This window comes from Hypoxylon fragiforme (assembly GCF_022984875.1).
Source record: "Hypoxylon fragiforme strain CBS 206.31 chromosome Unknown GGS25scaffold_5, whole genome shotgun sequence".
NCBI lineage: Eukaryota > Fungi > Ascomycota > Sordariomycetes > Xylariales > Hypoxylaceae > Hypoxylon > Hypoxylon fragiforme.
In genome coordinates this window covers 1-130279 of record NW_026054760.1, presented here as the reverse complement: position 1 = coordinate 130279, position 130279 = coordinate 1, and the positions used below count along the sequence as shown (strand labels likewise).

At 47.1% G+C, this 130279-nt stretch overlaps 41 protein-coding genes and 2 non-coding genes across 43 annotated transcripts; 18 read left to right on the top strand and 25 right to left on the bottom strand.

Annotated features, from left to right (window-relative positions):
- Positions 1-1549: 1549 nt before the first annotated feature.
- Positions 1550-3307, bottom strand: GGS25DRAFT_488815 (uncharacterized protein). Its single transcript, XM_049260854.1, has 3 exons — positions 3077-3307; positions 2517-2954; positions 1550-2439 (listed from the first exon to the last, which is right to left on the bottom strand). The coding sequence occupies exons 1-3, from the start codon at positions 3168-3170 to the stop codon at positions 1997-1999; spliced, it is 975 nt and encodes a 324-aa protein (XP_049116227.1). The 5' UTR covers positions 3171-3307; the 3' UTR covers positions 1550-1996.
- A 244-nt stretch (positions 3308-3551) lies between these two features.
- Positions 3552-4231, top strand: GGS25DRAFT_260955 (RmlC-like cupin). The gene has a single exon (XM_049257289.1). It carries the CDS (start codon positions 3687-3689, stop codon positions 4095-4097), a length of 411 nt encoding a protein of 136 aa, XP_049116226.1. The 5' UTR covers positions 3552-3686; the 3' UTR covers positions 4098-4231.
- On the bottom strand, positions 4232-5249 carry GGS25DRAFT_260957 (actin depolymerizing protein). Its single transcript, XM_049257290.1, has 2 exons — positions 4872-5249; positions 4232-4813 (listed from the first exon to the last, which is right to left on the bottom strand). Exon 2 carries the CDS (start codon positions 4805-4807, stop codon positions 4367-4369), a length of 441 nt encoding a protein of 146 aa, XP_049116225.1. The 5' UTR covers positions 4808-4813; positions 4872-5249; the 3' UTR covers positions 4232-4366.
- Positions 5250-6264: 1015 nt separating this feature from the next.
- GGS25DRAFT_260867 (HET-domain-containing protein) lies at positions 6265-9081 on the top strand. The gene is made up of 4 exons (XM_049257288.1): positions 6265-6852; positions 6905-8052; positions 8169-8747; positions 8842-9081. Exons 1-4 carry the CDS (start codon positions 6411-6413, stop codon positions 8890-8892), a joined length of 2220 nt encoding a protein of 739 aa, XP_049116224.1. The 5' UTR covers positions 6265-6410; the 3' UTR covers positions 8893-9081.
- Positions 9082-9270: 189 nt separating this feature from the next.
- GGS25DRAFT_521243 (MFS transporter) lies at positions 9271-11042 on the bottom strand (the record flags this gene model as incomplete). Its single annotated transcript, XM_049264020.1, has 5 exons — positions 9271-9747; positions 9841-9945; positions 10009-10416; positions 10487-10909; positions 10992-11042. 5 exons carry the CDS (start codon positions 11040-11042, stop codon positions 9271-9273), a joined length of 1464 nt encoding a protein of 487 aa, XP_049116223.1.
- Positions 11043-12575: 1533 nt separating this feature from the next.
- Positions 12576-13985, top strand: GGS25DRAFT_260849 (glycosyl hydrolase family 61-domain-containing protein). Its single transcript, XM_049257287.1, has 2 exons — positions 12576-13120; positions 13193-13985. Exons 1-2 carry the CDS (start codon positions 13022-13024, stop codon positions 13901-13903), a joined length of 810 nt encoding a protein of 269 aa, XP_049116222.1. The 5' UTR covers positions 12576-13021; the 3' UTR covers positions 13904-13985.
- A 364-nt stretch (positions 13986-14349) lies between these two features.
- GGS25DRAFT_521241 (amino acid transporter) lies at positions 14350-16205 on the bottom strand (the record flags this gene model as incomplete). Its single annotated transcript, XM_049264019.1, has 5 exons — positions 14350-14519; positions 14591-15168; positions 15218-15417; positions 15497-15548; positions 15646-16205. The coding sequence occupies 5 exons, from the start codon at positions 16203-16205 to the stop codon at positions 14350-14352; spliced, it is 1560 nt and encodes a 519-aa protein (XP_049116221.1).
- Positions 16206-18251: 2046 nt separating this feature from the next.
- GGS25DRAFT_260744 (uncharacterized protein) lies at positions 18252-19980 on the bottom strand. The gene has a single exon (XM_049257286.1). The coding sequence runs from the start codon at positions 19859-19861 to the stop codon at positions 18665-18667; it is 1197 nt and encodes a 398-aa protein (XP_049116220.1). The 5' UTR covers positions 19862-19980; the 3' UTR covers positions 18252-18664.
- A 799-nt stretch (positions 19981-20779) lies between these two features.
- GGS25DRAFT_t56 lies at positions 20780-20878 on the bottom strand. The gene has a single exon. It is a non-coding gene; the product is annotated as a tRNA-Leu (tRNA).
- A 598-nt stretch (positions 20879-21476) lies between these two features.
- GGS25DRAFT_t55 lies at positions 21477-21608 on the bottom strand. Its single transcript has one exon. It is a non-coding gene; the product is annotated as a tRNA-Thr (tRNA).
- A 7911-nt stretch (positions 21609-29519) lies between these two features.
- GGS25DRAFT_514150 (putative alcohol oxidase) lies at positions 29520-32135 on the top strand (the record flags this gene model as incomplete). The annotated part of the gene is made up of 12 exons (XM_049262959.1): positions 29520-29590; positions 29649-29874; positions 29924-30042; positions 30099-30146; positions 30201-30327; positions 30383-30519; positions 30579-30697; positions 30750-30914; positions 30973-31195; positions 31245-31734; positions 31805-31941; positions 31997-32135. 12 exons carry the CDS (start codon positions 29520-29522, stop codon positions 32133-32135), a joined length of 2001 nt encoding a protein of 666 aa, XP_049116219.1.
- A 383-nt stretch (positions 32136-32518) lies between these two features.
- Positions 32519-34948, top strand: GGS25DRAFT_488792 (MFS general substrate transporter). The gene is made up of 3 exons (XM_049260853.1): positions 32519-32720; positions 32776-33403; positions 33530-34948. Exons 2-3 carry the CDS (start codon positions 33067-33069, stop codon positions 34813-34815), a joined length of 1623 nt encoding a protein of 540 aa, XP_049116218.1. The 5' UTR covers positions 32519-32720; positions 32776-33066; the 3' UTR covers positions 34816-34948.
- Positions 34949-37211, bottom strand: GGS25DRAFT_488791 (uncharacterized protein). The gene is made up of 2 exons (XM_049260852.1): positions 37019-37211; positions 34949-36765 (listed from the first exon to the last, which is right to left on the bottom strand). The coding sequence occupies exon 2, from the start codon at positions 36738-36740 to the stop codon at positions 35124-35126; it is 1617 nt and encodes a 538-aa protein (XP_049116217.1). The 5' UTR covers positions 36741-36765; positions 37019-37211; the 3' UTR covers positions 34949-35123.
- A 162-nt stretch (positions 37212-37373) lies between these two features.
- GGS25DRAFT_488786 (glycosyltransferase family 21 protein) lies at positions 37374-39785 on the top strand. Its single transcript, XM_049260851.1, has 2 exons — positions 37374-38101; positions 38195-39785. Exons 1-2 carry the CDS (start codon positions 38010-38012, stop codon positions 39729-39731), a joined length of 1629 nt encoding a protein of 542 aa, XP_049116216.1. The 5' UTR covers positions 37374-38009; the 3' UTR covers positions 39732-39785.
- A 953-nt stretch (positions 39786-40738) lies between these two features.
- On the bottom strand, positions 40739-46880 carry GGS25DRAFT_260457 (uncharacterized protein). Its single transcript, XM_049257285.1, has 2 exons — positions 46340-46880; positions 40739-46240 (listed from the first exon to the last, which is right to left on the bottom strand). The coding sequence occupies exons 1-2, from the start codon at positions 46392-46394 to the stop codon at positions 40911-40913; spliced, it is 5385 nt and encodes a 1794-aa protein (XP_049116215.1). The 5' UTR covers positions 46395-46880; the 3' UTR covers positions 40739-40910.
- A 6769-nt stretch (positions 46881-53649) lies between these two features.
- GGS25DRAFT_260400 (glutamyl-tRNA synthetase) lies at positions 53650-55998 on the bottom strand. Its single transcript, XM_049257284.1, has 2 exons — positions 55415-55998; positions 53650-55333 (listed from the first exon to the last, which is right to left on the bottom strand). Exons 1-2 carry the CDS (start codon positions 55801-55803, stop codon positions 53833-53835), a joined length of 1890 nt encoding a protein of 629 aa, XP_049116214.1. The 5' UTR covers positions 55804-55998; the 3' UTR covers positions 53650-53832.
- A 187-nt stretch (positions 55999-56185) lies between these two features.
- Positions 56186-57346, top strand: GGS25DRAFT_488774 (ribosomal protein L1). The gene is made up of 2 exons (XM_049260850.1): positions 56186-56560; positions 56643-57346. The coding sequence occupies exons 1-2, from the start codon at positions 56298-56300 to the stop codon at positions 57310-57312; spliced, it is 933 nt and encodes a 310-aa protein (XP_049116213.1). The 5' UTR covers positions 56186-56297; the 3' UTR covers positions 57313-57346.
- GGS25DRAFT_488769 (oligomeric golgi complex component, COG2-domain-containing protein) lies at positions 57347-58724 on the bottom strand. Its single transcript, XM_049260849.1, has one exon. The coding sequence runs from the start codon at positions 58333-58335 to the stop codon at positions 57454-57456; it is 882 nt and encodes a 293-aa protein (XP_049116212.1). The 5' UTR covers positions 58336-58724; the 3' UTR covers positions 57347-57453.
- Positions 58725-59843: 1119 nt separating this feature from the next.
- GGS25DRAFT_260383 (uncharacterized protein) lies at positions 59844-62447 on the top strand. The gene has a single exon (XM_049257283.1). The coding sequence runs from the start codon at positions 60302-60304 to the stop codon at positions 62090-62092; it is 1791 nt and encodes a 596-aa protein (XP_049116211.1). The 5' UTR covers positions 59844-60301; the 3' UTR covers positions 62093-62447.
- Positions 62448-62653: 206 nt separating this feature from the next.
- Positions 62654-63716, bottom strand: GGS25DRAFT_260379 (uncharacterized protein). The gene is made up of 2 exons (XM_049257282.1): positions 63328-63716; positions 62654-63244 (listed from the first exon to the last, which is right to left on the bottom strand). Exons 1-2 carry the CDS (start codon positions 63359-63361, stop codon positions 62982-62984), a joined length of 297 nt encoding a protein of 98 aa, XP_049116210.1. The 5' UTR covers positions 63362-63716; the 3' UTR covers positions 62654-62981.
- Positions 63717-65369: 1653 nt separating this feature from the next.
- GGS25DRAFT_260340 (uncharacterized protein) lies at positions 65370-66198 on the top strand. The gene has a single exon (XM_049257280.1). The coding sequence runs from the start codon at positions 65499-65501 to the stop codon at positions 65970-65972; it is 474 nt and encodes a 157-aa protein (XP_049116209.1). The 5' UTR covers positions 65370-65498; the 3' UTR covers positions 65973-66198.
- GGS25DRAFT_260354 (uncharacterized protein) lies at positions 66199-69555 on the bottom strand. The gene is made up of 3 exons (XM_049257281.1): positions 69453-69555; positions 69033-69403; positions 66199-68875 (listed from the first exon to the last, which is right to left on the bottom strand). The coding sequence occupies exons 2-3, from the start codon at positions 69214-69216 to the stop codon at positions 66426-66428; spliced, it is 2634 nt and encodes an 877-aa protein (XP_049116208.1). The 5' UTR covers positions 69217-69403; positions 69453-69555; the 3' UTR covers positions 66199-66425.
- Positions 69556-69639: 84 nt separating this feature from the next.
- On the top strand, positions 69640-70854 carry GGS25DRAFT_488757 (uncharacterized protein). The gene has a single exon (XM_049260848.1). It carries the CDS (start codon positions 69891-69893, stop codon positions 70623-70625), a length of 735 nt encoding a protein of 244 aa, XP_049116207.1. The 5' UTR covers positions 69640-69890; the 3' UTR covers positions 70626-70854.
- On the bottom strand, positions 70715-72923 carry GGS25DRAFT_260326 (HET-domain-containing protein). Its single transcript, XM_049257279.1, has one exon. It carries the CDS (start codon positions 72773-72775, stop codon positions 70805-70807), a length of 1971 nt encoding a protein of 656 aa, XP_049116206.1. The 5' UTR covers positions 72776-72923; the 3' UTR covers positions 70715-70804.
- A 1-nt stretch (position 72924) lies between these two features.
- On the bottom strand, positions 72925-74981 carry GGS25DRAFT_260325 (Mu homology domain-containing protein). Its single transcript, XM_049257278.1, has 4 exons — positions 74590-74981; positions 74399-74527; positions 73257-74351; positions 72925-73200 (listed from the first exon to the last, which is right to left on the bottom strand). Exons 1-4 carry the CDS (start codon positions 74626-74628, stop codon positions 73120-73122), a joined length of 1344 nt encoding a protein of 447 aa, XP_049116205.1. The 5' UTR covers positions 74629-74981; the 3' UTR covers positions 72925-73119.
- A 2919-nt stretch (positions 74982-77900) lies between these two features.
- GGS25DRAFT_260267 (transcription factor Opi1-domain-containing protein) lies at positions 77901-80278 on the top strand. The gene is made up of 2 exons (XM_049257277.1): positions 77901-78755; positions 78846-80278. The coding sequence occupies exons 1-2, from the start codon at positions 78128-78130 to the stop codon at positions 80078-80080; spliced, it is 1863 nt and encodes a 620-aa protein (XP_049116204.1). The 5' UTR covers positions 77901-78127; the 3' UTR covers positions 80081-80278.
- Positions 80279-82305: 2027 nt separating this feature from the next.
- Positions 82306-82620, top strand: GGS25DRAFT_521226 (uncharacterized protein; the record flags this gene model as incomplete). The annotated part of the gene is made up of 1 exon (XM_049264018.1): positions 82306-82620. One exon carries the CDS (start codon positions 82306-82308, stop codon positions 82618-82620), a length of 315 nt encoding a protein of 104 aa, XP_049116203.1.
- A 416-nt stretch (positions 82621-83036) lies between these two features.
- GGS25DRAFT_488748 (putative sterigmatocystin 8-O-methyltransferase precursor) lies at positions 83037-85017 on the bottom strand. Its single transcript, XM_049260847.1, has 5 exons — positions 84549-85017; positions 84362-84491; positions 84186-84309; positions 83673-84130; positions 83037-83612 (listed from the first exon to the last, which is right to left on the bottom strand). The coding sequence occupies exons 1-5, from the start codon at positions 84729-84731 to the stop codon at positions 83299-83301; spliced, it is 1209 nt and encodes a 402-aa protein (XP_049116202.1). The 5' UTR covers positions 84732-85017; the 3' UTR covers positions 83037-83298.
- A 551-nt stretch (positions 85018-85568) lies between these two features.
- Positions 85569-87578, bottom strand: GGS25DRAFT_488746 (salicylate hydroxylase). Its single transcript, XM_049260846.1, has one exon. The coding sequence runs from the start codon at positions 87259-87261 to the stop codon at positions 85912-85914; it is 1350 nt and encodes a 449-aa protein (XP_049116201.1). The 5' UTR covers positions 87262-87578; the 3' UTR covers positions 85569-85911.
- On the bottom strand, positions 87579-91409 carry GGS25DRAFT_488742 (fungal-specific transcription factor domain-containing protein). Its single transcript, XM_049260845.1, has 4 exons — positions 90940-91409; positions 90695-90828; positions 89371-90605; positions 87579-89230 (listed from the first exon to the last, which is right to left on the bottom strand). The coding sequence occupies exons 1-4, from the start codon at positions 91051-91053 to the stop codon at positions 88149-88151; spliced, it is 2565 nt and encodes an 854-aa protein (XP_049116200.1). The 5' UTR covers positions 91054-91409; the 3' UTR covers positions 87579-88148.
- Positions 91410-92422: 1013 nt separating this feature from the next.
- GGS25DRAFT_488739 (zearalenone lactonase) lies at positions 92423-93885 on the top strand. Its single transcript, XM_049260844.1, has one exon. It carries the CDS (start codon positions 92597-92599, stop codon positions 93674-93676), a length of 1080 nt encoding a protein of 359 aa, XP_049116199.1. The 5' UTR covers positions 92423-92596; the 3' UTR covers positions 93677-93885.
- A 123-nt stretch (positions 93886-94008) lies between these two features.
- On the bottom strand, positions 94009-97350 carry GGS25DRAFT_488738 (ankyrin). Its single transcript, XM_049260843.1, has one exon. It carries the CDS (start codon positions 97128-97130, stop codon positions 94230-94232), a length of 2901 nt encoding a protein of 966 aa, XP_049116198.1. The 5' UTR covers positions 97131-97350; the 3' UTR covers positions 94009-94229.
- Positions 97351-97757: 407 nt separating this feature from the next.
- On the top strand, positions 97758-100881 carry GGS25DRAFT_260077 (P-loop containing nucleoside triphosphate hydrolase protein). The gene is made up of 3 exons (XM_049257275.1): positions 97758-100073; positions 100153-100229; positions 100327-100881. Exons 1-3 carry the CDS (start codon positions 98160-98162, stop codon positions 100511-100513), a joined length of 2178 nt encoding a protein of 725 aa, XP_049116197.1. The 5' UTR covers positions 97758-98159; the 3' UTR covers positions 100514-100881.
- A 3794-nt stretch (positions 100882-104675) lies between these two features.
- GGS25DRAFT_259947 (DUF1688-domain-containing protein) lies at positions 104676-107336 on the top strand. The gene is made up of 6 exons (XM_049257274.1): positions 104676-104798; positions 104885-105476; positions 105591-105866; positions 105963-106176; positions 106379-107028; positions 107106-107336. The coding sequence occupies exons 2-6, from the start codon at positions 105063-105065 to the stop codon at positions 107187-107189; spliced, it is 1638 nt and encodes a 545-aa protein (XP_049116196.1). The 5' UTR covers positions 104676-104798; positions 104885-105062; the 3' UTR covers positions 107190-107336.
- Positions 107337-108020: 684 nt separating this feature from the next.
- GGS25DRAFT_521218 (60Kd inner membrane protein-domain-containing protein) lies at positions 108021-109702 on the bottom strand (the record flags this gene model as incomplete). Its single annotated transcript, XM_049264017.1, has 3 exons — positions 108021-108488; positions 108552-109538; positions 109628-109702. 3 exons carry the CDS (start codon positions 109700-109702, stop codon positions 108021-108023), a joined length of 1530 nt encoding a protein of 509 aa, XP_049116195.1.
- Positions 109703-110037: 335 nt separating this feature from the next.
- On the bottom strand, positions 110038-111322 carry GGS25DRAFT_488725 (TOM13-domain-containing protein). The gene is made up of 2 exons (XM_049260842.1): positions 110691-111322; positions 110038-110633 (listed from the first exon to the last, which is right to left on the bottom strand). Exons 1-2 carry the CDS (start codon positions 110958-110960, stop codon positions 110526-110528), a joined length of 378 nt encoding a protein of 125 aa, XP_049116194.1. The 5' UTR covers positions 110961-111322; the 3' UTR covers positions 110038-110525.
- Positions 111323-111789: 467 nt separating this feature from the next.
- Positions 111790-113389, top strand: GGS25DRAFT_531264 (SEP-domain-containing protein; the record flags this gene model as incomplete). Its single annotated transcript, XM_049265479.1, has 3 exons — positions 111790-111867; positions 111948-112348; positions 112410-113389. 3 exons carry the CDS (start codon positions 111790-111792, stop codon positions 113170-113172), a joined length of 1242 nt encoding a protein of 413 aa, XP_049116193.1. The 3' UTR covers positions 113173-113389.
- GGS25DRAFT_259815 (uncharacterized protein) lies at positions 113326-114532 on the bottom strand. The gene is made up of 3 exons (XM_049257272.1): positions 114266-114532; positions 113877-114167; positions 113326-113731 (listed from the first exon to the last, which is right to left on the bottom strand). Exons 1-3 carry the CDS (start codon positions 114332-114334, stop codon positions 113480-113482), a joined length of 612 nt encoding a protein of 203 aa, XP_049116192.1. The 5' UTR covers positions 114335-114532; the 3' UTR covers positions 113326-113479.
- A 715-nt stretch (positions 114533-115247) lies between these two features.
- On the bottom strand, positions 115248-116880 carry GGS25DRAFT_259834 (Gtr1/RagA G protein conserved region-domain-containing protein). The gene is made up of 3 exons (XM_049257273.1): positions 116591-116880; positions 115829-116525; positions 115248-115692 (listed from the first exon to the last, which is right to left on the bottom strand). Exons 1-3 carry the CDS (start codon positions 116761-116763, stop codon positions 115501-115503), a joined length of 1062 nt encoding a protein of 353 aa, XP_049116191.1. The 5' UTR covers positions 116764-116880; the 3' UTR covers positions 115248-115500.
- Positions 116881-117218: 338 nt separating this feature from the next.
- Positions 117219-120013, bottom strand: GGS25DRAFT_488711 (FAD-binding domain-containing protein). Its single transcript, XM_049260841.1, has 5 exons — positions 119244-120013; positions 119080-119168; positions 118624-119029; positions 117677-118570; positions 117219-117611 (listed from the first exon to the last, which is right to left on the bottom strand). Exons 1-5 carry the CDS (start codon positions 119562-119564, stop codon positions 117438-117440), a joined length of 1884 nt encoding a protein of 627 aa, XP_049116190.1. The 5' UTR covers positions 119565-120013; the 3' UTR covers positions 117219-117437.
- Positions 120014-120410: 397 nt separating this feature from the next.
- GGS25DRAFT_488709 (acyl-CoA N-acyltransferase) lies at positions 120411-122029 on the top strand. The gene has a single exon (XM_049260840.1). The coding sequence runs from the start codon at positions 120864-120866 to the stop codon at positions 121470-121472; it is 609 nt and encodes a 202-aa protein (XP_049116189.1). The 5' UTR covers positions 120411-120863; the 3' UTR covers positions 121473-122029.
- Positions 122030-122960: 931 nt separating this feature from the next.
- On the top strand, positions 122961-124459 carry GGS25DRAFT_259716 (NADP-dependent oxidoreductase domain-containing protein). Its single transcript, XM_049257271.1, has 4 exons — positions 122961-123165; positions 123233-123324; positions 123409-123844; positions 123920-124459. The coding sequence occupies exons 1-4, from the start codon at positions 123096-123098 to the stop codon at positions 124306-124308; spliced, it is 987 nt and encodes a 328-aa protein (XP_049116188.1). The 5' UTR covers positions 122961-123095; the 3' UTR covers positions 124309-124459.
- A 999-nt stretch (positions 124460-125458) lies between these two features.
- Positions 125459-129052, bottom strand: GGS25DRAFT_531263 (uncharacterized protein; the record flags this gene model as incomplete). The annotated part of the gene is made up of 5 exons (XM_049265478.1): positions 125459-126323; positions 126392-126943; positions 127058-127857; positions 127916-128420; positions 128505-129052. 5 exons carry the CDS (start codon positions 129050-129052, stop codon positions 125459-125461), a joined length of 3270 nt encoding a protein of 1089 aa, XP_049116187.1.
- Between the last annotated feature and the right edge of the window lie 1227 nt (positions 129053-130279).

Below are 130279 nucleotides of genomic sequence, written 5' to 3'. Positions count from 1 at the left end.
ATCTAGATACCTGTATACATACATGCATACATACATACATACATACATACATACAAGCCCTACAGCTTCAACTCGGCTCTTCCCGAGGCCGTCAAAGGTGACAAGGGTACCGAAGTATGGAAAATGTAACGAGATCAGTTCATTCTGACGAGTCCTTTAGCATACATACATACAGTGCATACATACCTTCTGCCGCGGGGCTACGTATGTCGCTTCTCTGTGTCGCGCATGCTAGATCACCATGGACATGAAACGATCAGTGGGTACGGTAAGCAACAAAAAAGAACGGACAGGGGAGGGGCACCAAATTGTGGTTGATGCGTATTCCGTCCCCTTGGCAATATGCCGTATCACCAGGTGAAGCTCTACTGCATAGTACTACTAACTACTATCATACACACTATCATACTACTATCATGCCCAGTGAAGCAAGTACGCCTGCTTTGATGGACGCGCCACACCGAGATTTGCTCTCGGGTTAAATGCCTAAGTAGTTGGCTAACCTCATGCGGTTTCTTGTTGAGTTAGCTAGTTAAAAATTAACTAAGCTCCGAGAGGCTATAAGATATAGGCCCGGCCCGCTCGGAGAGGTAAAACGGCTTTTGTTATACCTAGCTACCGGCCTATAGTTATACCTACTGGTCTATATACCTATAGCTGAACTAGAGAACTATACTACACAGTAACAGGTTCATCCCAACCCCCTTGAGCTGCTAGATCAATGCCTCAAGCGAGGTTTCTAGAAGTTTCACTTTGACAGGCAGTTAGTTATAACTACTTCCAAGAACTTGCCGCGAGGCGGAATCTAGAAGACGCAGAACATCGTCATCGCGCGGGGATCTCTAACATCTCCCCGGAGACTACCTACATACCTATGGAATCTGGTATACCTACACGTATGTAAGCTGTCTTCCAAGTTTGTTCTATCGAGTCCCCCCATGTAGACCCTTGGCAAAACTTAGCTGTACCTACAATAGTGCAATGGTATCATGGCCTCTTCGATTCCTACATACCACTCCTTTCCCACCGCATACACCCAGGTTAGTTGTACTAGTTTACGTTTTATTCAAGTCGCAAACACCTATGTAACCTAGGTATGTAGGTATATACCTACCCGATCTCTCCAACAACAGCCTCGTGAACCCTATGAACATCCTATGTCACGTCACGTCACGTCACAGCCATTATATTTATCCGAAGGATCTCCCCCATGCCATCTACAATCAGGAGGTGTAGTTCACCCCCCAACTTCCCCAATTGGCAACAACACTGAGATCCTAGTCTCTGCGGCAAAGCAAAGTTGCTTGCTTACCCCAATAACGTCGAGATTTCGGTTGCTCTCGGGCCGAAAGTTGGGAGCTGTGGTTGGTTCGGGGTTTAAGGTTGTTAGTAACTTACATAGGTAGGTAGGTAGGTAAGGAGAGGGATGAGGTAAGCTGGGTGGGAATATGGGAGGCGTTGATAGGATGTGGTACAGCTACATATATGGAATCCTGATGGAGCTATGTCCAGACGGGCTGCATTAGTGGTATCTGACGTACTTTATATGTACCCGGGTAGGCATGCCGATATATATATTTATCTCTAGATAGTTCTAAATATAAAATTTTGAGTTCTAGACACAAGTGTTTACAAGTCATAAGGATGCCACCAAGCGTGATCTTAGTCGAACCCCCCTGGCTGATAGCTGCCATAGTAGAATATAGACTGGCTTTAATGGCAAGAGGCTACCCAGCAGCAAGGTATACTCGTTTTAAGAATCCAATATCTGCAATCGGAAGTATATTGGGGCCCCTCGAGGTAATTAGGAATTTGAATCATTGCGGGACACCGGCTCCACTCCGTGATCACGGGCTGCTAACGGCCATATTCGTGCTGAGAATGGTAAGGCAAGGCGAAACGCGTAATAGCCAGATAGTTCTGCCGTTTGCTTCAACCCCTTACATCCCTAGCATAATAGCTCGTGTTTACCTAGGTTTGCCATGCGTATAGGAGGCTAATGCATGTCTTTCATTACCTCAGCTACTGCCTTTGCGGCTAGCCTCTTTCGTTGCTCTTCTGGTAGACCAGCAGCCGTTTCGCGGACTACTTGAAGCTTAGCTATCATCGTCTCTATCTGTTGAATATCTTCATCGCCAAGGTTCTCCTCATCGGCCACTTTGGTGGTGCTGGTACTCGATTCCCCGTTTGGTAACTCTTCTTCCGGTTCTTGCCCGGCCTCTAATATTGCCTGTTTCAGACCAGCGAAGTCCTCACGGTCGAAGCCGAAGCCTAAAGTTTCCGGGTCAAGATCGGGCCCCTTTTCTTCGGTGTCCTTATCTTGTCCGATACCTAGCTCGGCCTCGAAATACCCGAAGTCTGACCCGAGATCGTCAAGTGATGCTTGAGACCAATCGTTTGCCTCTAACGCCTCAAGAACGCGAGGGATGCCCATTTTTTCTGTGATTCTGATGAGCTGCCAGTCGCTTATATTCCTCCCACGGGCAAAAGGGGTAGTCGTGATATTTCAAACATACCGCCAAATTCATTCCGCCCTAGCACACTTTGACGCCTCACTTGGACGAACTCGAGAGCCGAATCGGAACAGCAATCCTCCCAGTCATCCACATCGTCGACTTCACCTACCCCCAAACATAGACATACTCCATCCCAGGACCAACCGCCCAGCCCATCCTTGATAACCTTGCCGACATGTTGGATGAGTTCACGTGCTCGGTTGCCCTCATCTGATTGAAATTCTATAGGTAGTGAAAACACTAGCACGATGCCCCCTAGCACCTCAAGGACCTCCTTGGCTTCTGAAGAAAGAAATGAGGAGGACCATTCTGAGGGTGATGAGATGAGATCTATCCATATGGGTACTTCGGCTTTGTAGTAAGTTGTCTTGATGGAGAGGTTATGTGATGAGCCAGCTAGTGACGTGGAAGCTTGTTCCGGAAGCGTGCCGGTGAGATCTTGTGGCGGATTAGCTTCTGGAATGCGCTTATGTAGGTAGACAGGTAAGTATTAAGTTAAAAGAAGATACGATGTGATGGATAAGTTATGACGTTTAGAATAATTCAATGTTATTGATTACCTTTGATCACTGTGGTTAAATGGCGTGTTGAGTCGGGATCCGCCAACGAGACGGCTAATATCCGACGTGGATTAGTTACATCTATGATATCCATGATAAGTTGTGGATGAGGGCGGAATAAAGGCGAGATGGTCTGATAAAGAGAAGCTTCTAATGAAACTTTTAATAATCTCCAGGACTTTGATGATGGATCATTGGTGGGTACTACTACGACATAGTATGATAAGTACGAGACTGACGGGGAAGAATTGGAGGGGCAATATGTAACTACATATGTATTTACTTGTATTTACCCCGCTACCACCAATAACTGCATATTGATGTGATGTTGCACTTACCCGGGCAGTTGCGGCCGTACTGCAATACCTAACCTAGTATGTACTGATAGTATGAACGAGTACATATTGGATGTAGTACAGAATACCTAGGTAGTAGCGCCCGTGGCGTTGATGCCTTAGATTAGGTAGGTAGGCACGTATGTAGTGATCATATTAATTTAATTCTAATTCATTGATTGATGCAACTGATCTTTTACCTTGCATCTTTCAAGTTGTTGCCATCTAACTACTTACAATATTGAACACCCAACATTGAATCCAACTAAGTCGCCATGTCTCACCCCGAACCATCTCAACCGGTCCATTTGACCAAGGCCTCTACTATTAAGCCATCGGGTGGACAAACAGAGGGCATGATCCGATCAAATGCCATCGTCGACAAGTGTGACGGGATCTGTGCTACCAGCATGCTTGCCAAGCCACATACCGCCTCAGCGGTCCATCATCATGGGGCTCTAGACACCATAGTCTACGCTGTCAAGGGTCGAGGTAGCGTTGTCAGCGAAGGGGGATCAAAGAGGGTCGACCTAGAACCAGGAGACTACGCATTAATTCCCGCATATATGGAACACCAAGAGATCAACGACGGCGATGAGGATGTGATATGGACTATAGTGCGGAGCGGAAGGATCCCCGAGGTCGTCAATTTGACCGGTTGGAACGGAGATCCTATCAAAGATTAGAAGCCTTTGCGTCTCCTATAGGGACGAATGGAACATGCTTCTTGCAGCTATATTCAACCAAATTTCAACGCTTCTCTATCTATCTATTGATTCTGTACGTATCTGCGATCGATCGGTATATCGTTAAAATATATCCAGGAAAATTCATGTTATCTCGCTCATGCACGCTCATCAATCAACCCCCGAAACTCTCCGCAGGTACTAGGTACTAGGTACCTAGTACCCATGCTTCACCATGTTATCACTGTGATGTTTCCTCTTCGCCTCTTTCAGCCCCGGCCACCATTGTAATCAGCACCGCCGGCCCTTCTCAGTCTAGCAACAATCTCTGCTTCGTCGAGATCGGCTTTGTCGCGGGCGTCGATCGAAATGCTGTGGTGGTTAAGGACCCTCTTAACGTTGCCGCTCTCGATGGACACGCGTGCCTTGCGCATGACCTTGGTGTTCTCTCCAATCCAGACGACGAATACGAATTTGACTCGTTTGCTCTCGGTGTCGTTTGCGTACTCTACGCGGACGTATCCGTATTGTGCTTGTGAAGCGTCCAAGTTATTTGCCAGCTCCTCCAGCCCGCCAGAGCCCGTCCCCGACAGCTTCAACTTATCGCCGACGGCCCCGGCATATGAGAGAATCAGCCAATTCATCGGGTCCTTGTCTGACCGTATTGCGTCGTACGCAGACAGGACCTCGGGGGCGTCGGCACCGGACATTTTGTGCTGGCGGGGTATTAGGTACCTTGGGTATCTAGGGGGTAATCAGGAGGTGTGTAGGTACGGGACTTAGGTATTCGAGTGGACGGGTGTACGGTTGGGGTCGTTCGTGTTTTTTCGTTACTATAACATGCGGAGATTGACTGATGATGATTGGCGAGGCCAATGGGATGGTTTTCGTTGCCCGAGTACGAGTCTCGAGTATCCTGCTCGGGAATGGTTCGGTGAGTTTGATCCAAGGAAGTTTTCTGCCTTTTTATTGCCAAGTAGCATAAAGGGTGAGGACTGGCAACGGCCCGTTGTCATTGGTGCCAACTGGCGGAATACCCCTATTTATTGCCAAGACCCATCGCTTGCATCCGAATTAGGTACTTGCCTGCCATATTAATTATAACAAAGGTATATGAGTTTCAATCCCGTGATACTTTTTAGCATACTAGAACTACTTTCATTTACTACACTTTCCGTGAAATGTTAGGAAAAAATCTTGGTCATTTCGTATTAGGATAGGTACCTGTGCAATATGTATGTAACCAGGGTAAGGTGCGCCGCCTAGGACTTCACAACTTCACAACTTTCTTTCTAGCGTAAAGCTCAAGGGTGATTGATTGCCAATGGACGTTTTCTCTTGGGAATCATCAGAAATGATAATTTTGGGGGGTTGAGAGCGTGCTAATTGGTACTAGCAATAGAGTATCTAACTAGCACTCCGGGGCTATCTTACTACTATCTTCGGAAACTAAGGATAGGATTCGTTTAACCTGTTACCCTTCCACGGCGAAAAGAAAAAGGACTGAAAATCTCCAGAGACCTCGCTCTCGACGTTGATATTCGCACAACGGGGATACACCTGTCATAAGTGGATGAAATATCATGCACATACGTATTAGCTAACAGCTAGCTAGTGGACGGCTTCTTATTGTCGAGCTTCGACTCGCATCCCCAACCTATACCGTAGTTCGCCCGCGACAGCGGCGCAATTCCTCCGGTGGGGCTGGCGCCGTTCTTAGACCTCTGAGCTCATTGCTGCTATACTAGAAAAGGGTTGTGTTTGCTTTTCTTTTGATTTTTTTTTTCATAGCTACCTATGTGCCTTAGAGGCTACGTTTAGTAATTCTTTCAATGCTCATTGATCATGGCTATTGTCTTATTAATGAGGCTCCTAGTAGTTATTGTCAACGGCGTAGATGCCAAAGTGGAGGCGGTACGGGCGGTTCCAGAAAAGGTACGGCGGCAGTGCCCGAGATTGTGGGTATTCCCCGGCTCCGTCTATTGAACTTGGGTGAGATGTCACGGGACATAGCTACCTAATGTCTACAGCAAAATCACTTGGACGAGTGGCGGGCGCTACGGCCCTACGGAGGTGGCTCCTGTAATTGAAAACGTGAAGGGGGTGGTGTTGCAAGGATCGGGTTGGAGCCCGGTTTCGAATAAGAGGCACCGCCACATCTTACGCCCTCCCTCTATGTGGGAGCCTAAGCTAGCACCTTACATACCCAGGTATCCTTCCTTCAAACCTGAAAGACAAAAGTCAGTAAATACCTATGTGCCTAGGTAGGTTACCTAATTATCAACTTGACCTTCAAATCATCAGTCTATACACATGAAAGAAATGGCGCAATGCAAAACTTGCGCTGCCTTAACGGTAGAAGATTTAAGAAGTTGTTCGATCTTTTTCCACCCTAATCTACGATCCCTCCGGGACTCTGCGGCCGCCGGCTGTGACTTATGTATGTTATGTTGGATAGCCATCCAGAAGAACAACACAGCAGATGATATCAAGGCCGTTTTGGATGGCAAATTAACGAGTATCCACGACAACGCAGGGCAACCGTTGCCCGATGAGAGGGTTTGGCTCACCGGACTGTTCACGGATGTATTTCGCAACCCGAAAGGGAAGGAAACAGCTAGCGCAGCTTATGCCGCTCGCGAGAATGAATCCAATGGTAGTGAGATTTGGGTAGACTGTGGAAGTAAAGAAGATGCGGAAAAAAGCTTCGGGAAGCATATGTTGAGCGGCACATTAAACGTATTTGCCGATCCAGGTTTATATTCCCCAGCCCTCATCTTGTATTTGATCTTCGCTAATAATCATAGGAACACCTGCCGCGTCTCGCCTTACTGAACGCCTTTTCACTGAACACAGAAATATAAACGGGGACATCAACTTTGCCCGCTCTCTCATGACTAAGTGCCAGGGAGGACATCCTGAATGCAGAGCTACAGACTCGGAAGAAGTACCTGTGATGCCTACGCGGGTTATAGACATTGGTCTCTCTCCCGGCTCTATGAAATTAGTGCAGACTTCTCAGGAGACGCTACGTGAGCCATACATAGCGCTATCCTACTGCTGGGGACAAGGGGCGAAAGATGCTACGGATTTGAACGACGATAATATCTTCTTTCTCATGGAATATATTGACGAAGATAATCTAACCCTAACGCACAAAGACTGCATCGCTATTGCCCGCCAGTTAGGCATACGCTACCTTTGGATTGACTCACTATGCATCATTCAGAGGAACCGGGCAGACTGGGAGTACGAGTCCAAAAGAATGGCAGAGGTGTACGGCAACGCAGCTCTTACTATCATCGCTGGGCGTGCGGCGGACAGCCGTAACGGTTTCATGATTAACAAAGTCGAACAAGCAATGCCACCCTGCCCGTTATCATTTGGTAAGAACATGGGTAACGTCTACCTTAGTCTGCCCCGTTCGAAAATAGAAGGCCCTGTCAGCACACGAGGGTGGTGCTTCCAAGAAAAGGTCCTTAGCAGACGGGCACTCATCTACGCGACGGAGCAAGTCTCCTTCTCCTGCCAGCGGTCCCAACTATGGGAAGATGGCAGGCTAACAATGCATGATCCATCTCATCTACGAATAGGATCATTCCCAGACGCGCCAGAACTTACTAACATGAGCTCTAATGTGAAGCAACGCGAACTAAAACAGTCACGGACCAGAATGCTCCGTTTATGGTATCAGAAGATTCTGCCGGACTACACGCTACGACAATTGACAGAGCCTTCTGACATATTCGCTGCATGCAGCAGTATCTCGCAGTTGGCACGAAAGACGATTAGATCTAGATACCTTGCCGGCATATGGGAGGCAGACATGGTACGTGGCTTATTATGGTGCACTGCTTATTCGATCAAGGGGAATCTTAAGACGATTCGCTGGCCTAAATCTACAAGGCCAGTCGACAGAGATGGAAAGAAGGTAGTTCGAGCGCCAACGTGGTCTGTAAGTTACCTTCAACTACCTACTTAGTATTTCATTATTATACCCCCTTTCATCTGGTACCTGCCTACACGTAACTATGACCCTATTTGAAACCACAGACTTACCATTATCATCAGTGGGCAGCCATCCAAGGCCAAATACACACTCGCGCAGAGTATCTGCGAAAAGACGAGTTCTTCCAAGACCTCGATAACGTCCTCATACGGCCTTTACCTACATCTACACAATCATGTCCGCCTGACGATACCCGAATGAAAAGCACAACACCGGACTATACTCCGAGATGGACCCTTCTCCCAGACCCCAAATGCGATGCCGACATCCTCCATATGAAAACTTGCGAACTGGCTTTCCTTGGCCGCCCAAAACATGTCCGCTGTAGTATTCCCTCCCAACCCGAATTGTCCTCCTTTCCGAGCCTCGGCTGGCCGCCACGTCGCCGAGCCCTCACTGAGAATGGATTCCTAGCGGTTCTCCAGCCTGCTGGTACAGAACACGCCTCGCTGAAAGAGCTTAACCTACCTTCTGCCGAAATCTTCGCTCTTGCATGCTTTGATGTAGCTGAGGATAACATAGGGGCTCAGGACTGCTGGTTCCTGCCTATCCTGAAGGATAGACGCGAAGGGCTGTTGCTAAAAAAGGACCCGTCGGGGATGTTCCGGCGCCTGGGTATTGTAACGTTGGTGAAGGAGCAGGTACGTCTTTTTCGTCTCTTTAGTTCTCCACTTCTTCTCTTAGACAAGATACCCATCTATTACAGTGGATACTAACGCATACTGTTTGTACCAGTTTCGACCATGGCTGATCTCGGGCGCCGAGGAGGAAGTACATCTAATCTGACAGGATATCACTACCGCTACCTAACTTACCCCCCAAAACGTGGCAAAGCCATAGGAAGCCCAAGAATATGAGACTTCTACACAGTTTATGCTGAGATACTCCTAGGTATGGGTGATGGCCATTTCAGGAGTTAGCATGGCAGATTGGTCAGGCGGTGATCGAGTGCTTACCTGGCTTAAGCAGGCGTTTGCTTTTAGGGGAAGGGTTGCTCTGGTCTCAATAACGATATAACACCATTCGCACTAGACGTATTGCAGAGGACTTACACCTCATTTTATTAACTACCTCCCTACGTAGGTAGATACCTATCTAAAGAACCAGGTAATACGCCTACAGCCCCTCAATTTACACCAAAATAGGGGGTGACCACATGTTGCCTCAATATGCCCAGATTCTCTTCTCTCCCCTCGCATCCTTCACCCCTTTCCTGTTCATCCTCCCGTACCACAGCCTCAAGCTAAGAATCACTATCGCAACAAAGAAGTTGCACGCCGCACACACGAAATTGCCAGTCGGGTAGCCGTCCTTCGCCTCGTCCGCCTTCCATATCCACTGCGCGATTACCTGGCCGATCCCTGCGCAAGAATTATGCAGCGCGATGACTAGCGGGATCGTTAGCATGCTAGGGGTGTTGCAGACGGTGAGGTTGGTCATCGCTGGCGCTACGGGGAAGGCGCCTACGGCGGCCATGCACAGGCATCCGTATCTTGAGGTGTATGCCGTTGGGGGTAGGAGGCCGGCGCTTAGCCAGCCGATGCCACCGATCACGGAGGATACGGTGATGTGGTAGCCTCGGGCGTTGAAATGGTCGGCGGAGTAGGAGACTAGGATGGCGACGACGAATCCGACGACCCACTGTGATGTTATGTGTTAGTGACTGGTCCACTAGCTTGCCCTAAGAGGAGGTCGCGTGTAAGTAGGTTCATTAGAGAAAATGACTTGACTTACTGGCGGAACTGTCAACAGCTGGGCTTGAATCGACGTATACCCCAAACCAGTGACGATGGTAGGAGTGAAGAACGTAAACGAGCCTTGAGTCACCACATTGGCAATCTATTCAGTAACAGTTAGTCTACCTAGGTAAACACCTGGTATTGAAATAAACGATCAACTCACATAGGCAAAGTAGTGCGCCAACATTCGAGGGCTAAAAAGCGTCTGAACAAGCTCCTTCCGAGTAGCATGCTCCCTATTATACCCCCCGCCCCTCTCCTTAAGCCGATCCTCAGCGAAACTCTTTTCCGACGGACTCAGAAACTTGGCACGAGCAGGATAATCCGGCAAGATGAGGAGGGTGGGCACTACGCTCAAGATTGTGATGGTGCCTTCGATTATGAAGAGCCAGCGGAACCCTTCGAGATTGCCGGCCCCGTTGACGGTCGCCATGCCGAATGCGATGGCGCCTCCGAATGCGCCGGCGAGGTTGCAGAAGGCGATGACGAGGGCGATGCGGACGGAGCGCTCGTTGTGCCGGTACCAGATTGTTATGAGGTAGACGATGCCTGGGAAGAAACCTGCCTCGAACTATACAATATTAGCTGTATTGTTCCCCCCCTGATAGACCTACATGTGATGATAGCATGAGGTTGCTTACCACGCCAATAAGCATGCGCAACACAATAACCGTAGGATAGTTCTTCACCCCCGCAAACCCCAACGTCAAAGCCCCCCAGCAGCCCAGCAGAACCGCCAACCAAACCGACGGACGGATGTAGTGCTTCATGATCCAATTCGACGGCACCTCGAAGAGCGCGTACGCCACCGAGAATAGCGACACCGTTAGCGCGTAGTTAGTGGGCGTCATGTTCGTCGTGTGCAGGAGATCGTTGCCAGTCTCCTGGTTCAGCACCTTCGCGTTGCCGATGTTGCCCCTGTCGAGGAAGTTCAGCAGGTAGAGCCAGCAGCATAGTGGGAGAATGCGGATGTCGAGACGGCGGTTGAGACGTTTGTTGCGTGCATAGTCGAATTCTTCAGGGTTGTTAGTAGTAGCTGCATCTAGCGAGGCGTCTTTCTTTCTCTATGGGTTGGCGTTTTATCGGTTAGTTACTATCTTCCTAGGTATTGTAGAACACGTATATAAAGGTAAACTGCGAGATTACTTCAACTTCAACGTTACCCTCGAGGTGTTCTGAGGGCTCTATTTTCTCCATTGCTTCAGACTTTTGGTTGGGACGTTATCGTACACACACAGCACCTAAACATGGACAACAACAACAAGCTCAACTGAGTACTGGGTATCAAAGAGTAAGACTCCAGTAGGTATAATAAATACTCCATAAGGCAATATACACGGCTATCAGACGTCACATCACAGACACGCTCCTCCTCCTCGGCATGGCGTTGAATGGCCGGCCACATCCCGAACCTCTTTCTCCAAGGTATCTCCCAATGCGACCCCCACAACGCGAGAATGGGGCCGCCGGCCATCTAGCTATTACGTGGTAAAGGTTGATATAATTCCCATATTGCTGAAAGATGCGGGGTAGAGCCCCAGATTCAACTCTGATCACGATTGCGTACTAGGGAGGTAGATATATACCGAGAGGACCCTCCCCACTGCCGAGCCTACCCAGATCATTCAGATCACCCACTATTATATCGTCACTTGAATATGTATAAAATAGGCACTCCTATAACTGAACACAGGCACGCCTGCTGCCTAACCTAGACATCAAAAAGAAGACGTTGGGGAATACCTAGAACACACTAGGAATCATATTTCCGTTCATTCTTACTACAAATAGACTAGATCGTGGGGAAGTCTATGGGGTAGTTGGAGGTGGTTTCGCGATTCTGCGTTATGATTAATAGCGTGCTTAACCCTGTAAACCCCTTGCGCTTCCATAGAGGAGAAGTTGGCGAGTTGAGTATGATGGTTACGATTGAACTTTCTGAAGATGATTGGCCAGCAACCTTATATACTCAGGTAGGTAATACTGTACATTCTCACTGTAAAGGTATATCTAGTAGGTTAAGCCGTTGTATTGTATGAAGGGATTAAGAGATCGCTTTTTTATTCCAAATGTATGAGGTTCTTGGGTGGAGAACAGAAACCCCCTTTCCCTAACACACGACCCAACGAGACTCACTCGCGCGGTATTCGTAGTCTTCATCGCCCAAGTAACCGTCACGAGATAAATAGAACACCAATGACATCTTAATCCACATGAAAGAGTTTGAATGCTGCGATTGAAAGTAAAGAATCCAGTAGCGACACCTTTAGATGCCCCTACCATATAAGATCTCTGCTTAGTCGCAGATACACCCGAAAATCCACTGCGCTGAGCACTTATATTATAAGGAGAGGCAAGTAAGGAGACATCCCTCTTAACGCATCAAACATACCATCACCAATACACCATGCCACCATTCCCAACTTAGATCCCAGCACCCAACTAACTCCCCATTCACAACGGAGCAACGTGTGCCAAGCCCAGACACCCCCGATCTGGAAATCTGGAGAAACATTCCGTTCCGCATTCGACACACCCGCACCTCTCTACCTTCCTAACTCAACTCGACCCACCAATCCCAACGCATGTGCCATCGAGCAAGACAAGCTTTTCCCTCGTTACTTTCGACCTTCCCCTTGGGTACGATATATCACGTTGACACTGCACAGAGCCGTGCATGTATCCACCTCCTATCACATCCTATCCTCTTGCCCTGTCCATAACCCTACCTTGTCTCAGAAACCATCCCATTCCAGTTATAAGTACGAGGTAATGGCCTCATGTCCTAGCAACTGTTCAAGCAAGCTAGGCAAGCCGGCCTCCTAACTCCGACAAGATGGATCACACGGAGGGAGAAGCAGCGGAAAGAACCGAATGTGAATCCGAAAAAGTAGAGCTTTTGCTCAATTTTTCCATGGAGCGCAACGGTGATGGGCTGGGGTGATAGACTCACATGCTCCGAATGATAGACAGCAAGGGTGTATCATGGAGTCTGCGAAATCATTTAAAATGCATGCATTTCTCCTAACCTTGACGTAAAGAAATGATCGACAAACAGGCTACATCATCTCTCAGCCTCAGATAGATTGCGTGATCGTCACGATTGATCTTCAATTCCTTTTCAGCTTCATATTCGGCTACCTAGGTACCAAGGTAGACAAAACTCCCACCTCACAATGAAGTGGACCCCCATCGCGGCCATCGTCGTCTTCGGCGCGATGAACGTGGTCGGCCACGCGACGTTCCAAGATCTTTGGGTCGATGGCGTCGATATGATAAGTACCCTACCTGCTTACCTGCTTAGGCAACTTACCTATACAAAAAGGGGGCGCTAACACCCACAGCACGGCGCCACATGCGCAAGGCTCCCGCTATCGAACTCGCCTATAACGAACGTAGCATCCAAGGATATCGCCTGTAACGCTGGGACAAGCCCCGTGTCGAAGAAGTGTAGCGTAGCGGCAGGCTCAACAGTGACGATTGAAATCCACCAGCAACCCGGTGACCGCACCTGCGCCACCGAAGCCATCGGCGGCGCCCACTACGGGCCCGTGCAAGCATACCTAAGCTCCGTCTCCGACTCCTCTGCAGCCGACGGGTCAACCGCATCCTGGTTCAAGATCTTCGCCGACACGTGGGCCGCGAACCCATCGGGTGGCTCAGGCGACGACGATCACTGGGGCACCAAGGACATCAACACGTGCTGCGGCCGCATGGACGTCAAAATCCCCGCGGATCTCGCGGCGGGGGACTATCTACTTCGGGCCGAAGCGCTGGCGCTCCACACTGCGGGGCAGAGCCAGGGCGCGCAGTTCTACGTGACGTGCTTCCAGCTGACCGTCACGGGCGGCGGCAGCGCTAAGCCTGCTGGCGTCTCGCTGCCTGGCGCGTACGAAGCTAGCGATCCAGGCATTCTTGTTAACATCCATGCCAAGTTGAACTCCTACACAGCGCCTGGTCCGGCCGTTTATGCTGGCGGTTCGACGAAGAGCGCTGGCTCACCTTGCGCTGGCTGTGAGAATACGTGCAAGGCGGCCCGAAGGCGTTTGCGTTATTGAGTATGCAAGCTTTTCCAAATTACCTACCTACTAGCTTTCTGTTTGATCGAGCAGGGGTTGCAATAAATTCAACAATTATGCTCGCTGGAGTGAAGTTAAAACTGTGAAGCGAGGTGAATTGAGTCAGGGGTGATACGATCGTTAGGCGGTTCAGAGGAGGTGCATGTTGAGTTGTAATCATAATCTTGATGCAATGTTAATTCATGTACTGTATATAGTATTTCTCGCTCCGCTAGAGCTTGTAGGGGACGGATCTGCCAATTATCGTCATCACCGCCTCTCCCAACGGTCCCTTGCCCGCGTATACCATGTACTCGTCCATATTCTTGGGTATCATAATAAGGCAATGAACAGGAGACGAAAATTCGAGGTGGACACAGACCAAACCGTAGGCGTAGCGAACATCAACGCACCTCTATACCCAAATCTTTTCTTTGTTTGGAAAATCACGCTACCGGGGGGCCAATGTAATGGATACGGCCCCATGCAACATACCATCCAATAGATATCACAGTGAAGCCTACGAAGACAACCGAGGCGTAGTTCATGAGTGCTGGGTCAACTACCGGAACGATAGTAGGCATGCAAAATAACGGGATAGCGAGTAACGACCAGCCTATATATTTGTTAGCCTGGGAGACAATGGCCAGGTTGAAGAGCCTGGCACGATAAATCAGGAGAACTTACAGGTTGCCACGATGTTACAGAACCAGCCAAGCGGTGCCCCCAAGTTGAATTTTGCAGTGCTCACCGTCTTACGGCCAGTAAGCATGCTAATCACGATCGGGGCCGCGTAGGAAGCTGTCAATGCTATGACACCAACGCCTGAAAAGGCATTGAAGGCAGCAGTTGAGCCGAAGTAGATGGCGCCGAGAACGATTTGGACCACCATGCTAAGCATCATAGCATTTAATGGCACTTCATCGAGTCTATGATCGATTTGCTTCCAAAGTCTCGAGCCTGGGATGGCACCATCGCGGGCGAAAGCATATACGCAGCGGCTTGTTGCAGTGGTGCATCCAATGCCGCAGATTAATGCCAAGACGAGAAGCGGGATAAGTAAACCGAATGCGCCACCCGAGTTACCGACGGCGGCTTTGATTATAACTGGGACCGGTTGAGCAGATAGAATGAGTTCCTGAATGTCAGGAAGAACAAAGACCAAGGGAATCATGAACATCAACCCAGCTACGGTGTTGATGCAAACAGTCAAAACCATGGCTTTGGGGACTTGTTCCGCTGGTGCTCGAACCTCTTCGCACATTCTAAGGATGTTAGCAAATTTCGGAAACATGAATCGATATGGGTACTTACGAAATAATCATTCCAGTAGAAGAAGTAGCATAGGCAGCATGTAGGAGACCAACCATGAAGGACCAACCAGGAGTCCATCCAGAGTTAACTTCAAAATGCGTGAAAACCCATTTCGCATCGTGACGGCCCTCTTTAGCCATAGCCAAAACACAGACGATGATCGCGACGACTCCAGCAAATGTCCAGAAGATTGCAAAAGTCTAGCGTTCGGTTAGGTTAGCATACTTCAGAGCCAAAAGTAGTTTGGTAGATAATTATTTAGGTTAGAATTATACGTACATCTAATATGGGTAACCACTTATTTCCAAGAGCGGAGACGGCATTACACAGACTGCGCGTTGGTTAGTACAGCAGATGCATGTGGGCGGCGAAATGCAGCCAGCATGGATATTTTCCGATACTGGAGACACAGCAGGATATAGACTTACAATGTGATCGCTAGGAAGACAAGGAAAACCTGCCAAGGGTCTCCGGCAAACACTAAGCCGCCGTCTGCAGCTTCAAAGACATTGATACATCCAACCAGAAATAAAGTCGTTCCGAAGTTAACAGCCAATGTGATAGTTACATTTCCAACCATATAGAGCCAACCACAGGTCCAGGCAGCGAGATGTCGCCATTCAGGGGGTGCTAACTGGAAAGATTGGTAGTAGACACCTCCTGCCGTGGGATAGACCGAGGTAATTTCGCCCAGGGAGGCCGCAACTGTGAGGATAATGAGCGATACAGCCAACCAACCCCAAATGATGCCAACGGGACCACTAGCAACTAATGGATAGTAGAGGGTAGTCGATAAGCCGTATGGAATACTCGCTAAAATGAAACTCATGCTGGCAACTTCGAAAGTAGAGCGATTCCGTTTCATTTCAGGAGTGTATCCCAAAGAGGTCAGCAGCTGGTCGGCCGAGTCGGAGTCGGCTCCGGCAAGCTCGGCGCGAAGAGCATCGCCGGTAGTCGTTATCGGCTTCTTCATTTGGCCGTCGTCCATTTTGAAAGAGAGTTAAGTTGACAGGTTAGATGGCTGAATATAGGCTTTCGAAGATGCTAAGGCGCAACTCGAATACGAAGCCGGAATAAACAGAATGAGATCGTATAAGAAAATATACGTTGTATGAGTCCCTTAATCCATATAGATAAGATATTTAAATGTCGTAATACTATAGGTGAATTACCGTCCAATAGAAAAACAGAATAGAGAGCGAGAATGGGCGAAAAATGGTGAAATAAGAGGATAAAACGAAGAAAGGGAAATCAGGTGGAAAATGCAGCGCGCAAAGCAATCGCGACTGCTTATAAGCCTGGGAAAGTTCAGGTGAATTGACATCACTCTTGGGAGAAGTCGCCGTCGATCTAAACTCATCCTTGCAACTTAGCTAGATAACCTGCCTCTTAGCGGTTAGTGCCCCCGCGTGGGAACCACGGTGTCTCCGTTGTACGACCTAGTTGGGTACCAGGTACATGATACACATCCCAGCTTAGCGCCATAAATACATGTACAGAAGAGATAAGAGATTGAGTTTAGACTTGAGTTACTTGGGAAAACTGTACTAAAAATATTGTACACTTAGATAAAGTCTGATAAAGTAGTACATGTACGTAGATGATCAGGAACAGTTTGGTACCTACATAATCTATCTCTATCAAGATTCAATATTGGCAATGCAGTACATCAAGTACCGAATATTAGTTCAAAGAAATAACCCTCAATTACGAATTTCGCATCCTCGGAAATTGGAAAGTTTAAATGATCGACATCAGTAGCTTGTTGGACCGCTTAACAACGGCCCTCACAGCCAATCAAAGAGCAGCTCTCGGTGCAGACTCCCGCTATCAGGGCTGACGGCGCCGGCGCAAAACCCCGGCGAGACTCGGTAACAAGAATAATACCCAGCAATGTACCGCAACTCGCACAGTCAAAAGGGTACATGATGTATATAGCTATACCTAGCTTTCGACTCAATCAAGTATGCCAACCTTTATAGAACATTCTAAAACGACATTAGTTCTAAGCTTAGAGCCTTAAGAAAGCTCTGGATTCCCAAATGACTTAGTATTCCTTACCATCTCCATCCGCTTGCTAGATTTCCCCGTGGGTTAGTCGATGCGGAAACAGATGTATGTAAGTACTAAAGCATAAGTTGCAGACCTGAGCTTCACAAGATTGTTTCTGTCATGGGGGACAAGGGTCTAACCTAAGGTCTTACGTACCTAGGTAGGCTTGGTAGGTCAAGCCGCTAAGATTCCATCTCGACGAATAAAATGTAGAATATTTCACAGAATAAGCGGTTTGTCGTTTCACAACCCAAAGCTGACCCAGTGGACTTAATGACTTAGTGCAAGGGACCGGCTTCTTAGGACAGGTATGTAGAACAGGCGTTCAACAAAAAAAAACATTGAAAATTTTCCAATTTACAGAAATTTAAAAACAGACCATTTTTCTCTCTCGCCTTTCTCTTCATGACTGGACTCAGTGGACTGGGTTCCGCTCAACCCGCTGTACTACGTCGTATAGTTGCATCGTTTGAGTTGGTTCATCTAGTGAATCAACAATCTCTTTCCATTCAATTACGAACTTGGGTCATCATCACCTGGGCATTTGGGCTGGGGGGTTTTTTCAGCTAAACCATTATCCTACTAGGTAAACAGTCAGGTATTCGTAATGCCTTATCTTCTTCCATAACCCAAGTCACATTCTAATCGGGGTTCTTTACGAATTCGGTTGCACGAAAGGGGCATAGGTAATTGATAAACACCCCCCAAGTTGTTAACACTTCAGCGCTGTTGATCTTCCAACCATTGATGACCTCACTCTTTCTCCACTGATAGCCGAGACGACTTCCGAACCTCCCTTAAAACTAATGCATAGTTTCCATTATCAAACAAATATCCTCCGCCATTCTCTCCTCTTGTCAGCGTATCGTTGGATAATAACAACAATAAGTGGGAGGGCCATTGGCATAATAGTCGGTCTATTGTCCTAATCTAAACAATCATGCTTGAAACCCAACGCTAGATAGGAATTGTCTCGGTATTCATTCACGCCTAAGATATCAACCCTTTTATAGATAGGTGCCTACATAACTAATAGTTCCCGAGCTACGCCGAGGCAACTCAAGCAACTAGGCGGTGTTATCTAAAATTATACAAGAGATAATCAACAGATAATCACAAGGGGTACGCAGCCAGAGATAGGAAAGCTCAGGCACAAGTGGCATCAAATCGTCCTAGTATATGTTTCAGCTAAAATGGCCATTTTATTCATTCATTAACCCATCTTTATCCCAATAGGAACATCAAACATCGAACTCCAAGTATCACTGTGATAATGAAAATCTCCGTCCATAGAGACGCCCGTGCTAGCAGATAACTGAATCCTAGGAAAGAGATACCGTAGACAAGATCTCGAAGTTGATAACTCCGACTACAAATTGTTTCCGGGGAACGCTTCTAGCAGTCCCCACCCCAACCTAATTGACGATTAACCTCAGTTATGGCATGTATGCCGGCTCTAAATAGTCCGAGTCCTCCGTCAACAGTCGAGTTACCGGTATCGAACGCCGGTTCGGCCTCTTGGGCCCGTCTCAAATCCGCGTGATCCAATAACCCCTGCCGCTTTCCTAGCACCGCTTTGAAAATAGTACGCCCCCACATGTTGTACCATTGGTCCTCACTGATGCTTACATACTCCTTAGGACGGCCATCGACAACCCGCGAGAACTCCCAATCGACGATAGCTACCTCCCACCTTTTCGTGCGCAGCCATAGGTACGGCCAGGTGAAGATAAATAAAAGGGTGACAGTGAACAGGACTTGTATCCACTTAGTTAGACGCCACCTGTTCGTCTTAGCCTCATTGTAGCAGTCGACGGTTGCGCCCTTCATCAAGATCTCTACATGAAGGTGCCCGCGGTAGTTCGCATCACGGACCAACTCCCGCAGTCGCTGCTTAAGGTACTCCTCATGAAGCCCAATCACTCTTTTTTGAAGGGTGAAGACCTTCAATCCCGCATGGCTCGCAGCATATCGGTGGCACCACTCCCTCAATGTTGGCTCCGTATCACCAAGCTCGATATTCTGATTTGCCGGGGCGCACTTCTTCAGAATGGTTCCCCGTTTCGCTTTTTCGAAGTTCTCCACGGTGCGCAGTTTCGACCACGACCGTCTGTACTGGGCATCGGAATACAAGTAGGGTGTTAATTCAACAGAAATGTCGAAATCGGTGATCGTATTCTTCTCTGTATTTCCTTTGCTATCTTTTCTTGTCTCGGAATGAGTTCCGACGAGCTTGACATATGGCCGCGGAGGAATTCCGGCGCATGTTCGAATATGTGCCTCTAGCTTTTCTGGATCTTCAAGACTCCGAGAGATGTACGATTCGGAACCAGTGTTTGGATCTTCGATGTAGGTACCGTCTGGAAGATGTGGTCGCGTAGTGGTGGCGGGGTTAGTCGGAAGCAAAGAAGCGGCTTCGGATGACTCGACAGCATCGCTATAATTCGGTGGCAAGTCGTCAATTGATATTTCGGGTGCATCGAAATCATCATAGTTGGGATGATCTTCTCTAGAGCTCTCGCCCGGGTTGGTATGCAGAGAGACGGCATCGGTTGCATCCTTAGGGTCCTGTTTATCTGATGGTTTCCCCATGACTCGTGAGATTTATATAAGAGCTTAGTTCGTGAGAGGTAATTGAGCAGAACGATGTAATAGCAAGCTGTCACTGGAAATATCGAGGCCTCGAAATGAATGGGTAACTGGTAATTGGTTTTAAAGAAATGGTACTATCCAGGTGTATTCAAGTTAAAGACATTGAAAAAGAATGAGAAAGACAAAGTTCGCGACTTCAGCCTCAGCTGAGTCCACCCACGGTCCATTGCAGTTGCCATCATAAAGCATTAGGTAGCATATTAGGTAGGTGCTTGCCTAGGCTGCCTAGATTTGCATCCATGGAGGTTCTAACTGGGCAGTGCATGTGTGGGGTCCCTGAGAACCCCCAGGCAGAATTAGGCTTAGTTGGAAGTGATTGGTGGGATATACGGCTACGTCAATGGTCAACCGTCAACCAACATGTCATGTACAAAGTACCTACTACCAGTGCATGTAACTCGAAGTACCCACAGCATTGCAACCTGAACATTGCAAGTAGTTATATTGAACGAAAAAACTTCACAATATTTCCACTTATCCAGCAGGCAGTATAGATCAATACTAACCTGAGTACTAATCACTGGAACAGTTATTAGGCAAGCGTTGAAAATATCCAACTCCGACACAGCGGCACACATGGTCACTACTGTAGAAGCTACAGAGACTAAAGACAAGGCCCAGACTAACCCTCTTACAGTAGATGGCTCGTAGACTTGTGCCGAGGCCCGAAAGAGAAGCGTACGTATGTAGTAATTACCTGACTTGTGACTTTGAGTTAGGGTTGTTACATAGCGCGATTAGATAAGCCATTAACTCACATGACCTTCACACAAAATAAAAATAAACCAAAAAGTAATTCCAAAACTGCAAAATCATTTCACATCTTTAACAGAAGAAAGAAAAAAAAGAAAGTTCTTTTGACAAGAGTGGGACTTGAACCCACGCGGATTGCTCCATGAGGAATTAGATGCTAAGGTGACCTTAACCTCACGCCATAACCAACTCGGCCATCTTGCCATGATTGCTGGGTGATATTCGGTTTTCTTATTGTCATTTAAGTAGATGCTAGGGAAGCCATGGACGCCATGGGCGCCTCAGAAAAGCTTCTGTTGGCCATTGCCCCTTGTACCGAAATGTCTATGGCTTGTTATCGCCCTTTTCTTCCGAGTTCTAAGTTAACTATATCGTCGTCGTCGTCTACAATTTCCCCTTTCTTTTGTCCTCTTCTATTTCTCTTGTCTCCTTAAGCACAACAGAAAGGCTTGCTATCATGATAATGTAGCAGACCCTTGACGACTTTTGACCAAGAGTTGATCCATGCCTATTTTCTTGTTTAGTATGCAATGAAACAGACACACGTCGCCAAATCATAAGATCATTCAACCATCTAGTCAATACCATCTACCTCTTTCACGTTAGATACTTGTTCCTGGCTAAAATAGCAAAAATGGATAATAAATGGCATATTTTAGTCACTTTTACCTACCAATGCCCACTCAAAATGAACCAAATATTGTTAGTAGGATCTGATGGATAGTCGGCACATCAGTCACTACGATGAAGGACTATGATGACTTGACTAAAAATTCACAGAAAAGAAAAAAGACAAAAATAATGCCCAACACAGGAGTCGAACCTGTTGCCTCCTCATTACGGGGTATGTATCGCCTTTAGGCCAGGACCTCTGAAGTTCGGACGGGACAGGAGATCATACTAGTGAGGCGCTCTACCGGTGAGCTAGTCGGGCCAGGTGTTGAAAGTTGTGCATGCTACAATAGCTTATAGACCTAGCTATTACCAATCCTTTTCCTCGAGCACAATATTTTTTTTCCTCTAACGATGGAGCCCTCCTAAGATTGCTACCCCCGAAGTCCTGCCTACCAATAGCCGCTTGCTTCGGAGATCCGCCGGGCCCGCTTAGGTCGTCTCGCAATAGCCTTTTAAGCCTCATGGCTCCCGGGATATACTATGTAGGGCTAAGCAGGGGATATACCTACTAGCAAACATTCACAGGAAGTAGATGGCCATATCCACACTCTAATACTTCTTCGGTTAAGACAAACTGTCTCAGAATGTCATCAAACTTTTCTTATAACCTACATATAGGTATCTTTGAGCCAAGGCCCTATAATGGACATATAAGTGCAATACAATAATGCATAGATCACGATCATGTCACAAATATTTACCTTTTTTTTTTTCTAGTGTAACTTTACCCGACTACGTGCTATACGTGTTCATCGAGTTCGAGAAAAATAGCACTCGATACTCGTTCTGACAGAGCTAGACGCCCGATACTGTCTGCTGCTGCCTAGGACAAAGGCAGCAGCACCGCTGGCCTCAGCGGCCCAACAAATTAGCAGTTATGTGCCAAATTGAATGTATCAGCAAGAGAGCCTCTCAAAGTACAACCTTGAGTGTACAATGTGATAGATATAGTCCATCTCATGCTCACGAGCTTTGAGCCCATCTTTGGTAGCAAAAGGGAATAGTTTAATCCTTCGGGCTGTTCAATACGGAAATTCTGCCCTCCTGGTGACATCACGTTCCTATGCCTGCCGTGAATTCTTGATCGCCGGTAGTCTCGACCGACTCCTATATCAACCCGCCAGTAATTGTTTTCATTCCCAGCGATGCGTAAAGGCGACCGATCGGAGAGTGGGGTTTCAGGGAGGCCCTCGTCAGAGTTATAGCAACCAGAAATGGGATATTGTCCTTGAGTTGCTTCTAGCTAACAATACCGTCGTCTTGATGCAAACTAATACCCAACTCATAGCGTTGAACCACCATCTGGTAGCGAAATCAGTCGACAGCTAGTTATATTGGCCTCATCTAACTAGAACATCCTCGAACCTGGAACAAAGACTCTATATTCTTGAAGAAGGGTAAAATCGATAGACATGAGTGGCTTCGGAGACAAGGACGAAGGGAATCAACATCAAAGCCAGGATAGAGCTGACGCGTCTTTTCCAGGACACGAGGGCAAAGCTGCTTCTACTTCTAGTTTAAAGACTGATCCTTAAGAGAGGTGCCCGTGGCTAGTGTAGGTACACATTTTTCTCTACTTCGGATAGGTAGGAGTAGCTCGTCAACAATATACCTACGCCAAGTGATCTCGCTGATCTCGGTTTATACAACGTTTCCGAGGGCCCGGTTCAAGATATCGTGATGCCGGCCCTCCCGCAAGACTGGAGCCGCGAGCTTGGAATTCGCTGGAGAGCTTCGCGCCGAGTGCGTGTAGGTATTTCTTGTGTGTTTTGAGGTGCTTTTTGTGCTGATAGTACTCTATACATACGGAATATGAGAGTACATAGTTCAGAATTCATGACAGTTCATGTCAAAGTCGGTGCAATCTGTCACTAGCCGCCACCTGTAACACCAGCTGCATGTGCTAGACCAAGTCCTAGATCACGTGAGTTTACTATATCGCTAGATGTGGCCCCAACTCATTAAGCTCATCCCAGTCCCACATAACTAGCAAGAGAACCGCCGCTTTTCATTGGCCCACTACCACATTAAGGTTTCAATTGCCTTGTTTCCAAACTAGCCCTGCTGATTAAGCGCCTTCCCATTGGCCCAGTCCTCCTTTTAGGCTAAATGCCCGAGTTTTCGAGGGTTACTGTACGGTTTTTTTCCCAAGGGGATTTGGATTACTAAGCAAACGCGCTAGGCTCAAATAGGAAACCTTTTCCACTTTAGGAAGGTGGGGATGTTGTTCACGTAAGCTTGTGGGTCTCTAGGGGAGGAATTTTGGGCTTTGCAAAAGAGGAAGGTTTGCCAAGACTTCAAATGGTTGCTCACGTAAGCTTGTGGGTCTCTAGGGGAGGAATTTTGGGCTTTGCAAAAGAGGAAGGTTTGCCAAGATCCTCAAGCCACATATGGAGCCACACATACAGCCACACCTCAAGACTTAGAGGAATTTTGGGCTTTGCAAAAGAGGAAGGTTTGCCAAGACTATCAAGCCACGTGGGGAGCCACAAATGCAGCCACACGTATGGAAAAGTGCTTAAGCTTCAAGTCTCATTAAGTGCTTAAGCTTTCAAATAAGGAATATTGAAGGTTTAATATTATTATAAGCCCTGAAGACATTCAGATCCGTCAGCGGCCATTAAGATCTGATTAACCTATTACAGCTGTTATAAGAATGGAAAATATATGTATTCAATTACCTCAATAGCCCGTGCAAGAAAGTCGAGATTGGCTGGAATCACTGGAATTGTGGGTCCCAGAGGCTACTCTCAGGCTAGTGCCACGCAAAAGATTTTCAAGGTTTTGACACGATGATTTGATTGGGTGCAGTATCCATTGGATCACATGACCTGCTTTTTCAAGCTGCAACTCTTTTTTTTGGACTGTAGGAGCCATCAACCCTTCTGATGCAACCTTTCCAATTGAACCCTTCTTATTCAATTCAACTGATTGAATTGATCGGATTGATTGAATTGATCAGATTGAGTGAATAGCTGATCTGCATATCCTGTTGCAAGCTGGCTGGCTGGCTGGATAGCTGGTTGAATAGCCCGGGCCAGCTCATCCAACGTTGGATCCAAAGCTGGATCTAATAGCTGCTTGAATAGCTGATCAAATACCTGATTAACGATCTGATTTGTTGAGTGATTAAAGACCTAATTGAATAATGAATCAAAGAGACCAAGGGATTAATGCAATCAAGGGGATCTAAGAGCTGATCGAGAAGCTGAGCAAAGATGTTCCGGTCATGTGACTTTAATCAGGTCCTTAATCAGTTCTTAAATCCCTTGATCCCCTTAATCCCCTTGATTCCTTTAATCTAGTATTCAATCAGGTCTTTAATCAATCAATAAATCAAGTTGTTGAGCAGCTATTTGATCAGCTATTCAAACAGCTATTAGATCCAGCTTTGGAACCAGTGTTGGATAAGCTGGCCCGGGCTATTCAGCCAGCTATCCAGCCAGCTTACAATAGGATATGTAAATCAGCTATTCAATTAATCAATCCATTAATCCATTAATTCAATCAATCCAATCAGTCCAATCCGATTAATTCAATCTAAATCGATCAATTCAATCAGTTGAATTGAGTTCAGTTGGAAGGGTTGATGGCCCCTACTATACCAAAAAAGTGTTGCAGGCAGTCGCGTGATCCGAAAGGTGTTGCATTTAATCAGTCAGTCCATCAATCAATCCAATCAGTTCAATCCGATCAGTTCAATCCGATTAATTCAATCAGTTGAATTGAATTGGAAGGGTTAAATCAGAAGGGTTGATGGTTTGTATATTCCATACCATCAAAAAAAAAAGAGTTGCAGCTTGAAAAAGCAGGTCATGTGATCCAGTGAGTGCCACAGCTGCCCACATCAATCCAATCACATAACTTTTCAACAACATGTGGCACCACGATGCATCCGGATTCAATTGAAAGAGCATTCAATTGCCAATTGATTGATCTGGGCCCCAAACTGAGGCGATACATGGTTGCAAAGTTATTCAGGTAAATAGGCTGGCAAGATGGGGGCACGTGATTAGCGTTGGGGACACATTAAGGGCCTTTAGAGCCGCCTAAGAGCCCTAAAGCCGCCTGGGGTCACCCCAAGCAGTGTCACGTGACCCCTCTCAATAGTTACATATACAAAAATAACTTTTCAACTACGTATTGCCTCAATCCAAGAGCGGTATCAATGGATTCGTAATTGAATGCGCTTTCAATTGGATGCGGTTGCACCCTTGCAGCTATATGTTTCAGAAACGTATTCAAGGTTGAAAGGGTTGAATAAGGTTTAGCTCTAAGGGCTCCAAGGGCCCTTTAGAGTGGCTTCAAGGGTGATCACGTGCCTCCCATTCTGCCACCTATTTACTTGAATAACTTCATGACCAGATATCGCATCAATTCGAGACCGGTATCAATCAATCAGCAATTAGAGGCGCTTTCAATTGGGCCCGGGTTCACTATGGTGCAATATCTGATTCAAAAGTTATTTAAAGTAGAAAAAGGGTTGAATGTGGTTTGGGCTGGGGGCGCTCTAAAAGTGCACCTAAGGGCCCCAGCTTATCCAACGCTGGATCCAAAGCTGGAGCTGTTTGAATAGCTGATCAAATACCTGATCAAATACCTGATCAAATACCTGATCAAATACCTGATCAAATACCTGATCAAATACCTGATCAAATACCTGATCTGTTGATTGATTAAAGACCTGATTGAATACTAGATTAAAGGGATCAAAGGGATTAAGGGGATCAAGGGATCTAAGAACTGATCAAGGACCTGATTAAAGATGTTCCGAGACTTTGATCACATGATGTGATTGAAGTCACATGATCGGAACACCTTTGATCAACTCTTAGATCCCTTTGATCCCCTTGATTGCGTTGATCCCTTGATCCCATTGATTCAATATTCAATCAGGTCTTTAATTAATCAACAGATCAGGTATTTGATCAGGTATTTGATCAGGTCGTTAATCAGGCATTTAATCAGCTATTCAAGCAGCTATTAGATCCGGCTTTGGATCCAGCGTTGGATGAGCTGGCCCGGGCTATTCAGCCAGCTATTCAGCCAGCCAGCCAGCCAGCCAGCCAGCCAGCTTGCAACAGGATATGTATGTAGATCAGCCATTTAATCAATCAATCCATCCATAAATTCAATCAATTTAATCAATTCAATAACTTCAATCAATCCGATCAATTCAATCACTTGAATTGAATAGGAAGGGTTGAATTGGAAGGGTTGAATAAGAAGTGTTGATGGCCCGTGTGCTCCCTACCATCTAAAAAAAAAGAGTTACAACTTGAAAAAGCAGGTCATGTGATCTAAAGGGTGCTGCACCCAATCAAATCGTCTTATCAAAACCTTAAATACTTAGCGCTGCGCTAGCCCGAAAGCAGCCTTTAGTAACATTAAAATTGAGTCCGAGAAAACTCGGGCATTTGTGGCGCGCGCGAGCGTGTGCCCTCTAGTTAACCCATTATAGGGCTTAGCGATCCTTCCTGATCGGGTAATACCAGTATTAGGTATGATGCAGCGATTTGCTGTTCGCGTGAAATGGATGACGCCAGACGAGATGGTAACCCTCCTAAACTCGAGTATATTGCACTTTTGTAAATTTGGGCGTAGAGTTGTAATGGATACATGTAACTATAGAGAAATGATATATACGAACCGTGCATCTTTGCAAACGCAAATCAAGTCAATATCTCCAAAGTTATAACAGCGATGATATAGCCTTTACGATGCTAGGTATATTGCCGCGCATTATACCTACATCACGACAAGCATATAACCAATGTCTCAGATTCTTGTGATCCCAACGAGATTCGAACGGAAGATTGACATATCAAAATCAACTGAACGGTATATGAAAAGCAAAAGCACCAACACTTCAAATACCTATCTTCCTACCTACCTACCTATTCGAGAACGTTGCCTACCTAGTACTCTGTGGTGCTACCATGCGCGAACAGCTATACCTACCTACATATAAAGATAGATGTCTTACAGGAAGTCCAGAAGCCGAGATATAGATAGATCTACCACGGCAAATACCCATAGGTCCTTTTCTCGAACAAGCAATCAGCTCTGCGTGGGGGCACTGCTCATAGTTATACTCCCATTGGCCAAACATAGATAGGCATGCAAGTCGCGCGTCCTGTAGACATCTCGCAGACTATGTAGGTAACTACTGCGCCCCAGGTTCCTTCTCTCATAGCTTCGCCCCCTCTGTTCGAGAATAGGTATCTATAACACAATAGCATCTCGTTATGCGAACGCAAGAAGATCCCATGGAAGTAAGCTGACTTGGAGAAACTTCCACGAAAACCGAGATATCAGCGCGTTCTCAGAAGTACAGTTCCTTGAACCATATTACCTCTAGCTCCTTCAAGACCGGATTAAGGGGTTTGCGCTTGTTGGAATGTGGAGAAAAGGTCACGACACCACGAAGGCAAGTAATCTAGCGTGTCCATCCCGACGACGATCTGTGGTATAGATACCTAGATAGAGTGACGGGAAAGATGGGAACTCCATCCGAAACGCCCAGCCCTCCCATAGGCTCGCTCCCCAAGCAACGGCCCCCCCCTTCCCTTCCAAGCGACCGGCCAAAAGTGTAGGGTCCAAGCATACCTATTGAACAATCGAGTCCGAGGGAGGTGGAGGAGGGCCTGTGGTTTGAATTGGTCGGAAGACATAATCACGGGTTGTCTGTTGCAGCGCGAGGATGTCAGCTACTCCAATTTTCCCCTCGTCGAGGTGCAGTGGTCGAATGCAACGGGAATTTTTGGAATACTTACGCAGCTCGAAATAGTGCAGGCAGGATCGCCCAGTAGCAGTTTCATCGGCAGTTCGCCGTATACGTACTTACCATAGTAGTAGTAGTAGGCAGACAGGTATGAATCTCAGCTTGGAGTTGCCATCGACCACATACCTACGTATGCTACTATAGTAGCATACGCGGAGAACGTCTGGTTTTCATCACGGCCCAAGCGGCTAGTAAGTACTAAAGCTGTAAAAGTAAGGCCTGGGCTAACAGATCTTGATTCTTTTACCCCTTAGTATTACTTAATAGGTCCCCTAGACCTTGTATGTGATTGGTATATTCCTATGAGCTAGACATACAGGATTGTCCTCGTCGAGTCGAAAGGGGAACAGCTGCCAATCCTGATCATTACGAGGCCTTTTGGTCAAGTGAAGGATTGACGCTTGGGTGCTGAGGTACGGCAAGATGGCTATTGGTTCAAGCTGAGCTACCTATGGGTATGCATAGTGCTGCCTTTGGATAGTTTGGATAGACCCAGAGAATTAAACGAACTATACTATGCAGTAATATCCACCTGGAGAACTTGGAACTGCGGGGAAGTATACCCTGAGGAGGCCGCATCTAGCTTCTACGGGTATTTGACTTGACGTTGCTTCCACCCCGCATTCCAACTCCCATCGTGCATATGAGCTGCATATGCTAATGGTCAATAGACGTTGTAGGTCTGTTGAAAGTTGCCTAATATAGCAAGGGAACAAGGGGGAGTATGGGGGAACAGGGGTAAGGGGGCCACAAGGCTGTGATGGCCAACTCTCCGAGCCTCACCGAGATGCCGCTACTGGGCGACATCACCTCCAACTCGATTAACCCATCACGTCAATCTGTTTATCCAATACTCCAAAGCCTGAACCTCCATGAGAATGCTAAGAAAGTGTGACGTGTGTCATACTTAATGTAAGGCAGTTTAATACAGACTCCAACCTGGTAATTCCCAGCTCTGGTTGGATGAGACGGTGCCGCTGGGTGAAGCCTATCCATGATTAGCTTTCCATCCATCCCGACTAGCACTTAATGAATACCGGTATCAATGCAGAATTGTTGCATTCATCGATATCATATGACCTCGCCTATGAGTTGGCAATCATGTAAAGGAGTTGCCGGGAGAGGGGATGTTGGAGGATTGCAGCTAACAATAGTGCTTGAGTGCATATCTTTACTAGCAAGAGTCCTTCATTGGCCTTTTGGGGCGAAGTACATCAATCGAGGTCGGATGGCTGCAGCTTGTCGGGTCCCCCTCTCTTTGGATATTTGTATCCCCTGACGCCGCCACCATTCGGCAAAGCATAAGTAGAAAGTCAGTGCCCCCAAAGCCGGTTTCACAACATGTTCTCTAAACTTTTCACCTGGAACACAAAACAACAAGAAGATATGTCTTTGCCAGAGGAATTCGACATCATCATCTGTGGTGGAGGTAGTTGCGGGTGTGTGGTAGCTGGCCGGTATGTGTTACATTCGTAACCCCGATAAATGGCTCTTGTGCTCATCTTAGGTACCCAGATTGGCGAATTTGGATCACAACCTGAAGATTCTGCTCATCGAGGCTGGTGAAAGCAACCTGAACAACCCATGGGTCTTCAGGCCAGGGGTTTACCCCCGTAACATGAAGCTGGACTCGAAAACGGCCTCCTTCTATGAGTCTCGTCCATCGAAATGGCTCTCGGGGAGAAAGGCGGTGGTTCCATGTGCCCATATTCTGGGAGGTGGCTCCAGCATCAACTTCTTGGTAAGTGGTCGTTCGAGATGCGAGATGCTGTGATGCTAATACACCTTAGATGTACACACGTGCTTCGGCTTCGGACTACGATGACTTCCAGGCAAAGGGATGGACGACGAAGGAGCTCCTACCGCTCATGAGGAAGCATGAAACCTATCAGCGTGCCTGCCACAACAAGTTAGTTCACCATGCGTACCTAGGGTTGCATGAGACAAAAAAGCTTACCAAGACAGGGAACTCCACGGATTTGAGGGGCCGATTAAAGTGTCCTTCGGCAACTAGTAAGTAAATATTATTCCTAACTTCAGAAAAGCATATGGCTAATTATATCCAAGCACATACCCCATCAAGGATGACTTTCTTAGGGCTGCGGAATCCCAAGACATTCCTATTGTCGATGATTTGGAAGACCTTAGCACTGCCCACGGTGCTGAACATTGGTTGAAATGGATTAACCGTGATGTATGTATACTTGCTCCTATATTGCTCGGGATCAATGACTGACACGGTGGTGTAGACTGGCAGACGTAGCGACAGTGCACACGCATACGTTCATTCGACTCGTGCTGTGCACAGCAACCTATACCTTGCTTGCAACACTAAGGTGGAGAAGGTCATCATCGAGAACGGCAGAGCGGTCGCTGTCCAGACCGTGTAGGTTTTCATGATATTTCACATAAAATCGTATGCAAGAGAGCTGATTGAGTTTCCAGACCAACGAAGCCGCTTCATCCCAACCAGCTAAAGACTCGCACCTTCAAGGCACGCAAGCAGATCATTGTGTCCGGAGGTACCATTTCTTCGCCCCTAATCCTTCAACGATCCGGAATTGGTACGTATTATAATGTCAGTAGGTTCCGATCCTAGCATTAACATCTTATTAGGTGACCCCGAGAAGCTGAAGGCAGCTGGCGTTGAACCAATCGTCGATCTCCCCGGTGTGGGACTCAACTTCCAAGACCACTACTTGACCTTCTCAGTGTTCCGTGCTAAGCCTGAGGTCGAAAGTTTCGACGACTTCGTTCGAGGTGACCCTGAAGTGCAAAAGAGTAAGTACTTCACACACTAGTACACGTACACTTTATCATGATCCTAACTCAGTTGCAGAGGTATTCGACGAATGGGCACTAAAGGGAACTGGCCCACTTTCCACCAACGGCATTGAGGCTGGTGTGAAGATTCGCCCAACGGAGGAGGAGCTCAAGGAGTTCGAATCCTGGCCAACACCACAATTTAACGAGGGTTGGAAGTCGTACTTCAAGAACAAGCCTGACAAGCCCGTCATGCACTACTCCGTTATTTCTGGCTGGTTTGGTGACCACATGCTCATGTAAGTATCGCTCTGTTAAAGACGTGATATGATTTCTCACACTTTATAGGCCCCCTGGAAAGTTCTTCACAATGTTCCACTTCTTAGAGTATCCATTTTCCCGAGGATTCGTACACATCAAGTCGAAAGACCCTTACGAGAGCCCAGACTTTGACCCAGGCTTCATGAATGACGAGCGTGACATGGCACCGATGGTGTGGGGATACATAAAATCGCGAGAGACAGCCCGACGCATGGACGCTTACGCCGGCGAAGTTCAGGCTATGCACCCGTTCTTCGACTATGACTCGCCAGCTCGTGCTAATGACATGGACCTTGAGACCACTCAGCGCTACGCCCTCCCGGGCAACCTGAGTGCTGGTCTGCAGCACGGTAGCTGGAGTTGCTTTAACCCAGCACCATCGAAGAAACCAGAGTTGAGCGTCCTCAACAGTAACAAGGCCGATATCCGAGAAGATCTCAAGTACACTAAGAAGGATATTGAAGTGGTTGAAGAATGGGTGAGGAGACACGTGGAGAGCACATGGCACTGCCTGGGTGTAAGTACTTCCCTTGTTACTTTATGATCCTTTTCGGTATGCTCGAACGGCGCTAATTTCGTGATATTAGACTTGCTCCATGGCCCCTAAGGAAGGCAATAGCATTGTGAAGCACGGTGTTCTGGACGAACGTCTAAATGTCCACGGTGTTAAGGGCCTCAAGGTTGCGGATCTCAGTATCTGCCCTGACAATGTTGGCTGCAACACGTAAGTCGAAAGTCTGATCTATGCTTGAGTCAAATAGTTGTTAACACTGATGTAGATACTCGACCGCTCTCCTCATCGGTGAGAAGTGCGCCATGTTGACGGCCGAAGATCTCGGATATTCTGGCGAAGCGCTCGACATGAAGGTCCCAACATACCACGCTCCTGGCGAGGTGAACCTGCCATTCCGCGTATGAAGAAGTCCGCGTATGAAGAAGCCATGGCTGTATTTGTTTTTATTGTTATGTGACACCATAAGTTATGCTGGCTGTGATATGATGTGTTATGAGTTTCGAAATCAGACCGACATCTACCTTGAGTAGCTGCTCATCTGTATTTTCAATCCCTCCTTTTTTTTCTGTCATTAATGTCTTCAAGTAGCAATTGCGGCTGGATGTAGTATAGGTACTGGGTAGTATATTATATTGAAGTATATTTTGATGAGTCAATTTTGAGATGTGAAATGTGACATGAAATAAAACAGGATGCAAAAGTTAAATTATTTAATATTTAACTAGAGAAAACCGTTGGATATAAAAATGATGCGAGAAGGCGTGATCGATAAAGCCACGGGTGAGGGGTTGGTTACATAGTACCTAGGTTAGGTAGCACAAGTAGAATCATAGCGATTATTATACCCTAACTTACCTAACCTTATAGGCATGTACAATACCTAATAGCGATTAGCGAACTAAAATCATATGTCACAAACGCGATAAAGAGACAAGACATCGGCGCCGCGTACAGTCTCCGTGTCTGTATTACACTATGTGCTACACACTGTATCTGATTCCCCGATAATCTTCTATGTATAGAATAGCTAATCAGCAGAATAAGCATAATCCCCTTTCAACCTTGTCTTGTTCCCAACTGTTTCTGCTCGCGTCGTAAGCACGCCAGCCTCTTCTTAAAGATCGGCAAGGAAAAGAAAACTTTTTCTTTCCTCTGATTCTTGACTGGGGAAATTCACGCAGAGGCAATTGGGACATCTGCATCCGAAGAATCTCAGGTTGCCTCGAGTTTAGCTTCAGGACGAGAGACTACAATAACTTGGCACGTTGAAACTACGACAAGGTCTCTTGGCTTGGGAATTCAATTATCAAATCGCCAAGAAATAACAACCTCACAATGCCATGCAGCAGCAGTTCATCGAGCAGCAGCTCCTCGAGCGGCTCCTCCACCAAAAGCATCCGCAAAGGGGATACCGGCGGCCCCGAAGTCACCGCAACTGAGACAACGCCGTTGCTGGCCACATCTCCGGTGACCATAACCAACGACTCGGACGTTGCCACTGCCGTCGCCGGAGACGAGGCCGGGTCTCACCATCCGCTGCTCCCGAAGCCTGAGGATAAACCGCTGCCCAAATGGCAGATTTTCTTTTTATGCTATGCGCGTCTTGTTGAGCCCATCGCCTTTTTCTCTATTTTCCCTTATATCAACCAGATGGTGCAGCGGAATGGGAACTGTAAGTTTATTATTTATTCTCTTTTTCTAGTATTGTGGGATGGCAGGCTTCTTCTGTCCCTCACATCCACATTCATCTACTACCCCTCCAAACCAAATACTAGCAAACACTGACCCAGTTGCACAGTGGACGAAGCCGACGTAGGCTTCTACGGCGGCCTAATCGAGTCTCTCTTCTCCTTAACCCAAATGCTCGTGATGCTCCCCTGGGGCCGCCTCGCCGACCGGTGGGGCCGGAAGCCCGTGCTCGTCTCCTCGCTCGTCGGCGTCGTGGTCGCCACCTCTTTGTTCGGCCTCGCGCAGACCATCTGGCAGATGATCGTGCTGCGGTGCCTCGCCGGCGTCTTCGCCGGAACCATCGTCACGATCCGCGCCATGATCGCCGAGCACAGCACCCCGCGCACGCAGGCCCGCGCCTTCAGCTGGTTCGCGTTCAGCGGGAACATTGGCTTGTTCATCGGACCCTTGATCGGGGGCGCGCTCGCGGATCCCGCGGCCCAGTATCCGGGCGCCTTCGGGGGCGTGCGGTTCTTCGAGGAGTACCCCTACGCGCTGTCGTCGCTTGTCGTGGGGTGCATCGGTTTAACCGCCGTAGTGACCAGCGCCCTCTTCGTCGAGGAAACGCTGCACAAGAAATCATCTAACAAGCCCTCATCAACCGACCCCGACTCCACCGCCGAAGCCGGCGGGCCCCCCAAACCCCTACCCTCCTACTCGGCCCTCTCCCTGCTCAAACGCCCCGACGTGCGCATCGTGCTGTACAACTACAGCCACGTGATGATCCTCGGCTTCTCCTACACCGCCATCGTGCCCGTCTTCTGGTTCACGTCCACCGCTCTCGGCGGCTTCGGGCTCACCCCCCTCCAAATCTCCCTCTTCATGGGCCTGACGGGCCTCTCCCAAGCCATCTGGCTCCTCGTCGTCTTCCCGCCCCTGCAACACCGCATCGGCACCAACGGCGTCCTGCGCGCGTGCGGCTACGCCTGGCCTTTTTTCTTCGCCGTCATGCCCGTCATGAATCTGATCATGTACCAGGGGACGCGCGAGGCCGAGCTCGCGTTCTGGATCCTGATCCCGATTTTGCTGGCCGTGGGCCCGGGGGTGAGCATGGCGTTCACGGGCGTGCAGCTCGCGCTCAACGACGTGAGTCCCGCGCCCGAGGCGCTGGGCACGCTGAATGCCCTCGCGCTGACCATCACGAGCGGGCTGCGCGCGTTTTCGCCCGCGCTGTTCACGAGCTTGTTTGCTATCGGGGTCAAGGACCAGATTGTCTGGGGATACCTGGTGTGGGTCATCTTGGTCGTGCTCGCACTTGTCTACATCGTCTCGTCGAGGTTCTTGCCGGAAGCTAGTGAAAATGATTACGAGCGTGGGACTGCTGAGCCGGAGGAGGAGCGAGAGGAAAGTTCCTAGTAAGATGAGTGGATGAGTGATGATTATAAGGGGGTAAAAAGACTGGTTTGGCTACCCTTCTACGGTATTTACGGTATTAAGAATATATGAGAGACAGATTTTCAACCTTCACTTCGTAAAAGCGCCTGTAAAAATTTAGGAAAATTAGAGTGGGATAAATTCATTGCCTGCAGCTAATACCACTCGCGATACATTTACACGTCCCAATCCTGACATGGCTCATTATTGGCCTCTAATACCATAACGCCATCATATGCAGCTGTGATTCCGGCTCATCCCACCTCATGATTATAAGTACATAAAGGGTTTCAATCCCTGTTCCTATTGCTGAGCCATCTCTTCACAATAAACTCGCGGACTTTGTACCTCTTTAAAATCTCCGTCGCGCCAAGCCCCTCGTCAAATGGAGGTGGCACGTCAACGTATGTCAGTACCAAGGTCTTCAACGCCGTAGATTGCACACGGTTAACCGTATGAAGCCAATGCCAGCTTCTACTTGGGGGCTCACGACCCTCAGCCTTCCAATATGGATGCGTATATGCAGGTAAGACGATGACTGCAAACTCTGCATGAGAGAAGACGGGTCCGCGGTTATATAACATCCAATCCACACCAAACTTTATTCCAGGCCGCGTTACCCAACCCAGGGAACGGAAATGGTGATACACAGCATAATGAAGGAGAAATGGATCATCCGGTTGGAGATTGCTCATCCTCGGGGGCATATATGATGTCTGGCGGAAGAGTGTGAATAACTCCGATGCACTGAACGGCTTACCAGTCGCTGGGTTTATGACCGTCAGCGCCCCTAGGGCAAAGACAAGATAAAAGGTTTCTTCCAGGCATAATTGCAGATGTTCCCTGTCTACGATCTGGGTCTCCAACTTAGAGCTGGTCTTGGAAACAGGGTTCTCCCCAACAAGAGGCGCTGGTAGACCCAAATCTGCCGGTTGGGATGATAAGCTTCCCTTGGGTAGACCGCTGTCTTGCACGTGCCCATTCGACGGCGCAACGTGACCGGGACTTGGCGGGTCGGACACCCGAAAAGTTGTGGACTCAACCTTTGGCGAAAACCGCACGAATTTACGTGCTCCAATATGGTCGGTTGGGGTTCGAGGGCGCACGGGTTGGTCATCTACCTCATCAGATATCAAGATTGTCTCCTTGCTGGGTGGGTCCATCTCATCAATAGTCTCCTCCATGGCGGTGTGTGTTGACAAGGAGCCATTCAGCCTTGCACCAGTGGTGGGTATGACAACGCCTGCTTGGCCATTTGCGACGGGGCTTTGACCCAATATGACGTCTGCTAAGTTTTCCGTAGGCTTCACGTCACATGCAGAATTTGGAAGAGCAAGTAATTCCTTAGGTCCTACGGGGGCGATCCAAGCCTCGAGAATTCTAGTTCGTTGTATGGCTTCCTGTTCTTTTCTTGCACGGTCCCACTTCATCATCTTACGCTCTTCCCGCCGCTGGGCAGTTAAATCTTCAGCTACATGACCGTCATGTTTGCCCCTCCGGGCATGCTCTCTTTTGAGCCAGTTTGGTTCACTTCGACTGTAGTTACCTTTGCCAAAAAATCCTTGCTCCCATAACGCCCTTATTGACTTGGGGTCCTTAATTTGGACTGAACGAGTTTCCGGGCACCAGAGACCATTGTGAATGACAGAAGGCTCAACTGGTGGCGGTGACAGAATATGACTCGCCCAAGTATAGACGAGATGGAAGAGAGACACAGGGTTATTTGGATAAAAAGTTGGCAAGGGAAAAATGCGAATCGGGGCAGGAAGAGCATAGATTTTATGAAGCGGAGGCCCGCTTGGGTGAGATTTAGTTTTCACTTTAGATGTTGAAGTTGACTTTGAAGTAGATGTATCGACCTCATGTTGGTTCGAGGTGACAGACACGGCATTGGATGTGTTTGCCATGGCTCATGCGCATCATGCCGGCCTACTTTGACAAGGTCAGCAACTTTGCTTGATGTGTAATTGTTATTGAAATCATCACATGATGAACCGCTCAGATACCGTTGTAGTCTATATTGGCGCACTCATCGAGACTGTTACATCTCTAAGCTCCGAAGTAATAAGGTGTCATCACCGCGACGGTGTACAGAGAGTATTTGGTTAATACATGCCAAAACTTCTCGGCAAGTATCCAAAATTTCTCATATAATTCACATGAAGGATATACTGGGACAACTTACATTTAAAGGAAATATCGAATCAATATTGAGCTGAGTAGATCATTCAGCACACATGATAGGGAACAATGCCCGGATTCTGTCTTGCTTGTAGAAAGTTTGTTTGTGTTTGGTGATGAGTGAATATGAGAAGATGAAAAAGAATCGTGAATCGAATTCGAGTTTTGTTAGCGGGATGAAAAAAAAAAAAAAAAAAAAGAGTGGAGTCGAATCATAGTTGAAATGGATTGTCGGGCTTACGGTATTATAGAATTATCCGAATTTCGCTTCAATGTGCACATGCACCTTTGAATCTTGAAAATGTGGGTATTGCAGCTACATAGAGTTGCAGCCAGTCAGCCAGCCAACCAACTAACAACTTCAGTTATTTTATGTACTTTGGCTGTTAGCCCTACGGCCTCATTCGCAAGGCAACAACTATCGCTCCTTGCCCTGGGGAGTTAGTGTATGCAATTTCCAATGGATCTTTTTTTTCTCAATAGCGGGACTAGCGGGACTTGCGGAACCCTCTACCACTGTTACCAACTGACCAGAGTAAGAGCAGTGCGGTGACACGGAATTTAATGAGAATTTCCTATCATTTCCTATCATTGCTGACGTTCGGATCTTCATTAATAAATTTCAATTATAATCCCCGTTCCATTTTTATATTCTCATAATCCAAACATTAAACACTATGAAGATTACTAAATCATTACATTAATTAATATTATCCTCGAGTTTGTGTTGTTGTCTCTTGTTTATTCAAGAAGATGCTGATTGTCACCTTTATATCCCACGTCACGATACTGAGTCCTTGCGTCTGTTAGCCACATATCAGCCTTCATTTCTAGCCTACCCTAGGTACCTTACCTACACAAGGTACATAACTCGAGCTGCCTAACTTCAAGTTCATTTCCGAATGATTTTGTTTGATGGCTAGTACTAAGTGGACTTGTTGTTGTATTGCACCTAACAAATTATCAACTTCTTAATTCCATTTTGACATGACCCAATGCTCTCTAATATAAGTCAAGTTTTTGGCTCTGTCGGCATTATATGGGGTTCCTTTGTCTTTCTGGTGCAGACCATAGGAAACTACCAGATGTAAGCTCAAACCTTTATACGATATACGCGATACGCGTATCTCGTATAGCATAACCCCCAACTAGAGAGGTATCCTAACCATAGCTTCAACAGCTTCCGCAACTATTCTTCCAAGCCGCCACCTCCCGTATCGCCGTTCTTACCGAAAGATGAAGTTCCACATGTAACCATTATACGTCCTGCCAAAGGCCTTGAGCCCGGCCTATACGAATGCCTAGCCTCCGTCTTCCACCAGTCATACCCCAAGGACAAGTTGACCATATACTTTTGCGTAGCGTCCAAGGAAGATGCCGCCTACCCCGTTATCCTAAAGCTCCTCGAGAACCACCCCGGCTTCGATGCCAAGGTCTTCGTCGAAACCGAAGACCCTTACCTTCACGGTGACGGGGGCCATGTTGACAACGTCGGTCCGAATCCCAAGGTTCGGAACCTGAGCAGAGCGTATCGGGAAGCCAAGGGTGATATAATGTGGCCACTCGATTGTAATGTGTGGATTGCCAGGGACGTAACGGGACGTATGGTCGACAAACTTTGCGGGTACCTACCGAATGGCCAAAGAGCGAAACCGTATAAGTTTGTGCATCAATTGCCTTTAGTTGTGGACACGGTCACCTCCATGAGTAGTTTGAACTCTAAGGGCCAGACACTACTCTCGGGCTCTTCCGTTACCGGTGGATCCGACGCTCAGTCCAACGTGAACGTCCCATCCTCCGTCTTCTCGCGGTCCTGGGCCCACGGCGGCGGACGTCTAGAGGAGATGTTCATGGCCACCACTCACGCTAAATTTTACAGTGCCATCAACACCGTCGGCATAGCCCCATGCATTGTGGGGAAGAGCAACATGTTCCGAAAGTCACATCTCGACCAGGTCACCGACCCAGCCCGAAACCCGATCCTAACCGGCAGAGCCGCTACTCTGCCCAAGGGGCTGGACCACTTCTCGCTGTTCATGTGCGAAGACCATGTCATCGGCGACCTCCTATGGCGATCCAGCCTACCCGGCTTTGCCAACCATGGCCTCGTCTGGGGCGACCTGGTCATCCAGCCCATGGCAGGCATGTCTATACGGGCCTATGCCGCACGCAGAGTTCGGTGGTTACGCGCCCGGAAGTGGACAGTGCTATCGGCAACCTTGGTCGAACACGGCGTCGAGAGCCTTGTGTGCTGCTTCTACATCTCGTTTGGTCTCACCAGTTTGCCCTGGTTTCATGAAACCTTCGGCATCCCACAGACCTGGAAGGCCATGTTGTACTGCTGGTTAACGGGCATCACGCTGTGGATGGCTATAGACCGCGTCGTCTTCAAGAGATTACACGCCGGGCGGACCATCTACGTTGACGAGAATACACCGCCATTCGCGCGAGGCACCAGTGGAGGCGGGGCAGAGAAGCGCCGGTTTGGCGAGTGGTTCTTAGCATGGCTGGGACGAGAAATCCTTGCGTTACCTATATGGACGTGGGCCGTGTTCCTCGGCACCACGGTGAACTGGAGAGGGAAGCTGTTTCGCGTTCGGTCGGACATGACCGTTGTCTCGATAGACGCTGAGGGGAGAGACGTGCAGGTAGACGCGGCGCCTCAGCAAGCATCACAGAATGGGCATAGCTTAGCATCAAGAGGGAAAAAAGACTAGATACGGGATAACTGCCGTAGTACCTATATATCTATAATACATAATATTATATTGCATTTGTTCCGCTGCCAGAGTTGTGTAGGTAGTTATGTAACTTCCACGACGTTAGGCCTCAGTATACCATCACTGTTCCCTTTGCCCCGCCGCATTTAGGTGAACGCCGTGCCCCAATACCACAATAACCCGAGCGATTAAGCCACAACCGTGGGAAACTTAGGAGCAGTATCACGACCAAACCCACTCCAATCGCCCTCCTTACATGTAAGCAAGGCCTGCTAACATTACACCACGCACGGAACGTACCTAGGTAGCGTAAGGTAGCCTGGTATCACGCCAGAGGGTCACTATTGGGCCTGCCATATTCTTCATTCACAGTTGGACGTAATGTCATATCACTAGCACATGTCCGGTTTCAAAGACGCTCTGTTGCGAGTCAAAAAAGACTAAAACAATAAAATTTCCGTGTTCGTTCGTTGGTATATCCACCTCGTAGTATCTTCATCTATATGAGTAAGGTAAGCAAAAAATGAGATAGATATACGTAAATGTAGAAACCCTATCCCGTGTCATTCCATCATGATTTGTTCTATCCTATCTAGCTTGATAGAATAAGATCCAAAAGAGTATAAAAAAAAGTATGGTTAAAATAATGCAAGCGCGGTACATGAAAAAGAATATGATGGTATTGGTACAGCCTGCCGACCTTTTCACCTTCGGGTGGTTAACGTATGATATTTTCCCAGTCAGCGAACTGCGGAAGACGGGTATTGTTGTATTTATCGTATGCCATGTATGTTCCCAGTCCCCGCGAGAATTTCATTCATACCCTTCATAAATTCTTTTACCCTGATGATGATAATGATAAATGATATATCCGTATGCCCGGTATGCTTTGATTTAAAATGACCAAACAAGTTGCGTGGGTATTGATGTTTTGAAAATCAGAACAGATACAAATGAACAGCTACACACAAACCTGTGTGTAGCAATGAAAATGAAAGTCATGAGGGGGTATCCAACAAAAAAGATGGGAAATGTGTTGAACATGTAAAACCTGTATCTTGCTCTCGGTAAGTCAGCAACTGTGCTAGACAAATAAGACTTCCGTGAGTGCAAACAGATGAAAAACGTAAGACAGGTGAGGTAGGCCGTTGTAGCAAACGTCACCGTAGCGAATCATCATAGACCCATCATCTCGTTCTGGCCAAGGAAAGTCCTGGCCAACTCGTCTCCGCCACGTTCGGCCTCCTTCATCCAATGAATAGCGACACACATCATAGTAGGGTCACGGACGTCACCATCCGTAGTCGTATCCTGCATGCCTGAAGATGCTGGTCCTGCCGCACCCAGACTGCTTCGACTTCTATCCGGATTATGGCGCGTAGTGCTTCCAGATCGAGGTCCGAACTTCTCCATAACAGCCTGTTTGAATACATCTCGTGGTTTAGAGAGAGGCAGCGTGCTTCTCTCGACAAGCTCAGGGTTGCTGAGGTTAAAGAGCCCCAGCTCTCGTTGTGCTGTAGCATGACCCTCTTTTGCCGCGATCGTCCACATTGTTGCTGCATCACGAAGAGAGTGAATCGGTGTTGGCCGTACCGGCTCAGGTGCGTCATCGTTACCACTAGGACGCTTTCTAGACGGCGTGTAGTAGTTCAAGATTTCGTCTGCCACCTCCACCATCGTCGTGATTACGTCTTGCTTCAGAGAAAACGCTACTGCTGCAATATCCCAAAAGGCCTTATTTCTATCAGCATCCAGAATCGAAGGTGAAACAAACGAATTAATAAATTGTAAATCGCGAAATAGCGTCTTCGGTCGGATACCTGCGTCTTTGAATAGCGACCGAAGTATTTGTGCAATGGCACTTGTGTTAGCGGCCTCCTTCACGGAGATGACTGAGCGTGCATCGGCATTCTTATTGCCACGAGGCTGAATGTAAAACATGTGTGATTGGAACAGCTGCGGACGCCTGTCCCGAGAATCATCACCACCGAGCTCATTCAAGTCAGTTTTACCTGAAGTATCATCGTCGACAGACATAGACTGGTGTCTTTGTGCCCACCGAGAACGACGTCCGCTAGATAAGGAAGCGGATATGAGACGCTCCAATTCAATGAGAGCGTTCAGCTTCGTGTACGGATTTGGATGAACAGCAAACATTCCCAGCAATCTTTGATATGCTTTGGCGTAAGGGAAGTCTGGCGTTCCTTTCCTCTTCGACGACTTCGCGCGGGCCGATGTTGTCTCGCTCGTGGTAGAACTGTCATTACTTGGTCCGGAGGCGCTATCAGGCCTGTCCGCATTCAGGTCCACTCTCGATGCTTCCCCTGCTTGTCGAAGGTTACCGAAACTCTTCCTTTTCTCGATCACTCTCTGCTTGGCGGAGCTCTTACTTGTACGATCCCTCTTCCCCGAAGGCCGCCGTGCCCTTCGCTCTTCGTTATCTCGGCGTTCAATACATTCTTGGCCCATACTGCCAAACCATCCGTCCGTCTCCGACCCCGATGCGAACACAAGGTTGCCCAGTTCGGAGAGTAGAAGGCTGGTGAGAGTCTGGCGAAGCTCTGCAAGGAAACGTTGTTTCCCTTCCGAAAGTCGGCGTAGATGAACAGTCTCGTTCGATGATACCGATGCGCCAGATCTTGACGCAGAATGGTGAGACGACAGGTGCTGGTGATTCGGGTGCGAGAAAGTGCTCGAGAGGTTGGTAACACTGGTCGTCGGCGATTGAGCACGTGAAGTTGCTGAGCTAACAGTCGATATTGTAGATTGGAAAGGCGACCAGAAGGTCGACGTCGAATCAAGACCATGCATGGGAGATGAGGCTCCAAAGTAATCATGCGAATCAAATGTGTCGGACATCGCAGTACTTGCTCTCGAGAAACTGTATCGGCGGTGGGAGTCAATAGAGACCTGACTCGAGTTGAATGCGGGCATGTTTCTCAGGTCACGAGCCATTGAGCCTGGACGACGCGTTGGGGATGCATATCGTCTATCGTGCTCGCTGCTTATGATGCTTGCAGTATCATCACCCCATACGCTCTCCCTATCCCGACCGATACGAGATCCCTCAAACAATCTGCGGTCTCTCGAATAGAGTTCGCTGGACCAGAGCACCGGACCATCGACGATGTTCTCACCAACCAGCTTTGCTACGCAGCTATCGACCTCGCAGCAAAAGCGATGTATTCGCTCCTCACCTTGGCACATATTCTGTATGCCGAGCTGGTCTAGCCACTTGTTAGTTATCTCAGCCTGGGCGTCACTGAGCTTATTTGGGCCTCCTTGGTCTTCGCCAGCGGCCAGCAGATCCAGCATCTGAGATTCATTTCTAAAGATATAGGCTGCAGCAGGGCCTCGAGCCAATTGGGCTCGATTCCGTTGAAAAGAGCCCCATTTTCTCGGCACGCCCATAATCTTCAAGGCGCTGCAAATATTTCGAGTTTGTTCGTAAGGAGCCGAGTTGTGAACATCCGTCACATACCACATCTTATCTCGGAGCGACTTCAGGCGTTTCATCATGGTGTCGATAAGGCCTTCGTGGCGTTCCTGGCTCTGCTTCAGCCATACTAGCCAGGCATCATACTCCTCAATTGCCGAGGCGGAGCGTCGAATTGAATCACGAGGACCGCGGGAGAATATATTCAGTAGCATTGCAAAGCCGTTCTTGCGTAATGAGGAAGAGGTTAGAGCATTCAGCTGTTGGAGGGTCTTCCAGTAGAGATGTGCTGCGACAAAGTCGGATTGTATACGTGACTGTGAAGAGGCGGCCGAAAGCATTGTGATTAAGACCGAAGACTCGGGCTCACTTGTTGGCTCTTGGTCTTCAGGAGGTTGGGAAGCCTCTTCGGCAGCCCGCTTGGACTTCTCCTCCTCCTCGCATTTGGTACGATACGGGTTGCGGCTACCCATCGATGACCCTGTAGTGATGATCTTGTTCTTGGATCGATACTTCTTCAGTCCGGAAGCTCGATTACTAAATGTAGTTTTAGCGCCGTGATCTTCCAGCCCTTGTGGAATCTCAAAGTCCTCGACGAGCTTCAGGACTGAGTCCCGCAGCTGATGATAGTCCTTATCAAGTTCGGGTTTCTCATCAGGCTCATCATCCTCAGTGTCACTAGTAGTAGATGAGTTCTCCTCTTCTGCGTCATCATCAGGATCGTAAGTCATCTGCAAAGAAAGGCCGTTGCCATCAGCGGAAATAAATACAACAGCCCAGCGTTCAGCACACGGGTGACATGATCCCGAAATAGCCTCCTGGCCCAAGTTTTGGACCATCTCGTGCATTGCTAAGCGAAGACGATATCCATCATCCTCATAATGGTTGGGGTTTTTCTGCCGGGTCCCATCGGATATGGGCGGTGAACGTCGTTGAGGCGTACCGGCTACTTGGTCTTCAAGTAAAGGCTCGCCTGAGGTGGTCCCATCACTGAAAACGGAAGACGCACTCATACTAAGAACCGAGGCAGTGTCAAAGTTACTTCTTGACGTACCGATTGATATCGGTTGTGAGATGGCAGAGAAGCCCGACACCGAGGGCGCTCCAGAGCGAATGCTGCTGGAGTGGCCGGATTGTGGCCTGCGTTCAGGATATAGGGCATTGACGAGTGTAGCAACGTCAGCTGGGCTAACCACCAAATAAGGATGGACTTCAACGGTTTCTCTCAGAGACGTGATAGACCTAGCAGGAAGCAGCCTTCCGGTTCTCTTGCCCGTTGGTTTAAAACGACCCAGGATGTTTTCAATGTGGCTCTTGATCTTGGGGGGCGTCGATACCGGCTTCTGAGGATTTCCACTCGCAAGCATTTCGATAACGTAATGCTGCGCAATTGTGGCAACCTGCTTGAGGATCTTTTGGCGACCATATTCGGTAATGTGATACTCAGTCATCATCCCATAACTCTCTGGGTGAATGACAACGGCGAGCAACCAACTGGAAAAGAGCCACTTGTATACAAACCATCTTCGAGTAGTATCAACCAGGTTGCGCGTGCTGTCCTTAGTCTCCAGCCGACGAAGAATCTCATTTCCTAATTCAATGACTCCTTCTGGGATCCCTGTTGCGTCTTCGTCATCAATGATGGCAAAAAGATTGTTAACAGCACGTTCATAGAACTCCTCAGCAGCAATGGTATCCTTGGTAGTCCAATCCGATATGTTGAACCGTGTTCCATTCTGGTCTTCTGCTCGGTCGAGCAAAAATGCGCCATCCTCAAGTATCTTCATCAGGTACCATTCCATATTGGCCCGTCCGGACCAATCACGCATAGCAGACCAGGCGTTGAGGATTGAGATCAACACTGGCTCACTCGTAGACTTCGTGGAAATCAACCGAGCGAAAGCAGTGGCCCAGATCCCGGTCCTCCGTTTGTCCTCGGCGCTGTCCGGGCCGGCCGAGTTCGCAAAGCAGGTATATATAAGAGCAGAAAGTGGATCGTGGCGCTGAAAAGAAAGAAGCCGCTCAACAGCATTGGGGGTTTGCGCCGACTGTCTACTAGGGCCGCTAGAATGCGCACGACTACTAGAACGGCCATGATATGGCAAGACCGATTCTATTGGTTCCAATCCCTGATGAAAAGTTGTGAGGGCCTGGAGCTCCGAAGTGCTCAGGGCGCATAGCCGCGTAGCTAGGTAGTCCGGGTTCGTCCGGATTTGGGTTAGAAAGTTCAGGAACGCTTCTCTGGCAGAAGCAGAGATCTCATTGAGAAAGGGGGTCACAGAACTGCTAGGACCAATACTTCCCACAGTGCTTGGGGGAGGCACGAGCGTCTCGACAGAAGCTACTCCTGACGATTGCAAAGACTCCATCTCAGGTTCCAGGAGAGCATAGCGACGGGTGGCATCGCAGCTATTCCGAACATCATGAATGGCACCAAAGAGATTAGCAAAAGCCCTCTTGTCGTCATTCCGGAAGCTATCCGCCAAATTGCGCAACGAAATTTCTCCGCAGCGGGTTAGGCGCGCCGAGAGAGCGGTGGAAATCAGGGTCCTTTGGAGGCGAATGCGGGTGTTGGCGCACTTGCGCTCCTGGTATTTAGACAACCGGACCAGATGAGCGAGCTCTTCGAGAGTGGTACCTTCTGATTCGGGTGAGAGGTGGGAGTTTGTGTATAGGGACACATCACCCAAGAGAGACCTCGGGAATGGGCCCGGGTCCTCATGATCCTTCAAAATAGGTTGTAACGGGCTGGATGGTGCGGGTGGGCTTGAAGCCGGAGAGGGAGTGGGTGGTTTCGAAGGGCTTACAGCCTGCGCTATTATTGGCTTCTTGGGCGCACTCGCGCCGGCACCCTGGGTGGCGTTCGACTGCTGCTTCGAAGTCGCATCGCGGGACGTCTCGTCGCTACCAATCTTGCGAACCGAACCAGACGACTCTCGCCGACGGTGCCCAATTCCGGGCTTGGTAGGACTTCGCGATCGGAGTCGTCGCGGGCGCGATACTTCGGGTCGCGCCTCGGGGGAAGGGGTCGGGGATCGTGAAGATTGATGTGTGGCAGTGGGAGAGACGGCTATAGTCGAGGCGACAAGGTCAGCAATTTAGATCATGGAAGTCTATCAACATCGATTCCGAAACTCCTCGGCAGACTCCTTTCCTCATCTCGACTCACGTGGAGAAGAATGTATGCAAACGGGTGAAGATAGTGATCGCTGCATGGAAATCATAATGGGCGCATGTAAATGTTTCTGAGAGCGCGCCACTTTCACCCCAGGACTAGCAGCACCCCCTTGACGAGAGAGCTGCTAGGTAGCCACGGTGGTTACTATATTATTCGATAGTCGACGTAGTCGGTAGCCTTGTACAAAATGTCATCTAGACATAAAAAGCAGAAAAAGCTCGTGACCTAGCTTAAGGGGAGGAACCAGAACGTCGTCGCTGGTCGTATGCGCGGGTAGGCTTAGATAGGTAAAGCGTAGGTATGGTATGAAGTTAGGTCCGATCGAGTAGGGATTAGGATAGGATAGGACAGGGTAGTTTATGTATGTGTGTGAGTGTGTGTGTAAGTCTAGGTAGGATAGATATCGTAGCAATGTATGTATGTAAGTAAGTCAGTATGTGAGTAAGATATGTATGTAGGTAGGTGATGTAGATTTGTGGTTGGTAAGGATAGTAGTAGGTAGGGTAGAGTTGGGCCTCAAGTAGTTAAAGAATATTATTAGATAAGGTAAGGCAAGGCAAGGCAAGGTACCAGGTAGGTAGGTAAGGATAGTTAGAGTAGTAAAGCTTTCGGAGGTGTCAAGGGTATACTAGTCCCGTCACGGCGCGGTTCGGTTGATCCCAGATCGACCGAGTACTATCGTATAAAGAGTGTGAAGTAATTATTGGGCAACGCGAGCTGGATCGTAAGCAAGTATCACTCGGTAGAAGTGTCGGGTTAGTTATTCACTGGTATGCTGATACGTGAGCTGAGCGTGAGATACGTGAGTAAATAATAACCTTCTCTTTCTTAGCTCATATACCCAGCCACGCTTCGCGTCAATCTGTTGTGACTTGGCTGATTCGTTTTTATTCGGCTCCTCCGTCCGTTTGGATCCCCAGCTATTTTGATGCCTGTTCGGCTCCGGAAACCCGGGTATATAGTATATACTATGATCAATATGGAGGGAACCTAACCTGACCTGACCTAACCTATTCCCACTAGACAGAGGGTATAGGGTATGACAGGAAATAAGGGACAGACAGATTCGCAGTATGTAGTAGTCTCTCTTTCTCTCTTTTTGTCAAAAAGAAAAAGGGAAACGGAAAAGGGGGATACAACGACAGCAGCACACAGCAGCAAAAGCAACAGCAGAAGCAGGAGCAGGAGTAGTAGCAAGCAAGCAAGCAAAACAGCGCGCAGTGCAGAAGAGACAGATGATGTGTGATGTGTCTTGCCGAAGTACCTAAAAGTCGACCTTGGTGGATATGTATGTATGCTGGATGTTGGACTGGACTGGACTGGGCTGGGCTGTGTGTGAATTGGATTGGATTGGATTGAATTTTGGGAATTGGAGATTGGAACCTTGTCCAGCTGTCGAGACATCCAGTTGCACAACAGAATTTAGTTGTCGCACTGTCGTTGGCCGACGTGGGGTAAATCATTGAGACCGCTGAGACCGCTTAGCACCGCTTTAGTACCGTTCATTGCTGTCATTTGTTTACTGTGTACTACCAAAGTACCAACCACATTGCATTTTCTACAGGTACATTTGTTCAATTTTGTTGTTGTTGGCAAGAACGTATCGCAAATGGAGGGGTATTTGGTTAGTAATTGGAGGCATTGGGAGCATCAGGAGTATCAGGAGAGCATACTAAAGTTGGGAATGTGGCAGGTTCAATGTTGTAGTTGCCACAACTCAATTCCTTAGTGTGTTCCCCTGTCCCTCTTTCAACATTAGACCATTAGGCATTGGAAGTTACAGGCCTACTAGGTACCAAGCCTAGCAGAGCTTAGCCTCAGGTAAGGTACCTCCCTGCTATCGTGGCGTTCTATAACTGAAAGTGCAAAAGTGCCGCAGTCCGCGTTAAACACTCCGTACCTGCCTAGTACAGGTAACCTACGATTTAGTACCATCTACCTTTCCCCACTCTCTCTCTCTCTCTTACCTCTCTATGTACATATACAACTCTTCTTTTTTTTTAACACTCAAATCCGACTTTTAGGTATGACTCTTTTCTTCCCCCCCCCCTCCCACCGCCTGGCCCCCAGGAGCTTTTTGCCAAACAATTGAACCAGCCAACCATCACCAACCAAATTTGGCGGGTGTGTACAACGCAGAAGGAGACCTTGATGACGATGCTACTGTTTTACAACACACCGCGTCAAGGAGGCGAAGTTAAAGCCCTGTCGATTCTTCTGTTGCTTGACAACACCGGTAAAGCCCAGCAACGTCGGAGAATACTCGTTTCTTCCTCTTCTCTTCTACAGTACCTTTCTATCAAGATGAACTACTGATTCTCCACGATCGAGTTTCCCCCCTTTTTTTCTTTTTTTTTCTAGTTTTGCTACATATGTAGTTTTGATAACTACTTCCCTACAAGGTACTGTAGCGCTGGAGGTATGTATATCTTCTTTTTTTATCTTTTGCCCCTCATCAATCCCCTATTTTCCCCTGGCCTAGTCACGTACTTCACGTATTACTAGGTTACGTACATACGTATATTCATACATAGGCACACACACGCATACATATTACAACACATAGCTCGAAGTCGAGTCCATTGCCCCGCGGCTACACACCGAAAAAGGCGAACACAGTATGACAAAGGGCAACCCATGCCATACATATCTTTGCCATCATGCGCTTCTTACCTACATAGTACTAGTGTGTGCCTACTATGTAAATACATATGTATGTATGTACTACTAGTACGTATGCATGTAGGTAAGTATGTACTAGACTTGGTTGATACATCGATATCTACTAAATATGTATGTAGGTAGGTGCTAACCTAGGTATGTATGGATGTATGGATGTATGGATGCTTCTGATGGACATTCTTTCGGCTCTTCACATCTGACAGTATTGCGCAAACAGCGCAAAAAGGGGGGTTCGAGCCAATGATTCCATAGAGATATCGTCAAGCAAGCCGATCAAGAACAATTACCGATGAGAAAGAAAGGAACGGAGGGGAAAGGAAAATCCATGAAAGTTCCCTTTCTCGTCAGGTATCATCCAGAAAAGGTACGCTTCGCATGACGGGACGGGGATGCAGGAATCCATCATCTCACTCAGCCAGCATATACAAACAATCGGCGCTGTTGCTCGTTGCTTGTTGCTCTCTTCTCTTTGCTATTGCCCAGTAGGTGGAAAGGAAAATGACTTTTTGGTCGGCTAGGCGAGACGATGAGTTGGCCCTGCATATTGCATTGCTAGGTAGATACCTAGCTAGGTAAGCTTCTTGGTCTTCCTGGCCTTCCTGGCCTTCCTGGCTTTTCTAGCCTTCCATGCTATTTCTTCTATTTTTTCCTCTTTTTTTGGTTTCCCATCTTACCCAAATGGTCAATTTGCCCTGGCAGTCCAAGGCTGCATCGCCCGAGACGGCGGTCAAGACTGCAGATCGGGACCCGGTAGCCTTTGGGAATATTTCCCGCCGGCGGCTCGCTAATAAAAATATCATCTGGATGTCAATCAAACCAAGTAAGCTAACCCCCGGCGGTCGAGAGGGAGCCCTGCGAGACCTGCAGCTCACCCAATCCCCGTCGTCCACGCGCGATGTATCCTGCCAACGCATCCAATTGCCTCCTGCAAGCCCACATATTCCATTTAATGCATCCACGACTTCTTCCCTCTTCCTTATTTTTTTTAATACTTTATTTTCTTATTTTCGGTCTTCTTTCTTCCTTCCTTTCTTTGCCCCTGAACCAATCGTGTTTGTTGTGCCATAAGGATCTCTCAATGGTGGTTGGCTGGCTAGCAATCTAGCAATGCTGATGGTCCATAATGGTCTATTCGTGCTCTCTCGATTGGAGGTTATAGACCTGCAATGCATGATGACCAGCGGCTGATTAAAAACAAGCATCGGGCAAAACTATAGACAGGGCTTCAGGTCAGGTCGTGTTCAGAGTTCCCCGATGTAGCCCAACTAAATCCCAACCACGATCCTTTCTGGCTTGGAAAACACGCGACGCCAATCCGCTCTGGTATCCGATTCCCCCTTTCAGCCTTGTACAGATCTCATTGATGCACGTCAGTTGCACCATCCTAGTGCTAGTGGAGCCTCATGGAACGCGTTCGTCTGAACTTACCCAGATCCTATTATAGCTATTTAAACAGACGTTCAAGTGGATATACCCGATATGCTCAGTGTCCAACCACTTCTTTTAGATCTTTCAGATTTTATCTATATGCCCCGAGTTGGCAATGGACCTTTTCACCCTCATCCAATTTTGTAAGTGGAGTAATATACCGACAGGTCACCTAGACTAGGTATACCGTCTTGTCCGGAGATCGAAATTTTGCTTCTTTCGACGTCAACTTAGCGCGCCCTTCACAGCTTACCGAGGCCAGTCATCGCCGTACAGCATAGCGGGCCCCTCTCATGGGCCGGGGCAAACGTGTCCGGCAGCAATGTATAGGTGTCGCTAATAGAGAAGGGTCACCCGGAAGGTCACGGAGTGGGACCATTTACCTTCCCACCTTGTAGGTAACGAGCGAGAAGCTTAACCCTCAATCTCTATATGCTATTTGGTCTAAGGATCCATGGGCTTGCACAGATGAAGGTACCTCCATATTCAGTCGACTGACATGAGAAACACGAGAATCTTCAATTCGAATCGGCTGTGTTCAATAACGACTCAACTAAGGATACAGTAATGCTTAATTGCACACCCCAAGTGGAATGCAAGATTTCCGGTCTGGGCATCTTGACGCATCGCAAAGGTGGTAAATAAACAGCCCATCGGCAACCTAGCCTTGGAACGGCACCTAATCAAGGCGTTTGCAGACGTATCAACTCTATCCATTAAGCTGTATGCCAGTAAACCCAACCCGATGAGAACTCGCCGGCATTTCAGCGTAATTATATGTATACCCCATATTGTAGTCTTGACATGAACCAGCCCAACTTACGCGGCTCCATGCTTTTCCCCTTATGGTTGCCCAATTCCAAGTTCCGCCCATCTCTACATGGACTGCGGGATCCGCTGGCCTGTACGAGTCCGTTTGTGAAACTTGGGAACTTCTTCCGTCTAGAACATGTAGGCAGCCGCTGTCAGGACGGGGCGGTGTCACGTTTAAGAATCCTCAAGCATAGTTGCGGTGTTAGAGATGGGGCCGGACCCGTTCTATTATAGTCTGCATACTTCTAATGTTAATGATACATATTTTGCTCGACTCTGGTACTATAGAACCGTCTGCTATAACACGGAGGGGAGAACGGAGATTCTCGGTTCGGTATGGATTCGATTTGTCATCAACACAGCCGGGGTGTAGTGGAGGACGGTTCAAGATATCCTGAACGTGGCTAGGAACTAATCATTGCTGAATTGATGTTGTGCTAAAAATTATTATAAAAAAATATCACCTGTGGCATGGAAGGATGTGGTTGTGAGTAACATCAAAAGGGGGCGTGTACATTGTGCCACTTACTTCATACCAAGTACGTATTAGCTATAGCCACATCCTATAAACTAAACTTACAACGCTTCTGTCTACCAACGAAGCGTAAACTTGTCATGAATCCTCAAACAACGGAGTGTCAAGCGTGAGGTATTGGCATTCTTGTATTGGTCTATAAACAGACCGGTCTCCAAGGCTTAGGGGGGAAACGCCACCATGTTATGTTGTAAGGCTGTTCGTTTTGTTCCAGCCGCTCAGCTGTGAGAGAGTTTTCTTGCGTAGCAACATTGTGATCAGGACCATCGGTATCTACTGGAGCCACATCGTGGGCTTACTAGAGTCACTACTTGGCCCATTGGCCTGTACCTACTAGTCGGCCGGAGGCCTATCACTTCGTGTTCGGTACGAACTTTTTTTTCCCCAGCCTGTGCCTACCAGTTGGGTTTGTTTACAGCACACCCTCCTCTTAGGTTAGCAGAACAGGCATTGTTGGAGGGGGGGGTCTAAGGGCAGGAAAGAGAGATAGGTATGGATGAGGCCGCCAAACATCCCCGTGTATTGGTATTTACCTACCTCACGATCTACCTAGCCACCGAAATGTCTCACTACCCAAGAGAGAAGATTATCAAGCACACGTCATCACTTGTTAGATCAGAGTTGGTGTTCTCCTATTATAAGACTTACATGGCAAACAAGTTACCTACCTGCCTGCTCAACTGCCATGTATGCCCACACACACGCCCCTGACACCGAAAGAAGGGGTGGGCATAACTAACCTACCTACCTACCTAACCTAGCCTAGGTAGGCAGTCAAAGATGAATCATACCTAGCATTCATGGTACAGCCCCCCGTGGGGGGGCCCAAATCGTCCTATACGATTGTCCCCTGAGCCGTCGATATTCTGGGGCCCTTATCGTAAAAAAACCAGAACTGCATCAGATCAGGCTCGGAATCCAAAGCGGGACGCCCCGTCGATCCTACCTCAGATATCCCCTATCCCCCATCCCTCGTGGTTTATATTATTATTATTCTGGACCTGAATATCGTTCCCCCCCAAGTCACAGGCCGTCGGTTCATTTGCACGACGGGGGCACGAGGGCATTGTACAAACGGAGTTAGTTAGGTAGCTAGCTGGTTAGCTGGTTTGTAAGCCAATGGAATAGGGGGTTTCGTGATAGGGTCTCCTATAGTCGAATCAAAGTTCTATAGTGCCATCTCTTGATTTCTTTTTGATATACATGTAATTAGCTTGTCTCCCGTTTTATACGTTCAATACCTATAGTAGGTACTATTTTGAAGGCTTAGTTCACCTATGAGTTATCTCTATTACAAAGGATTCAAGTTGATGCTAACAAAGCCATGCTATTTTGCCAAGTTACTATTTGATACTGTTGAAGACGGTTGAAGCCTGGTATTCTTATTAAAGCATCGTGTAAATCACAGACGTGGATGAGATATTTACGATTATGACTAACGCTGTTGTAAATAACGGCACACGTACTCTTCACTAAGAAGCAAGATCCTCTTTCTAGATTGTTAGTATGCTCTATTTTGTTGTAGTTGGTAGTTGTGCCCAAACCGCCTCCTGAACACCTAAGTATTCCGTCATATTCAGCTAGGTTGGATCCTGATGTGTGTCTTGAATCGGCCGATTCATGCGAGACACTTATGTTCTACTCGTCCGAAGAACAATGATATGATTAATGTTTTACCAAACCAGCCTCCTAAATTGGACATCAGCCCATGATAGGGGCTGGCATACTAGCAAGTTAGTAAAACAACAAAGAAATGTTGTGATATCAAGCCCAATTTCTCCCAATTCCATCACTATGACAATAGAATATCGTTTCCGATAGCAATATGCCAATGCTATACCTAGTACTCTGCTTGCATTGTACTTGCTTACTCTTGGTTAAAAAAACCTCGTGATCATAATTAGGCTCAAATATACCTATCAAATAACTTGATTATGTCTATTATCGACCAACTTTTGCATTCCCATCCTTCAGTCTTTCTCGAATCTTAGAATTACCAACAGTCAGACATAAACGTAGCGTCCATCTATTTGTTCTTTCCAGTTGGGATGCAGAACAGCACAACCTTCTTCTCACCACCCTCATCGTATGCCTTATCTACCCGGTAATAACCCCTGCGCTCCAACTGGATGATATCGTCCTGCTTGAGCTTGGCAACTCCTTCGTCGCAGAATGCCTCCTCCATAGTGGCTGTGGTTGGAGTGAGGAATTTCTCGAGATCGTCTTCCTCCTCTAGTTTGTCCTTCGTGATTAGATAATCGAAGTCCCATAGCTCCGCATCGATGAGCTTCTGCCCCTGTGTCGAGAGCCACGTGACCTTCTTATCTGTAGAGCGCACGTCGCCTTTGAGATTGAGCTCGCAAGTTAAGCTTGTAATTGGGTCACCGCTGGCGACGGCTCTGACGAAAGCATTACCCCATTGCATTAGAGTGATCTCTTCGTTGTCCTTGAACGACTTGGCATCGGCCTGGTCCAGAATCAATTCTTTGCTGAACGCTACCTTCTTTGTACCGACAGCAGGGTTCTTGGGGTGGAGCGGTTTGTCCTCGGTACGTGGCTCGGCAGGGGCGTCATCACCCATAATGGCTACTTTGGCATGGTCCTTCTTGAGAATGGCGGTGTGTCGTGGCGCAACAGGGTCAATTTCCTTTTTGTTCGTGGCCCAGAAGGCAGCCCAGTCCATTGAGACCACATTTCGGGACGGCCCTTGCTTGAGAATAAAATCGCGCAGCGCAGCGATTGTCATTCCTCGTCTTCGGATACCGCGAATGGTAGGCATTCGCGGGTCATCCCAACCCCATACTCGGCCGGCATCGACCAATTTCGCCAGCTTCCGCTTAGAAAGGAACGTTCGGATGAAGTTCATGCGGGCAAAGTCCCACATGTAGACTTGTCGCAGCTTGAGCGTGTCGAGGAACCATTGGAACTGGGGGTTTCGGTCCGTATACTCCGTGGACCTGAGGGCATGTGTGACTCCCTCCAAGCTGTCAACAACGGGGCACGCAAGATCATAAGTCGGGTACATTTTCCATTTGGTACCCGTTCTGTGGTGGGGGTCATTGGGGTTGCATCTGTAGATGACAGGATCGCGCATCGCCTTATTGGGGTTGTCCACGGATATTTTGGCTCGAATGCAGTTCTTTAACCCCTCCTCAGTGCCAATCTTCATGGCATCGAAAATGGCCAGGTTCTCCTCCACTGTCCGGTCCCGTCTCTTGGATGCGATACCCTTTCCTCTCTCCTCGCGCATGGTCTCAACATCCGTGTCATCAGCATAGGCGTTTCCGCTCTTGATGAGACCAAGGCACGTGTCGTAAAGATGGTCGAAGTAGTCAGAGGTATAAGTGACTACATCCGGCTTGATTCCCATAAGAGCAAGATCCTCGATGATAGCATCTTGGTACTCCTCCTTCTCTTTGCTCGGGTTTGTGTCGTCGAGCCTTAGGCGGAGCGTACCATTATAGGCTTGGTGTGCGAAGTAATCACTGAGGAGGGCAGCTTTGGCGTGTCCAATGTGAAGATATCCTCTAGGCGCTTGAGTCAGTATTCGTTCATGTATATGGGTCATGTGGATCTCATTTGATAATAAAAGGGAGAATCGGTCTTACGATGGCTCGGGCAAGAAACGAGTAACAACGCCTTTGTCTGTTTCCTGCAAAGCTAGGTTGTAGCTTGCTCCAGCTCGACTAGCTGCTTGGACCTTGGCCTTGCGCGCCGTATCAGCGGCCTTGACATCGGCTTGGATTTCTGGGTGGGTTTGTTCGATATAGATAAACCATCGGTGGAGATTAACATAGGATCCCTTGCGGACGAAAGAGATAGCGACTCGATTGTTTTTGATCGCAAGCCAGATTTTGGTGTCAAGCTCACTCAAAGTGTATCCAGCAAGGTACGTTCGTAGGGTTAGGTGCTTCTCGAGCCTGATGAGATGAGGCTCTAGAGATTTGAAATCTCCTCCTAAAGAGGTTGAAACGGCGACTAGCTCGTCTGCCTTCATTTTTCGTATATGCTCTATGTAAATTGCAGTTATGTAAAGTTGAAATTGTACCAATTACAAACTTGTAATACTAGGGTTGAATTGAGGTTAAAGCTGTTGACTCACGACTGTTTTCTGTCCGAGTGGCGGGGTCAAAAGTGATCACCCCACTGACGGCATACTATCAATTCTTTTTTTTAAAAGGAAGACATTGGCGGGGTAGGTTTTATCTTGCTGCATAACTTGCATACTTGCATGCTTCAAGTTGCTCAAGATAGGCATTGATCAACGATAAGATAACAATTTGTGGCTATCTCACTGTGGCTAATTAACTAACCCAGTGGTTAGTTATGTAAGCCGAGATTTCTAATGAGGCTGAAATCCTTGTCAATTTCAAGGCTCTAAACTGGAAGTTGATTGAATATTCTAAAATTGTTTCTTTTGAACTTAATAACCAAGTTTCACAACGAATTCCACGTCGATAACTTTGGTCCCGGCTGCTAGAGTCGGTCGCAATGGCCTCATTAAATCAATGCGTCGCCTCATTGACGAGGCTAAGCCTCACAGCGACCACAAGACCAGTGAATGCAACAATTCCGAGATTTTTAGCGCCGTCGATAGTCCAGACAAGATGCAAAAGCGCCGGTACTGTGGCCATGCGCGCACGTGAACGAGAGAAGGAGAAGCTCAAGAAGAAGAAGAAGCAACATAAATTCAAGGAGCACAAATATGCTACGCCGAGCAGGGAAGAGCAATTCTCACTATGCGATGCTATGCGGTATGTCGAAATTCTCTTGATATTCCCTCGATGCCTACCAAACTCCATATTCCCGTTACTAGTGCTAATATGGCAATAATAGATATCTGCGAGCTGCAGAAGTTGGCCGTCCTCCATCCTCTGTCACCTACGAAATCGCTTTAAAGATCAGAACCCCGAAGAACAGTCTACCCCTTCGAAACCGAATACGTCTACCTTATCCCATTAAAAACGACACTCGCATCGCCGTTATTTGCAAAGAGGGCGGCGACGCTATGCACGACGCCCGCGCCGGTGGAGCGGTGGCGTTCGGAGAGGATTCCCTTTTTGAACTTATCAGGGCGAACTCGAATAAACTGCCTTTCAACCGTTTGATCTGCCATGTAGAGTCCGAACCGGCCCTCAAGAAGGCAGGTCTTGGCCGGATATTGGGTCCTAAGAATCTAATGCCCAGTTTGAAGACCAACACCATTACCAAGAGTGTGAAGTCTTTGATGCACGAGATGGTCGGCGCCGAGGTGTACAGAGAAAAAGTTGGTGCCATCCGCATGCCTATCGGGAATATCCTATTTACCCCCAAGCAACTGTCGGAAAACGTCAAGACTCTTGTGGGGGCAGTGAAGGAGAATATCACAAATTTGGAGGATAAGGTCAAGAAGGACTTGATCGAGGTTGTGCTGACTTCTTCCAACGGGCCGGGATTCAGTTTGAACGGAAACTTTGGTCCTACTGACGAGAAGATCCAGCCATTGCATTTAAGCACAGCTATGTAAATATCCACATGAATAAATTCTGAAGAACAGGCAATGTAAAAATGTATCATATTATTTGAGCAAGCCACATATTTGGGTATCTCTCTTTACGGTCATGCTCGTAATGCTAGACAAATGTCAAACGAAGTCGTTCTTAGATCCTTATTTGCTCTTCAAGGCCTTGACTGCTTCTACTTGGGCGTCTAGCAGAGAGTAGACACTCATGAGCTTGAGTAATTTTGGTTGCCCCTTTTGGCCTACCTTCTTGGTCTCCTTCAATGCCACCCCCAAGTCTAGAAGGATGGTATTGCGACATCTCACCAGTCTTTCCTCCGCTTTCCGTACAAAAGGCGTCTCCCTTCCAATCTCGGTGGCCAGCTCATCTATTGCGACGTAGTCACTTGCTAGCCGGGCGAGCTTCGTAGAGCTGCTCCCCACTGCCCCATGTAGCTCATCTTCCTCTTCATCCTCTTCGTCCTCGTCACTGTCATCACTATCTGCCCCCGTACTTCCCACCGCCAGCCGTCCCTCGAGCGCGGATATCCTCTCATCAAGATCCAACATCTTCCTTCCCGTCTCGATGTCACTTCTCACAGTACCCAAATCTTTATTTAGCCCACCAACCTCTAACCCCCTTTCTCTAACCCGGCCCTTGATCTCCTCCACAGCTCGCCGAAACCCGAGAAGCGCTACCCGGACATCCTCGACCTTCTCTTCGCCACCTTTCAGTTCGTCCCCCAAGCTTAAAAAGCTGGTGTAGTTGGTGTTGACGAGCTCGAGCAGCTCGGTGCTGATGGCAGAACTGCGCTCGCGTAGGTCGGAGCGCAAGTCTTCGAGGGTCTGGTGGCGGTTCGCTAGGGAGGAGAGGTATTCTGCCGGGTCAAAGTCCGGGGCTAGGAAGTCGGAGCGCGGGAGCGCCATGGGGAAGGGGAGGGGGGCGTCATCATCTTCATCCTCAGAGGAGGAGGACGAAACGCCCAGGGTGAAGCCGCGAGAACTTATGGGTCTAGATGTGGTGGGCGAAAGTGCCGAGAGATGCGCCATGGTGTGTGTCGTTCCGGTGGAAGCGGGTGGAGCTGTTTCTCTCAGATGACGTTTGCCCCAGCTCAAGTTTATGTGTTAAGGCACGGGTGTAGGGCAGTGTATTAATTATTCGGTTCTTTTATTCTTTTTTCAGATCTTTCCTTTGAAACTTCCGGTTCTGTTGGCCAAACAAGCTCTTAACGACAATTGATTCCTTCTAGGGATACAAGCTTAGCCTTGAATATAATGCCTGTCTTGGGTTTTCGCGATTAGTTTAATTGACGTGAATTAGTAAAAGTGTACTTAGTATTATCAGATTTGCTTCTTAAAGTCAAAGTCAAATCGCGACTACAAAGCAGGTACATTGAATACGTAGCTGGAGCTTTAACTTTGAAGTGTGGGGTTCAATGCTCATGCACGTGGAGTATCAATACGTACACCATCGCACCATGCAAGTGCCATTCACACCGAGATTCACCTCACTGAGCTGACGTAACTTAAGATGGACCCTTTTCACCCCAACCGTTTTAGAGGTTGCAGACGATACTCCGGTACCGGGCACTAGTAGGGCTTGGTCGAGGACAAACTAGGTCCCGGAGACACCCGAGTTTATCTGTCCCTTCCATCATCGTTTCTTTGAAGTTTGAGCCACATGTGTACCATATGCAGGGCAGCTACATCCTAATAACTACTATCGATACTACATTTATGCATCCTAAGTACATACTAGTAACCTGGACACTTAAACTTCAATGTTTTGAAAACATCGTCAGAAGAGGGACTACCATAATAGCTACTAAACTAAACTAACTTGGTTACATAGAAACACTCGAACGAGATCGGAAACTGACAGGTCCGAGCATGCACAAGTGGATTCGTCGGCTTAATTTTTTTTTCCTCTTTCTGGGTTCAGCAAAGCTACTAGGTATCCTAAGCCATCCTGAGCCATGCTGAACCAACCTTGAGCTATACCACCTCATGTGACATTCATCGGATTGGCTCATTCTAGCCGAGTGGACAGTCCTTTCCAGGTTATGGGTTATGGATTGTGGGTTACAGGGCCCTGGCATAATCTTATCAATCTGATCAGTGATCTCGAACCATCACCTGTCACCCATCATCTATCGCCCATCAACATCCTCTGCCGACTTTCTATCCCTACGACCCGTTTCCGAGCATTGGTTGTTGGAAGTATCTGCACGACCCCCCCAAAACTCTTCACCTTTTCACCCCCACCACCAACTAATTACGGATAAGGAAGCTTTTAACTTGAGAGCAAAGACATCCTCCATACCACACGATACTACCTCTAAGTCTTGGATTGGCAAAAGCGTGTCGATGAATGACTGCTCAGATACCTCATTCGTTCATCCTTTAGTCACGTTTTTCGATTTGGATCAGAAATCTCATCTACGAGTTGATTTTCTCGCACTAATTGAATAACTAATACCATACACATTGTGCCAAATACCCAAGGACTCCAGGATCCCAGGACCTTTTACCTCTCAAGGAAAAGAACAAGCAAAAAGGCATTGCCCTAGTTCGGACCCTGAGAAACTATTCTCGGTCCGTTCCCACTTGATTCTCAATTTCTCTTCCTGTCGCCCGCCAAGTTTGCTTACTTAGAGGGGAATCTTCAATAATCTTCTTATTACTCTTTTTTTATCTTTTTTCTTTTCTCCTCCCTTGACCGAAGAAAACATAACTTCGACGCAGAGCAAAGAAAGAAAGAAAAAAAAAATACTCCCCACAATATAGATTGATACATCGACATCTTGATCTCATTGAATATTAACTGATTTACTTGATATACACTTCTATTTACCTACTTGGATTCTTGTCACACGCCATTTTGCGGAGCCGAACCCGCGGAAACCCAGAGTCACAGCATACGTTGATGTCCCAGGTGCATTGCACCACCAAAGTGGACAACGAATAGAATTGACCGAATGACTATTCCACCTCCTGGCTCCAGAATCGGATCATTATGGCAACCCCTACTACCGCTACTGCTACCACCACCGCCTTTACTGCTTCTACTAACTTGAACGGCAACCCTAAACCAAGACCACAGCCAACCAAACTATCTATAACCCCTATCTCAGCTGCATCTTCCCCCGCCTCGGTTGCTTCGCCCATTTCGACTGTTTCTACGCCAACATCGACGCATCAACTTACTATCAAGCCTGCTGCCACAGCACTACAGGCAACCACTAATATGGCCGCTGTCGCCCTTTCAAAGGGCTCAATTACTAGCAAGGAATGGGTGGTTCCGCCGAGGCCTAAGCCTGGTCGGAAGCCCGCCACAGACACACCGCCAACTAAGCGAAAGGCCCAAAACCGAGCAGCTCAGCGCGCATTTCGCGAGCGAAGGGCTGCACGCGTAGGAGAATTGGAGGAACAACTCGACGAACAGAAGGAAGAGTATGATCGAGTACAACAGCAATTGACGGATCATGTTCACGAATTGGAGACAGAAGTGCAAACTCTGCGGAGCAAATGTGTGTCTCTTGAAGACCTACTGGAGAAGGAACGGATCGAGCGGGCCAAAATGGCAGATGAGCTCGAGACCCTTCGAAGAAGGTGGAGAAACGAAGGCTCAAGCGTATCTTCGAGGAATGGAAGTTTCATTGCCCACCATGGCCGGTCATCCAACGCATCAGCTATGATATCTCGACATCAAACACCGCGAGGAAGCATTGCAAGTAACGCACCGGAACATCGCAATTCGACCACCGCCTTCTCGATCTCGCAAATTATCTCCCCTCCCGATTCATCCGATTCTTCTAGGGCCGCTCGAGAATCTTCAACGGATCCCACGGGTTGTGGAAACTGTAACTCTACGGGACCATGTGTGTGTGTTGATGAAGTTCTTGCCAGTGCATCTGTTGGATGCGGCAAGTGCACCATAGGTACCAAGTGCGAATGCCTAGAAGCTGTCATTAAGGGGCCCGCTCCGAGCTCGGATACTGAACTCAAGCGAAAGTCATCGTCGATACCTGCCATGGCCCCAGAAGAGAAGAGGCAGAAGGTGCCGGAGCCTTACCCTCACGAGATCGACTTCACATCTATGTTTGCCAAAAAGAAGGCCACTGTTACAGAGCCAGCCCTGTACCAACCCGTCACTCAATCTGCTGTACCGCCACGTGACTCTTGCGGGTTCTGTAAGGAGGGCACCTACTGCATGTGTGCCGAGGCCGCCGCCGCTTCACAAAACCTTGCACCAGTGTCCCAACAAGTCCAGACTCCACCCCCTTCAGAGAACGATGTCGGCCCTGCCCCTATGGAAGTCACGTCCACTGGAGCAATTAAACTACCGGGTATAAGTTCTTTGAATCGTACTCCGATCCCGGCATCGCGCCCCTCATCCGGCTGTGGTCCCAACGGTCCCGGAAGTTGTGCCCAGTGCTTGAAGGATCCCAAGTCGGGCCTCTTCTGTCGTAGTCTTGCTGCGAACTTTGCTCGTAGTGCAGGGAAGTCCAGTGGTGGTTGCTGTGGTGGCTCCGGCGGTTCCAGATGTTGCAAATCTACTGAAGGAACAGCGACGCCCACCGGATCGACGTCCAACGTCAGTCTATCTTGCGCAGATGCATACAAGACACTCTCTAGTCACCGTAACTTTGAGAAAGCAGCTGATGATATTGGTACTTGGCTACCGAGACTGAGGGCTGCTCCACCACCATCGAGCACGCCAACTAGGCTACCCATTGAGGTTGAGGCAGCTAGCATAATGGGGGTGTTGAGAGAATTTGACGTTAGATTCGGCAGAGATGGTTGAACTCTATTCATTCTACTAAGGGAACTGGGAGGTTATGAAAACCGTCTGAACAGACGATGTGACTATATGAGATACGGTGCGGAGGGATCATTAATCCTACGGCGTTTGAAAAAGGGGTGGCGGTCAATTGTTACAGGCACACATGCGTTAGAGGAAAGGTGGCCTTACCCAGTTGTTTTCTGGGCTTGCATTATCAACCACGGTAATTGTCTATATGAGGAGGTCATGAGGGTGGCTTCTTCGTGCTGATGACTAGCTGGCTACTTGAGGCCATGAAGTCATTCGCACCTATTTGTATATTCCAAAAGCGATACCATTGAACTTAAAGTGGTTCGAATACATCACTGCTTCTAATTTTCTTGTCTCTACTTTGCCAATGGGGTTTTACAAGACTTTCAGTTGATGACATGTGGTCTCCTGGTATTCCCTGAGATCTAATCGTCACGATTGCTTAACATATCAACTACATGACAGCGTTCGTCATGATCTTACTCTATCCCTTAACACAATGCTAACCTAGTAATATTCATCGAGGCCTAGAGATGTAAATTTTCTATTGATCTCATTAATACAAACAATGATAGTACAAAACAGATAGACAATCCAGTGTCCATTTCCCCATGCTCTTCTCCCCTTTTTATGCAAAATGATTAACACCCTTCTAAAAACCAGCTGGGTTCTTTATGATACCCATCGCGCCGCATTCAGTGCATCCTTAGTGTAACATGATGATCGTGGCCTACGCCCCTATGGCGTTCACATCGGAGACGTTGTAGTCGATAGCCATTAAGTCGGTGGGTAGTCGGTCGTTATGCCATGCCACGCCTAAGCCCGATAGCATCCATCATCATCATCTATGCGGCTACCCCAGCTTTCAAGGTTGGCAAGCTTAGTTCGACGACGAAGACGACGCGGTGGTGTTCGCCGCCGCGCCATCACCGAACCCGCATCCGGCCTTGCCGGCCTGGAACTGGGCGCCGAGACCCGAGCACACGCCGAAGCTCTCGCCCGTCACAACGGCGCAGCAGGTGGATGCGCAGTCCGCAGAGCTCAGGCACTGCCCGCCGATGAACTGGATGCCTTGCCCGTTTCCGACGTTCTTGTCGCCTGCTGGGTCGAGGGTTACCGGGACGGCTAGGGCGGGGAGGGCGACTTTAGGGTAAGGTTAGTATTGGGAGTACAGGGGATGAGTGAGGGAGTGGGAAAAGGGGAGGGAAAGGGGGTAGGTGACTTACTGGCCAGGGTAGCGAGGATGGTGAATCGAACCATTTTGTCTGGTATTTAGAGAGAACTAAAGTAGGTAGATAGATCGAGTGTGATAGATCAAGATTGTTCTTCGTAGAAGATGGGATGAAAGTTGTTTTAATATCGTAGAATGTTTGAGTTGTTGATAGTGAGCACGGACAGAAGATCTCCAAAGCGATCATGAAGAAGCTTAAATATATACCCGAACATCATGATCCCCATGTCCCTCCCTCCCTGCTTCTGGAGCTACATAGCCTACTGGCAGCGCTTCTCGAACGACTACAGCCAACATCAACAACCCCTTACGCCGGATTGAACTAGGGCCGCGAGGCTGAGTGTGGAGTTTTCTGCTACGCCTGCGGCCTCAGCTTCAACTCGACCCCTGGCTATTTTGATACGTCGCATGTTGGTTGACATGCCGAATGTGGCCTTGACCCCGGATCATCGGAACCTTGGAACATTGGTGCTAAATGTAGGGCTGGGCAAGCGCTGCAATAATTTGACAACTGGATGACATGATGATATTTTTGGATGAGTGTTTCTATTTGTTTAGATAGGTATCTATTTACGGGAGAGTTGGGACGTGACTCCATTCGGGAGTTGCGCGGAACCCCACACTCTATGCACTGATGCCATAACTGCAGGTGCTATAACGGGATCCACGACGTTTGTTTAACCTGCCTACATACACTTGACGCTTGAGATCTCGAAATATAGTAACACTTGATGGTTACTCTACCTTGAACTCCGCCTCGAGGATACGATTGCCAAGTCAAACCCTCTCACAAACCAACAACAAAGGAGGAATGAATGGCCTTCAGGAGGAACTCGGTCGCATTCGATTCCGAGGCCCGTCTGACAGAAAGGAATTGGGGAAAACAATCCTTTATTCGCCAAACAGTAGAACCTTCCAAAACAGTGGATGAAAAAAAAAGGCTGACTGTTGAACTTCATTCCTCCGGTTCGTTCAAAGTGGCGCGTGGCAAAACGTAAATGTTTTGTAACTGAGGTTTCGGGATGATCTGGGAATGTCAATGCAGGTGATTATAGGATCTTCGAGATCTTCGCGTGTGGCTCCATGTCACTGGGCGATCATATCGATCCTTTTTCTTAGTATACCTATGCGCTGTCTGTCTGATTACTGCGAAACAAGAAGATTCATACCAAAAAAGAGGCAAATAGGAAGGAGAGTATAGTGACCGGAAACTGATTCTGTCTGGAAAATGTGTCAATTAGGGGTACAGCTGAAACCATCTGGTCTTGGCCAATCATAGTCCTTCAAATCCCCCTTTTCCATCCTCCATTAACCACAGCTTACTAGATATCTAGTAATAGGCAGTCTATATAACTACATCAGGTCCGTAACACATACTAAATCAAATGAAAAAGAGGGTTTGACTCTGAACGATCATGAATTCTACCTACCTAACCATAATGAATTTTCACACGCCCCAAGTAACGCCACTACAACTCAATGTCGCCGACTTCTACTCTTCTCAGACGCTTAGGGTAGGATAGATAGTATCAGCATCTCCAGCCATCGAACCCGATTAACCGGTTACTTCATATCCAATGTTCTACGATCTAGGAATTATGGACGAAGAAGTGAGATCTCGTTTACGGTAACTACAACTCGACGTCGCCGACCTCTCCCACCATCAAACTTTCGACGTCAGTCTTTGGCTTTGTGCTACACCTAGTCAAGTCCCCAATAATAGTATTTTCCTCGTTCCGTGAACAATAAGAAGCATCATTCAGTCAAAGAGCCATGGGACGGAACAAGCTAACAATCGGCTATCAACCATACCTGAACAAAGAAACCCTACAATGCCCGTCTCCTTTGATCAAAATCAACCTCAAAGTAGAAACAATGAAGTCTTTACAAGATCATGATACTTGGTAGCTTGATCACAGCTCATATATACTAAGTATCATCCTCCATCCAGATCCTTCTTAACAATTTCCTTGTGTTCCACCCCCATCCTCCCCCCTAATTTCCCCCCTGGAACGAAATCGCCCACATCACTACATTCCCCAGACCTTCTTTTGACTGTTTAATGCGCTCTTACCCCTAATAAGCCTACCTACATATCATAAGTCTCTATACCATACGTCTCCCGAGCCACTACACCCCACACGTACCCACGTACCTACCACCACCATGCCCACATTCGTCACCCGCGAGTCCTACGCCTGCTCCCACAGCGTCGAGACCTCCAAAGTCGTTCTCGGCACCGACGCCGCGACCATGATCGAGACGATACCGATCCCCTCGCAATGTCTACAGTGCGTATGCCGGTCTCTCCTCGACACCGTGTTCCCCCTAGACGCAGACGACGATGACATCGGCAGTGACAGTGACAGCGATGACAACGACTCAAGCCAGTTCCTAGACCGCGTGCCCCTGCTGCACATGAGCGAGCTCGTCGAGCACCTTCAGACGCTGATACGGAAGCAGCGGCGCAGCATGGTGGTGGGAAAGAGGGGTGGCTACGCGGCGGGGGTGAAGCAGATGCGCGATCTGGAGAAGCTCAGGTCGAGCGTGCTGGCGCCGGCGGATGCAGGTGAGTTCCGGGCTACGCTGCTTGCGCTGACGGGCTTCCAGTTTGAGGTTGATCCTTGCTTTTTTATTTAATGCCTAGTTTTAGTTATACATATATGGACGAAATAGGGTGTAGTAAAACACTTGCTTCGCATAGAGCATGTCCTCTGGGGATTAGGACGAGGTAGGTTTAACTCGTTTAGTCGTAATAAATCATCTATGAAGCACTTTCAAGTCAAGTCCTCTATGTGAAATAAATTAGTTCCCATTCCAAACACATGCGCCTCGTTCGTTGCCCGATAGGCTCATATCGACCTACTAGGCCTCGTCTTCTATATAAATGGTATCATTATATTTTGATTCTCTGAAGTAAAAGAATTCTCTCATGATCGATCCAGCATCAGCGTAATCCTCGTAAGTAATAAATGACGTCCCGCTAGCTAGGTAGGTATGTATGATATAGTTCAAAGATGTATTTCTTCTACTCTCTTTATACCATGCTACTCGCTGGATAAAACAAAGTCATCACGAAAGCAGGCTTTTTATTCAAGCCTCACCATGGTAGAGCATCTGCTTGCACGTGTCGAGTCGACCACAAGCTTCTTTGAGTAATTCTGAGGGTGACTCAGATGTAAGAGCACCAACCGTGTCAAGCAGGTTGGGCAACCCGTCTAGAAGACTTGTCGGAGATCTAGTGTCGTCAAGCTCCGATAAATTTGTGACCTTGGATAAGTAATCGAAAGCGTTTGTCGTGTTATGTTGTAGCTGTTGTGGAAATGGGCGGAGCGTGTTGGACTGGCCACTCAACTGGGTGAGTGCTCGCACATAAGACCAGATGCTCAGTGTTGCATAATACATGATCCATGGTCGATGGGGATCCAGATCTCGCCGACACGAATATTGTATTCCATATGCATCAACACCATTATTGACGTATCCGTTGTTCCTCCTTTGTCGAGGATCCAAAAGAATGCGATGAAGAAGTCTGAAGGCGTGGAGAATTGCATGGCGCGTTGGAAGCTGATTTGACCATAACGACATTCTCTTCACAACGTTGCTATAATCACGGGTGGAAACCTTGCGCCCAAGCAATCGTTTTGCACCAGCATATACTTGACAATCGATAATATCGATGTACAAGCTAATATGAGCAAGATGATAGAGGACCGATGCGCTTTGAATGAGACCGTTCGAATGCGACTGGGGTCCTGGACTGTCCGATTCTGAGTCGGTGGAGCCGATGGCGCTATCAAAGCTGGTCTTCCAATGGTCAAAGGCTTTAAGCAACATGCTACACCATTTATCTCGCGTATCAGAGGCACCTGCTCCTAGCTCTAACCATTTGAGGTGCGTATCGCGATGTCTAAGATGCCAGCCAACACTTAAAAGGCCGCACATAATGATCATGCGACCAAAAGCATGTGTCTGTACCTCCTTTCCATGGATAGCCCGCTTTAGGCCATCTAAAAAGGAGACAGGCTTGACACCATATAATCTAAAGTTGGAGTCGTGGTGTCGAACCGTCTCTGGGCTCGACGCGGACCATAAAGATTCGTCGCAAGGTAAGGGTAGACGTATTTCGTGAGGAGCCATATCAGCCGCATGCCCAAACATGGCAGCGTGGATAATGTCCATCATGAACGCAGCGAATACGACCCTATGCATCGATTCTGTCCTAGCCCACTTTACCCACCACGTCCTAGCATCTGATGTTGCCGGATGTTCTGATCCGTTTTGTTCATCAGACGGCGATTCTGACCCCGCGCCTCCAATTAAGGGGCTTCCTCGTCTAAGCAAAGTTAGGGTCACGGAATGATAGACATGAGCCCTCTCATGCAAATTTCTAGACGAATACATCTTTTCGTAGAACTCTAATAAGAGCAAGGCTTGAGCGACCCAAAGTTCCACCGGAGGGGAGGCTTCATCGGCGGTCAGGACTTCGAAACGAACATTCGAGATGATTAGATCAGCGAATTCCTTGTACTCTAGTAGCTCCCGCGTAGTTTCACGACTATAGATCTGGGCAGCACCCGAGGCGATCATGACCATGAGGAGACAGATAGAACACTGAGCAGAGGAGAAAGTGGGTTGGTGAACGATAGGCAAACGCGGCGATACAAAGTCCCAATAGTGACGCATGCACTCTCGTAAAAAGTCCAAATGCAGGCCTGGGATATCATCGCCAATTTCACGCATTAAGTTAGCCAACTTGGCGTTGAATCTAGTCTGCTTTTGATGGAATAATTGCACATAACGAAGGACTTCCTGACGACGATGCTCGGAGATCAACTCTTCGGGCGAATCGGGGTGTCGTGGAGGCGTAAGATCAAGTTGGGACCGACTAGTGAGAGACTCATGATCGTAATGAATATTATTATTAAATGGTGATTCAAGGCCACCTTCGAGGAACGGGATGTTAGTAAAGCTGATGTCTCTATACGCTTGTTGGGGGTCACGGGGGTCAAAGAGCCAAACGCCAAAGTTCTCACGAACCCCCAGTTCGTTGGGATCAGTAGGCAAAGAGACGCTGTGATAAGGCACAAATGTGGAATGATCAGGCATAGGAGGCTGTTCGCGACTATAAAAGCTGGGCTTTTGGCGAATTAGGTTGATGCCATCCATCGAAGAAGTCCAAGAGACGCTATGAGGAAGCGGGCTCGGTTGGGTAGGGGCCATGGGAGGAGGCAACGGTGGAGGCTGTGGTTGGACGGGAGTGTCAGAAGCCAAGAGCACAGCAGCATTACGGGGAGCACTCGCGGGCTGCTGAGGAAATGTTGCTGGTCGCGGTGGCACAGCAGTATTCGCAGCGATATTGGGCGAGGGCATCACAGGAATGTCTTGCACCGTCTCCTTAGCAGGTATGCTAAAGCTGCTGGTACGATTCCTCGGGATATATGAGGCTGAATGACGTTTCTTGTGGCGTGCTAGTAGGTCAGGCCTCACAAAGGTTTGGGTGCAGTCAGGCACATCGCAGGTGTAGATGGTCTTGGGATCATCTTGAGGCTAGTTAGTACTGCGGGATAATCATTGGCATAGACCCACAAGAAATGATTAGGTTGAAGATCTGGGGATCTAGATAGATCTAGATCTACGTAGTTGGTCTCTTGGAATATGAGTCTCGGATTCTTTGTCCAAATTAACAAAACAGCTTACGATTCAATTGATGTCTTTGAAGATGTTCCGCCCTCGAGTACACCTTGTCGCATCCGGGCCAGTTGCACGAAAACCTCCGCGGCGCGCCCTTCCGACTCGCACGTTTGTAGGTGCCGGTCGCGTTCGCGCTCTCGCCGCCGCCACCACCAGACCCTCCTCCTGGTGATTGTTGCTGAGACGCCATTTAACCGCGACATCGCTCATCCATAGGTATAACTTGCATATGCACTGAGCCGTTACGCGGGCTGAGGAGAGAAAGACTAAAGAGAGTCCTGGCCAGGCTTTCCAACAAGAACGGGACAGGAGCGAGCCAGGATTGCGCGACATTTCTCACGAGCTCGGCATGGCTGAGATGGGGAACTCTAACGAATCTAACGCGGGGTTAGCGTGGGGGTTCTTCCTTGCCAGGTAAATACATACAATGCATTCGTATCAACGCACATTCATTCAATGCCTAGTATTCAATGTTATGCATATCAACATATGCACTTCGTGCCCTAATTACTGGATACATCATTGATAGTATGTACCTAGGTATGTACCTCCTACATAAGTACATCAATGTGTATGTAGGTATTAATTTCAATATTGGTCTCTCTATATATACATTGTACAAGCCAACCTTGAATACTATGTATTTGATTGTTGCCTCTGCAGGTGAAAGAGGCTTTGAACTAAATATACAAAGATGGCTTTCAACCTCGATCAGAAGCGACCCCCTCACTGGGACAAGGCTTTCAAACACATAGAGGGATCTCAGTACACGCCGGCCTATATATCTCGGTCCCAATACAAAGCTATAATAAGCAAACCTAGCCCAACTATGGAATATAGTCAGTTGTAAGAGAGCTTATAAGAATGATGTGGCACTATAAAGTATTTCGTTTATTATTTTGGCCGGTTGCCTATTCTTTAAATAAGGTTAGGCATCTACTTGATATTCTACATAATCCTACCGAGTTCTACAATCATTGGACATGGCCAACCTCAAGCCCATACCCGGACGATGGACAGCGACTTGCCAAGCTCTGGCAGGAACCAACAAGGCGCACTATTTATGTTATATCAATTGATGTACACGCCTGGGATTTAGATCAAAGCAAGATTACGGACATTGGACTGTCTATTTGGTACCCTAATACCCATCACGAATTCGATATACGGTGTTTTCATTGGCGAATCAAGGAAAATATGTCTCTTCTGAACCGGCATGCGCCTAATGAACCCGATACATTTACCTTCGGCGGCACTGAATTTATTAGCGAAACTGACATAGCCGCGAATTTTGAGCATCTTTTTAGTACATTTGCTGTATCTCAGAATGTAGTTATTGTTGGGCATAGAATCAACCTTACAATGAGACTACTTAAAAACCATTGGAAACCGCCAAATACAATGACACTACTTGATACGCAAAATATATGGCAACTTCAACACCAACGGTTGGACCAAGTTACGCTTGAGAAAGCACTCAAAACGACATTAGGAGTAGTATACCAAGACCACTTGCTTCATAATGCTGGAAACGATGCACAGTTTGTATTACTCCTGCTTCAAGCGCAAGGTCTTGCTTTACTTCTCTCCAAGCACTGACTTGAGGTGGAGGCTGAAGGCTTATAGTTACCTCCGTAGAAATAAGGATGCTAGCCCTGCTGGAGGTATGTATCTACTACATACTACTAGGTACTATGTATACTAGGTTAGGTACATTAGGCGTATACTACCTAGTAATACTAATTTAGGCAGTATATAGGTACGTAGGTACTACCAGTTTAAGCATTATATACAAATTTTGGAGGTTCCCGAAAGATAATTTCTATGATCAATTGTGGTTGTTCAAATGAATCCTTCAATACCTTTGAATCCACATTGACAATTGGAGTTTTTCCCTCCATTATATTTGCAACTAATGATTTCCCAAATACTTTCCGTAATCTTTCATGTATTGATCGCATCGCCACTACATTATTACAGCATCGGGTGGAGGCCGTGTGCTTGCTTTTATCAAAAAGGCAACTCCACTCTGACTGAGATGTCATACTGCTACTAGTATTTAAGCTTGGATCGAGAATAGTTGTGGATTGCCAGTCCTGCGGCAATCCATTGCTATCCCAAAATACCGAAAATATTACGGAAAGGCCACTTGATGATATGAGCTTATGTGAACTCGTACCAACTCCTCGGCACTTCATGTCAATAATGACAGTGTCACCTAGGGGGTACGCTTCCTTGAGAATGCATCTATCCGGTGCTGTATTTCCTGAAGCCACCATAACAAGTACCCCGGATGGCGAACGAGAGGAATGCTGGTGCAATATCTCGGCATTTCCTTCATTTTTGAGGGGTCGCACGGTATGAGCTTGAGAAGTGTCCAGACTTAGAAACAAATCCGTTGGAATTGGTTGCTCGAGGATAGGATATGAATTTTCAAGGAAAATCTTAGAGGATGGATGGTGTGCTCTGAGATATACATGATGATTTAGTTGACACAATGGGATCCAAACTCGAAAACGTCTGCACAACTGGACCCCAGAAGAAAATTTAGAGTGGGGAGCTTCTCGCCGTAGCTCTTCAGCACAATTTAACCCAACTAGAACTCTCCTCCCGACGTAAGTTTTGATAAGGGCAATGTTCATAGATATGCCTAAATTTGTGATGGGATAGGCACTTTGTTGGTCACGACTTGCCACTATTGAGCCACAGAACCGAAATTCAGCTGGAGAGGGTGCTAGAGCGCTTGATAAAAGGTGAGCATCGGAAGGTTGCGAATCCCATGCTAGAATACTTTGATCATTCGATATTTTGATTATTTTTCGCTGTAGCCTGTTAAACGCTTTAACTCCTTCGCCGTATAGCAAAGGCATATTTATGTCGAAAATGCCTAAAAGACAATATGCAACGTCTTCAGAGCGTGTTGTCTCACGGATGGAGGCCCATGACATACGCTGAGCGATGGAGTAGTCTCGTATTGTTTCTCGGTCCTTCAAGGCTCCAATATGAATCTTTGTAATATCGGAGAGAGGTGCTGCTAGCTTTCCCCTGTTTCCAAGCATGCTCCAGCGGTAATCAAAGAGAACAACTTCACACGGTGCCAGCAATTCTTGAAGCGTCCACCCCCTAGTGAACCATCGACTCTGGGCAAGTTTGAGTTCCCCCGACTTCACATCAGCTAGGTATGCATAGCATAAAGCGGAGTTGTAGTACCAAGCAAACATGCTATTTATAGCCTCACTCAGCTCAGCCGAACTGCGCTTATCGATACAGTTGGTATCGCACCAGAGGTACTTCAGTCCATCTGCCTGAGCACGACGACACGCCCCCGTAATCTTGACATACCCAGCCTTGCGCTTGATGGACTTGTCAACGTCAATGCGCTCCCAATCCTGGAACGTGACTTCCTCGTCCCCCCACGTATGAGAGAGGATAGCGTACGGTGGGATCGCGGAGCCGAAGAACTCCTTGAGCTTGAGGGTGTTGACATCGATGAGGCGCATCGTGGGGTCCCTGGAATTGGAGACGAATGAAGAGAAGAGAAGAGAAGAGATTGGCGATGGTGGCCATGGACTGAAGACTAGAGGCAGTCCACGAGGATGATGCTCGAACGGAAGACATGAGGATTCCTGTGAGTGCTGTGGTGGGAGAAACGAATGGGATTTATGAAGACCACTCTGCGATGCGCTATATTGATCGTCAGGGTCGTCTAGCTGTGGATTAAGTTCCTGTGAAAGAAGTGAAAACGACATGTAGGAAGTCAACTTATGATAGACGGTGGACTCTCACCTGAAAGGGGTTCAGGGGTTAGGGGGTAAAATACTTATAAATGACAATAATGGATTTTCGATGACCTAAAAGCCCGACGTTAACTAATACAAATAATAATATAAAGCAAGATACCATATAATGATGAAAGGTATTCAGGGGCATGGCTCCTAGAGGGCATATTGAGGTGGAAATGGTATATGTTCGTCTCATTCATAGTTCGCGTTGCCACTAGCTAGTTATGACATGTCAACCGTAGCTGAAACTTTTCTCTAGACCTGTCGAAAAGTAACATTATCGTCAAATATTATAAATCAACATGGGCTCTTCATACAGCATCCGGTAACCGTACAGCGATATCCCCTGATTGAGTAATGTACCTAACCCAAGGCAATGATGGATATTGCAACTAAAGACAAGGTTAACTAATACGCACGTAGCTGGGTTTGATGATTTATGACATACCTTTGGTTCAGTGATCTTCAGATATCGTACCTGGATACCACTCGTCGTAAAATAGGGGATCTCAAACTTCACCTGAATAGGTCTCTTGGCACCCTTGCCCGCGCTAACACCACCCATACTTCCACCAAAGCCACCAGTCATTCCGCCTCCATGCTCATCGTCACCTCTCACGCTAGGAAGTCCCAACTCTGCCCGCATCAAGAATTCCTTGCCACCACCAAATTGCTTAATTTTCCACACGATTGCGCTTTGCTCGGGGGCGTAATGAACGCTTCCGATATTTGTTCGGAACCGAGGCGAGTCGGCGTCATCAGGTACTGGAACAATGATCTCAACATTGTTTGCTGTACTTCGCCTTTTGAATTGCGCCTTTGCCTTAAGCATATATTCGATTCGAGACCCTGAATGACTTTCGACCACGCACTCCACCCAAATTAGGGGCTTAACTTGGGTGTTCAATCGGTAGCTCATCAATTCAAATTCACCATCCGGTGGGATAAAGGATATGGTGCGGTCATTTTCAAAGCGTGACAACCTAACACACTGATGAAACTTGACGTCTTCCATCTCGATAGCCTTGCCTCGTGTTGTTCTCCCAGTCGTTTCGAACATGACTTTGTCGTTTAGACCGAGTCGTAATTCCGGCATTCCAGATAGATAGCACTTCATCTTGATCGCACCAAGGATCTCAGATCTTAACACGTTTCCGTTCGCAGATACTAATAAGTTCAAACTTTCGACGACATCTAAAAACACCTCGTTCTTTCTGTACCTAATGCCTTCAGACCGCCAAGAGACAGCATTCGTGACAGCGATGGGTGGGCGGGCTTGTACCTCGAGCTTGTGGGATTCTTGGGTGATGTATTCTTGCAGAATTTTGGACTCGGTCGTTTGGGGATACCCGAAATCCATCATCTCGTCCAGCAATTCGTATATGATGACAAAGTTGTCGCGGATCGACTCCTCCTCCAATGCCTTGAAGTACTCTGTGAACACCTCTACCACCTTGTGTAAGAATAGCAGGATTTCGGCGGCATTTGTGTTTCGCTTTGTTAGGGCAAGAAGGTAAAGGTTGTTGTGTCGGATGTATAGGTACTGATCTTGTTAATAATGACTCGAAGACGATGGCACCTGATACGCACGTTGATTCCCTCGTGGGAGAAGCATGGTGGTACGGCGGAGGATTCTTCTTCGGCTTCACTAAGGAGGATGGGGAATTTCTCGACCGCTGACATGGGAATATCACCTCGATAGTTTCGGGCAAGAAGGGTCTATCGCGATACGTTAGTAGGTGTATTATCTCAAGTATGGGGTATAACTATAACAGGCGCACCTTTCCCTTAAGGTCTAGAAAGAAGACTGCAGATGCCATGATGATGTCGGTCTAGCACTAGATTCAGGGGAGAATAAAGGAGAAGATGTCGATTGGCACTTAGGCCACACAACACGTATTAGGACTGCTCTATCATTCAACGAATCAATCCGCAAGGTTTCGTGGTTCGCGACGTAGAAGGAAACAGGAATAGAAAGCTTGTCGTCAAATATAGATAGGTAAGTATGTAAGTATCAGGTAAGCTGTCCACACCGTAAATCGCATGCGACTTCTAAACTCGAACAGCTTTCCAAGTTCGAGAAAGCGCCCCACGTTTGATTGAGTTGCTTGGAAGGTACAGTTGACAGAAGGTTAGTTATCTATCAAGCCACATTAACAGCCTCAAACGGCTTGGATTGGACCCGTAAAATTCAAGTTGGGGCTAAGATTTCTAGAGGACCTTGGATCATGCAGTGGACTAAACTAATAAATCACATGACCATTAACTAAGTGGGGGAAGTGTAGGACCCACTAACAATTTTTTATTTTTCTTTGACTATATGAATTCTCTGCGCGCGTCTCCTCTCTACTCTTTTCCTTTCTTCCTTTTTTCTTCAACGCGCCCAATAGACAGTACAGCTCATTATTTTCCTATGCAATCGGTGCCGGCATTCTGTCGGTAATCCTACCGTGTAGTCGTTGATGAAGACTGCGATTTCGAGGCGCGGAGAAGGATTCATTTGATATGGTGCCATAAAGAGCTGCCCGAGTATTATCTGCCGTTTTGGCAACATACTGTTGCTTGGGCGGCGTCAGAGGAACCGGACATTTATTTTTCAATTGTGATTTTTGTATTGTCGATACTTGTTTTGCGATGGTTTTACTGCCACGAACTTTTCCCATGTGGAAGTGAATTTCTAATCTTCGGAATACTGCCCGACTGCCTGACCATACCTACCTACAGTACAATACACTTTGCGGCTATGTGTGAAGATTTTTACTTAATAGGAGATAGTTTCATCGGCGTCGAGCTGAAGTGGTTTATGAATAATTACCAGTTTGCCAAAAAAAAAAAAAAAAACCAACGCTCACGAGGATGGCCTTGTAGCCTCGTGAAATCTCATCTTGATTTAAACTTTGCTAAAGCCTCAGATGATTTTTTGGCATGTCAATCAGTCGATCGTACAACCTTCAATGTTGACCACGGCTGAGTCATTGCTAATGGGGGTCTTGAGCGCAACGGTCGAGCAAGGCCATTTCCGTGATGTTTTCATGGCTCGTCGGTGGAATTTCTATTCTAAGCGCGCGGAAAAGCTTGACCTGAATTCCATTTTTATCCACTTAGTCGACAACAAACAGCGTCACCTGAAGCCCGCTCACGCTATTTACAGGTCTTGCAGTGACGTTAAGATCAGATCCAAGTGGAACTTTACTAGCTACATAGTACCTAGTAGGTACAATACACTACATAGCGCCAACGCTCCCGGATGTGGTGTTCCTTCAAGGCTTCAACTACCTTGAAAGGATGGCCAGGCTTGAAGTTCATTCTCAAACGTAAACGCTTACTCTTTTCAGGGAATAAGAAACGAAGGTCGTCGAAAAAGGGGGCCATACGAAAAGAGGATTTTATTATATTACCATACATACATAGGCGAGAGCATTGCATGCTTATCACTCCTAGAATAATACCAAGAGTCTACATGTAGTAGGCAGTTGGTAGGTATGCACATACACATGTATGTATGGTAAATGCCTCTTTCGGACCCCAAGAACATTGAAGCGAGAAAATATCATATGCTTATTTTTTCGCCATCCCATCCACAGTGTTAGGAGCGACACATCAGCTTTGGCTTTAGTGGACAAGATGGATATTAGTTGCATGTGATCACCCGGACACATTCTGAGCCATACAATTTGGGGTCATTGACACGTGCTTGTACCTTTCTTGACCCCATCGGTAAACGGTTTGTGGCACGCTGATCTTGTGCTTTTCCGACTCATCTTGGCGCTTTTGAGAATAGGGTGTAATCTTAAGTAACAATTGAATCATCTATGTATGCATCTAACTACCATTATCTAGTAGTACATGACTTTCTAAACTAACATTGAACTGCCCTATTGTTAACTTTTATAATGAAATTAGATTAGCTGAGCAAGGGAAATGAATGAATAAATAGCCCATGAAAACTGCACGTGGTTGCATCCTTCAATGTCGATTCAATATGTGTGCACATGTGGCCTCGTATGGTAAAGGTAAAAAGTCGTAAGGCTTTCACAAGCCGATCCCTTTCAAGGTCTGTCGGTACCGTACGAGGGACTGTACATACTACATACAGATTGATATTCTTGGGGAAGCTCCATGTGGACCAGATCCTGAAGGTTTTGACCAATAAAAATTGAACCCGAGCTTGGGCTGACCACTCAGGATCCAAGATCCTCCCTGGTATCTTAAGACGCTGCCGGTTGCCGCATGCTTGTCTCTTACTTTCCCCTGGTAGTAACGAAAGATGGCCGCCTGACCTGTCGAATTTACCACTGAAATCGCCTCGCTTTGGCCATGATGTATTATAGCGTGGATTTCTAATAGCCTGTGATAAGCTGTGATAGGGTATTTTTCAGCACCCTAGGGCCTAACACTTACATACAGTTAGTTACAGTTACAGTACCATAGGAAGGTACAAATTACGATAACAATACAACTTGAACATTGAATGCAATACATACATGTATGTACATACAATACCTTAGACCTTGGTAGGTTATTCCTCCCCCATCATGCGCGTAAGACCCTTTTTCTACATACTATTCCCACCTTTTCTTTTCATTTTTCATTTTTTCTAGGCTCCAAGGCTGTCTAGAAAAGGCCTGTGGTCACTCCTTTCCCACCGCGGTCCACCAGAAACACCTGCATATTGGATGGCCCGGGGCCCCATAAACGGATTCCATGTCTTAACATTGCCGTTGTCTCTTGGTTCTTCCATCATCTCACACCGAAATCTGATCAGGCCTGACCTTATTACAGTACTTATCACTCACTTTATTACTACCGATACCAGCCAACCAAGATTCATACCCATATTCCGTACTCCGTATTCTATTCCATAATCCATATTGAACTCTTCCCACTTCTTTCTTCTCTGATCAATTTCACCACTTTACTTTACAATCTTACTTTATTACCTATTTCATCTTTCATTTTCATTTCCTTTCACAAACTGTGTGTATCGTATGTTTTATTATTACTTGCTATTGCGATTAATCAGGTAATCCGATTTGACGAGTCATTATTATTTATACCATTATACCATCATAATCACTGTCTACCTAAAACATTAAAAACATACACCTCCGAAAAAGGCGATCGTTTCTTCTGTATAGTACGCTACCACCTCTCGACATTTATGCGCCTCCTAGTATACATGATACTATCCATATCTTCCGAAATTAAACCTGTCGCCAATGTGCAGATGATTGCTATTCATATCTTCTGTTTGCGACATATCGCTAGCTAGAGAGACTGGGAGAAGTGCTTTCGGCCTTCCTCAAAGAGAATTCACAAATGGAGTTCACAATGGAGCAACACAATCACATGTCACTCCACCCATCCCCCATTCACGATCAGAAGCAAAGTCTGCTTCAGAAACCTGACCCTCACCATGTATCGCCGCCTCCTGATCACAGGTCTGGCATGTTAGACCGATTCGATCGATTCGACCGGACTTTTCAACTTCCATTATACCCTCCCCCATCCTATGCGCAAGCTCACGACTCGGCTAGCTTGAGGTTTCCCGACCCGCCAAAGACTGAACTGGCTCCTATCAAGTTATCGAATGCGCAGAATAATGATGAGAAGAGACCCAACGATCATCATCTCCCTTCTCTCTCTTCACTCACAGCCTCCTCCGCCCCCCTATACACACCATCCCACCCGCCAGAGCCAGCTTACTCTCCTCCCGCGCCTCCACCCATAACTCACTGGCCCAGTCTCAATCCCCTTACTGCGTATTACAATCCAAGCCATGCCCAGAACCCCGATTCGCCCATGCGGATGGATGTAGACTCGGGTAGTAATAGCGGCATAAGTGCTCCGTCACCGGATCGTTTTCAGGATGGAAGAGCCAGCAGCGTTAGTCTAGACGATCCAGATGTACGAATGGCTGCTGAGGCCCTAGGAGATTTAAGAGCAGGTCAGTTCTCCCCTGTCTAATATCATAAACGATAGCCCTTTGTCGCGCATACCTCAGCGTGAATACTGATAATTGATATCCTACCTATAGACTTTGTTTCTTCTCCACAGAACAAACACACACCATCCCCTGGGTCGCCGCATTCCCAAACGAACGGACCTTATCCCGAACCACTAATATCGCTACTGACCACATCGCACCCCTTACTAGCTACGACCATCGAGGGCGCTACTTCCGCTTACGTTCACTCTAAGAACTACTCGCCGAGATTCAAGACAAGCGCTGAATATGTAGAAGGATATGTGATTCCTCTGGCAAATACCGTGGGATCAGTAGGTCGTGTTACTGGTGTAGAAGGCGGCGTAAGATGGTTTTTAGGAGGCGGGAGGAGGCACAAGTCGCAAAGTTCTGACCTCGAAGCTGCCGAGCATGGTTCTAATAAGCGCCGAAGGGTAGACGGGTCCGGCGGTTTTAGGGAAACAACACCCGAGCCTGGATCTGGTATGCAGACACCGAGGGCCTCATTTGACCCCCCTCACGACCGTCGACTCTCGATTGCCAGTACCGTAGACACTCTACCAGCATATGATGAGCTACGATCACCTCCCTACGTAGAGCAGCTTGGCCCTTCGGAAGCGCGGCCAAATAGTGCAGCATGGCAGTCCCGGCTCATTATGTCGACATCCGGACTCAGTATCGCCATGAGCGAGGAAAGTCTAAGAAGTCTTAAGTACTGCTTGAGTTGGCTTCGGTGGGCTAATGTTCGCGTTGGAAACGTCGTCAACTCTTTAAAATCTACTATGGAGAAATACGAGAAAACGGAAGCTGAACATGCAGATGGTGATCACCCAATGAGTGGCACATTTGTGGGTGGTCCAGCAGATAGGAATCAACTCGCAGCTAAGATCGCGGAGCTGAGGATGGATTTACTCAGAACTCTTCAAGATGTCATCAACACAGTCAGCAAATATGCTGGTGGAGCTCTACCGGAGAATGCGCGAGAGCTGGTCAGACGCCATTTGACTAGCCTGCCCCAAAGGTTCAGGGTCGCAAGCATGATGGGTGATAGCCATCATGGCCAAGGTGGAGAAGAAAGCCAAGAGATACAAGAGAAGGAGACACGGGAAAGCGCTCAACGTGTATTGGTGCTTGCCAAAGAGGGTCTTGATATGATGTCTCAGGTATCGGGAGTCCTTGACGGCACTATTGTCAGTGCCGAAGAATGGTGTGATAGGTTAGGAAGGCGAAAACGGGAACAACGGGAAAGTCTGTTGGGAGCTCCACACATCCCCCAGGTGCCTTTAGATGAGGTAAAAATCGGTTGATTGTTACGAGTTATGTTGGTATGAAAATCTGGGGCGTTCCGTGGGGAAAACAGAAAAAAAAAGATGCACATAAAAATAAGAGGTTTAAAAAAAAAGGATGAGAAACATCGGGGGATACGACGAAAGAGCTAAGAACTATACTCGGCTAACTAGCAGATGAAATAGATCTTGGCGGTTGGTGGACGACAACGATATATACCATTCAGCTCATTTAAATGCTGAAGAATTCGGTATAATCTGACCTACATACGACACACTTTCTTGCTGTTTACGAATCTTGCTAGAGATACGGCTTATACCCATATAGCGGGAACTCGAAGTGCCCTTCTCCCAGGCATCGCGATTATTCTTGCCCTTGCTGTCCCTTCCGCAATATTTGGTTCTATGTCGAATTGTTAATTTGATACTTTCCAGGCAACATTTTTATTATTATTATTATTATCATCATGGATTGGGGCATTGTAGTGTCGAAGAGTTGACGGTCTATGTACTTTATCCTGACTACGAAGTAAAGGCGCACAGTTGGGAGTTTCTGTTAAAATATCCGTTTGCTCGCACATAGCATCGTTGCATTGCATTGCCGCGAAGCTTGAATAAATCACAATTCTGCTGCGGTTATCTATGAGGAATTTGCATCCGACCTTAAGTTGCGCAACGCATTTCTTGACATCTTAACTAAGATCGTTACGAGACGTCTCGTTCCCCTTTCTGCCCCACGCCGACTGTGATTGCCTACCAGGTTGTTGCATCACTAGGCATCTTACCTAGTACCAAGTAGGCGTCGTCTACTTTGAGTCGTCGTCACTAGGTAGCAGTGAACCCGCTTTTGAGTTGTTAAAAGTTGCCCCCCCTTATCTTCTTACCCCTTAAAGCGCAGGGACATGTCATACAGCGAAAATTGTGTAGGATGGTGGAGTTTTAACAGGCTTCACAGTTGCCATCTTAGAGATATCGTCGGAGCAAAACATTGCGTGATGAGGGGTGTGCGGCATTCGTACCAGTCATTGCAATTCAATTGGGGCTTCAATCATAGATGTTGTAGGATATGTTATGGCTACGAACACTTCCTTGAGATCCGAGAGTTTACCCTGATACCTAGGTACCTACTTGTCGATTGTTCGACCTTTTCGGATCCAGACAGCCGGTTGATCTCGTATCAAAGGATTCATGAACAGTCCCATTGTTAGAATAAAATACGATGACATAGGTGGGTACTAGGTCTGAAAGGGGGGGAGGCAAAATTGAGTATCAAAGCTCAACATATACTATATATATGTATTCGAATACAGCTTCCCGTTAACACCCCCTTTCAATTCCGCAAGTGGACAGATAGATATCCCAGTAAGGGCTTAGCGAAGGAGCCGACGAAAGTCGGGATAATAGTGAGGGGTGAAGATGATAGGGGTCAAAGGACTCGTATCAGGAACTTCTAAGGGATCGTTCAAATGGGGCTAATTACTTCTATGTTTTCATATATCGATGTTGTATTTCTCCATTAATAAGAAACAGTGTAGTTGTTGATGTTAAGTAGATTTCTTTGATGAAGGTATTCTCGATTATTCATTGTCTACCTATACAATCCCCCCAATGGCTACCTACCCATGTACCCAGACAATCACCATTGGATCAGCTTGCACGCAATATCATACCGAGGGGTGCTGTTGGGTACCTTTCTATACCTCAGGTAAGTAAGTAGGTATGTTGCCATACGAACACCAAGTACCTAGCCTAAGCGTGGTGTTCATGAGTAGACGAGAAGTAAAGACATTGTATGCATTGTTACAACACAACCACGTCGAGATCGTAGCATAAAGAGACCGGTATATTTTTTGTGTCACCAGATACTCAAAGAGCATATTCTACACGGTTTTCTATTATAAAACTGGAGTACGGTATCACTGTGTCTGGTCAAATTCTAAATGCAACCACAGACATAACGAATACCCGGATGTATTAGCATCAATTCGGCTTGATTTCCAGGTAGGTCCTCATTCATTCTCAACCGCGTTCCATTCCGAGTCCTCCCTTATCAGACATCCCGTTTGCTGATTCGAGCACCAATGGGGGACACAGAATTTAAGGCTAACTGCCAATGCACTGAAAAGATAACCAAAGGTGAAAAATTACGCCAATTCCTACTACGTCGTAAACCAACACGATCAGGGAGGTGTAGTCAATGTGGTATAGCACGACACCGGGAGGGTCAGGTGTTAGATACACAACTGATGAATGTAGAGCATCTCGCAGAAGCAGGTGAGCCCTTCTCACATGTCAGGGGATACCAAGATGACAACATTGCTTGTCGTCTCACGGTTATCCGGCTTGTGGCCAGGTTCTGCGAGGAATTGGATGAAGGGGAGGAGATTGAACTCGCCACTAGAGTCTATACCCAGCTTACACTGGAGGATAGCCCGCTAGTCGATCCAAGCTACGAAGCGGACGGTAGCCTCCTTTCCGATGATGTGTTCAAGCAGCTTCACAGGATCATGAAAGACCAGCTTGGGGCATCGTACAAGCTTGCGCCTCGAAAAACTATTTAGGACGTCTCAGGTAAGACGACAACCAAAAGGAAAGCAGAAGGATGGAAGAAAGCTTGCTTTATTCTAGACTACGATGGCGCTGTGCCAATATCTAGGCTGGCCTAGTGGAGCCATGGCATATAAGGCACATGGAACATAGGCACTAGGTATATAAATGTTATTTTAATGAATTCAGTCTTTTCAAGCTATGATTGATTTAATATTATGTGTGTCCCTTTCTTTGGCCGTTGTAAAGAACTTAAGTGTTGCGTGGCGTTAGCACGGAAGAACTCGTTCATAATCGTACAAGGCATTCAACGACACAGATTTCTAGTAAAGGTTCAAGAGCTTAATGCATTCAAGTTCGCTGCACATCCTAAAAGAACCTTTGGTATTTGATAGTACTTAAGAGATTCTAGTAGAAATAAGTGCGATTAGTAATACTATATGAGAAGAATTTCATAAGATCGAGGAACTATACTAAGGTTAGGTAGCTAGGTAGGATTGATAAGTTGGATAGTATACGTAGCAAGTGATCAGATTAAGGGGTCGATACTTAATATCTAAATTATCTCACTGACAGTCACAGTTTGCCCTCAACTAACTTTGTTTTTGATGATTCTCTTACTGCATATCTAGCACCTCACCATCTGGGCACCCACTGTGTGCCTAACCTTTTAAATATCCAGATATTATAATCTATTTGAGGACAGTAACCAACACAGAATATTCACAATCTTCCGCATACTTGAATATCCTCAGAACCTTGAAACCACACTCATCAAGTAAAGTTCGCCACTCCGGCTTGGTTCTCTCTGTGGCAGCTAAAAAGGCCATCATTGCCATATCCAACTGGGCCGCCCTCCATGGGGTACCACGCTCTGAGAGGACCATTTCATCGATAAGAAGCACCGATTCCTTGGTCATGCTAGCCTTAACGTTGTGAAGAATTTCATTACACTTATGGTTTGGCCAGTCATGAAGGACGTTGCGGAGATAATAGACACGAGCACCTGGAACGTACGTAGGTTAAAACTTTTACGATCAAAAGAGATAGAAACTCGGCATCATACCTTTGATGGGTTGCGGAGTGAAGAAGTCATACGGTTCCGTCTCGATGCCGTCGAAACCTGGCAACGGACTCTTCCTTACTTGCTCAATGACTGGCGCTTGATCTTGGAGAATAATGCGACCTGGGAGTTTGGGGTATTTTTTCCTTAGAGCAACACATTGATGGCCTAGTGCACCACCGATGTCCACGAAGAGAACGGTCGACTCAGTTGTGCCCTGAGCTAGCTCATTCTCGAAGTCCATCACGTCTAGGAATGATAGCTGACCAACGCGGTTAGAAGCCATCCATGGCAGAAAGTTGATCAGCTGTTCTGGATGATTCTGCAGCCAGGCAAAGGGAGACAGGAAAGTGTTATGACCGAGGTGCCAGGCGCAGTGATTGGGGTCAGTAGGATTGACATATCCGGTTTCGCGCAGGAAACGGGGAAATGCCATGAATGATGGAGATACTAGATCGAAGCTGGCAGTACTATGTCAGAACCACAGTCCGTACTAGTTATAGAGTTAATACTCACAAATATCTGATGCCATGTCGACCGGCATCAGAAGTCATACCCTCGGTGATATTATTCGAGGAGTAGCCGTCATTTTCAGGCTGTGAGATCATCCCTTCGGATTGATAATATCGCAGCAGCCTTTCTACTCCTTATTAATTCTCAGCTGGAAAGGTTGACCCTATATGCGTACATACTCATCAGAACCGGGTCAATGCTGGTCTTTTCTGCAAGCTCCCCATTCGTGACTGTTCGTCCATCGTTTTCGCAGAGTATCTCGAAGAGTCTTGTTTCGACACCGACCTGGGCAAGGGCAAGTTGCAACGGCTAGTTGCACTCTTTATTAACACATGGACTTGGGGATTCATGGCATACAGTGCTTACGGTATTGATTATTCGGTGGACTGTATCCCCTGGTACTTCCATTGTATACGATAGTTTTCGGCTCGCCTCCCGCAATCTGCAGCGGAGGGTCTCGTCTTGAAGCTCTGAGGCTATGCGAGGATTGTTCGCCAGAGCCTCGATTTTCTCCGTGAGAAGTTCTACTTCACCTACGTTCAATGCCATCTTGAAATAAGAAGCAATATTAAGGGTTTCCTGGGTAAGTGAGGAGAAGTTGACGCGAACTTGAAGACGAGTAAACCTCTTGGTGATAAGCTTTTCGGGTAATAGATCACTCTGTTGGTTTTATTAAACTGTTCCGTGATCTTGCATATCAAGTGCTTATTGACCTTGGGAACTTACACCAGTAAACGCATTGATTACCTAGGTAGTTGCCTATTGTTAACCAACAACTCGAATAGGCGATAGGAATCCCCCCCTTGCTGGAGTGACCACAACTGCATAGGTGGGGACCATGGTTGTACATACTTACCTGGGTAGGAACCGAACTGTGAGATTCCCCTGGTATACTTACGTCAGGAAAGGCAGGATGACAAATCTACAAACTTGAACATATGGTCGGATTAGAAAGTTAACGGATCTGACCGTTATTGACTTACCTGCTCACTACCTTAAGAAACGCATTCATTCCAGTTAATGAGTCAGGGGCTAGTTTATGAGAGACACCAGAGAATAATCATTCACGTCATCGAAGTAGTCTAAGAGTGAATCGTAAATACCTATTAATGGTGTTCATTTCTGTTGGATTCACCTGCGTGTAGTGGATAGGTACCTAGTAGCTTATGGAGCATGTGAGTATGTGAAGCCATCGTGGGCTGGACATATAAGTGCCCGTTCACATACTGGGGCGTATTATTAGCATTCAGATGAGTTTCTAAGCTACATGCCTACCAAGGTAGGTAGGTATCTAGGGATGTAAGTTACTATGTAGTATTTGTTTGGCTCACTGTGCCCCTTTGTTGGAGGTAAGGGGGTGGCATTGGAGATGTGGAGTCACCTAGCTTGGCGGTAAGGGAACCGATTGTCTGGTATGTACAAATTTGAGAATAAGACTAGAAGAGCTCTCATAGTTGACCTGATAAGCTGTATCGATTATATACATGAAGTGAGCTTAATTTCCTGTGTACCTAGTAGGTATTCGAACCGCCATCAGACTAAGCGAAGGATACTAGACACCTATCCCACTTCAACATATGCCTTCAGAACATACTGTTGTTCAAGTGTATTTAGTAATAGGGGCTAAAAAAGAAATGGCATGTCTTGAACATCTTCTCACAAACCCCATAGTACTACACCTTTCCTAGTACAGCTTGGAGGGACCTCGTATTGACATATTCCCTGGCATTCAAGTGACCGCATCATCAGCATCAGCTGGAAGCATACGCCAGTTACCACCACCACTCTCCAGGACCTCCGCATCATGCCCAAATAGCCATTCCCGCCGCTCCTCACAGCCCCAGAAAATTGGATTCTCATCACCGTTGATCTGAAGCCGCCTATCCCGCAGCTCCTGTTCCTCACCATCGTCTATATGCAGGATATACTGATGCTCTCTCGTCTTAGCCTGGACAAGAGTGACGCGCGGCTTGCGAACCGCTTCATAGCGTGCTAGTGCATCCTTGAGGTCTACATATGTGGTGGCCAAGCACTGCCGTAAAGCGGCAGCGTCTTCAAAAGCTTGTGCGGCGCCCTGGGCGAGATACGGGAGCATCGGGTGGCAGCTATCGCCGAGAAGCAGCACCTTGCCGGAGGGGTGTACCCAGCGCGATAGGTCGGGTAGGTCGCAGAGCCGCCATTTCATGAAATCCCCCGTAAGCGCAAAGAGCTTCCGAACGCGGGGCTCCCAGCTCGCAAAGCGCTTGCACAGTTCGCCATTGTCACCCTTGATCACCCATACCTCGTCCGTCGTCTCGTTATAGGAGGTCGCACATACGACGGCATTGTACAATTCACCGTTGCGGATAGGATAGCCGACAATATGAGCATCCGGCCCGCACCACGATGTCGTACATGGATCTGTGATCAAGCTTGCCAGTTCGGGATCCACCAGCAACTTCTCCGCCGGAAGGAGGATCCTGTAAGCTACATCTCCTGTGTCGCGAGGGACGTCAGGTTGGCCTGTGAGCAGCGGCCGTGTGATTGACTTAATACCATCGGCGGCAATCACCAAGTCCGCAGTAAACACTTCGCCGGTTTGAGTGGTGACGCTGGGTTCCTGAAAGTCGTAGGAAACGACTCGTTGTCGATTTAGCACCTCGACACCTGCTTCCCGCACTGCTGTTAAGAGTGCCTCGTGGAGATCTGCGCGGTGCACCAGATAATAAGGGGCACCATACTTTTCTTCAATGCTGTCAAATGGTATCTTTACCATCGTCGACCCATCTTGCCACCGGACGAAATGATACCTTCTTGACACGGACTTTTTCATATTTTCTAGATCGACGCCCCAGCGTCGCAGAAGTCGGGTCGAGTTTGGCGGCACCCTGATGCCCGCACCGGCCTGTTTCTGGGCGTTAATAGGTAGCTCAATGCACCCAACACCATACCACAAATAGACACTCACCTCGGCAAATTCTGAAACCGCATCAAGTATACGGACTTTGTGGCCATCGGCCTGCAGCGCTAGAGCGGCGGCAAGACCGCCAAGTCCAGCGCCGACGATGAGAATGCTCATACATATGTTGGCTGGTGGCATTGGTCAGTACCTAGTATTTATAAATCGAGCCGTCAAGACTAGGTAGGCACTTGAAATCCGAACGTGCCATGTAGCAGCAGACAGCACGTCTACTTTATACACTTAGTGGCCTGCCTGCCCAGGTAGGCATGTAATTAAGGCAAGGTAGCTGTTGAGGCCAAGTAGGTCCTCCCCGATACTCACACATGCTTGCGTCCCTTGATCAAGAAAACCCACGAACCATACAAAGAGACACACATAATAGGATGGTGCCATGTCTCTAGGCTGTACCTTGCCCAAAAATCCGATAGGCAAACAGGCGTGCCGTTCATCCCATGCCTGTGGGGGTGGAACATACGTAACTATCTCGGATGCATGACTCCCCCTTTCGATATCTCCCACAGCCCCAAAGAATAGAGTGTCTTGGCTATTGAGCTAATCTCATTGGTTTCCGCCGCTAACGACGCGAATCCGTCTACTCGGCTTCATAGTAAGCTCTTTTATTATAAGATCGACAATGTCGAATATTTTCCAACGTTATCATCATCTTGTCCGACCCTGAAGTGCTCCAAGCTCGGTCTGGTTAACCTACTAGGTAGGTTAGGTAGATAATGCTGACCAAAGAAAAGGAAACCATCGAGATACTCATAAGATCAAACTTGCACATCGAATAACCCAAAAAGACCTCTTCGTATATTATTTATACCATGCTATTTACAAGACCAAATGGTCATCCCTTTCCCCTACTAATTGCCTATCTAGAAAATCCATCCATCCCCCCCTACGCCTCGCAAATTGCAACGTACCCAAATTAAGAGCTCCAACTTAAATACACCCGTGGGTAGAAAATAAATCTCTGGATAGCACAACGTTTGTTTCTTTCTCTCAAACAAGGAATTTCACTTGAATTATGGATGTCTCATGGAAGGACCTCCATACTCCAACGGCATGTCAATGCCTGGAGTCATCAATGAGCCCATCCAATCGACGCCATTTCCAACTGCCCCAATACCGTTAGCCCAGCCTGCAAACCCGTCAAGTCCACCCCCTCCTTCGATGGTGTGTCCGAGGGGAACCATGGGGTTCGACCAATGGAAAGGGTCGAACCCGCCAGAGCCTACAAAGGTGTTTGGCACAGGCTGAGTCGCTCCAAGTGCTGCGTGGTTAGGGTCCACATGATCCTCTCGTTCAGGCACGCAGTTTCCTCGCATTTCATTCATGTTCGTGATCGCTGCCTTAGAGGGCCAGCAGCGATAATTGACATAATCAGCGAAGGCAGCGAACAGTGTGGCAAAGCGCTTCATGGTGCCACTCTTCTCAACTTTTCCCGCCGCCACCCTGAGCTGTGCAACTAGGCCACTTAAAGCTGCCAGTACTCGAGCTTCTTCGGAGGGCGGGTGACGCCGTAACATACCTAGTGACATTATCATGGCAGCCCAATAAAAGTAGAATATGTCTAAACCAGAAACGCCATTGACTAGACCAAACGAGTCCAGCAACAGACATATCATAGCCAACTGGGTGGCGTGACGTACGCACTGAACTGCAAGCGAAGTTTGCCGGTGAGTAGGACTTTCTTGTTCCCCTTGGCCGCTAGCCGCTAACTCTTGTAGAAGAAAGGGGCGGGTCGCGAATATGGCGGTATAGTGATATTGGAGCTGTAACATTAGTGCAGCCCTTAGCGACGATCGACTCTGCCAGCGCAAGGGTGACTTGATTTCATCAAGCGCAATAGCCCCCGATTCCTTGTCGTCGAAGAGACTCTCGCCTGTCTTGATGGATGGTATATTCAACCATGGATGCTTGGCTAGATCTGCTTTCCATCGTCCAAGGCTGAGCAGAGCCGCTTCAGGGGTGAGAAGTTTGGACTCGTGGATTACTTCGGCGCTAATCTTTGCATCTTGGCTTACTCTACTTCTTCCGAGTATGCGATGTAACCGTAAGGTAAATGCAGCTAGTACGGCGTCACCCCCGCCTCCGTCACCATCCACTACGATGTAATGTTAGCTTAATCTCTCAATCAGATGATTATCAGAACTGCAGAATTTGGTAAGGCTATTTGCAACAAATTTTCCTTTCCAAGTTGAGCAGAAAGAGAACAATGGCAGTAGATAAACCCTAGAAACTTACACATTCCTGGTCGAGGAGGGATAACTTCAACGTCAGAATCATTCATGCCGCTGGGCCGACCGAGACTTGTGGCTAGAAATTGTTCAAATCCGTAGAGCGTACAGAAAATCCTCTTTCTGATTTCTCTGTCGATCGGGTTGAAAGCGGACTCGGTGTCTCTCCGATGCAATCCTAAGGCAAAGCCAACTCGGGTCGCTGTTCCCACAAGGTTCCAGGTGGCATTCCTTTCATTATTGTTGTGTAGGAATAGCCCTAGGAGAAGCAAGGCTCTAAGGTTGTAGAGGGTACATTTTCCTATGAGGTGTGGTAAAAGGGACCTTGCAGAGGCTACGCATTGTCTTCGAAGCATATTATGATCAAGGCCAGTCCCGCCAATGGTAGAATCGCTCATGCTGCCAAACACGAGCATCATGTGGATACATGCGAGCAATCCTAGATCGACCTCCTTATCTTCATGTGGCTGTGTTCCGTTATGATATAACCTGCGAGCCTGAGCTTCGTAGTCACCCTCAAATGTTCCACGGTGGAAGAGGACGAAGTCATCGTGGACGTTTTGAAAGAAAGAATTCAACAACTTGTCGACTATTTCTGGTGCAGGTAGCCGTCTCCAGTGATCTTCTATGCTAATAGTTGACCTCCGCATAAAGTCACTCTCCGGGGAAGCGATACTCGTAGGCGACCGCTGGTGATGCATGGCAGCATTGGATGGATCATCAACGTTCTTGGTGTCTAGGCTATCTTCAGAGACATCTTCAGCTTCAAGCGCTTGGGCTCCATCATCCTCGGTAAACTTGGAAATAGCACTTGGGGGTGGTGGGGACCGCATTTCGGGCGTGTGCTCTTTTGATATCAAAAGCCTCCGCAGCTGACCAAGAAACTGAAGGCCACCAGACGGTCCAATGTAGTGCTCCTTGCCGGAAGTATCGGTTACAAGGGATACAGGGCCATCGTCAGACTGCAAGTTCTCCTGGTACGCAGCAGGGATGGGATTAGACTTCGCTCTCGGGCGAGCAGGATGGTTGGCAATAGGGGCATCGGGGAAGTCCTCCTCAACTGATATCTCTGGCTGATGTGGTATCCTCAAGGCGTCGTCTATCTTCACTGGCGTTTCCGAATTCTGAGATAAATCCGGCATTTGGTATCCTCGAGTTTGGCCGAGGTGTATGAGATCCGCGACTGAATCTGTAGGCTCATCCGGGAAGGCTCCCCTGACAATAGCCTCTAGACAACGAAAGCTAGGTACGTAAGGCTTAGCGTATAGTCTCGGAGTAACAAGCCCGAATTGCAAATCCTACATGGGCTATTTTTAAGAGATAAAACCTACCGATCACTGAGATCCTCAAGATTCCCGTAGAAGCGAGTCTTGCGGGGGAGAGTGAAGGTGCAAGAGCTATTCTGGGCAAGACATGTTGTGCAGCGATTGTCCTTCCCAGGGGCTGGGATGCATCTACAACGTTTCTATTCCGAGAGGTTTTAAGGTCAGCGACTCGAATGAGGAAAACGGATGATGTAGATGGTCTAGATGATGTAAAGTTAGGTGTTAGGTAGGTAGGTAGATAGGCTATTCACCTTTCGACAGAGATCACAACTCTGTATGCCACGCTTACGTTGATCCTCAGGGACTCGACGTGCCCGTCTTTTGGCCTCAGCAGCCCTAGCAGAGGTACTACCGGCGACTCTCATGGTATACGGTATAGGAGTGCTCAGTGCTCAGTGCTCAGTGCTCCAGGGCTATATAGATACTACCTATGTACTGGGTAGGTTAGTATAGTAGGTACTACTGCTAGTACCAGGTCACTGGTAGTTACCAGGTAGGTGGTATGTTATGTAAGGAAGTATGTACTATAAAGTCTACCTACTAGGTAGACACTGGCACTGGCAACTGGCACTGAGAATGTAAAGATGAACATTGAACATTGAACATTGAAAGGCCCTGGAAACATCGGATCGCTAATTCCTGGCCCGCAATACGGGACCACACAACCTTTTTATCTCTGATCCCGCAGTATCGCTAGGGTGTCAGCTATGGGGACCCATTGGGGGGGGCGCTAATGCTAATTCTCCGCACCCAATACTTATCCATATGGATGACTCCAAGTCCCTGGGACCCATACATAATACGCTATACTAAGATCGGTATCGGTTATCAGCTGTCTCCGCATAGGAATCATGATTCCGACCTGTCAGTGTCTCACCTTACCCTATGTACCTAGGTAGTCCCCATTTTGGTTCAAATATTGCGGGTTTTTAGTGCTTTCCTTGGAAGAATTGGCTGGTAACTGCCCGCTTGTACCTAACTACCCCAGTTCAGGGTCTGACCAATGATCTTGAATCTAGATATGCTGAACTTCAATGTTTATGTACCTAGTCCTGCTAAGCTTTGTATCGAGATCGGGCATCTACCTATTATGATAGTGCTACATACGAAGGTTGTGGCCAAAAGTTTAGACCAAGATATACCTCAGCCCCACAGTTCCTCCACTTTTCTACCACTGTAGGAAATATCATCGCCAACATACTTACCTACTTATAAAGCCTTATAAATTTATTTAATAAATATTAAATATGCTATTACGTTATTGAACTAGTGTATTTAATAATAGAAATTTCTGTAATTTTTTTCTTTATTAAATTAATGTAAATATTTGTATAATAATCTAAGGTTGTTTAGGACTGAAGGCTTTAAGTTTATAGCACATTATAGCGCTTAAGTGTGCTATAAGGTGCTATACTTTTAAGGGTTGTGGGGGATTTGACGTTAAATGTATACCTATTATTGGTAGAGGCCCAAAAAAGAGTAGCGCACTGTGGGGCGGAGGTATATCTTGGTCTAAACTTTTGGCCACAACCTTCGTACATACATACATACATACATACATACATACCTATGAAATAATAATACAAAAGAGTTTTCATTGGATAATACCTACTATGTACCCTAGTAAGGTAGGCACCTAGATATTGTTCTAACAGGGAACGATTGCTTTGACAAGAACAATAAATACATGTATGAAAGCATGCCTACCTCCTACACTTTGACCCTACGATGTATAAATATATATATATATATATATTTATTTCCCTAGGTGCAATGTCAATACCCCGTGTCGATACTCCCTACGTATCCAACTCAAAGACGCAAACAACATCGAAGAACATCTCCTTGAAAATTCTCTACTCACTCCTCTTTCTTTCTAAGTAAGATTGTATCTCGATATCATTGAATATGTCTATATCTAGTGCCCCTTCAGCCTTCGTCTTGCCCGATGCACGTAGTATCTCATATCAATGGACAGCATCACCATCCAAACCTAACGCACCTGTTGTACTACTCTCTAATCCTTTATGTGCACCCTTCCGTTCATGGGACCACGTAGTCCCTAGGCTTACCTCCATAGGCTTTAGTGTATTACGTTATGATCAGCCGGGTCATGGTTCATCTACTGTTCCAGCCAACCTCTCCTCCACCACCTTCGATTCCCTGGCTCGCGATGTTTTGCAGCTTCTCAACCACCTCTCCATTAGACAACTACATGCTTGGGTTGGCGTTAGCATGGGTGCCGCAACAGGCATAGTCTTTGCTGCGAAACACCCCGGAATCATCCACAAGCTTGTTGTGTGCGATACCATTTCCTGTAGTCCCGCCAACGATTTTGCCCTTGACGTATTTGCCCCGAGAGTCGCTGCGGCTCGTCGGCTGGGAGTACTGGATGCTGTCGTTGAGGACACTGCCCAACGCTGGTTCGGCCGCGAGTGGTTAGAGGCCAACCCACAAGAAGCAGAACGAATTCAGTTAGTGATGCTCGATACGACCGTTGATGGGTTTGAGACGTGTTGTGCTGCTCTCCAAAGCGAGAACTTTGAGTTACGGTCACTAGCCCAAGTAGCAGGCAGGGGGGTCGACGGCGCATTGTTCATCATAGGCGAGAAAGATGCAAACCTACATGAGAGTATGATGGATTTAAGACGCGACGTCGAGTGCGGGTTGAGGGAGAATATTGGTAGTTCCTCTGTGGCTTTCAAAGTCATCAAAAATGCCGGACATGCCTGCTATATCGATGGATTTGATGCGTTCATCGATCTTGTAACGCAGTTCCTTGGGGATAAGACTGAGGAGCCGTCTAGTGGCCAGCCATCCTCTCCAGGAATAGCCATCAATGGCAGAGAACATTCTCATTATGTTAGAATCGTGCCAGCGGTGAATCAGGAAGGGGGTTGCCAGTGCTTCGACGAGGATCTATGGCCCTGGACGTCCCAAGCCACGAATTTTTCACTCATAGAAGCTGGGTTCCACGTTCAATCATGATGCTTGCTCAACATTGTTGCTAGAGGCTGATCGAAGGTATCTATTTTGATGTAGTGGACGAGACTGTGACCATCATTTGATATTTATCAACCATATAGTTAAGATGCAAACTGACTATGCATTCCTTGGTTGGGAAGTGATCATATCAGTAACCCCACTGCACCCATATATAGAAGTAGACAGTAACTCCGAGCATTATCATTTTAGAAGAATTGTTGATTAATTGTTGATTACTTTTTTTTTTCTTTTTTGGTTTCAAGATTGGTAAAACGCAGTATAACTTGCCCAGGAAAATCACAAGCGAGAATCATCATCCGAGAGGTAGTAGACTTGTAAATATGTAGGTACCTTATATGTAGTAGGTCGTCACATGGAGGCCTACGATCTACCTTGTACTATTCAGTAGAAAAGGATGATATAATATGAATTTGGTCATAGAAATCATGAGTAGTATCTACGTAAAACTAGAACCAAAGACATTTCCCCCTTTTTTTTTTTCAAAGTCTTGTACCCAAATTCCTCTTCCTGATTAAGGCTACTGTACAGTCTGTACCTATCTCTCGCGAATTCCTACTTCATCAAGGATCAAAGCCTCATTCCATGATTTAGCAAGCACTTGATGGAATTCGGATGACCCGTCATAGGCTATTATTTGGCGCACACGGTCCAGGGCAGAAATGCCTTCGGCGTTCCTTCGATGAGGGTCGGCACCATGATCAAGTAGTGTAACAACACATTTGGCTGACATGGCGGCGATTTCAGATGCGGACCAACCCGGATCTTCACTGGACAAAATGGTGTCAATCGCTTGACAGAAAATGCTCAAAAAGGAATTGTTCGCCTCGTCGGAAGTATTAGGGTCAAGGCCAGCATCAAGTAGTAGCTTCATCATCTCGGGATTGTGTCGGCGACAGGCCGCCCGAACGTAGCTCAATAAAGGCGCTTCGGGATACCCTGCATCAATCGGATCTACTAGTAATTCTTCGATAAATGAGAAATTGGAAGCATTCTCAATGGCCCATTGCAACGGCGTTGACCCTTCAAATGGGTTTGGGGCCGTCGCGACAAGTGAAGAACTAGCTGGGGGAATATACTGATGAATGTTGGCGCCAGCACTAACCAAGCAAATAACTGCCTCCAGGTTTTCCCGTTCCAAGGAGAGATGCAACGGCGTGGCATTCACTCCTGGGAAAATCGTGTCTGGGTTTAGATTGCCTGTGGTCAGTAGAATGTCAAGTATGTTACCCTCAACAAACGCAGCCCCATCTACACAACAGGCTGTTTGGAGATGAGCGTTGCGCTCCTCTTCAGTTGAGTCGAAAAAGCTTTCGTGATTAACAAACGCTTCCACAGCCTCCTCCAGCCCGCAGAAAATTGCTAGATCAAGGGGGCCAAACACCCGTCCGTTGATTCTAGTACCGTTAGGGTGCCTATGCATGACTGCACCATATTCTAAGAGTGTCTTGATCATAGGTATGTTCTCGTTCAAGACGGGGTGTGTCAAGGGGAGGCTTCCGCCGAAACACTCGTTCGGGGAGACTCCGTTCCATTCAAGTAGGAGCTCAGCTACAGCCGTGTCCCTCAGTTTACAGGCCTCTATCAAACAACTCTCCCCGTCGTCGGTGTGGTAGTCCGTCGGTGCCCCGGCTCCAATCAAGAATATGGCGCAACTAGAGGCACCTGCCTGAATCGCGTCAAAGACTATCCGTGCGCCCTTCAAGACTTTACTCGTATCCTGGAACTTCGTGATATACTCGAGAGCACGAGCGTTATCTATTTCCATCAACCACTTGACCATGATGTCAAGTTCTAATGAATTCGGCGTTCTTAATCCGGTCTCAAACAATACATCGCAAAGGTCAAAATTAGCCGATCTCATCCCCTTCGTAAGTAGTAATTGCCCTTGCCCTCCAATAGAATCGAGACTGGGGGGACCCCCATGCCAAATGAGCCTTCGTACTACATCAACTTTGTCTTTGCTATGCCTGCGAGATTCACAGAGTGCCGCAAGGGCATCAAATGTGTCTATATTGGGTGGCATGTGAGAAAGCAGTGCCCTCACTGTGCGTAGCATCGCCCCCTTCGGACTTGTTAGCCCTATTGGTCTACAGGCTTTCAATAAGGCGTTCTTCCCCGAGTCGTCTTCCGCGTTAATATCAGCGCCCTCTGCAAGAAGAGCTTCGACGGCTTCATCATCGTTGAAAAGAGCCGCTTTCATCAGTGGAGTCATTGCATTACTGTCCCTTTCTTCCAAATTCGCACCATGTTTTACAAGAGTTCGGAAGATTTCCCCCCTGAAATGTTCTTGGTCAGATTCGCGCTTCAGGGTCCGAACTTGAGGCGTGCAACAGCAGTGTAGTATTGGGTCGGTATCATCTGAAGGCTCAAGGGACGAGGCGACGTCCGCGCCTAATTCAATAAATCGAAGAGCTTCGGCAAAACGGCCCCCGTAACAGGCATGTTTCAGGAGAGTCATATTTCCGAGACGAGCATTCAATGAAGCGCCTGACTCGACTAGGAAATCGATCGAGGCCCAGCTGCCGGTGAAGTAGGCATAACTTATAGGCGAGGCACCAGCATGGTCCTCGATGTCAACATCGGTCTGATACCCCTTGTTTATGAGAAAACTAGAAATGGAACTCATATCGGAATAGCAAGCACTATGTAGAGCAGTGACATGACGAGAATCGGATCCTAATAGTCTCGGCGAGATATTGACAGAAGCACCTCGGGAAATCAACAGGCGCACCGTCGATTCGTGGCCATGGCAAATAGCGGTGTGTAGAGGCATCCAGATAGGGTTGACTCCGGTGCTTGTGTCAGTGTTAAGAGATACGTGTGAGTCCTTTTGGGGTAGAATGCAGTCGCAAAATCCTCTGGACAGGGAATGGATGTCGGCGCCATACTTTAACAGAAGGTCGATCATTTCATTATTACCCCATCGCGCGGCAATGTGAAGAGGTGTCCAATAGTATTGACTGTCAAGATCATCTGAATAATCCAAGCCCGACATTCCAAATCCGAAAACCATACCCTCCTCCTCGTAGTCAGAGTTATCGGGTTCGAATTCACCCTCATGGTAGGGTGGGAAGTCAGGCGGCAATGCACCGAAATTAGATAGTTCGGCACCATAAAGGAAACTCGTTTCTAAGGTGGGCGTGGGAGGATTGTCACCACAAATAAATCGAAGAGTTTCTGATCTGGTACAGGGCTGGGCCCAAGCAATGTTTGGATTGGCCCCGGCTGCAAGGAGGTGTTCAAGTGTTTTCTGACGGCCTTGGTCAACAGCCCAGCACATAACCCAGGCTACATTCTTCGCAACATCATAAAGGAGGGGGGTGGTTATGTAATGGAGAGCGCGGCAGGATCTAGAGAAGGCAGATATATCATGGACATCTAGGTCGTCGATTACGTGCGAAACCAACTCGACAGGAAGGCTGAGGATCGAAGGCATCCTGTGTAAAAGTGTGACATCACACTTGGTGGCTAATTGGTTGTACTCCTCGTGGGGTATCGAGGTGCAAGGTGCGTTTGTAGCAGTTTGTTCTATGATAGTTGGTGGACTAGTTGATTGAATGATTGAATGATTACATGCTATGTAGTTGGACAGAAGTCTTGAGGGTTCAGCTCGTCGCGTTTCGAGTTCGTCGCAACGCGATCGGAGAATTAGTAACCCAGGCTTGCGACGAATAAAACGTCATCAGTCCCTAACCTAGTACCTACCTTAGGACCTTAGGTACCTACTATGCCGTAGTAGGTACCCTACGGTCCCTACCTAGTACTGGTCCCTACAGCGTGGTAGCAGTACTGCCTATGGTTTGACAACTGCCAAGCAACATTTGAACAATGAATTCAGTAGTAAATCTCAGGATCCACAAATGTGCAACCAACAGTGCCACTTTAACGTTAGATACGATAGTAACTACTATTACATAGTACAAGGATAGTACCATGCAGATATTCCCATATGAATGTACTAACGTTAAATTCAATATTCAACTTATTGACCTACATAGCTAAGGTTAGTATCTACCTACAGTACCTAGTAAGGTTACCTACTAGTACATCTTCCAAGTTCCAACATTGAAGCTCTAGATGTACATATCCATGGATGCAGCATCTACCAACATCATGATACATCTTAGGCACTCAGGCATGTGCCTGCATACAAAGTAGGCATGCACATAGTAAGCACCCTAAGGCATAATTTTTAATTTAGCCTTGCAACATTCAATGTTGAACTAGGGCGATACATACTAGATACAAACACAACCTTGGAAACATTGAACATTGAACTGCCTACCTAGTAGTGTTAGCTACCTACATATGTAGGCATTGTAGGGTATATATGAACCTACCTAAGGTACTCTACACCACATAGCAGTTCTCTCCAGACGTCCAGGTTTTCAACCAGTATCTGACCACCTTCACCACTTCTCAAAATAACTATACCCGTCAAGTGTAAAATACTTGTATCACTTCAATGACGCGAAGAAACACAAACAAATCTACCAAACTCACAATGGATCTCGCCGAGGACATTTCTCGCAAGACTGCAGGATTCATCCAGTCCGAAAATCACCGGGATCTACTTGACATCGTTGACTCACTTAGATCTCATGGTGTCAGTCACTATGTTGACCTACCACAGATCATTGTGTGCGGTAGTCAATCATCCGGGAAAAGTTCCACCCTTGAATCCCTTTCCGGCATTGCCTTTCCGACTTCTGAAGGTCTCTGCACACGCTTCGCTACCGAATTGATACTCCGACGAGGCAACAATCATGAAATCAAGGTGAATATTCAGCCTGGCAAAGACCGGACCAATGAGGAGAGAGCCCGGCTGTCAGCCTTCACCAGGACAATGTCAGAGGACCAAGATGACTTTTACACCATTGTCGAGAATGCTAAAGAGGCGATGGGTCTCACCGGCAACGCTGGTGCCAGGGTTTTCACCACCGATGTTTTGCGAGTCGAGAGCACATCACCAGACGCCCCGAACCTCACTCTCGTCGACCTGCCTGGCTTATTTGGCGCCTCCGACAAGAACCAATCTGATGATGACGCTGCCCTGGTCGAGGACCTTGTGGTATCATATATGAACCAAAGTCGCAGCATCATTCTAGCTGTCATCGCAGCCGACAATCCTTTTACCAACCAACCAGTGACCAAGTTTGCGCGACAGATCGACCAGTCCGGTATGAGGACGCTTGGTCTCATTACGAAACCAGACAAGATCGACATGGGCTCGGATAGTGAAAAGTATTACGTGGAGCTGGCACAGAACCTGAATGTGAAGCTACATCTCGGATGGCACGTCCTACGTAATAGAAGCCACGCTACAGCTGACGACACCATCGAGGAGAGGGACAATAGGGAAACCGAGTTCTTTGCTGACTCTGCCTGGAACACTATTGACTCATCGCAACTTGGAGTTGAACCACTGAGAGAGCGGCTGCGAAAGATCCTTTGGAATCAGATTCAGACTGGACTACCAGGAGTCAAGACAGAGGTGCAATCGGGAATCAAGGATTGCAAAGCCAAGCTATTGCAACTTGGCGAGGCACGTAGCACACAGAGAGAGAAGCATACTTATCTTCAGCGCATAAGCAGCCGTCTATGCAAACTAGTCCGAGCAGCTATTGATGGGGTATATGCGGATCAATTTTTTGAGTCTTTCCCAGGCCAGGGCCAGCAGGAGGCGCTTAGCAGGCGACTACGCGCCAACGTACAGAAGATTGTCAGTAACTATGCTGTAAAGATGCGTGCCGATGGCCACGCCCTAGAAATCGTGGAAGACGACCTGAAACCCACTAGGACTTCGCGGCAGCAGTATATTATGAGGGAGTCATATCTGGAAATTGTGAAGGAACTTATGATCGAATGCCGAGGGCGTGAACTCCCTGGAACGTACAATCCTTTAGTCGTTGGGGATCTATTCAGTAGACAGTGCAAACCTTGGGAACGAATCACGCATAATCTCGTTGAGCAGATACATGGGGCTGCCCTTCTCACTTTCAACAAGATTGTGTCGGAAATCTCGGATGAAAACACCAGATCTCGCCTCATGACAAGGCACATCCAGCCTCAATTGCACCGACTCCGGCAGAATCTGCAAGCAAAAGTTGACGAGTTGTTGATGCCCCATTTGTCTATCCATCCGATCACATACAACGACTACTTGACCGATACCGTGGAAAAAACCCAAAAGTCGCGTCATGACCGACATTTTAACGTATTGTCTAGCACGTTATGCAAGTACACAACAAAGGATGCACCAGTTACTGCAACGGTGAACCTAGGTCAGCTACTCAATGGCTTGATGAAAGGGACTCGACCCAATGTTAAGGATTACACTGCTTCGTTGGCGGCCGACGTTGCCGAAGCATACTATCAGGTATAGTAGCAAGCTATCAGTTGATTCTGAACTGGTGCATCTTATTCAATGCTCGAAAATGAATGCTAATGCTTTGTAGGTTGCGTTGAAGAAGTTCACTGACGATATCAGCGTAAACGCCATCGAGGTCTGCTTAATCCAATGCCTACCAGATGTGTAAGTTACACCCCCCCCCACCTCCTCCCCCGAAAACGGCGGGTGAGACTAGAAGGCAATCATTTTTTAGTCAGTTACTAATTTTCAAAAATTCAAGGTTCTCTCCGGATACCGTATGGGATCTTACAGAGGAGAAAGTTGAACAACTAGGGTCAGAAGATGATGAGACAGTGAAAGAACGTGCCGCTTTACAGAAGAAGCTAGCTGTGCTAGAAGAAGGTCTCAAGGATCTGGATGCATTTACTGCGCGCTCTAATGCTACTGGGCATAGGAGATATGAGTAGAGGTGCCTATGAGGAAGTCAGGCATACCCGAGACAGCTCTATTGGAACGAGAGTCCTCGCCATCTCTACCGTTCACCAGTGACATAACTTGGGATGTTAAGAGTTATTGCTCGGCTAGGTGGGCATTGACTTGTAGGTGAAGGTGCATGGGACGATGATGCTGTACACTAACTTCCGCCATGTTTTTGTGGGAAGAGATTGGGCATCTTACTATGTAATAGATCTACCTACCTACCTAGGTAGGTATACAGTAAACCCAAGTCCCTAGGTACCCAGTAGTCAATAGGTAGTAGATAACCTTTCTGATCGCCGGTTTCCTGGTTCTTTAATATCTTTTGATTCTCTGCGTTATTTTTCTTGCCTTATGGAGGGGGACATTTAGATTGTGACTACCATTGATATGGCCCTACTCCAACAGATATATAGTATTTGTTATGTACCGAGTGAAGTGCTCCTTATTGTAACAATTACGCAGTAGCTTCATGACCTTGTTCCGGCATTCCTACAAGTCCTTCGGTACTTAAGTTGAGATGAATCCAGAATTAACTCCAAGGCACCTACTAGACACCTATGTAGATAGGTAGGTACCTAATCCGAATATGAGGCTGTAATGCTTATCTAACAGAGACCAGTCTATTCCTACCTGGTGCCGGGTGTTCTGTTTGTTATATATAGTTCACTGGATTACACGCCTGAACAGCATATAAGTAAAACAGGGGGCCTCTTACGTTAGAATTGTTCATCTTCAAATCTGAAAGGGTATGTAATAGGGTGATTTTGTTAATTATGGTATTGTATAGTATAAATCATACTCAATCACCTGCGAACGCTGTACAATATGCCGAGCAATTATGCAATTAGTGACATATTAATTTTTTTTTTAAATTTCTTTTTGACATCGAGCCCGGGTCTTTGTCTCGACTTATATGTAGGAAATAGCTTTCGCTACAAGACGTCTTGGGACCTTTTAAGACGAATAATACTCCATCGAATTAAACCTCACTCAGTGGCAGTAACTACTTAGGTTAGGCAGGCTTATTACAGGAAGTTAGGAACAGAGTTATACACCGAAAGGCCATAATCTTTCAACTCTTTCCCTGCTTTCGAATTACACAGATTTTATTTGCTACTTGGTAGGAGCGGAGAGATTCTCCACGTACCTAGGGTATTACTACTAGGTACCTAGTTAGGCGCCTAGTACTACCCAGTATGTGCTAATGCCAAATGCAGGTACGGACCAGGAATCATAAAGAGTGACGACGACGTTGAAAACGTTCAACGACATCTGGAGTTCGTCTTTGGGTCGCCCCTGTCATGTAGCGATCCGAGAGTGTGGATGGATCCATAAGACGTTACCGCATTACTTAGAGTTTCTTCAGTGCCCAAGCCCTTGCACAGACCTAGGACATCGTACTGGGGAGTCGATGAATCGAAGCTGTCTCTTTTCAGGAAGCCTTGAACCCTGAAGTTCAACGCAAACTCTAATGTGCCTGCCTATATTAGTTATGTTAGACTTTAGTAGCTAAACGGCTAGTCTTCTTATTAGTTTTTATATGTAACCTACCCTAAGTACCCTGGGTAGTACCAAGTACCTTACCTCTACGCATACATATCACATACCTATTACCTATTACCTGGTATTGAGTACATGTAGGCGATGAATGCTATGTATTACCTATTTACCTGTACGGTCTGTACCAAGTATGTAGGTCTTGAATTGCGAACCAGCCCCTTGGATCTAGATTTGCCCGATAAATAAACGGGTCTAACTATCGACAGCTTGTTGTTTCTCCCCGCAAGTCGCATATCTTAAAACTTGGACTCTAGGCCTAGGCCTATTAGAGCTGGCGGATGCTCGATCCGGTGCACGAGCCGGCATGTGCTACGGCTGTCATGATAGTGATGGAATTATTACTTATCTCACGAACTAATCTACTGTCTACATAGTAGGGATCTATTAGTTATCGTATGTTGTATGATGCGTGAAGAGTTTCTAAGGCCATCCATGTATGTAGTATACACTATGTAGTATGTAGGTATGCAGTCTGTATTCAATGTTTTGGATACATCATTAGTACTAATGCATATAGTGCATGCACGTGGGCAGAGCCTTTTGAACATCATCTAAACATACTAACCTAACCGGTTACATATGTATGTAATAACCTATCAACTCACCTAGGTAGGTATTAATTACATAATATGTAATAGGCAAGGTACATTCACAGATTATATTGGTTATTAATAAAATAAGATAGGCGAGTGCTGGGATCGCATGCTCCTATTATATATTGTCGACTTACCTAAGTTATATTACAACGAGATTGCCTATACCCATGACGTTCAAGTAAACTGGCGCATCCCTATCGCCGTTCAAGATCCTACATATGCAGGTACCTAGGTAGGCTGAGATAGCTGCTAGGTTTTAGATATGAGGGTCGTAAGGAGGTACATGTGGTGGTTTTTAACTACATATGTAACTAAATCACAATCAATAGCTTTGAAATGTGCATATTACATGCATAGGCAGTATATAGGCAGTATAAATACATAAGTGACCAGCAAACAAACAGTTTGGAACACCGCGACTTTATTATTTATGGTACGGAGTAGATGGCCCCTGACAGCAGATTTTGACCCGTGCCACTGGCGGCGTTCGCACATACATCTGCATGTCATCAAGCTAACATGCCACCCATGGATATCTAGGTATAAGAGAGATGTTATTGAGCGTTTGTGTGTTGATGTATGTAGTGTGTCACTGTGTGTGCATTTCATAAAAGGAATCGTGGAAGGAAGGGGAAGGAAAATGTTGAAGAGTTTGATTGTAATTCAATCAGCAAATTAGGCCTCCCAGTCGGATTATCCCCCGGCAAGGCCAATATCAATGAAAGGTATTCCCTGGCGCACCAAGAAGGGCTGGAAGGCAGTAAGGGTGGACTTATGAAAATTTGTTTGATGTGTCCCTGACAAGGGTATGTATTGCATAGTACTATGAGAGGGTGGTATTGATGTATTGATAGTACATACTATGTATATCTACTATGTCGTACTATCTAGGATTCTAGGGTATTATGTTGTATGTAGGTACATACCATAGTCGCAATCCTTAAGGGACGGGAAGCAAATCATATTGTAAGAAGCAGCTCAGTCGGGAACCTTAGGCGGCCCCTGACACCCCTAGCTAGTAACCTTAACAAACCCCTGGTCTTCCCCGTCCCCAGTTAGGCGGTTCCTGCTGATCCTGATGAATCCCAGCAAGGTGTAAGCTCCACCACAGAGCCGATCTCCTGAATGAGTTTAAACACGTAATATGGTTAGTGGACTTTGAAGAGAAATACATAGCCTAGGTTAGTACATAGTATGCATGGAGAGACAGGACGAACTTTTGTCTCCCATCTCATAGAGCTTCAATGTTCCTATGTAGTACCTTTAGGCCAACTGCCGCATTCTCTTTCGTCTAGGCAATCATACTGCCCTTTCTACATACTAACTAATAATTTTTTTTTGATTTACCTACCTTTTTTAATCCTAATAGTTAACTTAATTGTAAATCCTCTAGAGCCGAGAAATTCAAATCCCGTTAATAATATTGTATTTCTTCATAAGCCCTCTCGTTTCAACTCTTTCCCCCTTAGTTCAAATTTCTCATACTCATACACCTACATCCTCTCTCTCTAATTTGTCGGTTTCAAGGCTATCTTTCTTCGCTCTACCTCCTTAGTAATTTTATTGTTCTATAACAGACATACCAAAGGCGGTTTTATCGGATTTACTTTGTCATTTTTCAAGTCAAGTCATATGGTTTCAGAGATAGGTGAGTCAGTTGATGTGACTATCAGACCATACTTACCCAGTAGACGTTATAACTACATCCCCAGGAATATTATTACTCCCTTAATTCAGGCAGATTCTTTCTCCCCCCCCCTGAATTATTATTTTTCAATTTTTTTCCTTCCCCCCACATTTACCACTTTCCCTGCTAACTTACCCAAGCTCACCCCACTAACCTTAGCTGGAAGCTGCACGATTGTCTTACTACCTAGATAAGGTAACTCTTACTAGGTATACAGTCGCTAATTGGGTAGATCTATCAGCCCATGAGGAAGTGAGAGAAAATTAAAAAAAAAAAAGAAGCGAAGGAAGAAAAATAATTATAAAAAAGAAAATAAAAAAGGGAAGGAAGTGAGAGCCCTGTCTCCCCCCTTTATAATACGTGCTTGCCTAGCAGCTCCTTAGCTTGGGTAGCTCTTAGCTATCTGACCTACGTAGCACAGCTGCACAGGTACCTACCCCTCCCCGTTTTCTTTCGTGCTTGGTTTGAGCGATCTCCTTGCTGGTTCTGCACTTACACCAAACCTAACCAAGCAGAAGTCTCACCAACCGACCAACCACATACGACCTACCTAAGACAAAAAGAATAAATAGATTAAAATCAAGAAAAAGAGGGAGCAAAAAAGTGGTTGTGGCGCGTGAACACGAGAGGGGACAACGACCAAGCAAACACGACCTTTAAATAAAAAGCAATTGGGCATACATACATGACAATATGGGTCTCTTTTCCCGAAAGCCCAAAGCGTCTAAGGTAGTCAGTACTATCTTTCCTAGAAGCAGCAGAGGTGAAACAGGCAACGACTCGGCCAGCCTGAATTCCGAAGGGTCTAATATCAAGAGTCCCTCGACGAGCAATTCGCGCATTCATATTTACAATAATCGCGCTTCAGCTGGTAGCGTGCCACCGACACCCCTCACCCCCTTAACGCCGCATCCAATGATTCGAGTCAACTTACCCAAGCCTCCGGATCCGTCACTCGATGCGGCCGGCTACCTAAAGAGTTTGGGCTCCGTACGCGAGCGGTCTAAGATCGTCACCGACAAAGCCTTGCGCAATGCCCTTAACCACTTCGATGTTGACATGAGCAAGTTCCCGGACGTTGTCAGCTTCGTCTGTGGCATCATCAAGGTTTGACCTCTATTCTCTTAGCCAATTGAGCCGGTTGATAAGCTGGCTCACTTGTCTTGTGTGTATGGTACATTTGCCGTCTACTGTTGCTAACCATGTGAAAAACAACAATAGCGAGACTATGACGCTCCGTTTTCGTCCATCCCATCTCACGGCCGATATCAGCACTTCTGCGTTGGCGGCCGGGACCGAATCGCTAATCTGCTTGCAACCTTCCCCGAAACGGTCGACAATAGCGAGAAATGCCGTCGATTGATAGACCTATTCCTCGTCAGCGTTTTGCTTGACGCTGGCGCAGGTACTTCCTGGGGATTCAAGAGCGCTGAGAATGGCCGTATCTACCGAAGATCCGAGGGCTTGGCTGTAGCTAGTCTGGAAATGTTCAAGGCTGTACGTACTGCTTGCACACCTCAGAGCCCTGGATAATGGATATATTCATATATGGACTAAAGAGGGATGTTATGCTAACCTTGATCCTCTGAATAGGGACTATTTTCTAGCAGTCCGTCAAACAAGTTTCAGGTGGATAAGGGTGGTCTCCGAAACCTAACCGTCGAGCAACTGGCCAAGGGCATGCAGTCACAACCTGGAAACGAGATCGCTGGCTTAGAGGGTAGAGCGAATCTGCTGATTCGACTTGGCGACGCATTAGAAAAAGCCGATTATTTCGGTGATGATGGACGACCTGGATGCATGATCGGTATGTTAAAATCCTATAATATGTGTGATTTTCTCTTCGTTTTACAAGGGAAAAAAAAAGGAACGAAAAAGGAAAAAGAGGAAACAAGCAAAAGCAAATGAAGCAAAAAAAAAAAAAGAAAAAAGAAAAAAAGAACCCCCCCCAACTCTAATAGGGCACCTAAGAGGCAATTGAGCAGAGCTAATCAGTTTAATATGTGCAGATTATCTTGTCGCACACCCAACCACACAAGCTTCTTCAACTCCTATTGTAGTTCTCCCCGTGTTTTGGAATGTACTTATGACTGGGCTTGGACCAATCTGGCCGCCATCGCGGACAGCCATTGACGGGGTCTCACTTGGCGACGCATGGCCCTGCTCCTCCATGCCACAACAGGTATCGCAGCCTAGTTCTCCCGGCCTTTCGCCCTTCCCCAACTCCCAGTCAGGGCCAGGTGCTGCGGCCTGGGAATCCATACTTCCCTTCCACAAGCTTACGCAGTGGCTCACCTATTCGTTGATGCAACCCATGCAAAACATACTCAAGATTCAGTTCGCTGGCACTGAGCTTTTAACAGGCCTGCCCGAGTACAGAAATGGAGGGTTGTTCATCGACCTTGGTGTTTTGACACTTAAGCCTGACGATTTAGACCGCGGTCTACAGCATTATAGCGATTATTGCCGACGGACGGGCAGCAAGGGCGTTGAGGTAGCGCCAATGTTTGAGCCGAGTGACGATGTAATCGTGGAGTGGAGAGGTGTCACAGTGGGCTTCCTTGACCAACTTTTAGTCGAGGTCAACAAGGCTCTAAAGAAGGAACTCAATGGTGGCGAGTTAACATTGGCACAACTGCTAGAGGCGGGAAGTTGGAAGGTAAGTTGCGAGCAAGCAACCCTTTGCCATAAACAAACATAACTACTGGCGCAAGAAAGCTAACACAAAATCTACAGGGTGGTCGTGAAATTGCGGAGGTCAGCCGACCAAACACAAAAGAGCCTCCCATCTTGATCGATTCGGATGGGACTGTATTCTAGCATGGGAAACTTATTTCGCACCTTGTTCTTCTTTTATGTTTCCTACTTCTATTCGACGCCCCATTCTTGTGCATCATGAAAAGCATATAGCGAAAGATCACTAGATCTTGGTAGACTTGGGAGCTTATAGCCTCTTCCTTTGTGTTAGTATTCGAAGCAACAGTACACTTCATTCTTGAAAAGCCAGTAGACAAACGATCCACCACCTACCTGCCTAGGTGCCTAGTACCTTTGTACTGGGCATTTCTGATTGGTGGGAGAGAAGGGAAAGGGGGGGGAGGGGATGTGGATTACTAAGCTTGTTGACACGGAGACGATGACCCCCTTCCTTGGTAATTCTTCTTGGGATTCGCATTTTGCATCAATGGACCTACCCAAAGAATCAAGAATTGACCGGGTTCCTTTCGAATGAGACGAGGGGTGGCGGGAGTAGTCAATTGGCGACCCGTGAGATATGGCTTCATGGCTTGAGTCAAGTTACATAACCCTGCAGTTTTAACCCTTAAAGTATCTAAATGAAGCAAAAAGGTACCTACGTATGCACCTAGCTCTCAGTGGAAGAGGGACCTAAGCTATCCTTATGTATATACCAACCTACGTACGAATACGTAGGCACTCATGAAGCATCTATGTACATTGTGCTTGGCGTTGCGGGTACGTGTATACATAGATAGGTATCTTAACCTACTATGTGGCTAGATGAATTCATCAGCAGTAAGCACCACTTGTGAGAGGGATAAAGTACTCGTCTATGCTTTGGTATGTTACAATCCTGGCGTTCACATCGTACATAAGCTAGATATTCTAGCGCGTCAAGTGCCACTTTCACTTTCATGATCTCCTCCCGGAACGTCTTCGTCGCAGCTCCTCCATCCTTCGGTACTCCTTTTCCTTCTCTTCCATAGCTCTTCGCTCCTCATACGCCTGCGCCTTCTTCCACTCCTCTTTCTGCTTGTCAACGCCAAGAAGGCTCTTTGGCAACGAGGCTATACCTTCGGAACTGGGTGCAGGCTTCGAGGGCGTTGGTGCTTGCCAGATAGGACCAGTCGCACCAGCAGCACCAGTTGGTCCGAGGCCCCTAATGGGAAGAGGGGGGAGGCCGGCCCAGCGACGGATGCCTGGGTTGAGAGTTGCTGATGTCTGCACGACAGTGCCGGCAGTGAGTAGTAGGAAAAACCATTGGATACCGGCCGGAAGCCATGCGGTACATAGAAACATCATAGGGGGGAGGACCCATTTCATTACCCAAGCCATCTGATCGGCCATAGGGCTACGTACTAGTTGGGTGGCTTGCGTTTGCTGATGGGAAGGTTAGTCACATCTTTTTAAGAAGTTTCATGATAAAATAGCCGTGGTACCTACCTTGAACATGAGAGCAGCGAGAGCTAGAGATGATATAGGTAGAATGAAATAAGGGTCATGGACAGTAAGGTCGGTAAACCAGGCAAAACCTCCCGTCTCTAAGCTAGGTACGGGTATGGCGGCCATGGCGCGGAATATTCGAAACATGCCATAACTGAAAGGAACCGTCCAAACTGCCACGAGAGACTTCATCATACTAGCGCCAGTCTCCTTTTTCAATCTCATAATCTTTTCACGTGCACGCATCTGGGCAACGCGATCGCCGGTTCGCCACATGGCCTCATCCATCTCCGCCTTCGCTTGGATATAGGCGGGACTCGTACTGACCTGTTGCACTAGCGCAGCGTGCTTGCTGGAAGTGAGGGTGGGGAAGAACATGGCAGCACGCCATAAAATAGCGACAGTAGCAAGGGTTGCCCACCAAGGCATACCGGAGTATATGTATATATGCTCAAGAACCCATTGACAGCAGCTAGTTGGCCCCCATCCGAAGTCCAGACCAAGACTTTTGAGGTAGCCTATTTGCTCAGGAATATCAAGGACAGATTCCATGTCTAGACCGTCAAAAGCATCTCCGAATTGCGGGACCGAATCTAAGGCGGGGGAATCTGCCGGGGTCGATGGCGAAGTATATGAAGACGCTGGAGATGAAGAGGTACTGGCGGCATGACTTTCAAGCAAACTGTTCGATGGGGCTTCATATTGGGAAGCAAGCGTTGATGGCTCTGTGGAGGTTTCAAAAGGAGTCTGGGCGTCGGTGGGAGGCTTTGGTTTCGAAGAGAATGGCCAGAGCGATAGGTTTCGCGAAGCTCCAGAACGCTGGGCGAAGACACTAGATGCAGTGATAGTAGTCGCTACAGTGGCGCGAGAATTAAATAATGACGCCGGTATAGTAGAGGATGCGCAGCGTAATCGATTTAATACAACACTAGACGGCGACGGCTTCTGAGAGAAATGTCGTATGGGAAGTTGAAGAGGTCGAGCGCACTATAAATATGTCAAAAAAATTGTCAGTTTTTAGTTATTATGCGCCATTGGGATTTGGTAGATATAACGGTGGAAATATAGGTAATTACCTGTGTCCGCGCACACCAGCCATTCCGTAGAATCGGAGCTGAGCCTGACTTCAAGAGTCCCCTACTAGGCAACATAATGGCTGTGGTGGAATATGGACTCTGAATTGAAGTCGAGGGCGAGGTCGAGGTCAAGGTCGACAAATTGAATATTTTTGCGGGATTGACTGAATACTATATATGTACAAGTACCTACTTAAGTTGTTATAGTTATACCTGGTTACTACCTATCGATACGGCTTAAATATCGGACCTACAAACTAGGTATGTACATAGTACAACATCGAGCACAAACTTTGGACGATTGTGAACTCTTTTAACTTCACCTGAGGCATTCAATGTTGCAATATTCTACGGTCCGTCACTGCTGTGCCTACTAGTTATAGACATAACTACATATTACATACATATGTGTAGGTACTAGGTACTGCATACAAGGGTAGCATCATGTACACGTATGTCTGGTAGTAATACCGTAGTATGCAACTATTTGATGTAGGTACATAATGCAAAGTCCTGAAGCATTGACGTACTGAATGGAGTATGCATTTTCAACCACCTGTAAGTTATTCTACCATTCAACATTTCTTTTCCACAGCCTCATACAGACAGACCTTAACATCCTATTACCTTTCTTTTGGTATTTTGCCCGCCCATCACACCGAACCCCAGTTCAGTTCAGTTCAGTTCAGTTCAATCCAATACCGTGTATATGCACTATATACCTATATAGGCAGAGACTGCCCAAGATGTGAAGCACATAGTACTAACCTAGGTAACTACTGAGGCATGTTATCTACCTAGGTAGATAATCACTAGGTATACATGGTGCGCATTTCCCCAGTATTCAATTATTCCGGCTCTATTGAAATTGTGAACATAGTCAACCCTATGAAAAGTATCACTCTAGGCTTGTGAGGTCTTGTAGGTCAAACCGAGGTTTTTGTCGCTCACGGATTTCGATGCCGGGGCCAATGGGATGTGTTCTTCGGCGTGAGAATGGAAAAACCTGCGGATCATAATATGTGAGCCTTGAGTTGATGTTTCTAGCTTCAGCGATTCTTACTCTGGTGCCCCCCCATCCTAGCCTAAACGCAGCCTCATGCGCAAATAACTCGCCAAACCCTAACATCATGCCGTTGATAAACGGCAACAGAAGGTTGATAGCGGCACCTCGGAGCATAGACCAAACGGTCGGTGGCTTATAGAGAACAATAGGTGGCGAAGATGAAGAGGGTGGGGATGTCGAGATATCCTCTCCAGCAGAATATTGTTCACTGTCGGAGTGCATCGTGACGCCGGATTCGGCGAGGGGGTTTGTTTCTTCGGAGGACATGGCAAAAATGTTGAAGTCTGCTGGGGAAAAGGAGCGAGATACTGATACTTCGAAGGTTTGACTACTACGTACACAGTACGTATCTTCAGCCTTTCGAGTGATGAATGGTATACCGAGTGCAGCTTATGTGTCGCAGTTCGTAGTTGCTTCGAAGTCAAAATGGCTGGAGACTGACGAGCATTGAAGGCTCGGGACTTAATGATAGGGCAGCTACATAGCATAACTAACTTAGAGTTCTGTGTGCTTACTACTAAGCCTAACTAGGTAAGTAGCCAGCTCCAAGACTCTAGAAATGGTTAGCCAACCTTGGAAGTGAGTTGTAATTAAGCACCATAGCAGCGCAAACGTCACACAACTGCCCGTCATTTCAAACGTACCCTAGTAGGTACATAATGTACTGTGTACTGTAACTATGTATTGTACCTTGATAACCCCACTTCCCCCCCGCGTACCTTCTTTACACCAGTGCAATACATATCTTAAACGTAGGCATTAATGTGATTGCCATAGTAGATCAGGCTACTGTGGAGTGCCTGACGTCGTTACTCAGAAGCTGCCTAAAGATTAACACCATAAGCTTTAGTTATAGTGCAACTTCCAAAAAGTTCAAAGTCACACCAGCAAAGGCCAATCACCAAGGCGATATTTTAATTCTCAACTTCAATACTTCTCTCCCTCAACAAATTTAAATCACCTTCATTGTCGGCATCCCCTCCTAGCTTCCCTAGTTAGGTAAACTTCCACAATCTTGACGTCGATCTTGATTTGTCAAAAGGTCCATTCGGTTCTTCGCCGATTTACGGAATCACGATCCTTTGTTTGAAGAATTATGGCGAGCAACCGCCCCGATGACCAAGATGGTCTTACTAGCGAGTTCATGAGAATGACCAATACTTCAGCTGAGCAGGTGCGGATTTATCTATGATAGTGATCTTGCCCATTTCAACCCACTCACCTAAACTAACCTACATATTCTTCACCTCATAGGCTACCCAATACCTTTCTGCTAACGGCTGGGACCTCGCTTCTGCCGCTCATTCATACTTCGCCGACGAGGAAGAATCTATCCCGGAGGTGCCATCCGACGAGGCACCATCCGACGAGGCTTGGACCGGCCCCCGTACCTTGTCTGGTCGCCCCGTGTACGACTCACCATCTACCGCACCCAGCTCATCTAAGCGGCCAACGAAGAAGAAGGGGCTTGCTACATTAAGTTCTCTAGGTGGTGGCCATGGGCATGACGATAACGACGATGATGATGACGATGATGACGACGCACACCGAGACACGTATGCGGGAGGAGAGAAGAGTGGACTTGCCGTCCAGGATCCGAACCAGCGCACCGATCCGAAGCGAATTATCAACGATCTTCTTGCCAAGGCTGAAAGGTAAATCACATTGTCCGCTTCTTGATCTAATCCGCCACGATTAACATGTAACTTCCCATAGACGGCCCGAGGCTTCTTCCCAGGCTGGACCCTCTAGCTCGTCCTCTTTTCGCGGCTCTGGACAAACTTTAGGTGGTGATGGTGCCCCAAGTCGCACCATTCCCAATCCAAGCGGACATTCTGCACCTGGTAGCCGTACACTACCGCAGGGTGCCCAGGCTCAGGAACGAACATTGCATCTTTGGCGCGACGGTTTCAGCATTGACGATGGAGAACTACGTCGATTTGATGACCCTGAGAATGCCGATGCTCTGCGCATGATCCAACAGGGTCGTGCGCCTATTCATCTTATGAACGTGAGATATGATGAACTACTCGACGTCAAGCTTCAACAGCATGAAGAAAATTACCGACCTCTTCCTAAAGTCTACAAGCCCTTCGGCGGTGAAGGTCGTCGCCTCGGTAGTCCCGTACCGGGCGAGTCTGCAACTGCCGTGCTTCCTACCCTAGCGACCTCGAACACACCCGCTGCCACACCGTCATCAGCACCACCTCCCAGCACCTCCGCGGACCAGTCGCAACCTACGGTCATGATCCGTATTCAGATGCCAGATGGTACACGACTACCGGCTCGTTTCAACACCTCACAGACGGTCAACGACGTATACGACTTTATAACTCGATCGTCGCCCGAACTAAGCGTAGGCGGATGGGTATTGGCTACGACATTCCCCAACAAGGATCATACTGATAAATCTTTGGTTCTGGGGGATATGGCTGAGTTTAAGAAGGGTGGCACTGCTATGGTCAAGAAAAATAAGTAAACACTTATAGTATTATTTGCATGAACTTGCTGGGTTATCATCGCTAAAGAGAGCTAGACTTTGCAGATAGACGACTAAGTGCACTATAGCCCTATAGATGTCTACTACCTAGGCAGCTAGATAAGAAACTGAGTAATTATGTCGCTCATTGCGATGGCTTGATAAACTTCAACTTCTTTCTCTCTTGCGTAGTTTAGCTTTCTGGTTGCGTCTACAAACACCCGTAATTGCCCCTAACTAGCCACCGAGTTTTTGATTGACGAGCAAGAATTTCCTGGAAGTCCCTGACGTCTTCTCTTCAACAAAGTTAACAAGTGTTTAGCATGCTAGTTAGAGCTGATTTCTCGGCTGAGGTAACAGACAAAGCCCAGTAGCTCTTGACGGCAACCCAGGCACTGGCGTAAGTACAGTAAAAGCTCGTCAACGGCGGCTTCCATGCGTCGGGAGACTTGTCGCTCTTGGCCGAATTTACATTATCTGTCACTGCCCAGAGTTGTGGCCTATCCACATCATTGGCAAACTGTTCTCGCTTGGCTGTTGTCCATTTGTTCGCGCCAGACTATTAAGATGTACCTGTTAGCAAAAGTCTTGACGATTTTCTCAAGTAGCAAGATATAAAGCAGGCCATGCTATCACCTAACTAGGCAACCCCCTTCCTACATAGCTTGAGCCAACGGGGCGACGGAAGAAAGAAATAAACATACAATCCATGCATTTTTTAACGGCACCATGTGATCAATATCTATGTCCGAAGGCGCCGTCCATGTGGCGCCATCGTAGGGACTTGTCCAGGAGCCACTTGTTGGATAGCAGTCGGAGCCGACCTGGACATTGTTGCCATCGCGTCTCAGCACGTACTCCCGTGTGTTGCAGGTGCCTGTGATTGTATCCCACGTTGGGAATAGGTCGCGGTCGTATGCGCCGTCGTCATTGGCCGCGGCAACCGTGAGGCCTGCAAGCTGTGACTTGGCGGACGAGCTGGATGGGATACCGGGCTAAGAGTCTGTCAGCTTGATACTAGGTCTCAAGCAAAGTTTGCCCAGGTACTATTATCTCATGTGAATTCAACTTTAGGCATAACATGTTTACTAACAGGAGTGGGCATGGGCATAGGCGCAGCAAGAACTGCGCCCGCAAAGAATAGGGTAGATGAGAGTCTCATAATGTCGAGTAAATTGGCAAATTCTATACCACGGGAAGAAGAAGCTGTCACCACGATAACAAGCACTCAAGTGTAGTAGACTCGCAAGATAAAGACAGTATCACATATCATGACCAGGCCACATGGCTTCTCGTCGGTCTTATATCTTCATTCCAAACGACCTCAACCTCAAGCGCTAAAGACACCGAGGAAAGGACGATAACGAGCCAATTACCACAAGCATGTGAGCAAGTCCCACAGACTCCCACCTTCATAGTAGTACCATGTGCAGGAAGGGGACAGTTGCGGGACGGACTACCCCGGAACAGCTACGGCAATCATTATCTCAGATGTGCGTTACATGGCGCGAAGCTGAATAGTACCTGCCAAATTGAATAGGTTGTGTGTGGTAACAACATGGTGCTGAGAGAACAGGGCGACGATCATCATGGCCAAGACAGGCAAAAAGCCATGCTTTTCTGCAGGTACACAATCATACCTCATTATTTTATTTCCTCTCTCCTTAAAGACAAGCAAAACGGTAACTGCACATGTGAAGGCTTTGTGCTCCCAGGTGAGCAATACATAGGTCTAATGACTTTGAGTTGTACTATTAGATATTTTGAAGCAGTCATATCTACTCGCTCAACGGAGTCGAGCTCGCCCGGATCAAGTAGGTAGCTACCTATTCGGCTAACCTCCCGCTCTAGCCATCCATGGCATACGGCATACGGTGCAATAGAGGATTATAATTGGCCAACATCTTGCTATATTGACCTTCCTAATCCGGGACATGCGCCGATCTTCAGGGACAAGACACCGCCCACTCAAGATGATGCAATGTCACTGATAATATCACTGATAAAGCCAATGAAGCTCCAAGTAGAGAAACGTGTTGACCTTCATTTCGTTAATGATATTGCCCAGACAAACGCCGTTCTTTATAGTGCCTTGTAGAAATAGTGGTACCGTATGGACATGCTATATCTTAGTTCAGATTGGTGCCCATATAACTCGTAAACTTGTTAGATATGCTAAAGTCATGGCATCAAGGATGAGCCCGCTGCTATGCTCTCTTGTTTAAAGCCTTGATATGAACACTACACGGTTTCGCTTCATTCGTGGTATACCGAGGTTACTCCAACCTTTCTGGGACTTGATAACAAAGGCCTTGCTTGGGCATCCATCTAATTGTAGTTCTGACCAGACCCGGCAACGGTCATCGGGCCATCCAAGAACTTGAAGCTTTCTCTAGCAATCTGGCAATTCAACTTGGCCGAGTTGAACCTCGCTTCCCCAGGTGGGAGAATAACCATAAGATAGGTGTTTGTTGTAAATTTGCAGGCAAACATAGAAAATCTAGAACCTGCCTTATGCTCCTATTGGTGATTGTTAGCGATGCCATTCGAGTAGCTTGCAATGTAGCCCTTGATTGAAAAGGGGCTAGAAGTCTTTCTGTGGGAATCCATATATGAATCTCTGGACCTCGAGGTTCATATATCATTGTTCACTCACCATTAACGTGAATTGTTCCGCGTTACGGGGTGTGCCGGTGAATCGACTGATGCTTTGCTTGAAGTGCTTTAAAATATTTGAAATACGTTCTTGGCGATCCCCTGTAGGGTTCTTTTGACCTTCCTCCGACGTCCAACTGGAGACGACAAGAAAACTAGTCCGCTCGAATAAAAGTAGCTCTTCGGCTTCGATCAACAGCCCTAGCGACCCTAATTGAGATTCAATGACCGAGAGGTTCGGCACAAGGTCGTGAATGATGCTCGCCCAGGCTTTGTATAGGGACTGGTCCCATATTGAGGTCGCGAAGGGGATGAGATCTAGCTCACCCGTATACCCGGCACCCTGAATAAACTCCGAGGTTTTCTGTCGCACTAACCGCACGCGGTCGACGAAGACAGCTTCTCGAGCATGTGGGGTGATCAGGTCCACCTTGTGGATAAGCACGTAAATTTTGGCAGTAGGCGAAAACTGTGTTAAGGCAGATATGATGGAGACATAGGTGGCCATGTCGCGATCAACATCTCGAGATTCGATGTCGAAAACGTATATCAATACGCCAACGTTCGAGAAGACATGGACGCGTTGCTGGGAGAGGTAATTCTCCATGAAAGCCTCTTGGCCACCGCAATCCCAGAGATTTAAAGTCAGGTTGCCCAGGAATTTGACATGAGAAAGGTCGACATCAATTGTAGCACCACTTTCATAATACGCAGCAAGTCAGTCTTCTACCGGTGCTTCTTGTAACTGTGTATAAAGACGTACAGACGCCGAGTATCCCTTGCGATATAGTTGCTAAATATGATGCTCCTCATACTCGACTTCCCAGAGCCACTCTTACCCATGAGAAGGACCTTTTTCTTTTTGGGTTTCTTGACCTCGTTCCGGACGTCGTTGGCCATGCCCAAGCTGGGCGTAGATGTTTCGAGGTCGGCCATATCGTACGGACGTGTCTATCTTATGTCAGTATAGACTGGATCTAGTCGAGGCAATGTATCATGAAAATTTAGCGTGGTCTCTGTCGTGTTCTGGACGAGACGTGGGAAACTTCGTTTAACTTGGCCGGCGCATGTTTTGTTCGAGTTAGAGGTGCAAGGTATAAGGTATAATGGATTGCTTATAATCGCATTGACTCCTTTCCAATTTCCGACCGATGCAGAAAAGTAATTCAACTCATCTTGCGACAAGAGTGTTGGGGGAAAGATTTGACGATAAGTGGTGAGGTGAACTGGGAGAGTGAGAGACTCGAAGCTTGAGCTTCAATTTACTTCGTACAATGGTTGTATGTACCTATTCAAATAAACAGGATAAGGCAAATAAGCTGACGTCACGTGGACCTTTTAATTGCATATCACCATAAATTTGATTAATTTCTTTATCGGGAACGCAAGTGCATTTTAAACTTGAATCCGTCAACGTTTAATTGAACATTCATCAATGTTGCTCAATCCATGGATCATTCAAGTTTCAATGTTCTTGGTAGTTATGTACTTCAAGGTTATAATTATACAGTACGAACATAACCGCACCCTTCTAAATATTCCTCTATCGGCAGAGATATCAATGATATGACATATATCAAAATAAACCGAGTGTCAACAGCACCGTTCGCTTAGTTCTTACGACACAGTCTAGTCCCATATTCGATAACCTCCCAATCTTCAGTCCCTGGAGTGGACACAGCGTAGAAGACTCCATTGGGATCCCACTTCTTGCGAATCTCCAATAACTTTCGATATTCAGAGCCCCAGAAATTATATTGCCAATCGGATTGGTATGGGTTTCCCTAGACGAATAGTCAGTGCCTTGAACCTTGTTCGTATCATTCTACCATCGTATTCCTCAACTTACCTCGTTTACATAGGCGCACCCATTTGGGCCTGCCTCCTTTAACGCAGCATCTTGAATGTTGGTGAGCACATTCTGGAGGTCTTCCTTTTGAGCCCAAGTTGCGCCGTCAGGGATAGGGAGCGCCGCAATTGCAAAGCTGGTGGAGTTTCTGAACCTTGGATTCGTTGCACTATTCGAGATAGGCATGTTTAAGCCGGCATCCCAGAGATGGCCAATGATGAATCCTTGATCTTTCAAGTCATCACGTGGTGATATCACCGTTTTGAAAGCTTCGACAATCTCGTCATTATGCTCCTCGACATCTTGGTGAGTGAACACCCGCCCGCCTGTAAGCGCTGAGGTTCCGGCTTCCTCCGCTTCGAACAAATTTGTGTACAGATCAAACAGGGTATCAAATTCCTTGCTTTCCGTTCCGTAGGCGATGCCCTTTGCCTTGAATTCGTCGAACAGAGGCTGAAGAATGGTTTGCATTTCTGCGGAAGTCTTTCCAATGCCCAGCACGGGCTGTATATGAAGGCGCAACGGCATAACCTCAAAATAAGCATAGAGCCCAGCCGAGACAAGCTCATTTGTGTAATTGTGAAATGACTTCACACCATCCCAGAATACATCCACATCAGATGTATGGGTCGAGTTGATATCGATAATGACACCAGTCGACTTTTGCTCTGGAAACGTTTTGAGAGTCACGGAAAGCACAATGGCGTAAGTTGAGGGGCCGCCTCCTTTCAATGCCCAAAAAAGGTCGGGATAATTTTGAGCATCCACAGTCAAGTATTCGCCATCTGCTGTGAGCACATCAAAAGAAAGTGCGCTGTCGGCAGTAAATCCATGCAGTGGCGTGAGAGGGCCGTGGCCGCCTCCTTGGACCAGCCCGCCAGCTACTCCGACAGTCTAATAATTCGTTAAATTTGCGATCTGGTCAGTCTTGCGCGTTGCTTACTTACTGGACATTCTCCTGTTATCACCGTAACCGGCGGGTCCTGGGCGTTGGCTCGTGTGAGCAGCGTCCGAGCTTGAACACCTGCGCTAATCGTAACAGCCCCTCCCTTGTATTCATCACATCCGGAGTACTGGGTGGTGAATTCGATATCTTGAAAACTGTGCGTGTTTATAATTAATGCACCCCACCCGGTGCTACGTCCGATCAAGTCGTGCCCGGTGTTGCGAATAATCAAACGCAGGTTGTTATCTCTGGCGAAATCCACGCCAGCTTTGATATGATCTCGAGTCTGAGCTAAAATCACATACACACCATAGTACCCAAGCGTACAGGATGCCGTAGGATTGTCTGTCGGCCGACATGTATCATTGGTGAAATATGTCCACAGCGCAGCTGCAGGCTTCTCGACGCTATGCCAGAATATCAATATCTTGCTTCGGGAAAGGGTTCGATAACATACGTCCAGGACTCATCAGACCACATAGCTGTCGCGTCCGCACAAGCGGCAGCGTCGTACGTCGAGATGGTGCCTAAAGGGCCCTGGAAAGTCTAGATGTGGGTTGTTCAGCTTTACCCTCATCATCTCCGATATATGACCAACAAGAACACTTCGCATTGACATACGTTGTAACACGGTGCAGCAGGCGGGATGTTTGTTCGTAGGTTTCCATCCAGGGTCGAGTTAAGTTCCGCCCAAGCACCATCTCCAGGCCAACAATCATCGCCTAAATAGCATTTACAGCCATAGCTCGTGCCATTCCACGTTCTCTCAACAAGGGAAGGCGACGACTCGGCACCGCCGAGAAATGACAAGAAGCTTGCGCCTAAGGAAAGCCACGGCCATGCCATCGTTACTCCTTCAAGGTGGTTGGTTAGGTTAGCGAGAGAGAACAAGGCGGCATAAGCTCCCCCGCTACCCATAGTCATATTTATAAGTGATTCCATATTACATAGCCGTTGCTCCCTTTATATATTGCCAGCTCCCGAATCTTATTACCGTATGCCAAAAGGGGAAGGGGGGAAACAAGATTGCATCACTCGTTAGAGGGCAATGCTGCTCCTTACGGTTGCGTCGCCCAATCAGAGTTGCTGAAATTCTCCTAGAATAGTGGAAGAATATAGTGCAAGAATAGTGTAAGTCGTTGGTATGGCCAAGAATAATCAAACTATTGTGCTATGTATTTTTCTTGGGAAGTGGCTGATAAGCTCAGTGGGTGGATATTCTTTGGCAGCGGTCTAGGGAAGAGTACGGGGAAGATTGAAGATCCTTTGATTCCCCAACTACCTACTAATATAGCACATACATTTCCCCATATCTTGGTGAAACTAAGTGAATGGGGTACAGCCGTAACCCCTCACAGACCATACTACCCAGGGTATGTTTAGGGTATGTTCGATGCTAGTTTGATATTGGCATTGGAATCACCTCTTGTCCCCGCGCCAAAACGACTTTACATAGTAATATGTCATCCGACTAAGCTATCAATTTTGGAATCCTACAGGGTTATGACCTTGTACGTAGCGGTTTCTATTACATGGGGTTCTCGGTACTTATCCCACCTCACAGGATTTCATGTGTACCTTCATACCTACTTCCTACCTAATGACTAGAGTGCCCAGTAGTGAAGATACCATGATAGAGAGTGTTGGATTCCTACTATTAAAAAATATCATGAATAGCCGGTGGCTTTTACAAACATTAAACATGGAATCAACACATTCCAACTACGATGTTTTAAGTTCCTTCTGCAGTAAGTTACACCAACACATGTAACCTACCTAACCCCGGAGCTATATAACAAAGGCCGATAATATATGTAATTCTCTTCTCCTGCTCGGAACGGATTCATCGTCTTACATAGGTATCTACAATCTAAAATTCGTTGTTCGGAGCCGTCAGGTTTTAGCATATATCAGTTAGAAACCCCCCGCGATTAGTAATATGACCATTTTGAACCATTCTTTCCCATAGAAGCTATTCACAGTATTTACTACTTATCAGTCGGGTCGCCGACCGGGGACCTTCCAGGGCATATTGTATTCATCGTATACGCGGCGTATGAAAAAGCAACACGTACTTAACATTAATCAGCATGTAACACTACATATATCCAAGGCTATACTTCATTTTCATCCAAGTTCTTTCCTCTCGGCCTTATTTACACTCCCATAATTATCGTCTACATAGCATCACGTAAATCGCATTATAACATAATAATCAGTATCCATTCCGTCGCAATCAAAATGGCGTTCAATGTACGACAAGCATCTCTCTCGGATATTCCGGCCATGATAGACACATACTACGACGCCTTCGATGGCCACCCATTTCTCATACGAGTATATGGTCCACGTTCGAAAGAAATGGACGCCCATTTAGCAAAGTCGATGGAAAGTGAGATACAAGACCCGAACTCGCGGTACTTGGTCTTAACCGAGCTTAATTCCAAGGGCCAGGAAAACATCATCGCTCTCGGCAAATGGCTAGTGCTCACGCCTACGTCTCCGCCTTCACCACCCCTTGCCTTGCCCGCGGAAGCTGATGTCGCCTTCGTCGAGGGGTTTCTGGGGGTGATTATCAAAAAGCACAAAGAGATCATGCAAGACCGCCCGCACTGGTATCTAGATGTGCTAGGAGTCCGGCGTGGGTCCCGACGGCAGGGTGCAGGCCAACAATTGTTGCGGTGGGGATTAAGTAAAGCTGACCAGGACGGCGTGGAAACCTTCTTAGCCGCTAGCCCAGCCGGTGTGCCCCTGTACGAAAAAAATGGCTTCAAAATCATGGAGCAGGTCCTGCTAGATGAAGGGACTCGTCTTGAGACCTTCATGGTGCGACCAGCCAAGAAGGCTTGAGCCCAACCGCAATCATCTGCCGTGATATTCGGTGATGTCATCTATATACATTTTCTGCATTTCAATTAGGATACTATTTGAGAAGATCAGGGTACTAATACCGAAAAACTCGAAATTGTCCTATCGATCCCTGGCATATCAAGTTGGTTTGATCATTGATTTCACCCAGCTTACTTGTAGCTACCTAGGGTTGCGGAATGTATTATTCAAACGTATTATTCGCGTATTATTCAAATATAATATTGCATTTTATTATAAAATGCAGTGGGTCCGAAATGGAAAAGTGGATCGGTACATAAGTGGAGTAAATTTTGCACCAAAATTTGGTGATATTACCTAATTTTACAGGTATTTAAGGCGCGCAAATCTCGATACATGTATGTCGTTTAAGTGATCCGGCTGAACTAAGCTTTGAAGATTGCGTTGGACTTTGATCATAATGTGCTCGAAGAGCATGATCAAATCGGCGCCCCATTGCATAGGGAAAATGGCAAAAATGTCCATATTCTTTAGCTTCAAATCCTGTAAATCTTCCATATTATTTCAGAGTGTAAAGCCTTATTGTATGTAGGTATCTACTAAGTGTATTAGGTTAGGGTGGTCACGTGACCCACTTTTGAATAATACGGTATAATACGCATTTTACAGGGGTTATGAATAATACGCGCACTTTACTTTATAATGCGCATTTTACGCAACCCTATAGCTACCCAAGGAGCTATTCATATATCTTGTTAAAAAGTCTCTATTATTAACCCGGTTCACGTGTACCCTAGTCATACCAGGTAGGTGGAGATGAGGCTATTGCCGATCTATCATAGTAGAACTCCCGACATGTGGAGTTGTAGGTTTCTGTCTACCTAGTACTTAACAACCTTGAACGCTAGGTTAGTTCCGTGTCCTTATTTTTGGCTCGTATGTAGCATTATGTGTAGGTAGGTAGTATTCCTGTATAAACAAACTTTGGGGCCAATTGATTAAATCTGGAGTGCACTAGATACTAAATGCATATATAGATACCTACATGTGTAGGTAGACTTATGCTTCCTTCTACCATTACTCCCCATCCTACCTATCTACTGGGTAAAGGTACTGGACTGATGGCCTTTTACAATCGTAAAATCTATTCAAATACTTCAATTCTTGGAACAATAAACCAAGTTAGCATGAACTCCCTATACCATGTTCTTCGTGACATGTTTTGTCTACTAACCGCGGGTCGAGTGCTTATATCTGTTACGTCTTCTACCAAATTCCTTGCTCGCCCTTAGGTTTGAAGAACAATCCTCAATCTGGAGAAACTTTCAAGAATACGCTATTATCCATCGGACTATCCCGTTAGACCATATGACAAGAGCAGCTTCCATGAGGCTGGTGTAAAATCAAGCGATGATACCGGCGGACTTAACAATCTAATCCCGAGAGTCCATTTTCAGAGTCCATTGTCCGGTGTCCGAGAAGACTAGATGACAGGCAACACTTGGAATTCATGAATATAAATATAAGTGAAGTGAGGTAGATACCATAAATATTTGAAGTACCGTGAAAATCTATTAGTCCTCATCGTATGGAAACTCACCTCGTGCTTGCATTTATACTAAATACGACACACCTGATCTTAAGATGGTAGGATCTATCACACCCGCAACCATTGCCAACAAGGCCATTGGTCCTATTGGATTTGGCTTAATGAGTAAGCTTTCCATTTCTTTATGATTACATATAACCGGTATGCATTAGATTCATTGACATTACTCTAGGCTTAACTCGTCCATGGTCCCCTACAGAATACCCAGCCGCGGCCAAGGTCATGAAAGCGGCGCTTGAGCACGGCGCCAATCTCTGGAATGGAGTGAGTATCTGTAACTGAAAGAATGCCTACCTTAGGTAACTCAGTACTTGTATTGTATGAGGACTTTACTGATACACGGATTAGGGCATGTTCTATGGTCCACCTCACGCCAATTCACTCCAACTGCTCAAGTACTACTTTGATAATTACCCCGAAGACGCAGAGAAGGTCGTCCTTAGTATCAAAGGTGCATATAATCCCAGAACACACACCCCGGATGGCAGCCCGGAGGGTATCCGGGCGTCTGTTAAGGAGGCACTCAAAATATTAGGTGGAAGAATAAAGATTGATGTGTTCGAATGTGCCCGAGTCGACCCCAAAGTGCCCATTGAGACGTCAGTGAAGGCATTAGCAGAACTTGTCGAGATCGGCAAGATTGGTGGTATCGGGCTGAGTGAGGTTAGCGCCAGTACTATCCGACGTGCACATGCCGTTCACCCCATTGCTGCCGTTGAAATCGAACTGAGTCTCTTTACTCCTGATGTTCTTACTGATGGCGTTGCCGAGACATGTCAAGAGCGTAAGTCATCCAAACATCTTTAGCTAACTAAAGATAGATTATAATCGTGAATACTAATGGCTCCCATGTTTTCAGTCGGCATTCCTCTCATCGCATACAGTCCCGTTGGTCGGGGCTGGCTTACCGGCCAGTTTCGTACACCCGATGACATTCCCAAAGAAGATTTTCGGCGTATGTTGCCTAGGTTTCAGCCCGAAGTTTTTGGCCAAAACCTCAAGCTCGTGGAAGAGATTGAGGGATTCGCAAAACGGAAAGGAGTTACTGTTGCGCAGATTGCTATTGCCTGGGTTCGGCTCCAGGGCGCGATCCCCATCCCTGGTTCTACCAAGATCGAAAGGGTGATAGAAAACTGCGAAGACATTTCATTGAGTGAAGAAGATTTGGTGGATATCCAAAACCGATTGAATAATTTTCCTGTTCTAGGGGGTCGTTATCCTAAGCAGGTTGAAGCTCGGGTTAAGTAGTAGATAGTATGTATGGGTACCTACTACCTAGTATGTGAATTGGTCTCGTACCTAACTAGGTACCTTCGAGGACTTCACTATTCATAGGTAGCGTCAATGCTGATTCGCCAATGTGGCCTTATACATCATTGACGGCTACAAGTATTTCTCTGTAGCAGGTCTTGAAAACGTGTATCGCTTTCATATCGTTTCAATCCTATCTCTTTCCATTCACTCCAGTTCTCGTCTACACCGAAGACCTGCAGAATGGCGTTTGCTAATGGCTAGAAGCGAGTTCACAGACTGCCTTTTCGTTGATCTACCTAAACATGAATAAACTCCACAAAAGTAGCTGCTGCACATGTCGCGCCCAGCTCCGACCGAGCGGGCACTTGGGTTTCCACACCCCGACACCGAGCAATTGAAGAATCTTCGTGCCATTCAATCGATTTGACGTGAGGAAATAGTGCTTGGATTTCGTGTCGATATGTCGGCCGTTGAGATGGAATGCATATTGGTGATATTGGAGGTAAGGTATATATATGGCAGCGTGCGCCACTTTCACGTATTGAGCGAACCCAGGCAGAGCCAATATCATGCAGAGTGCTCATAACAATCAGGATGCGATCGCTGAAGTGTACCTACCGAGCCCAACTGGTCAATCGTATTCACATGTTGTAAACGGCTTACATAGTTAATTTGACTTGCTCCAAATTAAAAGGGTTGAGCTCCGGAGGGTCCAATCCCGACAGTCTGGAACCTATCTAGATTATGTATTGCACCTAGTAGGTATGTATCAAAGTGAGTGGCTAAGCCCCTTTCTTGACACCTCACAGTCGATTTTGGATGACCGTTGTCATAATGGCGGCTATCTTTGTTATAAATTAGGTCAACACCGTTCTTAGTTCGATGGATTAGATGGTAAAAGCATTGGTATGAAAATCTGCCGATGAAGCACGAAATATAATACCTATTAGTGCGTAAAAGGTAAACGAGTTGGATTATTTCTATTTTGGAAGTATTACATATACATATAGTTATGTGAACCTGTGCAGTTAACGAGGTTGTCACTTGGCCTGCATCCTTGTTCGATTCTCTGCGCTCCTCGATGTATCAGCGGCTTCATACAAATTAGTTTACCATTGGCTATTCATCGGCAACACTCATGGAATCATGCTGCAATAGGAGCTGAAGTAGACCTGTGTAACTCCGCCTTGGGCTCCACCTGGTAGTCATCGCCATTTACCTCCTTTTCCGTGTGAGCCGTCGATGTTGTAGGCACACCTTTGATAATGCCGGGCTCCGGTCCTCGAGTTCCTTCTGGTAGGTTGAAGAGAATATCTCCCTCACACAGGATATCATCAATAGTCGCGCGGATGGCAATCTCTTCCGGCGACAGCTCGATATACCTGTCCACCTCAATACCGACAATAACTTTCATATAGTCCCGAAACACAGCATCGAATATGTTTCTGACGCGGTCCGCCATTTGCAGCCCTATACTATCACCCATTGATTGGAGCTGTGCCTTGACTTTATCTGTGGCCTCACGGAACATTGTATGCCTAGTGGACTTGACGTGGCCTTCCATGATTGCCTTCATGCGATTGTATTGTCCTGCCCCCTTCTCAGCTGAACAGGTACAGTACGCATCCATCATAGAATCCAGGATCACGGGCATGAAAGCTCGATTTGCCTCCTTCTGGATTTGTGTCACGGTGCCATGTAGTCCATTCCTCAGAAATTCTAGCGTGCGGATTTGAGCCAAGGTTTGGTTGAGTAAGGTACGTAGGGTTGAAGTTCGCATCTGTCTTTGCATAGCTCGCGTGTGAGCTACCTGATGGACGTGTTTGAGTAGACGCTTAGTTTGCTTCGTAAACTCATCTAGAATGGCCGGCACACGGCGTTGGAATGTCCGCTCCCACCCACTGACAAGATTGCGAGAGATCGGGTCTAACAGCTCGGCATTGAAATCGCGTTTGCCTGTGACGCCAGAGAATACGCCGTTGCGGCGTACAGTTGCCTTATACGAATCCCTATTTCGCATGAGCCTTAGTACTGAATGAGTTACGGGTCCAGTGTAGTGATGAGGCCAAGTACATACCAATGTAAGCCTCCTTCAGATCGAGGGGCACCCCAGCTCTTGGCTGTTGGTACGGCGTCATTTACAGCTTGCGGAATCAGAGCCTCGAATGCTTTGTAAATATTCTCATCCAATGTTTGCTGTAGCGTAACCATTGAATTCTTGACGAAGGAGTCCAACCCTTTGTCCAAGTTATTAAGGAGTTTCCTTAGATGAATCTCCTCCCGTTTCCTTTTCAGTTCAGTCAGAGTTGACTGGTTGCCATCGTTCACGGCCCATATCTTCATCGAGTTGACTAGCTGGAGCAAATCGTTCAGGAACCAACGGCTGTGACTTATCCGCCCTCCTACTGTCAGGTTCTTCGCATGTTCACGAAGCTTCGGAATTTCCGTGTCATCTACTGACAAGCCGTAGTTGTAGAAGTCATCCGTTCGGAGTCTTCCACTAAGCATCTGATACCCGCGACTACTGACACAGAAGACTGGCAGACTGCGAGCTACTTTCTCGTAGTCGCGCATGTCGTGCTCTGGGTCGAATGCATCCTCGTTTTCCACAGCGTTCTCTTGATCTAACCTGCCAAGGTGTCAGTCGATGTCATTAGGGTATCTCATTTAACAAAATTTGAATGGAGGAAAATGCTCCTGGATTAAGTAGTTAGTGAATGCTGAAAGTAAGGAGCTGACCTACTCTTTTATGCCCATAGCAAAATCATACTGGATAGCCTTTCGAGCGTAGTCATTGCGTTTTTGCGTGCAGATAGCTTTCGACGATGCAAGTATTTCTTCTCGCTTCGCTATTACACCTTGAATATCCTTCCAAGTTTTGATTACTTCCGCATCCACCGCGTTCCTTGCCTCGTAGAGCCGCTTCCGCTCTGAGTTGACGAATCTGAGCATTTCATTGATCGAATCTTCGTCTAGAGGTTCACCATTCGGAGTAGAGGTCGAGTCATTGAGGCCAGATTCGATGGAACCATTGTCGTCACTAATGCAAGACGGGAGGTTCCGGTCTACTCCACCCACCTCCCTCGTCTTGGACTCTTCAGTAGAGGGAGCGTAGACGGTCTTCCCTGTGGCCAGTTGTCTTTGTAGCCCCCCCCAAATGTCCAACTTCACTTCGTAATCATCAAGCTTATCGATATACTCGCTCTTGACTTCCTCCAGATCGCCAACTTTCATCTTCAAGTCCCTTTCCCTTCTCTTAAGATCTTCGGTCTGGTTCCAGGCTGCGGATATTTCTCCCTCAAGACCAAGACTTTCCGCCGCTTCCGTTATCGAGATATCATCGGTCTTGGAGCAGATGAATGATACTGCCGAGTAAATACCATCGTACTTGAGTTGGCGCTTGAACGAGTCGCCGAGTAACGTTTTTGCTGTCTTGTCATCAACGGCTCGTGTGATCGGGGCGACAATCCAACACCCGGTACACAGCTTTAAGTAATTTGCAGCAACGGCCGCACGAGCGGCATTGGAGTCTTGGACACCGGGCTATTTGGTTAGTTCATAACCCTGCGAACATAAACTGCTAGGATTGGGAAGCCCTTACCAGATCAACAATGACAGCCCCAGTTGAGAGGGCCGCTGCTTTAGTGTAGATACGGACAACTTTAATCAACGGCCAGTACTCCATTTGCGAGTTTTCGTTGGTGGCATCCTTGCTATCGATGTATTGCTGAAGTCCATCATAGAGTCCAGACGCCGAGTCCTCGTTTAGTGTCTTGACACTACCGAATAAACCCTGAATGGCGGGATCGTTTGCAAAGGACTTGGGGGTGCCTCCTGTCAACATATCCTTCGTCTTGGTTGGATAGACAGCCCTCAGCTTTGCGTAGGCAATTGCAGCATTGCCATCCCTAAAATTGGGCTTCTGAGAGTCATCGACATTGCTGGTTTGAAGATCACTGAACAAGATCTTCAACTCATGAATCCATTCTTCCTGGTTGATGAACTCAATCTCAGCTCGATATGAACTACTAGGATCAGTCGAGTAATTGTACGAGATCTCAGTCGGCGAGGCAGTACACGCTCGTAAACAGTTCGTGGGCAAAAGCCTGGGAAGGAATTGTTAGCGTTGTTGTTCATCCAAGAACGTACTAGGTACGTTAGTAGCTACGTATCTATGGAGAGAGTATTACCTATCCTCATCTAAAAGAGCATTGATAATGCTAGACTTTCCCGCTCCGGTATTGCCAACTACACCAATAATAGAGCGAGGTGGCTGAGTCCGACTCTGCAAGTATTCTATTGACTTCAGCCACGGTTCGAAGTCCTCCCTTCCTCGACCTTGCTCGAGAATGCTCTTCAACTGATCCAGTAGTTTGAGACCTATACCAACGCCGGCCTCGAGGACCTCTGGGTTATGGCTCTCAATGAGCTGTTGTAGATAGTCAGGTTCTATGGGCTCTGGTTGTATGATCATATCTATATCTGTATTCGTACCTTCGCCATTTCGGCGCGTTATGGCAGACTGTGTGACGTTCGCTTCGGATATCCCTAGTTTGGATCGATTTGATATGGCGAATGACCCGCCATTATGTAGGGACGACACTACGATGTCGAAAGCTTCACCCTTGATTCTGTGCGGGAAAGAATAGAATCTCCGTGGCCACATCTGAAGTCTTACTCTTGACTGACCGAGTTGGATGCATGACCTCAATGGGGCCCGTTGAATTGATGAACCCATGGTGACCTATTGCCGTATATTTACAGATTTCTTAATTGTACTGGTACAGAAAGATAGATGGCAAGACGGCTTCGAGGTATCGTTGCAAATCTAGTGCGTGTAGTTAATAAGGGGTAATTGGCCAAGAAGGTCTCCGGCGACACCAACGACGGTTCAACAATAGTTTTATCAGTCATTTCCCTAATAGCTCGGAAGGAATCTTCTACCCAATTCTAGGAATTCTGGTGACTATGGGATATAATGGCAAACCCATGATAATCAATGCCCTTGAAACAAACGCGATGAAAAAAAGTCGCCATTCCTAACAACCAACAGACATGGAGGTTTTTTCAAACCTACCAGCGGCTACATACATATATGTACATCTCATGCGATAGATCACCCATTTGAAGGACTAGAATGCTGATCTTTCTAATTATGCAACGGATAGGCGCATTGGCTCTCATTCGAGGTGACTACTTGGTGACCAATTTCAAAGAAGTAATGTTCCTAAGCATCAAACAGAATCCGGCTTGGCCAAGTTTTCGTTTGTATTCCCTCTCCTCTAGAATCAAGTATCCACAACGCCGCACAGGTAGGTACCTGTTAAACGCCAGGTCACAATTCGGCAGATGCACATACCTGCACCTAGGCGTGTACATGTAAATACATAATATGTTCACACGTAGTACTTTATGCGTGTCTTTTACACCCGGGGCCACATATACTTGGGATACCTTCTGATGGGACTCAATCAGTCAATCGTCAATGGATTATATAGAAGAGAAGAAAAGAGCTGAGCTCCCAACCTCTCAAGCTAGGTATGTATACATGGATAAGGTTCAGCAAGCTGCGGAAGCAGCTGTGGAGATGTGCCCATACGGCAGTAGCTATGAAGAGCCACAGGAGTGGCTATCCACGTCCATCCATGTCCTAACACCTTTCGCTATCCGCTATTATTATGTTGGTTGGTTGGTATATTTAAAGCCGTAGCAAGTAGAAAAGGCGTGCCCTCGCAACCTCCCTAGGGGTATGCGGCGTGTAAATCTACTCTAATATTATGTACATAAAATACCTAGGGTTAGGGTTAGGGTTAGGGTTAGGGTTAGGGTTAGGGTTAGGGTTAGGGTTAGGGTTAGGGTTAGGGTTAGGGTTAGGGTTAGGGTTAGGGTTAGGGTTAGGGTTAGGGTTAGGGTTAGGGTTAGGGTTAGGGTTAGGGTTAGGGTTAGGGTTAGGGTTAGGGTTAGG

Excerpts from the sequence above, each read along its gene's own strand:
- GGS25DRAFT_488742 (XM_049260845.1), bottom strand. The coding sequence starts at position 91,053 with ATGAGAGTCGCCGGTAGTACCTCTGCTAGGGCTGCTGAGGCCAAAAGA. Across the intron at positions 90,829-90,939 it reads GTTGTGATCTCTGTCGAAAG|AAACGTTGTAGATGCATCCC; the intron begins GTGAATAGCCTA and ends CTCTCGGAATAG. Across the intron at positions 90,606-90,694 it reads CTTGAGGATCTCAGTGATCG|CTTTCGTTGTCTAGAGGCTA; the intron begins GTAGGTTTTATC and ends TTACGTACCTAG.
- GGS25DRAFT_488709 (XM_049260840.1), top strand. The coding sequence starts at position 120,864 with ATGGCGTTCAATGTACGACAAGCATCTCTCTCGGATATTCCGGCCATG.
- GGS25DRAFT_259716 (XM_049257271.1), top strand. The coding sequence starts at position 123,096 with ATGGTAGGATCTATCACACCCGCAACCATTGCCAACAAGGCCATTGGT. Across the intron at positions 123,166-123,232 it reads TATTGGATTTGGCTTAATGA|GCTTAACTCGTCCATGGTCC; the intron begins GTAAGCTTTCCA and ends ACATTACTCTAG. Across the intron at positions 123,325-123,408 it reads GCGCCAATCTCTGGAATGGA|GGCATGTTCTATGGTCCACC; the intron begins GTGAGTATCTGT and ends TACACGGATTAG.
- GGS25DRAFT_260354 (XM_049257281.1), bottom strand. The coding sequence starts at position 69,216 with ATGGCGTCTCAGCAACAATCACCAGGAGGAGGGTCTGGTGGTGGCGGC. Across the intron at positions 68,876-69,032 it reads TCAAAGACATCAATTGAATC|ATGATCCCAAGACCATCTAC; the intron begins GTAAGCTGTTTT and ends ACTAGCCTCAAG.
- GGS25DRAFT_488739 (XM_049260844.1), top strand. The coding sequence starts at position 92,597 with ATGTCTATATCTAGTGCCCCTTCAGCCTTCGTCTTGCCCGATGCACGT.
- GGS25DRAFT_259947 (XM_049257274.1), top strand. The coding sequence starts at position 105,063 with ATGGGTCTCTTTTCCCGAAAGCCCAAAGCGTCTAAGGTAGTCAGTACT. Across the intron at positions 105,477-105,590 it reads TCGTCTGTGGCATCATCAAG|CGAGACTATGACGCTCCGTT; the intron begins GTTTGACCTCTA and ends AAACAACAATAG. Across the intron at positions 107,029-107,105 it reads TAGAGGCGGGAAGTTGGAAG|GGTGGTCGTGAAATTGCGGA; the intron begins GTAAGTTGCGAG and ends CAAAATCTACAG.
- GGS25DRAFT_260400 (XM_049257284.1), bottom strand. The coding sequence starts at position 55,803 with ATGAAGGCAGACGAGCTAGTCGCCGTTTCAACCTCTTTAGGAGGAGAT. Across the intron at positions 55,334-55,414 it reads CGTTTCTTGCCCGAGCCATC|AGGATATCTTCACATTGGAC; the intron begins GTAAGACCGATT and ends TCAAGCGCCTAG.
- GGS25DRAFT_488711 (XM_049260841.1), bottom strand. The coding sequence starts at position 119,564 with ATGGAATCACTTATAAATATGACTATGGGTAGCGGGGGAGCTTATGCC. Across the intron at positions 119,169-119,243 it reads CTGCTGCACCGTGTTACAAC|ACTTTCCAGGGCCCTTTAGG; the intron begins GTATGTCAATGC and ends ACCCACATCTAG. Across the intron at positions 118,571-118,623 it reads TGATAACAGGAGAATGTCCA|ACTGTCGGAGTAGCTGGCGG; the intron begins GTAAGTAAGCAA and ends ACGAATTATTAG.
- GGS25DRAFT_488738 (XM_049260843.1), bottom strand. The coding sequence starts at position 97,130 with ATGCCTTCGATCCTCAGCCTTCCTGTCGAGTTGGTTTCGCACGTAATC.
- GGS25DRAFT_260457 (XM_049257285.1), bottom strand. The coding sequence starts at position 46,394 with ATGATTTCCATGCAGCGATCACTATCTTCACCCGTTTGCATACATTCT. Across the intron at positions 46,241-46,339 it reads TTGCATACATTCTTCTCCAC|CCGTCTCTCCCACTGCCACA; the intron begins GTGAGTCGAGAT and ends CCTCGACTATAG.
- GGS25DRAFT_260383 (XM_049257283.1), top strand. The coding sequence starts at position 60,302 with ATGGCAACCCCTACTACCGCTACTGCTACCACCACCGCCTTTACTGCT.
- GGS25DRAFT_488725 (XM_049260842.1), bottom strand. The coding sequence starts at position 110,960 with ATGTCCTCCGAAGAAACAAACCCCCTCGCCGAATCCGGCGTCACGATG. Across the intron at positions 110,634-110,690 it reads TAGGATGGGGGGGCACCAGA|GTTTTTCCATTCTCACGCCG; the intron begins GTAAGAATCGCT and ends TATGATCCGCAG.
- GGS25DRAFT_488748 (XM_049260847.1), bottom strand. The coding sequence starts at position 84,731 with ATGGCATTGAACGTAGGTGAAGTAGAACTTCTCACGGAGAAAATCGAG. Across the intron at positions 84,131-84,185 it reads CGACATGGCATCAGATATTT|CTTCGATCTAGTATCTCCAT; the intron begins GTGAGTATTAAC and ends TAGTACTGCCAG. Across the intron at positions 83,613-83,672 it reads CACTCCGCAACCCATCAAAG|GTGCTCGTGTCTATTATCTC; the intron begins GTATGATGCCGA and ends CGTACGTTCCAG.
- GGS25DRAFT_488757 (XM_049260848.1), top strand. The coding sequence starts at position 69,891 with ATGATGTGGCACTATAAAGTATTTCGTTTATTATTTTGGCCGGTTGCC.
- GGS25DRAFT_259815 (XM_049257272.1), bottom strand. The coding sequence starts at position 114,334 with ATGAGACTCTCATCTACCCTATTCTTTGCGGGCGCAGTTCTTGCTGCG. Across the intron at positions 114,168-114,265 it reads CTATGCCCATGCCCACTCCT|CCCGGTATCCCATCCAGCTC; the intron begins GTTAGTAAACAT and ends ACAGACTCTTAG. Across the intron at positions 113,732-113,876 it reads CGTTAAAAAATGCATGGATT|TCTGGCGCGAACAAATGGAC; the intron begins GTATGTTTATTT and ends ACATCTTAATAG.
- GGS25DRAFT_260867 (XM_049257288.1), top strand. The coding sequence starts at position 6,411 with ATGAAAGAAATGGCGCAATGCAAAACTTGCGCTGCCTTAACGGTAGAA. Across the intron at positions 8,053-8,168 it reads TTCGAGCGCCAACGTGGTCT|TGGGCAGCCATCCAAGGCCA; the intron begins GTAAGTTACCTT and ends CATTATCATCAG. Across the intron at positions 8,748-8,841 it reads TAACGTTGGTGAAGGAGCAG|TTTCGACCATGGCTGATCTC; the intron begins GTACGTCTTTTT and ends TGTTTGTACCAG.
- GGS25DRAFT_260744 (XM_049257286.1), bottom strand. The coding sequence starts at position 19,861 with ATGGGGAAACCATCAGATAAACAGGACCCTAAGGATGCAACCGATGCC.
- GGS25DRAFT_488769 (XM_049260849.1), bottom strand. The coding sequence starts at position 58,335 with ATGGCGCATCTCTCGGCACTTTCGCCCACCACATCTAGACCCATAAGT.
- GGS25DRAFT_260267 (XM_049257277.1), top strand. The coding sequence starts at position 78,128 with ATGGAGTTCACAATGGAGCAACACAATCACATGTCACTCCACCCATCC. Across the intron at positions 78,756-78,845 it reads CCTAGGAGATTTAAGAGCAG|ACTTTGTTTCTTCTCCACAG; the intron begins GTCAGTTCTCCC and ends TCCTACCTATAG.
- GGS25DRAFT_260325 (XM_049257278.1), bottom strand. The coding sequence starts at position 74,628 with ATGGCATCTGCAGTCTTCTTTCTAGACCTTAAGGGAAAG. Across the intron at positions 74,528-74,589 it reads TTCTAGACCTTAAGGGAAAG|ACCCTTCTTGCCCGAAACTA; the intron begins GTGCGCCTGTTA and ends GTATCGCGATAG. Across the intron at positions 74,352-74,398 it reads TCTCCCACGAGGGAATCAAC|TACCTATACATCCGACACAA; the intron begins GTGCGTATCAGG and ends TAACAAGATCAG.
- GGS25DRAFT_260077 (XM_049257275.1), top strand. The coding sequence starts at position 98,160 with ATGACGCGAAGAAACACAAACAAATCTACCAAACTCACAATGGATCTC. Across the intron at positions 100,074-100,152 it reads TTGCCGAAGCATACTATCAG|GTTGCGTTGAAGAAGTTCAC; the intron begins GTATAGTAGCAA and ends AATGCTTTGTAG. Across the intron at positions 100,230-100,326 it reads ATCCAATGCCTACCAGATGT|GTTCTCTCCGGATACCGTAT; the intron begins GTAAGTTACACC and ends CAAAAATTCAAG.
- GGS25DRAFT_488792 (XM_049260853.1), top strand. The coding sequence starts at position 33,067 with ATGCCATGCAGCAGCAGTTCATCGAGCAGCAGCTCCTCGAGCGGCTCC. Across the intron at positions 33,404-33,529 it reads GGTGCAGCGGAATGGGAACT|TGGACGAAGCCGACGTAGGC; the intron begins GTAAGTTTATTA and ends CCAGTTGCACAG.
- GGS25DRAFT_260957 (XM_049257290.1), bottom strand. The coding sequence starts at position 4,807 with ATGTCCGGTGCCGACGCCCCCGAGGTCCTGTCTGCGTACGACGCAATA.
- GGS25DRAFT_259834 (XM_049257273.1), bottom strand. The coding sequence starts at position 116,763 with ATGGCCGACCTCGAAACATCTACGCCCAGCTTGGGCATGGCCAACGAC. Across the intron at positions 116,526-116,590 it reads GCAAGGGATACTCGGCGTCT|TGGTGCTACAATTGATGTCG; the intron begins GTACGTCTTTAT and ends GTATTATGAAAG. Across the intron at positions 115,693-115,828 it reads CGGAACAATTCACGTTAATG|GAGCATAAGGCAGGTTCTAG; the intron begins GTGAGTGAACAA and ends AATCACCAATAG.
- GGS25DRAFT_488774 (XM_049260850.1), top strand. The coding sequence starts at position 56,298 with ATGGCCTCATTAAATCAATGCGTCGCCTCATTGACGAGGCTAAGCCTC. Across the intron at positions 56,561-56,642 it reads TCACTATGCGATGCTATGCG|ATATCTGCGAGCTGCAGAAG; the intron begins GTATGTCGAAAT and ends TGGCAATAATAG.
- GGS25DRAFT_260955 (XM_049257289.1), top strand. The coding sequence starts at position 3,687 with ATGTCTCACCCCGAACCATCTCAACCGGTCCATTTGACCAAGGCCTCT.
- GGS25DRAFT_260849 (XM_049257287.1), top strand. The coding sequence starts at position 13,022 with ATGAAGTGGACCCCCATCGCGGCCATCGTCGTCTTCGGCGCGATGAAC. Across the intron at positions 13,121-13,192 it reads GGGTCGATGGCGTCGATATG|GGCGCCACATGCGCAAGGCT; the intron begins ATAAGTACCCTA and ends CACCCACAGCAC.
- GGS25DRAFT_488791 (XM_049260852.1), bottom strand. The coding sequence starts at position 36,740 with ATGGCAAACACATCCAATGCCGTGTCTGTCACCTCGAACCAACATGAG.
- GGS25DRAFT_260326 (XM_049257279.1), bottom strand. The coding sequence starts at position 72,775 with ATGTCGTTTTCACTTCTTTCACAGGAACTTAATCCACAGCTAGACGAC.
- GGS25DRAFT_260379 (XM_049257282.1), bottom strand. The coding sequence starts at position 63,361 with ATGGTTCGATTCACCATCCTCGCTACCCTGGCCA. Across the intron at positions 63,245-63,327 it reads CATCCTCGCTACCCTGGCCA|TCGCCCTCCCCGCCCTAGCC; the intron begins GTAAGTCACCTA and ends CTTACCCTAAAG.
- GGS25DRAFT_488815 (XM_049260854.1), bottom strand. The coding sequence starts at position 3,170 with ATGGATATCATAGATGTAACTAATCCACGTCGGATATTAGCCGTCTCG. Across the intron at positions 2,955-3,076 it reads TTTAACCACAGTGATCAAAG|ATCTCACCGGCACGCTTCCG; the intron begins GTAATCAATAAC and ends ATCCGCCACAAG. Across the intron at positions 2,440-2,516 it reads AGGGCGGAATGAATTTGGCG|AAAAAATGGGCATCCCTCGC; the intron begins GTATGTTTGAAA and ends TCAGAATCACAG.
- GGS25DRAFT_260340 (XM_049257280.1), top strand. The coding sequence starts at position 65,499 with ATGCCCACATTCGTCACCCGCGAGTCCTACGCCTGCTCCCACAGCGTC.
- GGS25DRAFT_488786 (XM_049260851.1), top strand. The coding sequence starts at position 38,010 with ATGCTCTCTAATATAAGTCAAGTTTTTGGCTCTGTCGGCATTATATGG. Across the intron at positions 38,102-38,194 it reads ACCATAGGAAACTACCAGAT|CTTCCGCAACTATTCTTCCA; the intron begins GTAAGCTCAAAC and ends TAGCTTCAACAG.
- GGS25DRAFT_488746 (XM_049260846.1), bottom strand. The coding sequence starts at position 87,261 with ATGCCACCAGCCAACATATGTATGAGCATTCTCATCGTCGGCGCTGGA.